The following is a 119,504-nucleotide window of genomic DNA, read 5'->3' as shown; positions in this document are numbered from 1 at the left end:
TTATTGTGGGATTTCTCACTGTGGGAGATAATTTTGGGTAGGGGTGGCAGTGTTGTCCCATAAAAGTGACAATACAGAGAAACAGATCTTGGAGTTAGTGTCCTAGAGCCAGACAGAACACATGATCCAGAGAGGTGAAGTCACTGGTTCAAGTTCACACAGCCAGGAGAAGCAGGTCTTTCTGGTCAAGTCCAGTGCCACCCACTTCCCTGCCACAGCCCAATGAAGGCGGATGGAGCTCCAGAAGGGCACTGAAGACCCGATGCGCAAGCCTCCCTCCAGCACAGAGCATGGCTCCCTCTGGTGGCTGGAGCATGAAAGCACAGGCCAGCTCCCAGAGTCTCACACTCAGGTAGACACAAACGGCTTTTTTTCTTTTTCTTTTTTTTTTTTTTACAGTTTTATTTATAACAATATCTGTGTTATTTAGTTGTAAAGGAATTCAGCAAAAATTATTAAAACGTTCATATCCCCAAAACGGGGCTGCCCGCTTGCCCTTCCTTGGTGTGCCCCACTTCCTCCTCATCCCCAGGGGAGGGGAGCCTGGGGGAGTGTTTACCAAAGAAAGTCTCCAGCCCTGGGAGCCACAGTGGGGGCACTGGAGAGGGGGAGGGCCTGTCTGGTAGGGATACTGAGTGTGGCCATCTCAGAGGTGCCCCTAGAGTAGGGGCTGGGGCATGGGATGGCCTCCCCCAAGAAGAACTAAAAAACTCCATCCTTTCCTTCCTACCTCAGCCGGAGCCAAGTCTTCCAGACAAGGGCAGCAAAGGACTCACCCGCCCCAGAATCCCAGAGTCAACCCTCAGGGAGCTGGGAGGGGTAGGGGCGATGAGGGGGGAGAGCCTTGACGAAGTGTCTTGTACAGGGAGGGGGAGGCAGCACCACCAGCTCTCCCAGTGGGGCTGCGTTTTTGGTGGGAAGGTGGGAGGCAGGGCCCCCTTATACCGGTAAGTTGCAGGGGCCCCCTTCCTGCGCCCCCTCCCGGAAGGCAGCATTGGGCGGGGTGCTGAGGAGCAGGCAGGAAGGAGAACGGAAAGAGATAATACTGTGCCCGCTTGCTCGCTTGCTCACTCACATATAAAAAGTAATTCCTTCATTTTTACATTTATACATCCCAGCAGGGCTGGGGAGGGGTTGGCGGGGTAGGATGGGGGCTCCTTGAAGGACCTCTCTGGCAGGGGGCAGGAGGCTCTCTGCAGAAGTCCGATGGTGCAGGATCCTATGCCAAGGGGTCCCCTATCTCGTCCTCAGGGCCCCGGCCCAGGAGTTCTCGCTTCTCATCCGTGCTGGCCAAGGAGTGGCGGCTGCCATGACCACCCATATAGAGTGTGGCGTACACGGGGTTGGTGAAGTTGGTGGGCTGCAAGGCGACAGAGCGGTCAGGTGGGGATCAGGGGCTGGGCTCTGTGGCCCGGGTACCCCATCCCCACCTCCATTCCATCATCCAGCCCAATACCCTTGGTCACCCCACCCACAGCCCTTTGTCCCTGTCCTGGAAGCCTCCTCCTCTGTCCTCCCAGCCCACCTTGTCAGGGTCCAGGGCGAAGTCGGCATCCAATAGGCCCCCTACATCATCAGGCTCCCCGCCTTCGTACATCTTATACGTGGGGTTCCCAATCTCCACGTTCATGGCCCCGTTGGTCATCCGCTGATGCTGGAAGCCCTTAGCCCTGGGAGGAAGAAGGAGGTTGGGGGCAGGGATTCTAGCGGGATATGGCTATAGGGTGGTAAAATCATGGCCACAATTTTCCAGACCCCCCATAACTCACCCTCGGACTCGCCGCTTGTACCAGAACACCACTCCTGCTACCAGAAGCAGCAGCAGCAGCAAGAGCAAAGGGATTAGGATGGAGGCCATATCTAGAGGGGAGGAGGTGGGAAGCTCAGTCTGAAAGGCCTGGGAGGCACAAAGCCCTCTGTCCCAGGTCCCGGCAGCCCTGCCTCCCCAACCGCTGCCACCTACGTCCAGGCTGCTCTTGGCCGACCACGTGCTCCTCACACCGGGGTCCCGCCATGTGGGGTGGGCACCTGCAGACGGGAGGGGCGGAGCTGAGGGGGCATGTCGTCCACAACCGTGGCTGACGGGGAAACTGGGAGGGACCGCAGGATTCTGCTGGTCCAGCTCAGACTCGGGGGAGGGAGGGATAATCTAGGCCTCAGTGAGGCACAGGCCCAACTCACTGGCACTCGGGCATCATTTTGCTGTTCATGGTGCAGGAACCGCCATTGCTGCAGTGGCCAACGCAGGTCAGACAGCTGGGGGCCACCCGGCCATCGGAGCAGCTGCAGGAAGGAGTGAGAGGCTGGGCAGGGCTGACGGAGGGCATCTGAGATGCTGGGGAAGGGGTGGGGCGGGGCTGGGAGGAGTGGGCCGCAGGTGGGACAGGGCGGGGCCCCACTCACTTGCAGGTGACATCCCCGCTCTGCTTGTTGACCACGCAGGCCCCGTCGAGACAGCGGCTACACTTGTTCACCTCACACCTGGGCCCCTCGAAGTAGGCGGTGCAGCGGCACTGCCGGGAGCCGTCAGCAGCCATCTGGCACGTGCCGAAGTTCTCACAGTAGCCAGAGCACTGCCCTGTGGTTTGGGGGGTGGGAGAGGAGGTGCCTCGAACGCCACCCTCAGGAGGGTCCCCCAGAGGTTGTGGGGGGCAGCTGCCCACCTGAGGGGTCCCCCAGGCCTTTTGGGTGCCTCCCGCCTCCTCCTGAGCCCCTGGCTGCCCCCACGTCACAGGCTCCAGGATACAAAGATGTCCCGGAGCATCCTGACAGGGCACTGCTTTTGCTTGAATAATCCCGATGCCAGAGGGCTCACTACCTTGGTGGGGAGTGTGCTGACCCCTCCACAGGGGAGCACTGGCAACTTGGGCCTGGCTGGGCCGCAAACGGCCTCTCTCCAGAGAACTCGCACCTGTGACATCAACCTACGCTCTCAGACCCCCAGCTCCACCGTGCCCTGCCCCAGGGCCCAGGGACGGCTCACTCACGGTACTGGCAGCGGTCGCCCAGGAAGCCAGGCAGGCATCGGCACTGGGGCTGGTTGCCCTGGTTGACGGTGCAGGTGCTGTTGTTGGCACAGTACCCCGCACACACCTGCTGGGTGCATTTGGGGCCCGTGAAGCCTGTGGGGCACCGGCACGTGGGCATGCCTGGCGGGAGAGGATGTGTGAGCGGGGCTGTGGCCCACTGAGCCGCCCTGCCCTGCTGCAGGGGAACAGGGCTGGGAGGGCCTGGGCGGAGGGCAGACGGCAGAGGAAAGCAACACGGGGCTGGGGGCAGGGGTGAAGTAAGGCCGGGCAGGGGCTGGGGATTTGTCTGAGCGCAGGCGGCTTGCTGGAGGGGCTGGGGGCCCAGGGGCCGGGAGGAGTCCCGGCAGGAGAACTGAAGGCCATACCGGAAGGGGAGGCAGCACACGTGCCCCCGTTGCGACAGTGCTCCCAGCACTGGTCCAGCTCACACTTGTCGCCCGTGTAGCGGGGCTGGCAGCGGCACTTGGGCTGTCTCCGTGCATTGAGGAAGCAGCTGCCACCATTGAAGCACTGCAGGTTACAGGTTCCGGGCCGAGGAGCTGCAGGAAGGATCACGGCGGGGGGTGGAGCGCCGGGGGGTGGTGAGGGGAATTCAGGGGCTGTAGGGAGGAGGGCTCTGGAGCACGGGACGGGGGACCGGAGAGGGGTGTGAGCATACCGTCCGGCGGGGGCGTTGGGGAGGGCACGGCCACACAGGTGCCATTGTCTAGTCTCTTCCCGTTGGGACAGGTGCAGACAGGCCCACTGGGGCTCAGCAGGCAGAGCCACTCGCACTTCTTGCGGTCACAAGGGTTGGTCACTGCAGGTGAGGGCAGGGGTGGGAGGATGCTGAGCCCTGTGGACCCAGAACCTCCCCTGCCCACCAGGACCTGAGGCTGCAGCTTGGAGACTCAGCACCCCCTGGCCTTCCCTGCCCCAGCCTGGGCTCTCCGTCTCCACTCACCTTCAGGCTGCTTGTGCTGGTGGTACAGGACCACATCCGAGGCGTGGCTCAGGCCCCCCGTCAGGTTGATCAACGGGCTATGTCCAAACTTATGGATCTTGAAGACACGATTATTGATGTAGGTGACGCCATAGATGTAATCCTCAAAGACATCGATGCTGAAGGGGTGACTGAGGCCTGCGGGGGGGTCAGAGGGGACTCAGGCCCTGGTCACACTCTCCAGGACAGTGGGCGCCAAGGCTCCCAGGTACCTCTAACTCAAACATCCCAAAGCAAACTCTCCTCAACCTGTTCCTCCTGCTGTGGCCACTACTGGCAAAAGGTCCCATCAGCCCTAGACGTCTGGGGTCAGGGTCAACTTCTGCTCCCTCTTCTCACATTGGCTGAGTTCCTATTATTACCCATATTGCCTCCACGCAGCTCAATACTCATTGGTAGAATGAATGAATGGAAAAGTGGCCCAGAGGGTCAGGGTGAGCCTCAGGCCTGCAGGACTGGTGCAGGGGGTGTCTGGTTGGGAGGGGCCTGAAACGCACTGCAAGATTGTTGAGGGCCAGGCCGAGGAGGATGGTAGGTGCTAGGTGAGGCCTTGGGCTCAGAGGGGAGGACAAGGGCCCGAGGCTGCTGGTGGACTCTGACCTCGTTTGCTGTCAGCAGCCACGATGGGGTCAGTGCCGTTGAGCCGGATGCTGCCGATGACTGAGAGCTTGGCATCCGCCCAGTACAGACGTTCATTGTGGTAATCCACGGCCAGGCCTGGGGGAGCAGAGAGCACTGTGAGGGCCCAGCCCCCCTGCCCCAGGCTGGGGGAGCAAGCGGGACTGTCTCCATGTTTGGGACAGTTCCACCCTGTTCCCATGATCACTCCCAATCACCTCTTCTGGGAAAAGCCTCCACAACCCATCTGTCCCATCCCAGTCCAAGCCTCTTCCCCTAACTTTTGTGTGGCCCCAGGCTCAGCGAGCCTACCCCTCCCACATCCCCTGCCCACTTCTGCACGGACCTGTGGGCCACTGGATGTTGTCCTGTACCAGTGTCTCCCGAAGGGTCCCATCCATGGCTGCTGTTTCAATCTTGGGGTGGTTCCCCCAGTCTGACCAGTACATGGTGCTGGGGAGGGAGAAGGAATGAGTGTGGCTAGGACCTGGGCTCCCACAGGAGGCCACTCAAGGTGGGCACAGGGCACAGAGACTGCTGGGTACACAGAGAGGAGGGTGTTCTTGTCCACCTCCTCCAGAGAGCAGTGGGGGGAGTCAACTTCCTGACCAGGTTAAAGATCTTTTACTCTAAAACCACACTGTGCTGCTCCAGAGTCATCTAAGTAGGCAGAGCTGCCCCCTGGAGCAGAGGAGAAGCCCAGAAGCTGGCTGCCCGTGACAGCCAGCCAAGTGGAGGTCAGGCCCCACCTGAGCAGGCCAGCAGGACCCCAAGCAGCGTCAGGGAGGGCCAGGGCTGGGCGCAGCCTGGAAGACCCAGGGGCCTGCAGAGGACTCTGACCTCAGGCTGGTCTGGGAGAGGAAGGACAAGCCGGGGGATGCTGGGCACCCACCTCCAACCCAGGGGCTGCCTAGCCCCAGCCCAGATGCCTCCCCCCGGGACCCCTGCCCACCCCCTCAGCGGGTCCACCACGATGGCGTGGGGCTCGTCAATCATGCCGGAGATGAGCGTCTTGCGGTTCTCGCCCTTCATCTGCGCCACTTCAATCACATCTCGGCCCGAGTCGGTCCAATACACGTTCCCGGCAACCCAGTCGATGGCGATGCCCCTTGGCATCTTGAGCCCTGAAATCTGGATGAGGGGGTTACAGTTTCAGAGGCTTCCACCTTTTGTCTTCCTGCCCATCGTCCAGCCCCCCGACACCCGGTCAGCCTGTCCCTGCTAGATATCGCGACCCTGATTTATTGAGGAACAGAGTAAAGCCCAAAGAGACGAAATAGGTTAGTAAGATGGAATAGGTTAGCTAGTGGGCTGCCTGTGACGATCAGGAACTGAACGTGGCTCTGATGCTGCTGGCCAGGTGCCCCCTGTGCCCTGTAGCCTCGGGCTGCCATGCGGCAGAAACACCTACTGACAATGGTGCTGCTCTGTCTACCTGCTGTCCGCGCCTCATGACGTAATCCGGGGTCTGCCCTGCATGCCAGTCTCACCCTTTGGCCCTTCCTCTGTCCTCTGCAAACTCTGCTCTGAACAGTCTGCTTTTTGGAGTCTTCCCACCCAGCCCGTGCCTCCACGCAGGTCCCACCCCAGGCTGGGTGCTCACATTAAGGTGGGTGACACCCCGGTCAATCTGTCGCCGGTGGCGATTGGAAGTGGTGGGAGGCGCAGCAGGTGGCAGGCTACGGTAGGAGATGGTGCCCGTGTGCCAATTGGTCCAGTAGACGCGGCCAGCCTTGACATGGACATCCATGGCATCGATGCGGACACTCTCGTCACCCTGGAAGGCCTGCTCGTAAGCCGAATGGGGGTGACTGGGGAACAGGCTTCGGATCTCGTTGTCATCAGCGATGTACAGGACCTGATACTCAGAGCCTGGAGGGACAAGAGACCAGATGTTGGTGGGGGTGAAAGGTGGGGCTGGGGGCTGCTGGGCCCGGTGCTGGAAGGAGCCGCCGCAACGTGCTCCCCACCCAGCCCAGCGCCTTTCACACTAACAATGTCTCTTCTCCTAATCAAACCATCTTACCCAGTCAGAAGCCTCTGTCATCCTGCCCCAGAGCCAGGCTTCAGGACTCCAGCCTCAGCCCCTGGAACTCCCCTCCCCTCCCCGCCCCTCCCCTCCCCTCCTCTCCTCTCCTGAGGTGATCTAGTGTGACCTGCTGACCCTCCTCCTCCAGCCTCATGGACTTCTGCCTCCTCGTGGCCTCTGCTAGTATCACCACAGTCCCTGCTCCACACTGATATCTGCTTGCGAGTGCACACACATGTGGGGGTGTGTGAGCATGGCCACGGAGGGGGGCAGGTGTGCATGGGCATCTGCATGCACTTGGGCACGTGTGGTGGGGTTGTGTGTGCACAGTGTGTGTGTGCCTGGGTGTGCATACACGGATGTGGGGTGTGTTTGTATACAGGCATGAGGAAGGTGCAGGTGTGTGTCAAAGCATATGTGGGTGTAGAACTCACATGTTCTCACCAAAAAAAAAAAAAAAGTAAATACGTGAACTGATGGATGTGTTAACTCGATGCAGGGGGAATCCTTTCACAAGGCGTATGTACATCAAATCATCGCCTTGCACACATTAAATATCTTACAATTTTGTCAATTATACCTCAATAAACATGAAAAAAGCATAATGGGAATATGCAAGTGGGGTACACTTGGCTCTGTAAGTGTGGTGATGCCGCCTGCGTGCTCTGCCCCCAAACTTCCTCAGCCCCAGGACCTCGGGCCCCTGCATGGCTGCCAGAACGGAGTGCAGAAAGCTGTACTGAGGGTCTGGAATTTCAAGCTTGGGCAAGGGTGCTTGGAGGAAAACACGGCGTTCCAGGTCCCGTTTCTTATCCTGGCATTGTAAGCCCCGCCCCCTCTCCCCGCCCTCTCCCAGCTCCCACCTTCCGCCTTGCAGGTGTTGTGCGTCTTCATGAAGTTGCGCGCGCAGCTGCACAGGTGGCCGCCCTTGGTGTTGTTGCAGAGCTGTGAGCAGGTGCCGAAGCGCAGGCATTCGTTGATGTCTGGGGGTTACACAGGAGGGTCATGGAAAGTCTTGAGTCTGGGGCTTCTGCCCTCCCCGCTGGGCCCCACCTTCCTACCCTGGCATCCAGGCTGGCCTGGCACCGTGTGGAAGCCAGAGCGGCAGGCACAGTACGCGGCTTTCTCGGTGCGCACGCAGCGTGCCTCATCCCCGCAGATGCTGGCGTTGGCGGCGCAGCTGGTCAGCTTGGGGTCTGCAAAGACAGAGAGTCTAGGCCTGGGCTTCGGCTCTCAGCCCCTCCCGGCCAAACCCCGCCCCAGCACGCCGGGTCTCACCGATGCTGCAGCCCTCCTCGTCAGAGCCGTCCCCGCAGTCATCGAACATGTTGCAGCGCAGCGAGGAGGAGAGGCAGTGCTGGTTCCGGCACAGAAACTCCTTCTTGTCTTTGCAGTGGGGGGTCTGGGCTGTGGGCGGCTCTGGGGGAGGGCGGGGCTTGAGGTCCTGGGTATTTACCACCCTGTCCCCTCTTCCCACTGGAACCCCCAGTCAATCACGGGTAGAGGGGGTCCCAAGCTTGGCTGTCAAGCTTCAGGGGAAGCTGGTTAAACATCCAGATTCTCAGTCTCCACCTCAACACCTTCCTCAGGGGCTTCTTTCCCAACAAGACAGGGCCTCCAGGCTCCCGGCAGTGGATCCTCCCCTCTCCCGGTGAATCGGCTCAACAGATGATGAGCCCACCTGGCCCAGCCCCACTGCCTGCAGCACCCCCACTCTAGGCGGCCCAGGCTCCCCCTTACTGGCCCCCTGCTCACCACAGTCCTCCTCATCAGTCCCATCCCCGCAGTTGTCCGTGCCGTCGCACTGGCGCCCGATCCACAGGCAGACGCGGTCGTTCTTGCAACGGAAGGGCCGGTTTGGAGGGCACACGAACCTGGCTGCAGCAGCGAGAGGAGACAAGTCAGAATCAGCCTGGGAGGGGGGAGCGGGGGCGGGCCGAGGGCCACCAGGGTGCGTCAGAACCCCGCCCACGCCCCGACAGAAGCCCCGCCCCCGCCTGGGAGCCCCGCCCCGTCCGAAGCCGCGCCCCCACCCAGGAGCCTCACCGCACTCCTCTGGGTTCTCGTCTGAGTTGTCTCCGCAGTCGTCCTCGCCGTCGCACTTCCACGCTAGCGGCTTGCACAGGGTGTTGTTGCACTGGAACTCGTCCAGGGGGCAGGTCCGCACTGGGCGTCAGGGGGAGCAAAGAGTAAAGAATGAGCCCAGAGCCCCAGGCTGCTGGCGGCCGGGTCTTGCCCAGACCCCTCCCTCCAGGGGCAGAGACCTAGAGGGAACACGGGGAAAGCGGTGGTACCACCAGATCGAACCCGAGTTTCCTAATTTTCTACCAGCCGGGTAAGCTGGGCAGAACTGCCTCCTCTGGTATTTAGGGGAGAAGAGGCATTTTTGGGGAAGTGTCCAGAGGAGTCCAGAGAGCCCTCTTTCTCTGGTGGTGTGGCAGGGCTCCGGGGCCTACTGTAGTTCAATGGCAGGTACACTCAGCTGGGAGTCAGGAGACCTAGGTTCCAATCCCTGTCCTTAGCCCACCAGCACAGAGCTAGGATATCTGCCCTCACTGCTCCAAGCGCCAACCTTCTCTCACCCGGCCCGCCCACTGCCCCAGGAAAGGAAAGTGAGCAGGGACTTGACTTCTCAGGGCAGCTGACTGCTGTGTTGGAACTTGTGGGATGGGGCCTGGGTGGACACAGCCCACAGGTTTCTGCTGGATTTCAACCCAACTGGCTCCTGATTAAGTGCTACTGCGGGGTGGCGGTAGGGTGGGAGGGCTGGGGAGCCGAGCCGGAGGGGCTCACCGCCAGTGCCGCAGGCTTCCTCGTCACTGCCGTCCATGCAGTCAGCATCTGCATCACAGCGCCAGCGCAGGGGGATGCAGTGACCACTCTTGCACTGGAACTGGTCCATGTCACAGCGGGGGGTACAGTCTTTCTGTGGGCGCAGGAGGAGCATCCTGGTCAGACCTGGGCACCCCTGCAGGCCTGCCCTGACTCTTCTAAGGCCATCCCTCCCTCCTTCTGGTCTCCCTGCCCACCTCGTCTGAGCCATCTGCACAGTCATGATCCCCATCACATTTCCAGCGCCCAGCGATGCATCGGCCATTGGCGCAGGAGAACTCACTCTCAGAGCAGGGCCGAGGGGCTGGGAAGGACAGGGGAGAGACAGGCCCCAGAAGGGTGGGCATACGGACTCAGCCCTCGAGAGCATCTCCAGCCCTTGCAGAGCAATATCACCCGTCCCTGAGTCCCTGAAGGCCACAGTTGACTGGCATAATGACCAAGATGCTCAACTAATCCTGGGCAAGCCAACTGGCTGTCCTCATAGGACCGGTCAGGCCCAGAGGGCACTCACACTTACCCGTCTGGGGCAGACACACTAGAGAGGGCACGGGTCCCCGGCCCTGCCCTCAGGACAGACTGTGTGTGGGGAGGGCAAGGGAGGGGCAAGACCACTAAGACAAGCACCAGGGTTTAGGGAGAGGCCAGTAAAGGAGGATGGGCTGGCACAGCACGGGGACGGGTGGGCTCTGGGGCAGCAGCAGGGGGATGTGGTAGGAGCACGGGCACATCAGAGACACCTACCTCTGCAACCCCAAGAGGACAGTGTGAAAATGGAGAGAAACATGAGATGAGGTGAAATGGCACAAACTCAAATACACAACATGGAGCGGGGTGGGGTGGGGTGAGGCGGGAGGGAGCTCCTGACCCCCAGCCCTGGGAAGCAGCCACCTGCTCTAGTGCAGCCTGGTGGCGGTGGGGCAGGGGTACTGAGCGGGGAGGTCTCCTGGGGGAGGACACCTGCTGGGCCGGGGGGGATGGGGTAGGGGACATACTGCAGCTCTCCTCATCGGAGTTGTCGCCACAGTCGTTGTCGTAATCGCACTGCCAGCGGCCCGGCACACAGCGGTTGTTCTTGCAGCGGAACTGGTAGGGCTCACAGGTACGCTCGTCTAGAAGAGGCAAGATTGAGGGGCAGTCAGGGATAGAGCGGGGGGCAGACGTCAGGGCCCCGGAAGGTGTGGTCAGGATGGCCAGGAGTGGGAGAGTGGGCATTTCAGCCTGACAAAAAGGTCAGCAGTGGGAGTCCAGGCTGCATTCTGAGATGTGGAGTCTATGGGGACTTCTGGGGCAGGAGGGACACGAAAGGATGGAGCTGCTCTGGGGAGGGGATCGACAGATCCCATAGGGTGGCCAGGTGTGTGCCGATGAGGTGCTGGCAGGAGTGGGGACGGGAATTAGACAGGAGTGGGACCCAGGCGGCAGGCAGCCCCAGCCCTCCCCGTCAGGTGCCTCTCCCTGGAGCAGGGCTGGGGAAGCTCACCACACTCTTCTTTGGGCTCATCCGAGCCGTCCCCGCAGTCGTCCTCTCCATCACACTTCCAGCGCGCCGGGATACAGCGGCCCGAGTCCTTGCAGCGGAATTCGTCCACTCCACAGGTCATCTGGGCTGCAAGGGGGTGGCCCAGCGATGAGGGGGAGGCTCCTTTCAGGAATGCACTGGGAGGGTGCGGTCTGGGTGGGAGCGGCCACCGAGGGGGGTCACCCGTGGGGGTGGTGGGAGCAGCAGACACTGTGGAGGGAGGGTGGGCTCCAGGAGACTCACTGCAGTTGGCGGGCTCGTCACTGCCGTCCACACAGTCGTTGTCCCGGTCACAGACCCAGACGCGGGGGATGCAGCGCTTGGTGATGGAGCACTGGAACTGGTTGGGGGCACAGGTCACCTCGGCTGCGGGGTTGGGGAGAGAATGAGGACCTGCCCATTCCACCTGCCCCGCACAGTTCAAGATCCCCATTTTCTCCCTCTCCCAAGCCCTGGCCTTGTCCTGGTCCTGCCGGCAATTTCTTGGGAGGAAGGAAAATCATCTTCAACTTTGGTGATTTTGTCTTCTGGATCCGCACATCTCTACGACATGCATGATGATTTTACGAGCAAACCAAGTCACACCCCATATAATTCATGTTGCTCATCTAGTAACATTACTTGAGAGCAGCACGACCCCTAGAAGAAGCGGGGGCTAGATTTCAATGTGAATCGTGTTTCCGTGCCCGTTTTCCACCACCCCCCTCCCTGCCACCACCCGGGGCACTCACGGCAGTCCCTCTCGTCCTCCCCGTCTCCGCAGTTGTCCTGCCCATTGCAGCGGAAGATGCCGGGAATACAGCGGTTGGTGTTGGTGCACTTGAACTGACTGGGCAAGCAGACGTGGATGTCTGTGGGGGTGGCAGGAGGGGAGGGTAACTAACGGTGGGTGCAGGATTCGGGAGGGGCGGGGGCCCACTCCCTCGGGGGGAGAGCGTGGGCCCAGGGCTGGAGAAGCAGGAGTCCAGCCTGGAGAGGTGGCCGCTGTGGGCTGGGGCTCCTTGCCCTGGGAGCGCAGTTACCAAACCCCCAAATCCCGGGGAGGACAAAGCGGGGCGGGAGGGCGGCCCTTTACCGCAGTTGGCCTCGTCACTGTTGTCTTGGCAGTCATTGTCCCCGTCACAGATGAAGGCCGGGTTCGTGCAGATGCCCGTCGAGCACTGGAACTGTCCTGGGCGGCACTTGAACTCGGCTGCCGGGAGGGGAGGCTCAGCGTCAGCAGGGCCGGGGGGCGGGCCACTCGGGGCCTCGGGAGTCGGGCGGCCCTGACGCAGGACCCTCTTGCCACCCCACCCGGGCACTCACGACAGTCCGGGGGCTCGTCCGAGTGGTCCCCGCAGTCGTCCTCCGTGTCACACTTCCACCAGAAGGGGATGCACTTGTCGTTCTTGCACACAAACTGGAGGGCAGGTGGGGGCGAGAGGGGTTGGTGGGGGTCTGGGGACCTCGGGAGGCTTTCTTTCGAGGGGCCGGGATGTCTCAAAGAAGCAGGGGGGTCAGGTATCTTGGGGGGAGGTTGAGCTGGATGGGAGGTTGGGGTGTGGTGAGCGCAGGAAGGCCAGGCGAGGGGGCATCTGTGTGGAGGTCGGCGGGGGGAGTCAGGGTTAGGGGGTGGGGTGTTTGTGTGAGGTGACGGGTGTAAAAGTATTGCTGTGGGGAGACAAGAGGTAGGCAAGAAATGCGGGGGTGTTAGCGTGGGAAAACCAGATGTGTGAGGACAGTAGGGCGGGTGCTGGGGTCCCAGGAGGAGTGCAGGTAGTGGTGTGGGAGATCGGGGAACGAGGTATGGGGAGCGGGGTCCGGGGAAGAACCTCACCTGGCTGGCTGTGCAGTTGGACACACAGTTGCGCCCATCGCCGCCCAGGTAGAAGTTGGTGGGACAGGCACACTTGTGGCCGCCCCCGGGGGACAGCAGGCAAAGGTTGCTGCAGCCGCCATTGTTGACCTTGCAGGGGTGGTTGGGCACTGCCGGAGGAAACGTGGTTAGAGGGTGGCGGACTGGCCCAGTGTATGGACCACTGCTCCCTGGGCCGCCGGCCTCTGGCGGGGCGAGGGCAGTGCTCACTGGTAACACGTTTTCTGGTCTTCCAAAGGCTGCCTGGCCCATCTATCCTGGGCAGAGGTGGGATGGGTCCAGACCCTGCTCTTTCAGGAGGGAGCTGAAGCCAGAGATAGGAGAGGACTCTGCTGAGGTCCCAGGATCAGGCTGGACCCGAACCCCACACGCTGCCTCCCCTGTGCTCTCCCCCTCAGCTCTGGCCTGCCTGCCTTCGGGGTCTGGCCTTGGTGGTCTCCACCCAGACCTGCTCTACTGGACGGCCTCAGGGCCTCGCCGCTACAAGGTTCTCGGGCTGGACCCCAGCTGGGCTGTAGCTCCTGAGAGCCGGAACGTAGCCTGTCTACAGGCCTCCGAATCTCCTGGTGTCTGCAGGCGCTGCTTGGTCAGCGCTGGGGGAGGGGTGGCCTGGCAGCCCTGCTGAGACAGTGGGGCCCCGTCCCACCGCAGGGGCCCCTCGTGCCTGGCTCAGCGGGGTCGGCTCTCGGTCCTCGGCCGCTTACCGTCAGGCTGGCGCAGGGCGTGGAAGACATGCAGGTCCATGGGCCGGTGCAGTGTGCTGATGAGAAGCGTCTTGTTGGTGCCCGTGGTCTTGTGGGCTCTGTTGATGGACTTTGTCTCCCAGTCGGTCCAGTAGACATAGTCCTCGAACAGGGTCAGGGCGAAGATGTGCGGTATGTCCTGGCTCAGCACTGAGGGCGGCAGGGGGCCGGGGGACAGGCCGGGCGGCCGGTCAGCACCGAGTAGTACTGGGCGCCTTCCCTACTGGGCCCTTAACCCCACAGCAGCCCTGTGAGGGGGGCACTAGCCCAGCTCCAGCCCCTGGCCGCACAGCTGGTAAGTGGCAGAGCTGAAACGCAACTCCTGGCCTGTCTGACAACAGGTTCCTGCCCAAATACACTCTACGGTTCCCTGGGAAGGAGTGGGGGCGTCCTGGGTACGCCAGCCCCAGCCCTTCTGCTCCCACCTTCCTCAGGGCCTGTCATCTGAAACTGTGCGTGGGAAGGTGCCGCTCTCTCTCCTTCCCGAGGGAGCTGGTGGTTTCCTCATGCCTGGGCGGATCCAGGGGGCATACCCTGGGGTGCTCTGAACCCCCAGACCCCCGGTGGGTGGTGTCCTCAGACCATGCCCTCTGGCTTTTAAGCCTACTCTTGCCCCAAAGGCCTGATCCCCTGTAGCTTCAGAACCCCCATCCCCACTAGGTCTGCTGTGCCTGGGCAGCCTCACTGGCACACTGACCAACGTGACGATTGGAGCCATCCAGGCTGGCAAACTCAATGTAGTCCTCACGGGCGTCGGCCCAGTAGATGCGCTCGGTGACGTAGTCCAGGGTCAGGCCGTTGGGCCACGTGATCTTGGTGTCCACGATGACACTGCGGCCAGACCCATCCATGCCGATCCGGCCGATCAGTGAGTGGTCCCCCCAGTCTGTCCAGTACAGGTACCTGTCAGGTGGGTGAGCAGTCAGCCCTGAGATATCCAGCAACCAGTCCCACCAGGAGCCTGCAGGGAGGCTGGGCCTGGACGCCCGAGTGTACCAGCTGCCTTCAGAGGCTCCCCCAACCCTCCTCGCCCACGTACCCATTCTGCACGTCCACCACCAGAGCCCTGGGCTCACGGAGGCCAGAGCTGACCAACACCGTGCGATAGGCCCCGTTGAGCTTGGACACTTCGATGGTGTCCCGGCCTTTGTCACACCAGTATAGGTTGCCGCCGACCCAATCCACAGCCAGCCCGTCGGGATTGCTGAGGCCCGTCCTGTGCAGCACCTGCGGGCAGGGGCAGGGAGGAAGGGCCCTGGGTGAGTTGGGGCAGGACCCTCAGCCGCTCTAGGAGCACAGTGGATGGAAAAGGCCCAGCCCCGGGCATGGTGTCAGCCCAGGCTCGAGGATAGGGGTCTCTGGATGAGAGAGACCACAACCCAAGCCCCACAGTGCCTGGGAGCACAGGTTTAAGGGAGGTCAGACAGAAGGGGAACTTACAGCTAATTAGGGAAAGAGAGACAGGAATCTCCTAGACCTCGCTCGCTGGGCTTAGGGGAGAGAGGAGTAAGGACAGGCAGAGTCCTGCGGTGACTCAGTGTGGAGCGGGGAAAAGGAATAATTCAGTGGGGTGGGTGGGAAGAAGGGGAGATGGCCTTGAAGCAGAGAGGGCCCCCTGGGCGGGGGCACGGGCTGACTCTGCGCCCGGCCTCACCTGGACGTTGCTCCCGTTAAGGTGCATCCTTCGGATCATGCTGCCCTGCGTTGTCACGTCTGTCCAGTAAATCATCTGCTCTCGGTAGTCAAAGTCCAAGGCGACAGCGTTGTTGAGGCCCTTGGTTTGGGGGGTGAGCAGAGGGGTGACCGAAGAGTCAGGACGTGGACGGCGGGAGAGGTCAGTGGGGGGATGGCCATGGGCCCGAGTGCGGAGAACGGGGGGCTGTACTGGGTGAGGGACGTAGCTGTGGGTCTGGGGAGGCAGCGGGGTGAGGAGGGCGGGTCTGGCACCTGCTTAAGCAGCGTGTAGTTGGAGCCATCCAGGTTGAGCTTACGCAGGTAGTACCGGTTGGCGAAGATCAGAAACGGCTCCTCGTCTGGAGGCAGAGGAGGGCGGCTCATTCTAGCACCCCCGTCCCCAGCCTGCCTTCAGCCCTGCCGTTCCAGCCCGCCCACCCCAGCCCCGGGCTGCCTGCCAGGGCCAACGGCACACCCTCCAAGCCCCCGTCTCACCAGTCACAGCTTTGCAGCTGTGGGGGTCGCCGCCGCGGGGGGCGTAGCCCTCCACGCACAGACACTTGTAGCTGCCGTGGGTGTTGATGCAGCGCTGGCTGCAGGGGAAGGTGGTGCTGCACTCGTCCACGTCAGCGCACGTCCGGCCGTCGTCCTTCAGGCGGAAGCCGGGGCGGCAGCGGCACTGTGGGCACAGGGAGCCTGGGGTGGGCACGGGCAGGGGTCTGGGCCGCCCCAGGAGCTGCAGGCCTCTCACCTCGAGACCGAGGGTCAGAAGCACCCTCCACCCTGGGTGGCTGGCTGTGCCTCACCAAGGGAAGCAGGCAGCACACCGGCACTGAGCTGGCCCACGCCAGCCGTCTGGCTCTCACCCCCACCCCACCCACTGGCGTGAGTCCCCAGTGACTGCCACGACTCTGCGTCCCGAGGCCGAGGCTCAGGCCTCCTCTCACGTGACCCGCGAGCCTCATCCGACAGCCCATCACCTCTTCCTCCAGCACCTTCTTCGCCTGGCTGCTCTCCGGCCCCCAAGGCTGCCCCTGCTCAGGCTCCGCTGCCGCTCCCCCCTCACCTCACTGCCCTCAGTGTGGCTGACCGCAGGGCTCCGGCCTCGGACCACCCTCGTGTTCGTCTACATTGGCCCGCTTCGGGATCTCATCCAGACTCATGACTTAAATGCCGTCTCTATGGTGACAGCTCCCAGCCTCTCTCTCCTGTCTGGCCTCCCCCTTGGACTGCAGGCCTGCGCATCTGGCGCCTGTTTGACATCTGCGTGCCCCTCCTTCTCTCGTGCCCCTGACCTCATCTGCCAGCAAAGCCTGCTGGCTCTACCTCCCGAACAGATGCAGAACCAACTAAGCAGAGATGTCTGTTGTGCTCAATGCTGGGTCCCCAGTGCCTAGAACACGGCCTGGCAGAATAGGAGCTGAGTTAGCCCTCGTTGGACGGATGAACCGATGAATAAATGAATGAGGGATGGAGGAAGGAGTCCCAGCCAGGCTCCCACCCGGGGCACAGCGCACCTTGAAGCCGATCTTGAGGTCCTCGCAGTCCTGGCTGCAGCCGCTGAGCTTGCGGCTGAGGCACTCGTTGACGTGGCAGCCGCGCTCGTCCGAGCCATCACCGCAGTCGTCCTGCCCGTCGCAAAGCAGCGCCTCGGCCACGCAGCGCCCGCTGCTGCACAGGAACTGCGAGGAGGCGTTGCACTTGTGCTCTGGGGGGACGGAGGTGGCGGGTCAGCCGGGCCCTGGGCCGTCTGGGGGACGGGGCCGGGCCAAGCGTGGGGAGGGAGCCGGGCGCGGGGCCCACCTGGGCTGGTGCAGTGCGGGTTCTTGGGCGCCTCGTCGCTCTGGTCGTGGCAGTCGTTTTCACCATCGCACTCCCACTGGCGGGAGCTCAGGCAGCGCCCGTTGGCGCAGCGGAACTCGCTGGGGCCGCAGGTCGGGTACTCTGCGGTGGGAGGGGGCAGGTGAGGCTGGCGGCCCGTGCGTGGAGGGCGGGGCCCCTCCCACCGCGGCCCCGGGCTCACCACACTCGGGGGACTCGTCCGAGCCGTCGGCGCAGTCCCGGTCGTGGTCGCACACGAAGTGCTTGGGGATGCACTGGCGGTTCTGACACATGAACTCGCGGTCCTCACAGGTGCTGTTGTACACTGCGGACACAGGCGGACACGGCCCCTCAGCCCCCGCCCGCCCAGCTGCTGACTGTCTCCCCACAACCTTCCTGTGGTCTGCGTGGTAGAATGGGCAGAGCGCTGGACGGGGCGTCTGGACGCCTGGGCTGTAGACAGGGCTCTGCCACTGACCGCCTGAGTGGCCCCCGCGGAAACACTTCCTCCCCTGGACCTCGGTCTCCCCTCCTGCAAAGTGAGACCACGGCCCCACCACTCACAGCAGCCGGCTGTGACGCTCTCGTCAGCGCCGTCAGCACAGTCCTTGTCACCGTCACAGAGCCAGCGCTCGGGGACGCACACGTGGGTGCCCGGGCAGGAGAAGGAGCTGGGGCCGCACGTCTTGCCTTCTGTGGAGGGAACAGGGAGCCACTGAGAGACGCAAGAGTGGAAGGAGCAGGGCCGGGCAGCTGGGGTGACGTGCCCACTTCTGTGCTGTCCCTGGTGGGGTGCGTGGGGGGCCCTGCCCTTCCCGGGGCCACCTCCCCAGCCAGACCCCAGGCCCCTCTCACCACAGTGAGCGGCCTCGTCCGAGCCGTCCCCGCAGTCATCGCTGCCATCACACAGCCACTGCTTGGAGATGCAGCGATGGTTCTGGCACTCAAACTGGGCCTCTGAGCAGAACTTGTCTGGGGCAGTCGGAAGCCACAGTTAGATGGGGGAGAGAGGGCGGGTCACTCAGCTCGGCAGGTAGATGCCAGAGGATGGATGGGAGAGACACCCCCATGGCACCCTCTGTGGGGGGCTCAGCAGGGGCTGGAGAGACGGCCCCCATCTCAGAGCCTGAGGGTCTGGGTTGGGGGCACGGGGTGAAGCCCTGGGTGCCCTTCTCAAAGGAGGGCATTTCCTGCGAAGGAACCAAGAGGTGGGGCCTGGACAGGGTCTCAGTGGCTAAGGCGAAGCCCCAACCCCACAGGTCCTCTGGGTGCCTAGCTCAGGTGAGCGGGTGCTTGCGGTCACTCACTGCAGTGGGTCTCGTCCTCGCCATGTTCACAGTCGTCCTCCTTGTCACACGTCCAGCTCATGGGGATGCAGCGCCCACTAGGGCAGGCGAAGTAGTTCAGGGGGCACCTGGGGCGCTTCACACCTGGGGGCGAGGGAGGCATGAAGGCGCAGCCGCCTCGGGGGTCCGCTGCCCACCGCACACCTGCCCCCTGGTCGGACCTGGGCAGTCGCGCTCGTCACTGTAGTCCCCGCAGTCGTTCGCGCCATCGCACACCCAGCTGGGCGCGTAGCAGAGGGAGGTCCGCTCACAGGGCTGGAAGCGCACGCCCTTCACCCCCAGGCGGAAGTAGCTGCTGCAGTCGGTGGCGCCTGGCGAAGGCGAGGATGAGGGGTGACACCAGGTTCCCTCCAAACACCCTCCCTTAGAGCTGCTGGCCCGTACGGAGCCTTCAAGCGTTTTAGAAAGTTGAACCGTGTTGTTCGGTGGGGGGTGGGGGGTGGTGCTCTGCCCACACTTTCCACTCCCTGCCCCCTCCCTGAGTCTCAGGGAGCCCAGGCCTGGGGCAGACTGGGAGGGGACTGAGGCTGCCACGTGGGCCAGAGGGAAGGCAGAGGAGCCCGGACAGGAGGGCAGGGCACCCGAGGAGGCACCCAGGAAAGGGGCATCACTCACTGCAGTTCATCTCGTCCGAGGCATCCTCACAGTCCACAAACTGGTTGCAGCGACTGGAGTTCCCAATGCAGGTGCCGTCCCGGCAGCGGAATTCGCCCACGCCGCAGGCCGTCTCTAGAAGAGCACCCACCCCGTGCCATCAGGCGGGGTCCTCCCTGGGGGGGCCAGGCAGGCCCAGGCCAGGGCTCCCGGCCCAAAGTGCCTGTCCAGCCCCATCATATAGTGCCCTGAACCAGACTCCTTGGGGCCTGGGGACCAAAGATCAGCAAGTGGGGGGGGCAGGCTTGGGGGCGGTCCGAGGCCCGGCACGGGTCGCACTCACTGTTGCAGGGAATCTCATCAGAACCGTCCCCACAGTCGTCTGCTCCGTTGCACCACAGCATGTTGGACACACAGCGCCCATTGTTGCACTGGCGGAAAGTCTTCTTGCAGCGGCGTGTATCTGCAGAGCGGGGAGCAGGCCACAGTCAGCAGCAGCTACAGGGCAGGGGCTGCCTCTGATGAGACGTCCTGCGTTTGCTCCCTTGACAAACTTGAGGCTTTGCAACGGGCCGGCACGGGGCTCGACTCCTTCTCCGGTCGGGGTTGCGAGGGGCGGCTTCTGCTCCTCTCACTCCCACGCCCCGCCCTGCTGAGGCCTGAGGCTGGTGACTCAGGAGGTGGGGCCTGGGGGCGCGGGCGGGGGCTCTGGGGCTGGAGGAGGCTCCTTACTGCAGTAGGACGGCTTCTCGTCAGACTTGTCCTTGCAGTGGGAGACGCCGTCGCACGTCAGGCTGAAGTTGATGCACTCGCCATTGGCACACTCGAACTCGTCTTGAGCTCGGCACGAGGAATTCACCGCTGGGGGGGAAGGTGGGGGAGCTTCCTGAGCGGGGCCCTGGGGCTCTGAGTGCCCGTACGCCTCTCCCCCCAGGAACTGAGGCCATCCCGTCGCACCATGATGAAAGGCTTTGTGGGGCTGGGCTGCTGGAGAGTCTGGGAGGAGACGGTCCCCATCTACGCCCAGGGCCCCCCGTCAGTGCCCTCCTCCCTCCTCCCCCTCTCACCCTGGCAGCTGAGGTCATCCTGGAGGATGCGGCCCCCTCGGCAGGAGCAGTTGACATGGCCTTGGTGAGTGAGCAGACACAGGTCCTGGCAGCCCCCGTTGTTGATGCGACAAGGGGAGAGTTCGCCTGAGGCAGGGATGGAGGACAGTGGGCTAAGCGCGTCCTCTGCTGTGCACATGCAGAACGCCCCCCACCCCCAACAGCTTCGCTGAGCTTCCTGGCACCACCTGTGACACGGCGGCTCACGGCTGGGGCGGGGGCTGCCGTGGGAAGGCCGGGTGGGAGCGTTTGGGTGAGCCTGAGGTCATTGAGGATGTGTGTGCTCTTAGGTGGGGTGACTGGGGCTCTGAGCCGTACTCTGGGGAGAGTCAAGCCTAAGGTCGTGTGTGTAGTGGTGGGCACCCCGGGGCATGTGTGAGGAGTGTGTGAGAGGCCGGGACAGCTGCAGATCTGTGTGTGGGACCCTTGGTCGTCAAGCCAGTGTGGGACCGTGTCTGTGCTCGTGCACACAGAGGGTGGAGTAGGCAGCGCCTGGGATGGGTGTGAGATCAGGTTCTGGCAGGTAGGTGTGGTTCTGAGTGGGAGGAATGGCTAGAGCGTGTGCTGGGGGTGTCCAAAGATGTGAATCAGACCAGTTGTGTGTGTGTGCGTGTGCGTGTGCGTGTGTGTGTGTGTGTGTGTGTGTGTACATGCTGGCACAGGGGGCAGGAGAGCAAGGCTGGTGGCAGCGGCCCCACTCACAGCTGTTGGTATCATTGGCCACGGCGATGATGCCCATGGGCTGCTGGGGGATGTCCACGCGCAGCAGCTTCATGTCACTGCCCACGTACTTGTTGGCCCGCTGCACGGCCCGCCGCACCCAGTCGGTCCAGAAGATGTGCTCCCCATACACAGCCAACCCGAAGGGGTGGACGGGCTCTGACTTCAGGATCACCTGGGGAGACAGCATCAGCCCGTCGAAGGGATCACTCTCGCCCCCACCTCCACTCCCTGCAGCTGGCTCCAGGGACCAGGGGCCCGGCTCCTCAGACACAGTCGCAGAAGGGGCAGGATTTGCAGAGACCTGTGATCACTTTCCTCATTTAACTGCTGAGGAAACCAAGCCTGGAAGGCTGAGGATGGCGAAGTGGCAAGGTCAGGGTCTGACTGGGACTCCCCACTGCCCCCTGGCTCTTCCCACCATGTCAGGTGGCCTCCCTTTCTCCTGCTCCGTGCCTGGGCAATCTCCTCCCTGGCTGACCGGCAGTACCCCAGCGTCAGCCCCCTCGTGCCGCCCGTCCCGCCTGCCCCGGAGACTCACATAGCGATGGGAGCCGTCATACTCGCACCGCTCGATCTTGTCTAGGGTGGCGTCGGAGAAGTAGAGCTTCTCGGCCCGGTGGTCGATGGCCAGGCCATTGGGGGTGCGGATGTCCTTCTCGATGAGAGTCAGGACGTTGGCTCCTGACAGGGCTGCCCGCATGATGCTGGGGTGCTGCTCGTTCCAATTGGTCCAGAACATCAGGCTGGGAGGAGAGAGGGCCACGGAGATCAGGACTCAAAGCCAGGGAGTCCGCCATGGAGGGACCAGGCCCGGGCGTGCAGACAGCCAGACCCGGGGGTCGGCCAGAGTGTCAGCTAGACACCTGAGGTTGCACCACAGGCAACCTCAGAGCCACCAAGGCCAACACAGCCCCAGTGCCTGGGAAGGGCTGCCACACAGACAGCTTGCATATGTGTGTGTGTGTGTGTGTGTGTGTGTGTGTGTGTGTGTGTGTGTGCACGTGCACCAGTGCTTCTCAGTGTCTGTGAAATGGCCACTTGCGTTTACTGAGACAGCATAGCCAAGTGAGTCAGCCTCTGGGGTTCCATCCCGGCTCCAGCACTGACCATCTAGGAACCTTAGCAAGTTACTTAACCCCTGTGTGCCTCAGTTTCCCACTCTATGAAATGGGAATACTACTACCTGCCCCATAGAGGGGTCTGAGGATTAAACGACAGCTGTGTGTTCTATCTGAGGATTTTCTATTATTTTTTCCTTCATTTCTCTCTTCTCCTGGCATTCAGGAAGCCGTTGAGTGTCTAGTGTGTCCTAGGTCCTGGGGACGCATGGATTCTACCATCAAGTTCCCAAGAGTCGCCTTCTCCGTAATTTAAGGCCTTTGCATATCAGGGATCTGAGCCTCAGCTTTGCCCCTTACTAGCTCTGACCTAAGCATCCCTCTTGGCCCCTCTGAGCCTCGGCTTCCTTTCAGTGAAGGAGGTGGTGGGAACGCCCAGCTATGCCGTGCTTCTCGGGTGGGGGTGGTGGCGAGGCCCCAGAGGCGGGTGTGGAAGACCCCCAGGCTGGTCAAGCACTACACTGGTGTCAGTGTGGTCCTCAGACCACCTGCATTGGATGGCGATTCCTGGGTCTTTGTCCTGGAGATTCACGTGCAGTTAGGGTAGGGTGAGGCCAGGGAACCAGACTTGCCAGCGCTCCCCAGGCCACCCTCATGCACCCTGGACTTTGGAAAGCATTGAGCTACACCAAAGCCAGATCCGCTTTTCAGTTCCCTCACAGGACCTACCCTCTGCCTCCCAACCCCCAGGCCCCTGTGTCCCTCATCCTTCTGCTGTTCTGGCTATAGAGCTGTCTCGCAGAGCTGCTGGACTTGTCTCCTCAAACCTCTCCAGGTCTCACTCTTTTGAACACTCCCCCTCCCCCGTCTCTCCATCCTGCCACTGTGCTCAGGTAGGAAAAGGATGCTTCCCTCCCATTAAGGAGGTGCTGGCTGCTCCTGAGCCCATGAGGATAAAGCCCTGGTTTTAAAGGCCTCATCAGGGGAAGGGGCGGGGTTCTGGTGGCTCCTGGAATCAGGATGGGCGCAGACAGAGGCATCTCCCTCTGGCCTCCACAAGAGAAAACGGGTGTCCCGAGGCAGCTGCTAGAGCCATCCTCCTCCCCATCAGGGCCACCCACACCCTCAGGTACAGCACACTCTGTGCTGGGAAGTGGCTTTCCTCCTATCGTTATAAACTGCTACACGTGGCAGAACAATCCGTGCTGTCACTGTGGATCCCAAGTTTGGTAAAACCACTCCCCGGGAAAGGGCCGTGGGGAATGGTGCGGAGGCTTTCCTGAGGGGCAGGCAGTCAGCACCCAGGGTTGCGGCGACTTTCTAACCGGGCTGGGGGGGGCCGCTGCCCCCTCCGCACGGGCTCCCTCCCATTCCTCCAAAGCGCTCGCTCCTTCTGGCCAAGGGAGGGCCTGTCCCAGACGGTTCGGCTCTTTCTCCTGTGCCCTGCCCAGCTTCAGTTCACCCTGTCGCCTCGCAGACCTGGCTCATGCATTGCCCCTTGAGAATACGTTCCCTGACTTCCAGCCCGGGTCAGGTCCTCGTCACCCACTCGTGGAGCTCCCTGCAGCCTCGTGAGGGCAAGAATCAAATATGCCGGCAAAGGGCTGACACAACCCTGCTCCCCATCGGATCCTCAGCACGTCGCTGGCTCTCAAAACCCATTTGCTGAGTGAAGGACTGAGTCCCCTGAGCTCAGAGCAAAGGAAATTAGTGGGCTCTGAATCAAACGTGAGAGGCAGGCCGGGGGCCCAGAGCACGGCCCCCCCATGGAAGCTCCAGGCTCACGAGGGACGGGCCCGGGGGGCCAGCCCCAGGCAGGTGAAGCCGCCGAGGGTCACAGCGGGGAAGACGGGATCTCCGTCGTGAGCCGCGTACGTGCGGGACAGGACCGAGGCAGGAAGGACCCTCGAGCTGGCTGGCGGTGTCAGGCAGGCCGGCTTTGGGCCAGGCGTGAGTTACATCAGGGTAAGGAATCTAGGTTTGGTGCACTCACTGTTTCTAAGTAGCTGCTTTTGGGTTTTGTTTGTTCCTTAGTTTCCTAGTAAAGCTTTGGGAAAACATTCCAAGCGCTGCTAAATCCAGGGGAACAAAGTTTTGCTAGAATGTGGGCCAGCAGTCCTAAGGTGAGGCTGGGGGCTCACCAGAGGCCCACGTGATGGGGCCGGGGGCTGCCCCTGCAGGAGAGCAGAGTGGGTGGAGGCTGGGGGTGTGTACCATGCCGGGGGGTTTCCTCCCAAATTCTCCCTTGGCAACCTTAGCCCAGCCTCCTGGGCTTCCTCAAGCCTGTCCCCCACCAACCCCCCGGCACCCCCCCGCACCCCCAGCCCCAGCACCTCAACTGGGCTGGGCGTGGCTGAGGCCCCTTGAAGTCCTTCCCTGCCTGGAGCCCTCCCTCCTCTGGCGCTTGCTCAAAGCTCTTATCCGGGCTGCCCTTCCCTGGCCTTTGCAATTCCAGGCCCTGTGCCAACCCACCGCCCCCGTGCTGCCTCTCGGTCATCATATCCAGCCCTGTGCCGTCAGCAGTTTCCCACCAGTGATTTCTCTCCCCAGCTAGGTGGCTTGAATGGGCCCAGCTCAAGGCTTCCACACAACAGGTGTTCAGTGAACAACCTTTGCTTGAAGCTTGGAGACCCAGAAAGACAGAGGACCTACTATGTGCCTTGAACATGGCTCTCTGATGAATGAATCAATTAATCACCAAGTCAGAGGGTCCTCCACAGCTCTCTCATCCTCCCCTTGATGAGGCACCTGAAATGCTATTGTCCTCATATTACAGATGAGGAAACCAAAGCTCAGAGAGGTCACGCAGCTGGTCTAAGGTCACACAGCAAGGAAGTGGCTGAGCTCAGGTTAGAGCCAGCCTCTCCTGCTCCTGCATCCCCTTTCCTGGTCTGCCTAGGGGCAGTTCCTGCCACCCTGTGGCCCGCTGTCCCCATGCCCTGGGCCCGCAGCTCACTTCTGGCACTCATCCAGCACAAAGGCCCTTGGGTGGTCGTCTCCAGACATGGTGATGACCGTCTCACGCTCGAAGGCTCCCGGGCGGGTCTGGTCCACCGTGTGGCGGGTGATGGTGGATGTCGTGTAGCTTGTCCAGTAGAGAGTATCCCAGCCACGGTGATAGGCCAGGCCTTCCACGGAGCCCACGTCTGCGAGGAGACAGGAGCAGCGATGGGTCAGGACAGGGCCAGAGAGCAGAGCGAAGGGGCAGCCTGGGTATCCCCACGCTAAGGGGATGGCCTGGGGCACCCCCTCCCTTGGCATATGTGGGGCTGGATGGGAAGTGTGGGAGCTGGGGAGTGTGTGTGGGTGTGGCCCTCGGTGCCCCCAGCCCCTTCTGCACCCCCCTATTTCCCACCCAAATGATCCATGGTCCATCCCCCTAACCCTTCTTTCTGTGTCCTCCCATGGCTGGATAGATTTGGCTTTATGCTGTGGTCACACTTCCTGGAGCTAAAGTTCTACCAAGTTGGGCGCAAACTGGATTTCAGTAAATCAGATCCCACGTGGGCTGTACTGGGGAGCTTCCTACTTAAAAAGACCCTGAACTGAATTGTCTGGTAGACATCTTAGGCTCAGGTTAAGAACTAAGTGCGTGATGAAAGAGACGTAGCAGAACTTAGGTTAAGAGAAAAAGCCTCAGGGGTTTCAGTGACTTCAAGCTGTCTGGCGATGTGGTTGCCAGAAAGCTGCGTTAATAGAAGTATTGTAGCCCGAACAATGGCCCGGAGAGAGGGGACACTTCTGCCAGTCTCTCCCGATCGAGCTACGATTACAGAGTATCGAGTTCAGCTTTGGACACTACATTTTTAGACAGATGTGGGGACTGGATTCTGTGAGGCAGACAAGGGCCAAGGAGGTTGAAAGACAGGTCTGTTTTTATCACCACTGTATACCCGGCACCTAGTTCCGCGCCTGGCAGGTCTTTACGGACAGGAGTGATAAATGCATGAACAAATGAATGAGTCAAAGGACCTAGGAGCATCCAGCCCGGAGAAGAGAAAACTAGTGGAATAAAATAGCAGTTTTCAAAGAGCTGAAAGGCTGTCCTAGGATGACAGCTCTAACCCCCCCCACCCTTTATGGAGCTCACACAATGTGCCCTGCGCCGAGCTAAGCTCTCCCACCTGTCGTCTCAGGTCATCCTGTCTCTGTGCACTGGCGAGCAATCTGAGGCTGAGAGAGCACAGAAAACTCGCCCAGGTGACTAAAATCCTGTGTCTGGGGTTACACCCGCCCCATCTCTGCAGCCTGTTCTGTGAGCAGCGGACACACAGGGGAGAGTTTCCGCTTATTCTGTGTAGCCTGGGGGCAGAACCAGGACCAGAGGGGGCCAACTCTGCCTCCAGTTGAGGAGAGACTTTCAAGCAACTGCAATGGGTGCTGTGTGATTCAGTGGCCGTATGTCAGGGACACCGAGGCAGGCGGGATTCCGATCCGGGGCAGGGGTGGGCTGGCTGGTGTCTGTGGCTTCTCTACCCTGAGTCTGTGCTGACCCTCCCTGCACTCCCCCGCCTCCACTTGCTGGGAAGAATGGAAGTCTGGGCTCACTCTCCACAATGGTGGTCCTGCCCGAGCCATCGTCATTGATCTGCTGGATGTTCCCAAAGTGGATGTCGCTGAAGAAGATGCGGTTGGGGGTGCCCGGGGAGGTGCCCGCTCGGTAGTCGAAGGCCAGAGCGATGACGTTCTTCATGTGCTCAGGGTCCTCGAAGGGCTGCACCGGCGCGTTGAGGTTGCGCTCATCCGACAGGTGGATGCTCTTGAGGATGGTGCGCTCCGAGTAGAGCAGGTAGCCCGCGTACTCGCGGCACGACGCCCCGTCTTCAGCCAGCATCCCGTGGGCGCAGGCGCAGGCCCGCTGCCCGCCCCCCCGGTACAGGCACAACTGCTGGCACCCGCCGTTGGCCACCGCACACACATTGGTGCCTGGGGGTGGGGGGAAACCGGGAAGGCGGAGGTTACAGAGGGCAGGGCCACCTTGGTGCCTCTGTCATCTCAGCCGAGGTGGAAACGCTGGTTGGCGCCCGGCTCTGCCTCGGTATCCCCAGTTCAGACAACCCTCCAGGCCCCTGTGCTCAACTCCTCAGCCTCGTGGGACCCTAGAGGGTGCCCTGTGGGTCTAAGTTCTCTCCCAGCCCTTCTCACTCTGGGCTCCCAGGTGGGGCCCTCCGGCCTCTCCTGCCCAGCCCGGAGCCCCAGCCTCACCTTTCTGTCGGTCCCGGTTGAAGACTTTGATGTCTTTGAGCTGGACGCCGATGCCCGTTCGCAGGGGCACGGAGTCTGTGGCGTTGTCCTTGCTCCCGCGCTTGATGGAGCCGTTGGCGTGAGTCCTGGGGGAAGGCAAGGACCACGAGCAGGATGTCATCCGGGGCCGGGGGGAGGGGACGGACGGCCCAGGGGAAGGCCAGGACAGTGGCCCACCTGTCACTCCAGTAGATGAACTCCTCAAACACGGACACCGAGAACATGTCCATGTTGTTGCTGGACAGAACTACCTCGCGGTCCTCGCCCGTCTCCAGGTCGATCCGCTCGATCTTGTCGGTCCGGGCGTCGCACCAGTATAGCTTCCCATCCTGCGGGCCGGAGGCACCCGCTTCACTGCCAGACCCCACGTCCCACTCACTCCTGCCTCTCTCGTCTTTCCCCTCCTTCCTCCACATCTTCCCGCTCCCTGAAATGCCGACATGCCGACCTCTCGGCATTCTTCCAGTGCCCGCTTCTGAGTGACCCCCTCCGCCATTTCTGGGGTGGTGGAATCCTACTCTGGGTGGGGCGCTGGGCCAGAGGACCCCACGACTCCTTGGGTCCGCATCTACCCACCAATGGGCACATCATATGAGACTCAGTGGGGAGCAGGGCACAGGGTAAGGGGAACTGCCCCTCAGAGTACGGGGTCCATCCCATCGGCCCCAGGGCCAAGCCTGCATCCAAACCTGATAGTCCACTGAAATGCCGTTGGGCCAGCTGATGCTGACGTTAACCAGCACCACTCGCTCAGCGCCGTCCAGGCGAGACCGCTCAATACGCGGATACTGGCCCCACTCGGTCCAGAACAAGTACCTGGGGTGGAGGCGGAAGAGGGGGGTCAGTCCCCAGAACATGGAGGAGAGGGGGCCTGTGGCCAGAGGGACCAGGCCAGGCCAGAGCCAGGAGTGGTCAGCCTGTCCAGCTCCTCACCCCTTCTCCGGGTGGACAGTGATTGCCCGGGGCTTGTCCAGACCCTGGGAGATGACCACGTAGCGGAAAGAACCATTGAGCCTGGCGACCTCGATGACGTCAAAGCCCTGGTCTGTCCAGTAGATGTTGCCTGAGGAGGGAGTAAGGGGGAGCTCAGGGGTCGGCTGGGGATGGAGGTACCTGGTTCCCTCCAGCCCCCTGATACCCCTGCTTCTCCCCATCTGTTCCTGCCTACCCCTTCTCCTCAGAACCTTCCTTCTGAGATCCCACTTCCCCAGTCCTCTGCCTCACCTGCAGCCCCTCAGCCCTTCCGCAACTCACCTGCGATCCAGTCCACTGCGATGCCCTCCACGCGGCCAATGCCATTGGTCACCACGTCCTCACGCCACGTCTGGTCTCGCTTAGCCCGGCTGATGGTACTTAGGCCCATGTCCACCCAGTAAATGGTGTCATTTTCTGGAGGTGGAGGAGCCAACATGGGGACTCTCAGCAAGGTAGGGGGAAGGTGGGAGGTCAAAATCACGAGGGGTAAGGATAGAGGCGACTGAGAGCTGGGGGGACCCGGGACTTGGAAGCGGACATAGCGGGGCAGGGGCAGCTGTGGTAAGCGTCGCCCCTTCCAGCTGCGGTCAGGCAGCCTCTCCCTGGAGCCCCAGAGCACACCACCCCAAAGGGAAGGTCATGTCCCACCCCCTCCTGCCACCAAATGTCTCACCAGCATGGAAGTCGATGCCGACAGCCAGGGAGGTCCCCGACACTGGGACCAGGGCGTCTGACTTGTCGTTGGGATCCAGGGGGATTCCCCGGATTCCCTCATGCACAGAGTACAGGAGAAAGGAGCCCACACCTGCAACACAAGGACACTTTGGGCATAGGCTTTGCTGACACCCCTTAAGCTTGGCTTCTGTCACCCTCGAACCCTTTTGATACCTTCTCCCAGCCATCACACCTCCCCCCTCAACACATACTCTAGCCTGGGGGCTTGGGCAGGGAGGTCACCTGGCTGGGAGAGAGCAAGGGAGCATGCAGCTCTGGGGAACCACCTGTGAGACCTATAGTTCCCACTAGAGGACAGCAGAGACCTGGTTTTCTCTCTGCGCTCTGCCCTCCAGTCCCACTTCAATCCACACAGCCCTGCACCCCCAAAGGTGTTAGGGAGAATCTGGGGAGGACAATACCCAACTCTAGGTTTCCACCTTAATTTCCTCTTTGTTCTCATCCATCTGGTCTGTGTCACACCCCTGTCTCTGACACCTCGCTCCTGAGCCAGTCTCCTTCCCAGTTTCCCATTTCTTACCAGGAGCCACTCTCCATGCACCCTAGAATCCTCCCTTGCCTTTATCCCCTCACACAGCCTGTCCTCAAATGAATCCCCTAAATGGGTCCTGGTTGCTCAGGCTCCCTGCAAAAAAGGACTCATGGTCGAGCGAGTTTGGGGAGACCGCAAACACTAGAGTCGCCCCGTGAAAACTTCTGTGCAGATGAGCCTATTCAAGGCTCTGAGAAATTGTGCAGCAGAAAAACACTTAAACTTTGTCCAACCCAGTGTTTCTTTCTATAACATCTATCTCATCAAAGCGGGAGGTTCCCAGGAGTGCACTTCGAGAAATGCTGTCCTGGGGCAGGCTTGTAAATCAGGCGGCAAGTTCTTGTGAAACGTCTCTGAGCTTCATCCCTTCTCTTCAATCCAGCTGCTAAGCCCTAGCCCAGGCCAACAGCCCCCTGACTGGTCTGACTGCCTTGGTTTCTCCCTCCCCCACTCAGCCGGCTCTCTGCCGCCAGGTTAATCTGCCCCAAACACCACCTTCCAGGTGCTCCTGGCTGAGAACCCGTGGAGCCCCGCCTACCCCACAGCCTCACCCACAGCTCCCCACACCCTGCGCCATGCGGGTTGGCACCCCAGGGCCCTGCACACCCCCTCCTATTGCTCTGGACCCCTTGTCTTGCGTATCGTCCCTTCTTCAAACCACACACTCAAATCCTTCGTGCCCTATAAAACCCAGCGGCCAGCACACATCTGGCGTGAAGTGGCCCTGGCGCCCCCTCCGATGTCTGTTTCTCCAAAATCCTACTGAAGTCAGAGCCACTTCACACTGGCCGCCCCTCCTGGTTAAGGCTGCAGAGCACAGGGACAGGGGCTTCTGCCCCCTGGCTTCCTCCACGGCAGGCAGCACAGGGGGCGCTGACTAAGCATCTAACCCAGAGAACACTCAATACACGATGAACTCGGTCCTGTCCCCAAGGTGAGAAGAGGAAGGTGGGCTGTAGAGTAGGAAGGGTCGGGGTGGGTTGGGGACCAGGGTCAAGGCGGGGAGCAGGGGCAGGGGCACTGACCCTCGCAGGCCTGCTGGCCACTCCGGAGGCTGTAGCCAGCTGTGCACATGCAGGAGCGGGTGGACTCCGACGTGGGCAGGCAGAGCTGGGAGCAGTCGCCGTTGTTGACGCTGCAGGGGTTGGTGCCCTCGTGGTCTGGGGTCAGGTGGGAGGCAGAGAGAAAGGGTCAGTGGCTCTCCTCGGGACCGGACCGCGGCGTCAGGCTCACACCTCTTTACCCTGGACCCTGTGGGGGTCACCACCCAACCCAGCTCTCAGGTCTTCTGTCCTGCAGGGCCCCTGGCCCTTGGGTGGTGAGCAGAGCCTAACCCATTTTCACTCCCATTTGCTTACTTGCCCAGGGGTTCCCGCAGCCCCTCCTGGCCACAGCCCCGACCTCTGTGACCCCCATCCCACTGCCCCTGCCCCTCGCCCCCGCCTCACCCAGCTGGATGCTCTCATCGTAGACCTTCATGTGCATCACCAGGGTGGTGCTGTTCCGCAGGACCACGGAGCCCGAGCCGTCGGCCTTGTTGCACGTGCCCATCTTCTCTGACACCTGATCTGCCCACCACAGCTTGTCCCCTGTGGTGGCAGGAGGGGATGAGACCCTGGGGAAGGCCCCGCCCCCAGGCCAGCCCTGTCTCCTGGCCCGTCTGGCCCGCCTGCTCTGCTCTGGTCCCTGCTCCCACCCAGTGGCCCTCACCCATGATGGCCAGGGCGGTGGCCTTGCCCAGCTGGTTCCGCATGGCGTCGATGACCTCTAGCCCACTCCCGTCCAGGTTGCAGCGGTTGATGGTATGGTTCTTGGAGCTGATCCAGTAGAGTTTGCTTTCAGGGAAGTCGATAGCCAGGCCTGGAAGAGGAGGGGGGTGTCACTGCCAGAGAGCACGGCACCAGGGCCGGAATCCAGGAGCCTGACCCAGCTGGGCCTCTCATGTCTGGGGATACAGAGTGAGGTACAGAGTATGTGTGTGGTTTTGGGAGGAGGGTGGTGAGGGCAAGTACTAAGCCAGAAGTTTGGGGAGATGGAGCGACAACTGGGGAGAACCCTGAGAGCATCTCCTGGTGGAGGAATTAGGGGAGGCAGGGCTGCAGGGCAGCAGGGTGAGCTCGTACCCACTGGGCCCCTCTGGCCACTGAAGAGCAGGGTGCGGTTGCTGCCGTCCATGTTGGCCATGCTGATGTTGTCACCGTCCGTCCAGTAGAGCTTCCTGGGGGCGCCAGGAGGGGAGGGTCAGAGTCCTCTTTTCCCCCACCCCACACCCCATGCTCCTCAACCCTGGGCCCTGGACCTACCCACGCAGCGGGTGGACAACCAGGCCGTGGGGCTGCTCCAAGCCCTGCACCACCGCATTCTTGAAGGAGCCGTCCAGCCGGGCCACGTTGATCTGCTTCTTGTTGGTGTCGTAGCTTGTCCAGAACAGGTTTCGGGACACCCAGTCGACAGCCAGCCCATGGGCATTTGGCAAGTCTGCGGACACAGTGGGGAGTTGTGATTGGGTGTTTTCAGGACACAGGTCAGGAGGCTCGCGGGGAGGGGCCAGACTGGTTTCTGGGGGAACAGGGATCACGAAACCAGGACTGGAGCCAGAGAGGGAAAAGAATTTGGAGAAGGAACATCAGGACCAAGGGGACCAGGGAGTGGGGCTGGGACCAGGGTTGGGAGCGAGGGCGGGGTTGGGGGGTACCCATGCCCAGTAGGGGTCCCAGGGCCAGGACAGAACCTGCAGAGACAACCGTCTCCACGCCTGTGCCGTTGATGAAGGCCCGCTTGATGGCCTGGGTCCGCACGTCGGACCAGTAAACGCGCTGCTCTCGGGCGTCGTAGTCCAGCACCGTGACGTTGTCGATATCAGGCACCGTGAAGGAGATGATGTAGTTGTAGTAGGGGGCGTCCAGGTCCACGCCCCGGATCTCCATCTGACGTGCGTACAGCAGGAACTTCTTAAACTCTGTGGGCACGGGGCAGGTCACTGACGGCGGCCCCCTGCCTCCACGCTTCCCACCCCCCGGATTCTCCTGGCTCCTTCTGTTTGCTGCTGGCCCTCGGCTATCGGGGAGACCCTGCTGGGCATAACCCTCCTGCCGGAGTGCCAGCCTCTTCCTCCAGCAGCTGCCTCTGGAGCCTCTCCGTTCAGGATCCTCCCAGCTGAGACTGCCGACCTTCACTTAGAACCTGGAGCTTGGGTACCCGACCCTTTCCCCTTCAGCCTTGGTTTACCCCAGCTCTGGAGGGGGGGCCTCCTACCATAGCAGGTGGTATTGTCCTTGTGGAGCTTCATGAGGTGCGGGCAGGCGCAGGAAACCGTCCGGTTGTAGTTGATGAGGCACAGGTGGGAGCAGGGGCCCCGGCCCCCATTGGCCTCACAGGGGTTGGGAGCTGGGAGGGCAGGGGAAAGCAAGAGCACCCAGTGACGCAACCGGCCCTGCTCACCTGGCCTTCACCCTCTCCACTCCCCTTCCTGTCCCAGCATCGCTGCTGCCAGACCCGCCTCTGTCAGCAGGCTGGCTCACCCCCACCGCCCCAGCACAGACCCCTCCTCTCCTGGAAGCTTGTACAGAGGCTGCTGGCTCCTTTCTGGTCCCTTACCCATGGGCTGCCGGGAGGGGTGATACACCTGCAGGTCGAAGGGCTGGGTATTGGTCCTCTGTACCACGGTGACATTGTGGCCGGTCCACTTGTTGGCCTTGGCCAGCGTGTTTGTCCGCCAGTCCGTCCAGTACACCTCGCCACCGTACAGTGTCACTGCAAACGGGTGCGACAGGAACTCGTGTCCCCGAAGCACCTCCATGTGACCGGAGCCGTCGTAACGGGCTGAGTAAATGGCGTCTGACCTGAGAGCGTGGTCGGGGCAGAGTGAGGAGCCGGGTGGGGACCTCAGACCTCGGGGCACGTGGCCTGGGGCTCCCACCCTCCATGCCCCAGCCCACGGCACCCTGTGGAGCAGGAACCACGTGGCTCGAGGTCTGGGATCCCAGCTCTGACCCCAATTCCCCTGACCCAGGTCTTTCAGCTTGCTTCTCCCCAGGGCTGCTGTTAGCACACAGGGCTGTGGTGAAGACTAGAAAAAGGGACCCCCTTTGGGGACACCACCTAGAAAAAGTCTCCCCTCTCCCTGGGCAGACAGAGCCCCTAGGAGAGCACACAGACGTGTGAGTGAGGATGGCGTTGCACTTCGGCCCTCGGCGGGCACTCCCGTGCGGGGGGCAGCCCTGCCTCTACCCTCTTCCGTCTGCACCTCTTCCCCAGCCCAGACTCTCCTCTCACTCAGTCCTCCTCCTGGGCCCTTGGCCGTGTGGCTCTGGCTCCAGCTCCCCCGGGCCTTCTCACCACCCTCATGGCTGCCAGGTCCCGGGACCCTTGGCTCCACCCTGTCCCTGAGGAGGAGGGGAGGATGGAGGCCTCCGGGACGAGGCGCTGGTGCCGACCTGGCGTCGATCCAGAGGATGCGCTTCTCCAGGTAGTCCACGGTGAGCCCGTTGGGCCAGCCCCCAGAGCCCGTCTCCCGGTGGATGGTACGGCGCCCGGCCCCACTCATGGAGGCTGCCTCGATGCGGGGCAGGCTGGCATCCCAGTCCGTCCAAAACAAGATCCTGAGGAGCGGGGAGGGGGTCAGGATGGCCAAGGTCGAGGCCCGGGGAAGGGGCTCTGCTAGGATCCTTGGTGAAGGCCGGAGGGAGCAAATAGCATTGAGGAGGCAGCTACGCCTGGCCCGGCCCGGCCGAACGAGGCTTCAGGGGGGTCATGAGGCCAGAACAGGGCTGGGCGGGGTCCTCACCCATCCCGGGGATCCAGTGCAATCGCCCTTGGGTGCTCAATGTCACCGGCCAGCAGCGTGGTCCTCAGGGTCCCATCCAGCTTGGCCACCTCAATCTGGTCCAGGTTACTCTCCACCCAGTAGATGTTGCCTGCAATCCAGTCTACAGCCAGGCCCTCGGGTGTGGCTAGGCCGTACTGAATCACCACCTCGAAACTGGTCAGGGCTGGAGAAGAGAGGTTGCAGGAGGTTAGAATCGCCTGGGGTGGGGTGAATTCACGATATCCTAGGAACCCTGGATGGCCCACCCTCAACCCTGACACCTCCGCAAACACCTCTGGTGTGCTCCAGATTTGACTGGGGTTCCCAGAGCCCCCGCTCTCCTCACCCGGGCCCCCTGCCCCAGGAGGTCAAGTAGAAGCCTGGCTTCTAGAACACTGGAGAAGGGGAAGTGGCAGCTATCTTCTGCCTGCAACTCTCTGAAGGGCTAATCCCTGGTAGGAGGTCAGAGCAGAGGGTGAGGGCTTTGGGGAACAGACCTAGACCCAATATGAGGCAGACAGAACTTTCTAGAGGTTTTTCAATGGTTTTATATACATATATGTGTGTACATATATATGTATATATATGTCATTAATTTAGAAACCATTACATAGTGTGGACATTTTCACAGTCTACTAGGCCATTCTCTTGTTGATGGATATTTGAGATGGTTCCAGGGTTTCTCTATGACAAACAATACCAACTCCTCTAGTAAACTGTGCTTCTTTTAAGTCTTTGCTCAGACGTCAGCTTCTCAGGGGGCCTTCCTTGACCATCCTATTCAAATGCCACCCCCATTCTCCCTACCCACCTTGCCTCCTTTCTTTTTATCCACAGTGCTACCCGCTCTGTCACAGTCCGTGTTGTACTCATTTGCTGTGTTTATATCTGACGTTCCCACTGGTGTGTAAGCTCCGTGAGGGCAGACATTTTGGCCCGTTTGCTCCCTGCTGTCTCCCCTGGGCCCGGTGTGTGTAGCAGGGGCTCAGGAATGTGGGTTTTTTTGGTTTTTTGTTTTGGCCACGCCGAGGGGCATGCGGGATCTTAGTTCCCCGACCAGGGATCAAACCTGTGCCCCCTGCAGTGGAAGCGTGGAGGCTTAACCACTGGACTGCCAGGGAAGTCCCAGGAATGTGTATTATCAGTGCAGGAAATCTGTGATGGGTCAGGCCGCCTTGGGACAGCAGGCAGGGTTCAGGTACCCCACCCCTAAATGCCTTTTTTCTTGCAAGCCTGCAATTCTGGCCGTTTCAAAGAAAGGCTGATCATTTTGTTAATTATCAGTCTGGCAGCTCTGCTGACAATAATTACGGGGCGTCAGGCACTGAGACCCACAGCAAAATCTAACCCAATTAACAAGAGTGTGGGGGACAGGGGAGCTAAGGGCCTCTGCTCCTGGCAGCCTGCATCTGGTCCCATGGTTCTGAGTGCCCAAGGGCCCGGTCTGGGTGCACTGGGCCTTGCGTCGGTCCTGGGCAGGCGGTGGTCACCTCCGTTGTCCAGCAGCTTCCCGCGGTAGATCTTGTCCTCCACCACGTCGGTCCAGTAGAGGGCGCTCTGGCTGAGGTGGAAGTCCAGGGCGATGGTGTTGCGCAGGCCGGGCACCAGGACGCTGTAGTCCCCTTTGTGAAGGTCGATGCGCCGGATCTCATGGCGGTTGGAGAAGATGATAAACGGCTTGAAAGGGTCTGGGGAGGAGTGTGATAGGGTCACAAGGGGCCTGTTGCCTCCGAGCCACCCTGTCCAGGGGCAGGCAGGGTCTCTCTCCATGGGCCCTGGCACCGGGCCTGGATGGAAACCTCAGCCTCTGGCATTCGGCCGCCCGAGTCCAGCCTACTGCAGCTCAGGGGCCTGCCCGGCCTGCCCAGCTGCCCGGCCACCCCGACCCGCGTCTCACCCAGGCTGCGGCAGCTCTCGCCGTCCGGCTCCAGCACCCAGCCCTCGTAGCAGGAGCACTTCACACTGAACTTGTTCTGGTCGCACTTCTGGCTGCACTTGAGGTGCTTGGCGCAGTAGCTCTGGATCTGGCACGTGTGGTTGTCAGGGCCCAGCTCCATGCCCAGAGGGCACGAGCACACTATGCCTTCGCCAGGTGCCACCGAGCAGTTGTGGCTGCAGCCACCGTTATTCAGAGAGCACTGGTCTGCGGGGTGCGGAGCGAGGGACAGGACCAGGGTCAGGATCTGGAAGGAGGCAGGACCCTGGCGCCCACCACGTAGGACCAACCCTCTCCTTCCCCTGAGGAGCACCCCTCCACTGTGGCTGCATCTCTCTCTGGCCTCTATTTCCCTGCCCCGTCTTGAGCCCACCGTGGGGGCCCCAGCCTTTCGCCTCTTTCTGGGAGGGTCCCCTTTCCTCTCTCTCTCTCCTGATGTAGGTGTGATTTTGGGGGGTTGTGGTAGGGAGTGTCCTGGTCTGGGTCCTCTGACACGCCCTGGGACCTGCCAGCCCTGAAGGATGACCCGTCAGCAGTTCTCAGGGCCAGTCCTTATCTCCTACTCTTCTCCTCCGAGAACCTGACTCTGCTTGGCTCAGAGGAGATAAGGCCGCTCTGCACTGCTCTGCAGCAGGAGCCGTGGCTGAGTGGGCTGCGCCTGCGGGGTGGGGCTGCGCTGCACTGTCTCCACAGCACTTCACAAGCGGTGTGACCTTGGGCCAGTTATTTAACCTCTCTGAGCCTCAGTCTTCTCATCTGTAAGATGCGGGTGAGGATTGTATCTGCCTCACAGGGCTCCTTTATGGACTAAATGCTATAACAGTGTGACGCTTAGCACAGCCTCTTGGCAAAGTGAGTCCTGAATCGACACGGGTTTTTGTTCATTGCTCTGGGTACTACTTGCCCAGCTGCCACAGCTGCCCTTTTCCAGTCTGAGCCCTCTCCCCACGGAGCTCGTCCTGTTCCACTGCCCTGGCCTGGCCCAGACTCCTTATCCAGCCCCCCTGCCCACTCCTCTGCTGGGGCCTCTCATAGGCCCAGGCCTCACCGCAGAGCTCTCCCTCATCCGAGCCATCTCCACAGTCGTCGTTGCCATCACACAGCTTGTCAGGGGGCAGGCAGACCGAGGTGTTGTTGGCACAGGGGTGTGAGGGTGGCCTGCAGGCCAGGGACTCACAGTTCTCCTCATCCGAGTTATCCTCACAGTCGCTGTCGCCATCACACACCCATGCTTTGCTGATACACCGCGCTGGGGGATGGGTAGAGCATGAGGGGCCGGGCCTGGGCAGCAGGGCTCTCTGTGCCCTTCTTCCCAGACCCAGTGGGCTTCTCTCACAGGGTCACGACTACAAGGCTTTGGGGTCCACTAGGAACCTTGAGGCTTTTTCTGTCAAATTCACATGGGCAACAAAGAAGGTAGGAATCTGTAGGAGGTGTTGAAGCTCAACACTGGTGCGGGTTTTGGTTCCCAGGGCCCTTAGGGCAGGCCCTGGCCCCTGCATACCTTCCCCCCGCATCAATCACAAGCTTCTTCTGTGCAGCCTTTTGCCTCACAGTGTCCCCACCCCACTCCTCACAGTACAGTGCTGTCTCCCTTGCCACTGCTCTGCTCTCAACAGGGTCTCCTCCTGTCCACGTTGTTTCCCTTCAGTCCTTTTTACCAGAGTCTTTGCAGCCAAACTTGACATTGGGGTCACAGACGTGGGTCACTCCCTCACAGCTCTTCTCGTCACTGGAGTCCATGCAGTCAGTGTCCCCATCGCAGCGCCACCGCAGGGGGATGCACAGACCATCCAGCCGGCACTGGAACTCATCATTGTGGCAGCCGCCAGGAGGCCTTGTGGCTGCAGGGGGACAGGTGGAGGGCACGGGGGGGTTGAGGGCTCCAGGTCAGCTGTTCCCATCTCTACCTTCTCAACCCCCTCCTGCTACACCCAGCCTGGGGCTATGAGCTGAGGCAGGGATGGAGAGTTCTCTGAGTCCTGCTGACACCCCTCGAAAGCGCTAACTCAGAGTCAGGGCTATTACACCTTCCAGGACTCAGAAATCATCTCGTCTAATCTCCCTATTTTACACACGAGAGCTTGACTGGATAAGCAATTTGCTAATAAGCCAGAGCTCAAATGCCCCCACCTTAGCCTAGCCTCCGTTTCATTCATTCACTTCACAAACACTTATTGAGCAACTACTGTGTGCCAGGCACTGTTTCAGGTGCCAGCACGAACAAGACAAAGTCCTTACGCTCGTGGAGCTGAAGTCCTAGCAGGAAAGAGAAACAGTGAAGACATGACACAAAAATCCAGAATGGAACTGCAGGTAGTGATCAAGGCTATGCAGACAAAGCCAGGTCAAGGTCAGGGAGGATGGGATGCTACTTGAGACAAGACAGTCAGGAAAGGCCCTTAAGCAGGAGATGTTTGAGCCGAGGCCTGAATGACGTGAGCCATGAGATTACCTGGAGTTGCATTCCAGGAAGAGGGAACAGCTAGTGCAAAGTCTCTGAGGTAGGACCCTGCAGGGCATATTGGAAAAATGCCCAGGGCATATTTAAGGCTGCACAGTTGGAGTAGAGTGAAGGAGGAGATGAGTGGCAGGAATCCAGGTCAGATAGGTTGGGGGAGCCCTGCAGGCCATGGAGCGGGACTCAGCAGGAATTCAAAGTGTACAGGGAGCCAGTGCAGGCTTGAGGGCAGGGCCGGGGAGAGATCTGACATGTTCTGTAGGATCACACTGGCTGCTCCGGTGAGATCTGACTCAGGAGTCTGGGGAAGGAGCGGAAGCAGCACCCGAGGCACAGGTGACTGTGCACGAGCCTCACCTTACGCTCCCGCTCCCCCTACCTGCCCCACCAGGAGCACGGTCGACGCGCTCGTCTCATGCCTGGACTTCAGCAGCAACCTCTGAGCCGAGTTTCCTTCCTCAGGGCCCCTGAACCTCTTTCCAATCTAATGCCCTTCCAGGATTGTCTTCTGAAAGCATTTCCTACATCTTATCACCTTCCAGCTTTGAGATCCTTCGAAGGTCCCCAGTGCCTGACCTGCTTTCACCTGCTGTTGTAATCTGCCCCCTCCAGGCACTGCCTCATTCCCTGCTGTCCCCTCTAGTCTGAGGGGCCCCACCCAGCCCCACTGGCCCCTGCAGCAGTACTCAGTTTCACCTTCGAAGTCTTACTGCTGGGTGCTCCAGGCCACTCCCACCCTCCATCTAAAGACCCTTCCTCTAGTTACCGGGGGTAAGCGGGGGAAGGATAAAATGGAAGACTGGGATTGACACCTACACACTACTATATGTAAAATAGATGACTAATAAGAACCTACTATATAGTATAGGGAACTCTAATCAATACTCTGTAATGGCCTATATGGGAAAAGAATCTAAAAAAGAGTGGATCTATGTATATGTATAGCAGATTCACTTTGCTGTACACCTGAAACTACCACAACATTGTAAATCAACTATACTCCAATAAAAAAAAAAAAAAAAAAAGACCCTCTCTCTTGTCCATTTACCCACAGCCTAATCCCTCTTCGGGGCCCAGTTTAAATCCCACCTCCGCCGGAATGGTCCCAGACCATTCCAGCTCACAACCATAGTTAACAATGGTTAACTACCAATCATGACATCCCTGCTCCCACGGGCCAGGCCCCCGCACATCTCCTCTCACTTCACAGAGGAGGAAGCCAAGGCTCAGAGGAAGCAACTTGTCCGAGTTCACCCAGCTTGTGAGGGGCAGAGAGCTCTTCCCACCTCACCACATCACGGGGCTCCAGGGGTCCTCTTCTCAGAATCCCAAGGCACTATTACCCGTCCCACTCACCCGACCCTTCTCAGAGACGGCCCTCGAGGCTCAGTGACTGTTTCCTGAGCCTCGGGAGACCCTCCCCATCCTGCCTCTTAGTGCTGGGCCTGCAGTGGGTACTCAGTGCTTTCAGTACTGTCCCCACTATGCGCACCTTAATTCTACAAGGCAGAGGTTGTAAACTGGTGGTCCAGGGGCCAGATGAGGCCTACAGAGAGATTTTGGTCTGCCATGTTTTTAAAACTTTTCAGATCAATTTCCAGTTGTATGGGTGGATTTGCTCTCCCTAAAAAGATGCTGAAGTCCTAACTCAGTACCTGTGAATATGACCTTATTCGGAAATAGGTCTTCCTTTGCGGACGATCAACTTAAGATGAGGTCATTAGGGTGGGCCCTAATCCAATATGACTGCGTCCTCATATAAAGAGGGAACCTGGACACAGAGACAGACACGCACCCAGCGAGAACGCCATGAAAGATGGAGGCAGGGATCGGGGTGAAGCACGCAAAAGCCAAGGAACGCCGATTGCCGTCGAATGCCAGAAGCTAGGAGAGGAGCCTGGAATAGACTCTCCTCCATAACCCTTAGAAGGCACCAACCCTGCCAACATTTGGGTCTTGGACTTCTAGCCTCCAGAACTGTGAGACAATACATTTCTGTTGTTTAAGCTACTTAGTTTGTGGTACTTTGTTCCAGCAGCTCTAGGAAACGAATATACCAGTGCTTTAAAATGGGTAGATTTCACATATAAATCTGCATTTCTGACTTCTCTTGAGGTCAGGGCAATCTCGGGTCTGCATTCTTCCATGGTAACCATCGGCCAGGGATGAGAAACCAACACCCCTTGAGGAGGTCTGTGCCTTCCAGTAACCCCCGCCTCCACAGGGGATCCCACAGACGCTAGGTCCTGGAGGCCTCGGCACTGGGGACCCCACAGAACCAACCCTTCTCTCCTTTGGTCCCCACTGTAGGTCCCCACCCCTACCCCTCTGAGCATCCCTTTTTCATGCTACCAGCTACCAAAAACGAGCTGTGTGCCTTCCGCGTGCCATCTCACTGAAGCCTCACATCAACACGATGATGCCCGTGCTATCATCATCCCCACCTTGCAGATGAAACTCACAGGGGCCCATGGAGATTAAATAACTTGCTCGAGGCCACCCAGATAGTAAGCTGCGGAGATGGTGCTCAAACCCAAGGCCACCCCACTGCAAAGCCTGAGATCTTAACAGTGTGTGACAATGATTTGTCGACAACCTCCCTCTCCCACAGGACTGGAAACTGCTGAAGGGTAAGAGCCACGTCTGGGTTATCTCTGGCTCCCCGATGGTGGAAACACGCAGTGGGGAGGGTGGACGGATGGTGGAATGGTCTGGTCCCCACCCCACTGGTCCCTAGGTGCCCACCCTGGTTGGTGCAGTTGGCGTGGGTCTCGTCGCTGTAGTCCCCGCAGTCGTTGTCCCCGTCGCAGGTCCAGTGCTCAGGGATGCAGCGCCCGCTGTTGCACTTGAACTGGGTGCTAGAGCAGGAGTGGCTGCAGCCGGCCTCGTCACTGTTGTCCCCACAGTCGTTGTCTGGGGGGAGGCAAGAAGGGAAGAGGAGAGCAGGGGGTCAGCAAGTGGCCTTCTCTATGACCCCAGCATGGGGCCCCCGCTCCCGCCTCCCCGTTCCCACCCTCGAGCCACCCCATCCGTCCCACTGAGAAAATAAAAAACAGAAAAGACACAGAAACTGCATAGACTGCACCATGCACCATGGCCCACGTGACGGGGGCAGGGAGAGAGGCAGGGTGGGCTCCAGAAGGGCCCTTCCCTGAGTCTCGGAAGGCTGGGGCTGGGGCTGGGACTCATTCCTCTCCCCTTTCAGCAGGGTGTGAGAACAGGGGTCCGCTTGCTTTGGGGGAAAGGCAGGGATTTCTCTGGCTCTGGCGGGACAAAGGTGGGCGGAGTATAGGTGAGGCCTCTCTGCTGGGGAGGGAAGGTGTTCATCAGGCCCCGCCCTGAGCGTGGGCATCACCAGCCCCAAGCCCTGGGCTCCCGGCTCATGAGGGGCACTGCCTGAAGCTGGGAAGGCTGGGGGCGGCCCCCGCCTGAAGGCATCTGAGGGTGACTGAGCCAACGTCCTGCATTCTGGGCCTCGTGGAGAGTGGGGGCACCAGACTTCCCTTCACATTTTCAAGACGCCCGAGAAGACAGGTTTGGCCGTCCCCCTTGGGTTGTGTTCCTGCCTCTTCTCCAGCTGCCTCTGCATCGCTGACGCTCTCCTTCCCCCATGTCTTGGTCTTCTTGTCCCCGCCTCTCTGTCATCTCTCCTGTGAAAGGCTCCTTCTGCCCTCTCTGTTTTCCCTTTCACTGTTTTCTTTCTCCCTCTGTCACTTCCTCTCTCTTTTCTCTCCTTGCTTTTCCTTCACATCCTAGGAGCCCTGGGGTGGGGAGCTGCATGGGGCTCCTGGGAGGAGGCCCAAGGCCAGCTGGGGCTCTAGGGGAGATGGTGCATGTGCTTCTATGCACTGACCGGCAGGCTCAGGACAGGTCTTTTCATCAGAGCCGTCCCCACAATCCTTCTCTGAAACACAGAAACCGCCAAGGCAACCATTGGCACACGAGACACGGCAAAGATGAGGGGCAACATGGGGCTGACCCAATACATCCTCACACACATTAGCCAGGGCTCGAGCCACTGCTGCAACACGTCACAACACCACACCAGACACGACCAGAGCCCCAAGACAGCACAGACACAACAGTCCACTGGCCCCCACGGCTGACATCACCTGGTCCAGGGTTGACTGCCAGGTGGGCTCCCGAGTCTGGAGCCAGAGCCTGGAATAACCCCAGGAGACGGGGTTTGCAGGGAGAATGGCATTGGGCATGGGCTCTCCTTGCTCATCTCTCCCTGGCCCCTGAGCCTCTGCCAGAGGATGGGCAGCTCAGGCCCTGCCCGGGGAGGAATGGCACTGACAGGTGATGGGCGGGGTATCCCCTGGGTCCATCTTGGTTCCCCCACAGTGTTTCTAGCTTGTCCTTATTTCTCCTGGACAACCCAGGGGGACTTCTGTGAACTGGAGGAAGGCCCCGGCTTGATTCTAAAACCCCTTCACCTGCCACCCAGGTCCTGGCTGTGGCTTCTAGCTTTCCTAGGAATCAGGGCAGGTGAAGGGAAACAAGCTCTTACCATTGTCACATCTCCAGTTGATGTTGATGCATCTGCCGTTGTTGCAGGTAAACTGAGTCAGGGGGAAGCAGGTGGGATAGGCTGTCAGGGAGAAAGAGTAGCTGAGTAGGGTCCTCAAGATTATTTAGCATCATAGCACCAAGCAGGTGGGCGCTGGGTCCTTCCCATAACCGGCAGCCCTCAGCCCAGCCAGATGGGGGAGTGAAGGCTAAGTGGAGGTGCCTTGGCCTGGAACTCTGCCCATTCACTCCTACCCCTCTAAGCATCCTTTTTTTTAAGCAATTAATTACCAAACGCAGGCCATGCGCCGAGTGCTCTCCGCGCATGATCTCACTGAACCCCTACATCAGTGCTGTGACGTGGATGCCAGTATTATCCCCACTCTGCAGATGAAACTCACAGGGGCCCACGGAGGTCGAGCAACTTGCCCAAGGCCACCCAGGTACTAAGGTGCAGGGACTCTCCAGCACCCCCGCCCCAGGGCACGCTCTCGTGGGCCCTCCCTCCCCGTGCCAGCCTGGCCTTCCTGCTGTCTTGCTCACCACACGAGGCTGACTCATCGGAGCGGTCCCCACAATCGTCATCCAGGTCGCACGTCCAGGAGATGGGGATGCAGCGGCCACTGGCACAGGAGAACTGGTTGGGTGGGCAGGTGCGAGCTGGGGACAGGGATGGGCGTGAGTGCTCACAGCTGAGTCCCCTCTTTAATTTCACTTGCTTTGCTATTATTCTCTGCCTCTCTGGAAGTCTCCCCAAGGACCTCAAAGCTATTCTTCTTAGAGACATCATTCAAAATCACCTACGTGGTCTCACACTGGACGCTTCACCCCGTCTCTCGAGGGGTCGCTGGTGTCCTCCAAGGAGAAGATCCATCCGCCTTGCTTGTCATCCCCAACCTAGAGCTGTGCTCTGTCCCCTGCAAGCACGGGCCTCCCAGCCAACCCTGTCCTCCCTTCCCCTCTGCCCTGGGTGCCCCGTGCTCCTGTCTCTCCCTGAGGCCCCTCTGTCTTCCCAAGCCTGGCTCCCCCGCCTGCCCTGCCCCGGTGACTGAGGGGTGCCGGTGTGGTCACGCCCCTCCCACACCTGAGCAAGTGGCATTGGACTCGTCTTCGCTGTTCCCGCAGTCATTGTCCCCGTCACAGAGCCAGCGGTTGGGGATGCAACGGTTGTTCTCGCACTTGAACCGGTCCGAGGGGCAGGTGTGCTGATCTGAGGAGGGAGAGGTCAGGGGTCAGCCGGAGGGAGGGGCCCCCAGCTCTCCAGCTGTTGCCCAAGGGCCGGCTGTGCAGCAGGGACTCACGGCAGAGGGCAGGGGCCTCGTCGCTGTTGTCCAGGCAGTCGTTGTCCCCGTCGCACTTCCAGCGTTCCTGGATGCAGCGGCTGTTTGAGCAGGCGAACTCGCCTGGCTGGCACTGGGGTGGGGGCACGTAGGACGGGTTCGCTGTGGGTACCACGAGGCGTGAGGGGGAAAGTCAGACCCAGGTCATGGACAGGTTCCGAGCCCCCTGTCCTCTGTTGGCTTGTTTTATGATTTTAAAATAATATACACAGTCATCTTTCCTAGTGCATAGTTCTTCGTGAAGAAATTATCTGGGTGGAAACTGCAACTCTTTCTCAGGCCACAAGGGTGATGTTTGCTCTGCTGCTTCCAGTACCGCAATGTGGTCTGAAAATAAAGGAGCTTCCAAGAGAGCCTAGAGCCCCCCATCCTTTTGTCCCCACCGAGCAGCCCGCCCCTTGCCCCTCCCTGCCATCTCCATGAACTGCCCCTTGGAAGTCATCTCCAGGACCCTCGGCCCCTGCTCTGGTCCCTGGACTTTTTCCTGCCTTTGGCTATCAGCGGTGAAATCACTTCGTCCTTTGTGTTTGCACAGGGTAAGCTCAGGAAGCCCAGGACGCCCATGTCAGTCCCTGGCCCTGGCCCCCGCTGCTCTGTGCATGCCTTTCTGACCCATCTCTCACCCTCTCTAACCCTGTGGGTCCCAAGGACCACTGGACCTGGAGGCTGTATGTGTCCGCCTTGCTCCTCACCTGTGCTTCCAGACCATTCTCCCTCTCTCCCCTCTGAAAAATCAGTACTGACTTTCATGTTATTAGACTATATACGAACCCCTACTTCAAAGGACCCCAGGCTAGTCCCCAGCATCCTTAAGGGTTTTTAGCTCCTGGTTCAGGGTCACTTTCTCCATAATCACTCCCTCTTTATTCTTGGTGATTTCAGTGTGCACACAGGTGACTCTTCCATAATGCTGGCCCCTCAGTTTCTAAGCTCCTCTTCACCAATCCTCTTGCCCTGCACCTGGCCTCAGTCACTCACTCTTAGGTGTACACTATGGCCCACTGACCCATTTTCACTTCTGGGATTCTATCCTAAGGAAATCATCCAGAATATGGGAAGGCATGAAGCTATAAGAAATAGCAGAGCAGGTGATTAATAAACAGACTCTGGGTCAGGGTTCCTGGGTTCAAACCCCTGCTCTAACTTTGGGCCTCAATTTCTTCATCTATAAATTGGGGTAATAAAGATACCTTCCCTACAGGAATATTTTAAGGAGTAAATAAGTTACTGCATGAGGACTGCTTATAACCATGCGTAGTACATAGTCCGTGTTCAATAAATGCTGGCTGTGATTACAACAAAAAACTGGAAACAACCTAAACGTCCAACAGTAGAGAAATGGTTCAGTAAATTATGGGATGTTTACCCAATTAAATAAATGTAAAACGTTAATGGTTTTTTCTTTCCATAGCTGTCCTGCTCCTCACTTGGTTTCCCTGATTTTCATGGCTTCCCAAACCTCCCACACCCTGGTCACCCCGAAACACCCCTCCAGCCCTCAGAGCCTTCTTCTCTCACCCCACCCCTCACCTCCTGTTGCCCCCAGGGCCCTCTTTGCCTCCTTCATCTCCGACGGGGACACCGTGGCCTCCTCCTGCTGGGGTCTGCTCCCCCACCTCCCACCCCAGCTGGGCCCCTCGTACCCAAACAAGTGACACCGTCTGTGTCCAACACCTGGTCCTCAGCACAGGCACACTGGCGGCTCCCAGGGGTGGCCAGGCACAGGCTGCTGCAGCCGCCATTGTTCACCCGGCATTTGTTGGTACCCACTGTGAAGGAGGGGTCACGGGTGGGAGGAGGAAGGACGGGGAGGACAGGGGATGGGTTTCAGCAGGGTCAGGAAAGGCCAGAGAGGGGAGATGAGAGGCCGGGGGAGGAGACGCATTAAAAGGATGAGACAGAAAGAGGAAATACGGAGGGGTTGAAGAAGAGGAGATGCAGTCATGGGGCAGGGGGGAGATAGGGAACACAGAAGGTCAAACTGGGGTGGGGGCCTCTCTTCTCGAGAGTCTCCAAAGTTAGTGCCCTCACCCCCCGATCTAGGTCCCACCCCAGACCCAAGTCCCAGCCCAGGGGTACCTTGCTGCTGCTGGGCATCATACATGCGGATCTCAAAAATGGGGGGCCGCTCGCTGCGCAGAAGGGTCACGATGGGGGGCGTGCCTCCTGTGCCCCGTTCCAAGCGGTAGACACTGCCACTCCGGTACTCGGTCCAGAAGAGGTAGTTGCCGTGGTGACACAGGCCAAAGGCGTGGTTCAGCTCCGGACCCTCGTACACAATCTAGGAATGGAGAAGAGGTTACCAAGGAGCTGGGAGACACGTGGGGGTGCCTCAGGGAGGCCCGGGGGCGGTCAGTGTTCTGTACACTCATATGTCCATGGCCTGGCCATCAGCCTAGAAGCCCCCAGGGGTGCACGCCATGAAGTGCCAGGCCCTGAAGCCAGCAGAGCGCTGACGGGGGGCTTTGCCCGCAGTCCTCTCTCGGGCCGATTCGTGTTCATTCATGTCCCTCCAACACAGGCGCACGCGCGCACGCACGCGCGCACGCAGAGTAGCGAGCAGACAGCCAGGATCCATACATTCGCTTCTTCATCCACCACACGTTTGCCAGGATCTGTTAAGGCAGCACTAAGAAATGGAAAAGACGCGAGCCCTTCGCTAGAGCTGCCTGTCGTCTCAGGAAAGGCACACAAGGCTGTCCACGGCGGAGAGGGGTCTGGAGACGACACCCCAGAGGAGGCGGCCCGCCCCTGAGTGCTGTGCCAGCTGAGGAGGAGCTGGGTGGAGGCAGAAGAATCTGCATGAGCAGCAGCAAAGAGGGCAGCACCTTGACGTGTGCTGGACTTGAAAGCTGTCTAGTGCTGCTGTTCCAAGTGCCGGGATGCAGGGAGCAGAGGGTGAAAGAGGACCACAGAGACGGTCAGGGGCCACACCATAAAGGGCCTTACACACCATGAAAGAGCTTGGTCCACACCAAGCTTGCACGGGGCTCATGAATGAAGACGTAGCCCCCGGAATGAACGAGCGTGCGCCTACACCGTCTCCAGGCATCTCGCACCTGTACAGGGGCACACAGTGCAGGCACACGCCAGTGTGTGCTGCCTGTACGTGCACAGCCAGGCAGAGGCGCACACGATGTGTATGCTCAGGTGTTCACACAGGCGGTCAGGCCCACAGACCACGTGCATGGTCACAGAGATACTCTGATAGAAGCGAATCCTCGAACAACGTAAGACATAGGCACACAAGCACACAGAGGGACACACCCACAGGCTCACAGGTAAACACACGTGAAGCACACAGGCCCGGACACACACAGACGCCCACACATTCAGACACACAGCCTCACCGCACAGAAATGTGGTCCAGCAATGCACACACGGACACCCACACACAGGCGCACGCCTGCCCACCTTCCGGTCCGTGCCATTGAGCAGGATGGTCTCGATGCGATCATAGAAAGCGTCCACCCAGTAGAGGCGCCCAGCTGGGATGTCCAGGCTCAGCCCATTGGGCCAAAGTACTGTCTTGGAGGTGACAAAGATGTCTCGGTGTGAGCCGTCCATCCAGGCCCTCTCCAGCCGCCCTCGCCGACTGTCCTTGGGGTCCTCCTCCCAGTCAGTCCAGTACATCCACCTGTGGGCAGCTACTGGTCAGCACCACATAGCCACCCCTGCCATCAACATCCTCCCCTGTGATCCCAATCCAGACGGGCATCCCAGAGCTTCTCACGGGGGTCTTCCTGCCCTGCTCACCCTCAGCCCACATATTTCATTCATTCATTCCTCCACTCAACAAATATTTGTTGAATGCCTACTGAGCTGGGCACAGTTCTGGCGCTGGAGGACCCAGCAGAGACCAAGGCAGCCAAAGCCCCTGCTCTCGTACGGATATGTCCCACCCAGGACACAGACAAGACACAAGTCAGTCGAGAGGGTCACACACAACACAGAGCAATAGGAGTCAGGAGGGACTCGAAGCAGGGGCACGGCATGGAGAGTGCCTGGGCAGCCGGTGGGGAAGGCCTCTCTGAGGAAGTGGCATTTGAGCTGAGATGTGAATGCTGAGAAGAAGCCACATATGCAAATACTTGGGAGCCCCAGGCAGAGGAACTCCAAGAGCAAAAGCCCTGAGGTAGGAAGAGCTGGAGTGCTGGTTTAAGGAACAGACAGCAGGCAGTGGGGACAGAACTTGCAAATGCAGGATGTGAGGTGCAGATGAGGTCAAACGAGCTGCAGGCAGACCCTGTAGGACCCCGGGGCTGATAAGGGCAAGGGGAGCCAGGGGAGGGCCCGCTGGGAGTGACAGGACCAGATTTCTATGTATGTGTTTAGAGCATCACTTCCATTGCCCTGTAGGTGGGGACACCTTTTCCCCTTTCAGCCCAATTCTCACCGAAGCATCCCACCTCGGCTACCCTCCCCTGTCCACTCTCTCTCTTATCCCCCAGTCCTGAGGCCCATGCAGTCCCTGGCTCCTCCCCTCCCAAGGCGGTGGGAGGACTCACCCATTGAGCGGATCCACCACAATGGCCCTGGGGTGTGTCATTTTGCCCTCGATTAAGGTCTTGCGGGTCTGAGCAGCCTTCTCCAGCCTGGCCACACTGATGGTCTTCTTGGGCCCATCATCCGTCCAATACAAATTGTCCCCCATCCAGTCCACAGCTACTCCCTCCACATTGTGTATGCCTGCAGTGGGCGGGGTGGAGCAAGGAGGGAGAGCCTCAAAAGAGGCTCAAATCTGCCGGCCTCTGGCTCTTAAGATACCTGCACCTTGGAGCACTTGGCTAGTGGGGAATGCAGGGAGACTCCTGTGCCCTAGACAGTGGCTGGGATGGGATGGAATGAGAGGTTGGAGGAAGGAGCCTGGGAGGTCGTTTGTGCTGCCACATCTGTGTTGAGTCGGGGTCTCTCAAAGCTGCACATGGCAGGGCTTCCCTGGTGGCGCAGTGGTTGAGAGTCCGCCTGCCGATGCAGGGGACACGGGTTCATGCCCCGGTCCGGAAGGATCCCACATGCCGCGGAGCTGCTGGGCCCGTGAGCCATGGCCGCTGAGCCTGCACGTCCGGAGCCTGTGCTCCGTAACGGGAGAGGCCACAACAGTGAGAGGCCCGCGTACCGCAAAAAAAAAAAGCTGCACATGGCAGCAAGAAAACCTACGTGGCACACGTGGGCTCACTTGAGAAGGCACGTCAGGGCCTGAGCTGGGGTGGACAGCTGAAGCAATAGGCATGTGGCTCTGGGCACAAGTGCGACGCCACATCCCAGGCCTAAAACTCCTGAGCTAACAAAATGAGTAAGTTAGGGAGTGATTTTTCACTTAGCCACAGGCTTCATCTCAAGCTAAATAGCATCCCTGGTATAGGGAACCCCAGTCCTTTCCTGATGAGGAGTTACTTTTGATTTCCCCGAAGTCTTATGATTGCTGACGGCTGAGGTTCTCTGAGCCGAGGTGGGGGATGGAGAGCAGGCCAAGGGGTGGTAACCAGCACCAGCCAGACTGACTGGTTAGGAAGCCCTGTCCTGGTGGCCCGAGTGCACATTTGGGAGCTCCTAACACCCGGGAGGCATGGTGCAGCGCTCGGAGGCTCAGAGCCTCCACGCCGATGGATACTCAGAAGACAGTGCACTGCGGACCTGCTGGGGCAGCTCAGAGGGAAAAACTGGATTCCATTCACAAAACACAATTTTCTCAGGACATGTAAGCATGCAGCTCTTGGCGGCCGTGAGGTCTGGCTGCACAGACCCTGTGTGTACACACGTGTGCCGGTGTGTCTGCGCCGATTCAGAGCCTCAGGCCTCTCCCCGGCTGTGCGCCGCGTGAAGCTCCGGGGCTCAGAGCCAACGGCAGAGAGACCCTGAGTTTCCCCAAGGCTGGCAAGGACGGCCCACACGGCCTTAGCCATCCATCCTCCGGCCTCTTCCCGGCTCAGCCAGGAAGGGGGTCACCCAGGGGTCAATCTGTCTATCCCCTCATCTCCATGCCAACCAGCCCAGCTAGCCAGTCAGCTGGGGACTCTCCACGCTGGAAGGGCACCAGGAGAGAGACGCCCAGGCCCCCAATCACTTCCTGCCTCAGGTGGGCACGTGCCTTGGGGGTCCCATCCACACACCGCCCACTTTGGGGCCCTTACCATCCTTCAGGATGGTCTCCCGCTCAGTGCCATCGATCTTCTGGCGGCCGATGAGGTAGCTGGTGGTGTCGGCAAAGTAGATGAAGCCGGTCTCAGCATGGAAGTCCAGGGCCCGGGGGTTCATGAGGTTCTCGATGGGGATCATGTGCTCGTCGGGGACCTTGGCCCCCATATCCATGCCCCGGATGATGCCTGGCCGGCCCTTGCCATACACGAGGAATAGCTCGTGTTCCGGCTCTAAGGCAGGCACAAGGAGGGGCACAAAGTCAGACACACACACACACACACACACACACACACACACACACACACACGCGACCACCACCCAGCCAACGCCCCGGCTGTACTGGGTCAAGGGTGTGGGGACGGCAGGGGGTCTGAACCACATGGACAGACACATAGCATGTAAGGTCCAGGGAACAACGCCCTGGGGGTTTTTCCTATGCACCCTAGGGGTGAGAAATGGGGTGGAAGTAGCATGTCTTCAGTAAGTGCCCTCTGTTGAGTAGTGAAATTAGCGGCCCAAATATGTTGGAATCAGGTCCCTTTTGACCACTTCCTCTGTTCATCCTAGTCTAAGCCATGTCACTTCTTGCCTACGCCGCAAAACAGCGTCCTGCCACTTCCCTGCTGCCCATCCTCCGCCCAGCAGCTAGCGTGATCATTTCTACAAACGTGACTCAAATCTGTTAAGCCACCCAGAGCTTCTCATTCCAGTTAGAATATAATCCAACACCCTTCCTCATCTCCCCTCACTCACGCGCTGCCCCGCTCCCGTCCCCCTGCCGCCTCTCTGCTCTCCGGCCCGCCAAGCTCACGCTGGCCTCTGAGCCTGGGCGCTACAGATTCCCTCTGCCGGAAACGCTCTCCTTTCAGGTACATGATTCTCATGATTCACTTCCTCATTTCACAGCGCGCTTGACGTTACTATCGCCTCCGCAGAGAAGCCTTCCCTGACTGTCGTCTAAACTGGAGCCTTCGCTGTCATTAACTCTAAGCTGCACTTTATTTTCTTCCTAACACCTACCCTCACCGCAAGTTATTTATGTGTTTGTCTGCTTCCCCTTCCAGACTATAAGCTCCATGAGGCCAGAGACAACGTCTATCTTGTTTACTGCTGAACCCTCACTGCCAGGACAGTGCCAGACATAGTGTGCGCTCACTAGATACTTGTTGAATGAAGGAAGGAATGAAGGGATGAATGGGCCAGTCGACAGCGTTCTCCGGAGCCTGAGTGGGGGAGCGGGATAAGCCCTGCTCTCGGATGGGAGTGCAAGTCGCATCCCTGTCCCTCACCAGGGCGAAACTTTGGGTAAGCCCCTACCATCTTTCTGCATCTCAGACAGATGCAGCTGGGCTGTGGGAGGCGGGTAAGGACCCCTCCCGTCCCACCCCAGCAGGCACACAAGCCCTTCCCTGTCACTCACTCTTGCACGACTTCCCATCACTGCCCAGGCTGAAGCCGGAGCGGCAGCGGCAGGTCCGCGCCTTGTGACTGTTGGCCAGCAGACAGATGTCGGAGCAGCCTCCCGGCTTCCCGTACTGGTCATTCTCGCAGGCGTGGCTCCTCACTGGGGCAGGATGGAGAGCTGGTCAGGACCCCTCGAAGCCCCTGTGCCCAGGCCTTGAGAAGGCTTCCTGCAGTCTGACCACTCTCCCTCCTGCTAAGGTCTTTGTGCCTGTTGCCCCCTCTGGGGATTCGGAAGCCACGGGACTGGCATTCCTCTGCTCTGACACCACCCAGCCTTCAGACTCTTGGGTGGGGACCTCTGTGGTCAGGGGACAGAGTCACACTGTTGCCCACAGCCAGGCACTTCTACTCTAGACCAGCCAGGGAACTGGGAGGGGTGATCTACGTCCTGAGCAGAATAGGGGCAAGGGGCTCCCTGGGGGTGGGATCTGGAGGCTGACGGGCAGGAAGGGGCGGCGGGGGAAGCAGACGGTGGAGAGGAGGTAGTCTGGGGTGGATGGCTAGGAGAAGCACTCATGCCACAAGAGAATCAGGGGTGTCCCTGGCGGGGCTGTGGAACCCCGCTCACCTCGGGGCTGACGCCGCTGGTGGTAGATGTGGAGGGCACCTCCCTTGTCCACACGGGTGACGACCTGGTAGTCGGTGCTGTTGAAGCGGTTCACGCGGATCACGCTCGTCTTCTGCTGGGCGTTGGCGTTGTCTGAGTTGGTGGCGTAGAGATAATTCTCAAACACGGTCAGGCCATACAGGTGCTCGATCTGAGGTGGGCAGGCAGGAACGGTCAACATGAGGAGAAGAGAATCCTCCCTCTGCCCCTGGTGAGCCCCTCAGCTTCTCTTCCAGACTCCATAACTTGCATCCCCAAACTCACTCCACGGTTGTCTGACTCCGTGCTTTACTCCTGTCTCCTCTGGACTATCCTGTTCTTGAGATATGCTTGTCAAATCCCATCCATCCTTCACAGAGCATCTCTTTGAAGGGCTTCTGGAACCTTCTAACCAGAGAGGACAGTCTCTCCTTCCACACTCCATTTCTGGCTGTAATCCACTGTCTGGTGATCTGTGGGTTTACTCTACCCACTCCGCTCAAACCCCTTGAGGGCAGGAACCATGTCCCTCTCAGAACCAGGCACATATTCAATGATGGGATGATTTTGCACTGAAGTAGAGTTGGGCCCTACACTCTGTCCACAGGGAACATGCTTAGCCCGCCTCTAGCTCCCAGCTTTTGGGAAGGTTGAGAGAACAGACTCACCCCAAGCAAGCCTGATAACAGCCTCTGCTACCTGCATAATGTATCTAAGGTAACCAACTGTCCCAGTTTGTCCAAGACTGGCCCAGGGGACTTTCAGGGCTGACACTGGGACAGTCTCAGGCAAATCGGGATGGAGGGTCCCCCTAATTATCCCAGAAGAGAGGTGTCATCTCTGAACTGGAAGGGCTTCTGGACTAGGTTCAAGTGCTATTTCCCAGCTGTGTAACCTCAAGCAAATCACTTAACCTCTTTGAATCCTGCCTTTTTTCAGCCGCCAAAAGGGAACTGAGACACCTGACTGCTCATTTTCCAGGGGCTTGTTGTAAGAACCCAACTCAAATGAGAAAAGGGAAGTAAAAGGTGGTCTCTAAAATGACTGTGGCCGTCCGAGCGGAAGCCATGTTCTGTCCTTTCCCCCAGATGCTCGTGCCCACCCCCTCCCTACCAGAGGGCTCAGGGCAACCACGCTCCCATTCTGTCCCCCGCCCTCCCAAGAGGCCCAGAGAAGGGTTTCCCGGCCGAGACTTCCTCCTCACCAGGATGCCCTGGATGATGGTCTGCCGGCCCTTGCCCTCGTAGTCCACCACCTCAATGTAGTCCAGGTAGGCATCGGCCCAGTAGACGAGGCGGCTGACCAGGTCCAGCGTGATGCCGTGAGGAAACACAATCTTGCTGTCGACCAGCTTGGTGCGGTTCTGCCCGTCCATATCACAGCGCTCCACTTTGGGGATCTGCCCGTAGTCAGTGAAGAACACCTTCCTGTGAGCAGATGGCATGTTAAATGGGGTCTGGACACCGGGCACCCTCCCTTCTACCACAGCCTCTGCCTCCCTGTTCCAGGGCCAGTGCCCCTGCCTGCCCCGCTCACCCCATGGCAGGGTCCAGTGCAATGCCCTTGGGGTTGTAGAGCTCCAGGTCTAGCAAAGTGACACACGTGTCCCCGTTTCGGTTGCAGACAAAGATCCTATCATCGATGTCATCCACAAAGTAGAAGTTGCCTGTCAGCCAGTCGATGGCCATCTGTTCCACGTCTGGAGAGTGTGAATGAAAGGGCTATGGGGGAGGTCCTCCCACAGACATGCCCACCCTCTGCTGGTGCAGAACCTACCGTGGGAAGCCCACCTCCTCTGGGGTGCCCTCCTCCACCACCCATGCCACGGCTGTCTCTCCTCCCTGAGCTCTTACGGGAGCTACTGGCAGCGGCACGTTTTGCCTTGTGCTCTTGGCCACCCTTCACCAACAGGGTCTCTCCAAAGAGAAGTCTCTGAGTATCCTCCCACACCGCCCTGCTCCCCATGCCGAGCTCAGGGCGGGCACACAGGGGCACTGGATGATTGGTGGCTGGTTGGCTGACGGACAGGTTTCCCAACTCTAGCCCCTGCTTGAATGGGACCAACTTCTTGGGGTTCCAAAAGGCAGTGAGGATAGGTCTACTAGCTCATTCCAGAATTTTTTAAATCTGTTTTTACTTTAGATAAGAGCACTCAGGCTAATACAACATCACACATCTCTGCTTTTGGCTGGACTTTCATCATCTTTGTATGGTAAGTCGAGTTATATCACACTAGCTAGGAGCACGGACTGGAAGCTGTACGCGCTGCATGACTTTTAAAAGTGGAAAAGCAGGGTATCCATCAATAAATCCGCTCTGAGAGAAGAGAATGTCCAAATAAGGGGCCCGCAGAGATGGAAAAGGGAAGGTCCATGGTGGCAAAAGGTTGGAACCAGTGGCATGGGCCAAACTTCCTGTATTCACTCCCATTTCCCTGTTTCTTCAATGTCCCTATTGCTCAATTTCCTCCAGTCCTCGGAAGGGTGGGAAGGAGCAGGGAATAAGATATACGGCTGGAGGGCTTCCCTGGTGACGCAGTGGTTGAGAGTCCGCCTGCCGACGCAGGGGACGCAGGTTCGTGCCCCGGTCCGGGAGGATCCCACATGCCGCGGAGCGGCTGGGCCCGTGAGCCATGGCCGCTGGGCCTGCACGTCGGAGCCTGTGCTCCGCAACGGGAGAGGCCACAACGGTGAGAGGCCCGCGTACCGCAAAAAAAAAAAAAAAAAAAAAAAAAAGATATAGGGCTGGAGGAGAGAGTGCAGAGGAGGAGAGCCATCAAAGGACTCTGAAGGTAAACTGAGGCATGGCTCAGAAAGAAGGGGAGCTTCAGAAGGGTGGGAGTGGGGGAAGAGGATGGAGACCAGGTGCCCATACTCAGTCTATGGCAAAAAGGGCCTAAGAGATCAGGGGTGGGGCAAGGGCAGCAGGAAGTCTAGGAGGCAGGAAGTCTGGAGACGGGACCCCTGCTGGCCTCCTGGGGGGCGGTGTGGCTCCCTCTCTCCAGGACCCACTGGCTCCCATCCACCCACTGCCCCCTCCAACTACCACTATCAGAGGTGATACCTCTTGCAAGCAGGGATGTTTCCAAGACAATGACTCCCTGGGACCCCTGCCTTGCACTCCACTTCCACCAATTTCCTCAGCAGGTAAAGGAGTCTTTGGACCACCTGTCTCTGGCTGAAACTTTTTTATTTATTTATTTTTTACTGAAATCCCCACTAGCCACACTCAACCTGGTAAGGATTATTCAATCCCTACACGGCTACAGGTATAATGACTAGGCTTTCTGCTCAGCCCTCCCTAATCCTCCCCCCTCCCTCACAGGGATTCAGGGGCTGTTTCCTAACAGTGGGTAGGGGTGGGGGGCACAGGGAACAGGAACACGGCTCCCAGGGAACTTGGCCAGGCCCTGACACTGACTCACAGTCACAGGACTTAGGCTGAGGGAGGAAGGGAAAGAGCCAGTCTGAGACTCTTCACCAAACTAGTTTCCTCTTCAGGTCCCCCCTGTTGAACCCCACCCCAAGATGCCTGGAGAAAGAGGTCACAGGGATGAGGTGTTACCCCTGTGACTGCTGATGTGTCCCTAAACCCAGCAACTCTCTCCTCGGAGCCCCAGTACTGTCCCCTCCTGACAAGGTCAAAGAGAGGGGGCAGAGCAGCCTGGGTGCGTGGATCCCAGGCCGGGGAGGAAGAGGGCCCAGTGCAGGGGTTAGGCGAGCAAACTACCCCACACTGTGACCACAGAGAAAACAGATGAAAATGAACGCTGCTGGACCCCATCCAGAGGAAACCAAGGTCCCAAGCTGGGGCCGGGGTGGGGGGGGCGCGGGGGGGAGGGGTGGACCCTGCCGCAGTCCCAGGCAGCCAGCAGGGTGGGTGAAAGGCAAACAGGGCTGTGTGCCCTTTACTTGGTGGGCACGGTGGGGGTCTGGGGGATGCTGGCATGCAGACGAACCTCATCACTCAAAGCTGTTTTCCCAGCACCAGCTGGGGCAGCTGCGTCCTTCTCTCCAACTTCCTGAGGCTTCCCTGAGTCACTGCCCAGCTCCAAGGCTGGCAACACCCTTCCCCTGCTCCCCGATCCACCCTCCCTCGGCAAGAGGGGAGGAGGAAGAAACCTGAAGGGATCTGATGCCCCCCCATCCCAGATGCAGTTCCACGTCCTCCCCTGCAGCCTCAGGATGGCTGACCTTCGAGCCTCCCTGCTGGCCTGGGAAGGAAGGCAGAGGGATCGTCCGGCTCTCAGATGTTTACCCTTGGCTCGTCTCCTCTTCCACCTCCCAAAGGCCAGGCAGGGCCCCACTCAGCAGGCCGGTGAGGAGTTGGCAAGAACTGGAGTCCCCAGCCCGGCCTGGGCTCCCCTTTGGTATTTTTGCAGCTGGAGACTATTAGTTGCAAGCAAAAATCCTTTGTTATCCAACCCCTCCACCACATTATCTTCCTCTCTTCTCAAGTCCAGACTCCTCTGCACACCCCACCACATACACTCACACACATGCACACACTCACACGCACACACACGCTGGGCCACTCTTCCCATTCCAAGTGTAGTGAGACGGGCTCAGATCGGGAGAGGGCACCTTCCCTCCCGGGCTCCCTGCAGGCAGTGTCTGGGCCACTGCCCCCTGTCCCGGGGCGTGGAGGGGGCAACTGGAGTCCTGGGCTTCGGCCTGCAGGACCTGACATTCTGTCTCCACACACCCAGAGGGCAGCTGGCCCCTCGTGACCCAGCCTTCTCGGGACTGATCCACCTCACAGCACCCTCCACAAGGGCTCTATGGCCAAAGGCCCCAGAGATCCTGAAGACGGGAGAATCCTGTAAACCCAAGGGGTGGGATGCTGTGTGGTGATGGGAGGAGTGTGGGGCTGGTCTGGAGGCTGAGGGGTTAGGGATCCCAGGGTAGAGAAGGAGGCCAGGAAGCTGGGAGGGTAATAAGACAGAGGATAGACCACAGCCTGCCTGCGATATCACAAAGGACTTTCAGTTCCAGGCCCCAGAATAGACCTGGGCTGTGTGTTTGTAACTGCTGAGCCCTCCCTGTGCCCCAACGCTGATGCTCAGCGCTCGGCACTCGCCACCACTCCAGCTTTCCTCGACGTCGCCCTCCTTCACGTCATTCAAGAGGCGTCTCCCTAAACTGGTGGCTGCTTTTCCAAAAACAACAGCCCCAGCCCATTCCCAAGAAGACCCTAACTTCAGCCGCAGGATTCTAGTCACTCTTCCTAAAATAATTCTGGGGAAGAAGGAGAGTCTCTATGCTTTGAGGAAATATCCCCCAACACATCCATACACCTAAAGATTGCAGAATAGGGTACCAGGTCCCTGGACGAGGAAGGAAAATCCCATTTCCACCTTAACTGCATCCCCAGTGAAGACACCGAGTTCTTGCCCTTATTCCAGAAAACTCCCCTGCCTCTCCCATCACTCTGCTCTGCCCTGGGCCCAGACAGCCTCCAGACACTGACAGCCTGGGTGTGAATCCTAGTTCTGTCACCTTCCAACTGTGGAACTATGGGCAAGTCACTTGATGTCTCTGAGTCTCGGTCTGCGGATCTGGGATGGGATGGTACATTAACAGCACTTAGCATGGGGCCTGGCCCATGATAAACGCTCCACAAATGGGAGCTGTTGTTCATACCACTGCACGATCCTCCCTCACCTCAACCCCATCCTTCCTCACCTTTTCCATCTGTACCTCCAGCCAGAGCCCTGTGGCCTCCTGACTGAAGGTAGGCCCTCCAGGTGGGCAGTTTGGGGCTGACACCTACTACTTATTCTTCAAGATAGTTCAGGCCCCCAGAAGGAAAATTCCTGTATTGCAGGCTTCCATAAGCCCCTTTTATCACAGCCTGCTTACCTGATTACAAATATTGTGAGGGCAGGGCAGGTCTTTCATTTTTGTCCCTAGCACCTGACACACACGTACTGATTCATTCAGCAAATATTTGGTGAATGCCGAGTGCTCACTCTGTTGTCCTAGAGCTGGGACTTAATTTTTTCCTTCCCTTCTATTGCCAGGATCCTCCTTTTCTGGCCTGAGGATGCCTAAGACAGTGGGACAAGACGTCTGTCACGCAACGTTCTTGCTTGTCAGAGCCACTCTGGGATCTCACCCAAGGGCTGGGGGAGACGCTGGGGAGCCCGGGGCCTTTGCAGGTAGGGAGGAGACCCCCGGGCAGGCCTGGCAGAAGTTTTGCTAAATGGCACGTGCTCACACTCCTGTTTCATGCTGGGTCCTGATTTCAGCCCTTCTTGTTCCACCAGCAGGTCCGGGGATCAGCCACACTGGGTCAGCTCTGTCCCTGGGCTCCCTTCCTGCCCCGCTTGTACTTCCAGCCCCGCTCCCCTCCCCTGAGTGGCCCAGGTCCACACAGGCTCTCAGTCCTGGGTCCCGGGGATGAGATGCTTGGACTCTGCAACTCTGATTCAGAATCAGAACAAGGGTCTTCCCACTATTGAGAAATTCTTGCTGGGCTCTAAAACACATCTCTCTTGCTTAAGTTACTTCCTCTGGCTTGAAAACAGGGAGGGGGTTGTTGGGCGCAGGCTGGGTGGAGAGGCAACTTCAAGGAGACAGCGGGGGAGGAGAGGACTGGGCTGGAGCTGTGCCGGGAGACACAGGGCTGGCCTGGCCAGGAAGAGGAGAGAAGGGCCATTAAATGATTAGGAAACTTGGAATGGGAATGGGAAGCAAAAGCACCGGGATGCGGGGGGCCCAAGGCCAAGAGCAGGCTGGCGAGAGCCCCCCAATATTCTGACACCCAATGGGTGGAAAGGCCAAAGAAGCAGGTGGCCAGTTTTCATCCGTGACACTGGAAGTGTTCTGTAGGCTGGGGTGGGAGCCGAGAGGGCCTTGGGTGCCCAGCTCAGTGGGAGCATGGCTCCCCTTCCAGCAGGGAAGCCAGTTCATCAGACTCAGAGGAGATACTCTCTCTTTCTGTGCCCCTTCGCTAGACAAATCACTGCCCTATTTCCTGTTGTGATTTTAAACACACACACACACACACACACACACACACACACACACACACGAGAGGGAGGGAAAAGTGAAGCTGGCCAGCTGGATTTGGGGACCCATTTCGCAACCTTGCAGCCTGCAGCCTAGGAGGAATTTTCTGGGCCTCCCCTCCAATCTCCTCCTTCCCCATGCAGCATGGTACAGGGAAGAAACCCTAGGACCCCCAAGGGCCCCTCCAGAGCATTCCCTCATACACAGCCCCGAATGAAGTGACTTCAGCAAACCTTATGTCCTTCAAGGCCTCTATCTGCAACCTCAGAACCTCCCCTCACCACACACACACATCTTCCCAGGGCCCCGCCCCTGCAGTCTGTGCTCTTTCTTTCTACAGCAGAAACATCCTCAAAGCTCAGGGAGGACAGGTCAGAGGAGTGAAGCCTAGACAGTGCAGGGCCGGGCTGGGCTGGGGGTGAAGCAGACTTGACCTCCAGCCCTGCCCAGGGGCGGCCCTGCAGGGGGCTGGACAGGGCCTGAGGTTCCTTGAGAGGGTGGTCAGAAGTGGGGGGTAGGGTGGGCAGGCCAGGCCTGTCGACCCCTCTGGGCCTCGGTTTCCAGAACTTCAGTCTTTTGTCTGTCACTTTCAAAATGCTTCCCATGTTTGTGCACAGCCTGCTCTACCGTTTCTTTACATCAACTCACTTTTCTTATTTTGCTGCATCCTAAACAATCTATGAAGTCGCAGGTTTGATATGCTGGTTGTAGGAGCTTCTAATGGGTATTACATAAAAACATAACTATAACAATAAAAAACGCACATCCATACACGACCTAAAAATCAAGGCATTCCGGCTTTGGGAAAGGCAGTAGTAAGCCCTGAGGGGTGGGACACGGTCTTCCCTGAGGGTCTCCTGGCTCACCCCATCATGTTCTCTAGTCATGGGATCAGAGTCCTCAGAGACATCCCCGTCCTGCTGGGGCAGCGGCAGAGGGGAGGATGGACCGTGGAATTACATCCCAGGAGGGAGGAGAAGAGATGAGGACTGATTTCTAAGACCCACCCCCCAACCCAGGCCAATGCAAGACACAGGCTGGGGGAGGAAGCGCTGGCAGCCCAGCCTGTTAAGGGATGAAAACACACACACACACACACACACGCAGACACACACGCACGCACACGCACACACACCTGTCAGAACGAGTGAGGATGCGGTCAGTAGGTCTCTCCCCACTCTTGAGTAGAAACAGAGGGAAGGAGCTGGGCTCAGACAGGAAAAGGCCAGACTTCGGCCCTAAGCCTATTCCACGGAGCCAGTCATGAAGCCGCACCAGCCACTGTGGGGCCTGGGAGGGGCCCTCCGAGGGCTCAGGAGTCAGAGCAGGCCTGGCTCACAAACGCCCAAGGACCCATGTGAAACAGGCTCACTTCCTGGCCTCCTTCCTTCTTTCTATTCTATTTCTGTTTCCAGAGTTTTCTCCAGGGCAGGCTCCCCCTTCTTCCCACACCAGCAGGCGGGCTTCTCAGCCTCTGGGCTCTGGGCTCCAGCACCTCTCCCTTGTCAGACTCCTCCCCCTGCATGGGGCTCAGGCCAGGGGTCCGACGGAGGTCAGGGTCGGCGAAGAATGGCATGATTGCAGAGAGGGCTCCCCCAGAGGGCAGAGAGAAAGCAGGAGAAAGCAGCAGCCTTTCTTCTTCCTGCCCCTGGGGGAGCTAATTACAGGCCAGCAGCCCACTGCGCAGGTGAGTGCCTGGGACCAGCCACGCTGCACACCAGGGCAGGCCATCAGCCTCTCCTGGGAAGGGGGATAAACTGGGGGCGGGGGGAGGGTGCTGGGGAGAGACACTTCCGACATCCTCAGCTCAGGGCCCATAATTAGTTTGTGGGATGAGAGCAAAACAACCATCCTCAGGGTGACAGCCAGACATTCAGGCGGCATGGGGCGTGGGGTGGGGGTAGGGCAGGAGGAAGGGACAGAGGCTGGGGCAAGAGGAACCCATTCATTTGCCCCAGCAGCATTTCTCCCCAGAACCTTCCGGTCTCTTCTGGCCTCCTGGACTCTGCCCCAGAGGGGCCCAACGAATCTAGCAGACTTTGAAGGCAAGGCTCTGTTTGCCAAGGGAGGGGCACCCACCTGAGGTTATTTCCTGCTTCTCCTGGGGAGAAAGGCAGGAGAGGGGCCAGGCCAGAGCAAAAAATGTTCCCGTCAGGGCACCCCTGCCAGCCACCTATCCACAAGCTCATCAGCCCATTGGCCGCCCTGAGGCAGGGCCAGGGAGGGAACTGCTGGAGCTGTTTGCCCAGACAGCCTGTTGGGTGGGACCGTCGACAAGGAACAGGGAGAAGACAGCTGTCTCATGGGGTCTCACCCTGATACTACCCAACCTACCACAACTGCCCACCCCTCAAGAGCTCAGCCGACCAGGCACAGCAGCCCCCAGCCCAGCACTCCAAGGAGGACAGGTCTATCACAGGTGAGCCTTGGTCACCAACAGCTATTGGGATGCTGTGGAAGGGCCGCAGCTGAGGTGTGGACCACACAATGGGGCTGCAAGAGGGCGGGGGCTCTTGGAGGAACCCCTGCTCCCTCAAAAACTAAGCCCTTGTGTCCTCCTGGGATTTTGGTCTTCTGTGGGGATCATCACATGGGGACCCAGAGAAGGAACTTCAAGATCTTCTAGACAGGACCCAGGTTTACCATCCTAAACCTTGTGTGCGCTGGCCTCTAGTTACTTCTGGCTTTCTCTGCAATTTATCTGATCTCGCCAGACAGGCTCAAACCCATTATGCAGATTAGGAAATCAAAGCAGAGACAGGGAGTTCTGGTTTACTCAAGGTCACAGATCAAGTTACCCTCTCTCCCGCGGGTTGCAACCGTAGGCCAGACCTCCCCCCTCAGCCCTGTGGTGCATTTCCTGGAAATGTGATGATGCCAGATGTTTTGTTTGTTTATGTAGCAGCATCTGAGATGAGCAGGACGGCTCCAGGCAGTGGATCTATGCCCTGGCCCCATCCCCAGTGACAGCCCATCTGCCACCTCTGAGACAGCAAAGTATGGCCTGGGAGGGAGCCCCGAAGGGGGACATCCAGGATATCTGAGAACGCTCACGTGGCCCCAGCGCTCACGGCTCCTCCTCTGGGCTCATTCCTGCCACAAAGCCCCCTAGAAACAGCCTCAGGACCCCTACAGCCATGCTGCAGCAGGGAGTCCGTTCTGGAGATGTCCCCAAGAGAAATAATGGAAGAGGAGATTGGACCCAGCCTGGCCGCGGCTCCTTTGCCCTCAGCTACAACTTAGCCAGGCTCCTCTGGTTCCAGGCCTCTTCTTTCCCTTGCTCTGGCTCTCGCTGTGTGGGAAAGCCCCTCTGTGGACTAATGAACACTCCTCTCTCTGAAAAGGGACAGCCCCTGGTCTCTGGAGGTTGACCAGTTATTGCCCCCATCGGGCACTTCTTCTGGGAGGCCCTTCTGTGCCCTGAGCCAGAAATGCAGGAGCCATCAGAGACTCAGCTCGGAGAGAGGGGAGGAAGCACAGCCATAACTCTGCCCCGGCTCCAAACAAGTGTCATCATGTGAAACCCCCTGCCTCGGCCTCCGTCAGCGGCTTTTGTTTAGGCTCCTGCCCCAGACGGGGGTCATCCCGAATACCCCTCTGACTCTGTCCCAGACAGGCTCTGTCTTGCCCATCTCCCCTGCCCTCCAAGCTGGAACAGGTGACTCACGGTGCAGGCTGAGGGAGATGTTGATGGTGTGCTCGTCCACGAAGCCCTTCAGGCCCGGCATGCGGGCACATTTGAGCTGTGTCTGGGCAGCACTGTCCCCAACGTGCACCCAGCACACCGTCTCGTTGGCGTAGCTGAAGTCCATGGCTGTGGTCTGCCGTGTGCTAGTGGGTGTGATGGTAGAGACCTGGGCCCCACTCAGGTACGTAGCCAGGATGTTCTGTGAGTTGGCAATCAGCAGCACAGGGGGTCGGTCTACCGGCTCTGTAGGTGGAGGAGAGAAGGGTCAATGCGGCAAGTGGCCCTGAGACCTCTCTGGCCACTCCCCATCAGGGAACAACACTGAGGGCGCCTAGCTGTATGGCCACAGGTGACCCCACCTACCGTTCTTGGCCTTGCAGGAGCGGTTGTCTGGCTGCAGCAGGTACCCTTCCACGCAGCCGCACGTGAAGGAACCATCTGTGTTGGTGCACAGCTGGCTGCAGGTGCCGTAAACCGAGCACTCGTCAAAGTCTGCCGGGAAAAGGAGAGAGCGTGGTCACTTCCAGCGCGCCGAGGGCAGGGAAGGGAGTGCCCTCAGACACCAGCAGGGATGTGTCCAAGCCTACGGCTACTTCGGAGGACGGTTTGGCAGAATCTATTACAATAAGAAATGTGGAAACTTTATCACCTAGAGAATCCAGACTTGGAATCTACCCGGAGAAATATCCACACACGTGCATATTATCCATTCGCTCAGAAAAGATTTCTTGAGTACCTACTATGTGCCAGGTACTGTTCTAGGCTCAGGGGATACATCAGTGAATAAAACAGATTCAAATTGCTGCCCTCATAAAACTTAAATTCCAATAATAAATGAAATACTACTACTACGATAATATGACAAAAAGGTAAATGGCATGTGAAAGGAACTAGTGCAATGGAAAGTGGCTGGTGCTAGGGAAAAATATTAAGCAGAGAAAGGGGACAGAGAATGCAGGTGCTGGGGGTGGGATTTTAGGGCGGTAGGGATGGCCTCACTGAGAAAGTGGCATTTGTGCAACGACCCCAGGGAGGTAAATTTAAAACAGAAGAGTTTGCATGGTGTGTAACAGAAGAAACTGGGAACGCCTTACGCATCAAAAGGGAGATGGCCAAGTAAACTGTGGTAACAGTCATACATCACAGTGGTTTTTAAAAGAATGAGGTAGATGTCTACGTATTAACATGGAAAAATCTCTAGAACATACTGGGTGAAAAAATTGAAAAAAGCATACGTACAATATGATATTTATGTAAAAAAAAAAATCACATGCACATAAACAGTACTTTCAGTTAGATTCTCCATGAGTACATGTATACATGGACAGAAAAAGGCCTGGACAGAGAAGTAGCAAACTGGTAACAGAGTTGACCTCCAGAGAGATGGGGAAGGGACCAGAACTGAAGAGGATTTGTCAAAGGGGACTTTGGTTTTATCTATAATGCTTTAATTTTTTTTTTACAAGGAAACTCACATATGACCTATATAATTTTTTTTTTTTTGGCTGCACCGCACAGCATGTGGGATCTCAGTTCCCTGACCAGGGATCGAATGCACGCCCCCTGCACTGGAAGCGTGGAGTCTTAACCACTGGACCATCAGGGAAGTCCCTGACTCGTATAATTTTTAAGATGACTTTTAAGAAGTCTGGTGGAGGGCTTCCCTGGTGGCGCAGTGGTTGAGAGTCCACCTGCCGATGCAGGGGACGCAGGTTTGTGCCCTGGTCCGGGAGGATCCCACATGCCGCGGAGCGGCTGGGCCCGTGAGCCATGGCCGCTGAGCCTGCGCGTCCGGAGCCTGTGCTCAGCAACGGGAGAGGCCACAACAGTGAGAGGCCCGCGTATTGCAAAAAAAAAGAAGTCTGGTGGAAGCAAGTAGTTAGGGCCCACAGTCTGCCCTGAGGCTGTAAGGCCTGTAGCCCCGCCTCCTGTCTTGCGCCTTCCTGTCTGCTTTCTCCTCCCCAGCCCGGCCCACTACCCCTCACCTCCAGCACACGCGGTGGGCACACTTACCTTTGCAGGTCTTGCCGTCTGCCTGAAGTTGAAAGCTGTTGTTGCAGTAGCAGGTGGGCCCGTTGAGTGTAGGGACACAGTGGTGCTGGCAACCCAGATGAGAACACTGTCCTCGCTGCTCTGTGTGGGAGCAGGTGACACATACTCAGGACTTCAGACCTGGCAGCTGTACCCAGACTGCAACCTTCCCCCAACCCTTCAGAAACCACTTCTGCTGCCTGCAGTGTCAGAGATGAAGGGGCTTACGAAGCATCGACCCTAAAAATATAGTGTCAGTGAGGAAACCGAGACCAAGGGTGGGTATAAGACAGGTCCAAGGTCACACAGCCCGTTATGATTTAGAACCCACATCTCCCTGCTCTGAACTCCCTGTCCCCACGGAGAGGGGTTCTGGTAGTTTGTTGGGGTCAACAGGAAGTGGGGACAGTGATTCTCATCCCCTTCACATTCCTCTTGCCTGCACTGCCCGAGGACTGCAATGTTGGCTTTGGGGCTGAGGGTGAAGAGCTGGCACGGAATTGAGTCTTTCTGTGCAGCACCCTAGCTCTTGTCTAGAAGCACCCCTGCAACCCATCCCTTGAGCCCTAGAGGCCTCAGAGAGAAGGCCCAAGGTCCAGGTAGAGGATAGGAGGAGGAGCAAAACTGGCTCCCCTGGGATCCTTCTCTAATCTTCCTCCTGCCACTGACCCACTTCCACAGGGGAGACAGAAGGGAATGAGACAGGAGGGGGAAGAGGTGGGAGAGCAGCTGCCCCCCCAGACCAGCGACCCAATTAATGGCCTTGCATGGGGCCAGGCGGCCTGGCCACAAAGACCCCTTTGTCCCGCTGCCTCACACCCCTGCTCCCTCCCTCCCACCTAGGAGAGAGCACTGCCTGAGATGCTAAGACGTTTAGAGGCACTAAGCCGGCCAGGAGGAGCTGGGATCGGGGGCTGGGCCCCGGTTCTTCCTTCTCCTCCCCGAGAGCCCGAGTGTGCTGCCCTGTCCAGCCTCCCCCCAACACAGGGGGGAAATAGTGTTCGTTCCGGAAAATCTGGAAAAGAGTTTCTCTTCTGGATATGGGGTGGGAGGATGATGAGGTCCAACTTCTGTAATATCAGAGAAGGAGGTCCAAACCCTAGGTTTTCGAGGTTCTTGGTTGTTTTTGATACTGATCAGGTATACAAAATCAAGCAAACTTGAACACGCGCCATCCGATAAGATGGGACGTGCGTGGTAATTGAAGTCAGCCCCTAGGCCCACACTCTGCATCCCATTCCAGGAGCTTCAGAGAAAAACATGCAGAATCAACCAAAGGGAAGGATAAAAATCTTCCACAAACTCCCTTGCTCCACACTCCCTGCCCTCAATGAACAGGATCCAGATGTGTCTCTTCCCACAGGCAGATGTTTTCTGACACGCGTTACAGGCACAGGACACGGTCCCCACCCCCCAGGGAAGATTGCCCCACACCCAGGGGCTTGCCTAGGGACTCACAAAGCCAGGCTTCTGCTCCAGGCCCAGACCTTGAGGGCAGTAGGAGAAGTCCCCATTCCCTGACTCACAGGCCTGAGGCCCTGTCTGTCCCCCTTGCCCCCAAAGAATCTCTCCCATTGCTCACGTGGGATCCAGACTCTCCCTGGGTCATGGGGGCCTCCAGGGGGAGAACTGCAGAGCTGGTGACCTGAGCTGCAGGTGGGAAGGAAGTCTGACCTATCATAGTTCCCTCTTCAGCCTGGGTGACTTTCCCATCAAGCAACTTCACAGAGCCTCAAAGATCTGCACTTCCTGGGGGACGCCTTTGGGGGCCCTGGAAGTGGACGCAGGGGGACAAAACTCCAGAACCCCCCGACCCCAGCTTCAATCACAGCATCTGCTCTTCTCTGTTCATACTCATGTAAGAAACCATCTGAAGAAAAGACCCCGCTATTTACAAAAATAAAAAGTACAAAAACGCTGATCTAGTATAAAGCTCTCATTTCACAGGTGGGAAACTGGAGACTGGAGAGGGGTAGTGACATGTCCAAGCACACACAGAGAAGTGGCCGGGGCGCAGGGGAGCAGGACAAGGCCTCATCCCCCCCAAAGGTGCGAGGACAGTCCTTGGATGGCGGGCCTCCAAACCTGTCAGGTGCCCACCTGAGAACTCACTGCATCCACCTGGGACAGGAGAGGTGGAAGAGCCCTTACCTCGGCAGTGGGGCCCCTCGTCCGACCCATCTGTGCAGTCCTGGACCCCGTTGCAGAGGCGGGACATGAGAATACACAGCTCGGTGCCCAGGCAATTGTGTTCGTTCGGCTGACATCGCTGGGTCTTACTCTGTGGACCTGGGGGCAGATGGAAAGGCCAGCATGACCGCGCTGGCTACAGAGGCTGTCCGCCTAGTTGTTCACTGGGGGAGGGGGTGGGGAACTGAGACTGGGGTTTCAGGCACCTGCACTTCTTAGATCTCAGGAGGCCTAGGGCCTGGATAGACTCTTCAACCTCGAGCTCTCCTATGCCATTCCCAACAGCAGCTACACACCTGGGAGCCGCCAGGTGGAGGGGAGAACTGGGTTTTAGCAAAGAGTCCACTCCCCAAATGCCGCACGCTGTGGACCCCCAGGCCTCACATCTACACTCAGGAGACAAAGTACACCTCCTTCCTATAGCTCCCCAGGTCCCAGAGGCTGGGGCTGAGAGCTGGACCAAGTCTTCTAGAACTGCACTTCCCAATATGCAGCATCGTACGTGGCTACTGAGCATTTGAAATGTGACTAGTTCCAACTGTAAGTATAAAATGCACACTGGCAAAAACAAACAAAAAACAATGGGAGTTCCCTGGTGGCCCAGTGGTTAGGACTCGGTGCTTTCACTACCACGGCCCTGGATTCAATCCCTGGTCGGGGAACTAACATCCCGCAAGCCACGTGGCATGGCCGGAAACAAACAAACAAACAAATAAATGAATAAATGAAATAAAATGCACACTGGCTTTTGAAGACTTAATACCACAGCCACAAAAAAGAATACAAAAGATCTCATTAATACTTTTAAACAAATAATATACTGAAATGATAATAGTTTGGATACATTGGGTAAAATAAAGTTGAAATTAATTTCACCTGATTATTTTTACCTTCTTGAGTGTGGCAACTAGAAAATTTCGAAATTGTGTACATGGCTTGCATTATATTTCTGTTGGATGCACTGTTACAGACCCCCAGCCCCAGAGCAGCTTGCCTGATGCAAGGCTCTGGAAACGGTCAAATGCTGTGGCCCACTGATGATGTCTTGGTACCTCCTTTGTTACCCAAGAAGATGGGCTGGGGGGCGGGCAGGGCAGAGCTCCTGAGGGGATTCTAAGGAGGCCAGGTGACCTAGGACACTGGCTAAACCTGTGGGCTGGTAGACAGACCACTGCCCATTGGCTCCCAAGCCTGGACAGGGTGTGAGAGAGTGTCTGTTTATGAGTGCACCTGTCCGCCTGTGCCTGGTAGGAGTCCACATGCACAGGTGAGGGAGGTGTGTACCGTGGAGCAGAGTGGTGTGGAGTGAGGGTGAATCCATGGCCCTGGATTCAATCCCTGGTCGGGGAACTAACATCCCACAAGCCACATGTGCTGGTGCTTCTGGCCTTGGTATGTGCATTTCCATGTCCTTTTGGGAGCGAGTCTGGGTTTGTGTGTGCGTGTCTGGGAGCATCTGTCTGAGTGCAGGTTGTGTCTCTGCATCCCCATTTCAGAGTGTTGACTCTGCGTTGCTATGAGAGCATGTCTGTGCCAGCATCTGCCTCTGTCTGTGTATGTCGGGGAGGGTGGAGGGGAGTGAGTCAGTGCCCGGGAGGGACTGAGTGTGGGTGTGATAGGTCCAGGAGTGTGCATGAGTGGGGACAGTGTGGGGATGTGTATAAGGTGGGGTTTACATCAAATTAAAGGGAGGAGGATAAAAAGAGCCAGATCTGGACCTTCTGCATGGCTTTCTTTATCCCTAACGCCAAGCATTGGGGTCAGAAATGTGGGGCATAAAGACGGCATCAGACAAGAAGATGCTCCAGGCTGAGCCACGCCCCCATACAAACACTTGCAGAATATCCCTGGCTCCCACACCTCCAGGGCAGGGTATGAGGGTGAGGCAGACAGAACTGGTCGCTCCCTTTCTGGCCCTAAAATTACCCCTAATAATTATGGGTGAGGGTGTGGAGATGGGGCTGGGACAGGATAAAGCCGGAGAGAGAACGGAGACAGACCTAGGAACGCAGGATCCCCTAGACCCCAGCCCAGATGAGCCCCGCAGAGGAGAGACTCTGCCAGCTGCCCAGGACTCTAGGGTCCCGCCAGAAAGTCCTCCACTCCCCCCCACTGGCAGGGTAAAGCCTGGGTGGGGACCTTTCTCCCAGTTTAAACAGCTGCCTCTGATTACACCACTTACGGAGGGCAGGGGGAGCGGGGGAGGGCGGGAAATGCGCAGGGGTGGGGCTTCTGGGACAGAGACTTAGCAAGGGGCCAGTGGCCTTTGGCCTGGGAGCCTGAGGACAGGAAGGGGACCCAGCAAGACCTGGGGGCACTCATCAAGGATCAGGAGGTTCAGAGGTGGGAAGAAGAGGGATGAGCCAGAAGGGAGGGGAGCCTGGGCCCTCTCCTTCCAGGAAAGCTGTCAGCCCAGAGAACACAATCTCTGGCTGGCTTGGGGGTATAGCAGCTGAGGGAGCTCATTTCTGAGCACACCAAGCACCATGCCAGGCTCTTTGAAGAGGGGGAGAGGACAGTTTTAGCTGTGTCATGTACAAACAATCATAGAGCAAGGTCCACGCCGGACTAGAGCTCAACTGTCCTCATCCCAAACTGCCTGGGCCAAAAGGAAAAAAGGCAGGAATCGGTGGTGCGGGGGAGGGATCCAGAAAAGGCACTTACAAATCTCAGGAGCCTCGTCAGATCCGTCAGGGCAGTCCCGCTCACCGTCACAGCGCCAGCCCTTTGAGATACAGGTGATCTGGTCTCTGCAGGCAAACTGCTTTGGGCTGCAAGTTTTAGGGACTGGGGTCAAGGGAAGAAAACAGGGGTGTGAGTGAGGGATACAGGCCAACTCTATGGCCTTAAGCGCTCTAGGGCTCCTCCTCCTCCCCCAGCATCAGTCTCCATCTGGCCCAGACTCTGACCCACGGTCCATGTGTTGGGGGGGGTGGGCACGTGGCTGGGGTTCACTCCCAGAACACCGCGTACCTGCAACGGCGGGAGGGGAAGGATGCAGGGAGCACATTCTATTGTCCCCCGCTCAGTCCCGAAGACTGCCTGTTCGGTGTGCCCTCCCCCAGTCCTCAGGGTCAAAGCCCTTGCTGTTCTCTGTTACTCTGGTCAGACACCAGCAACCCCATTTTGCTGACTGAGAGCGATGGGGCATTTAGCCATTGACGTGTTTTCTCTTTATCTTCCTCCCTATCTCACTAGAGGTCCAGAGCTGGTCTTTTCTAACCTCTCTGCTCCTTCGCCCTCTGGGACACTTTTGGTCCCTGGGACCCATCATCCTGCCCACCTCCAACTCTTAACCACCAGGCCCCCAGATGCGATGTGTGTCTGGGGTGCCCTTGGCACAGTGGTGGCTTGGAGATGGCATCAGCAGAGGTGCCCTGCCTCCACCTGCATTCTCTAAAGACACAGCCTCCCTTGCTGGTTAGACTTTCAGCAGATGCCCTCAGAGGTAAGAAGCACCTAAGATTGCCCAGGATGACAGAGTTGGAGAGCTGAGGCAGGGGGATGGCTGGGGTGACCTGTAGGAGCTGGTTTCAGCCCAGCCGACCTGTTAAGGTCCTATATCCAGGACCTCTTTGCCCTCAACCCTCACCCCCACCAGCTTCCCTCTGCTGCTGCCCCATTGTCTTACCTCATTCTCCGGGGATGAATTAAAGACGGTAACGCTAACCCTCACTGTTACCTCAGTATGTGCCAGGAAATGTGGTACACTAGTTCTTTCCACGTATCATCTCATTTAATCGTCTCCACAATATGACAAAGTAGGTACTACCAATACCACCATTTCCTAGATGAGGAAACCAAGCCTCAGAGAAGGTGGGTTCACACAGCAGGCAAGTGACAAAATCAGGACTCATACCAGTTGAGCTGACTCTAAGCTTTTAACCAACCAGTGCACACCAGTCTCCCCATTCTCACTGAGAGGCTCTCAGGAGTTGTTCCTCCCGATGCCGTCACCATGCCCTCCACGGGAAGAAAAGTACCCCCCTCCTTCACCCCCAGCCAGTCTCCCAGCCCTTCATCGCCTCTTCCTTGGTCTGCGTCAATCCCATTTCCTCGTCGGCTGTCGTGCACTGGAAACCAGCTCTGTGCCAGGCATTGCACTAGGCACTGGGGTGCCAAGGAGGGGCAGGATGGCCCCTCAGGAGCCACAGCACCCTGGGAAGACAGCAGGGCAGAGTGAGCTCAGGGCTGGGACAGAGCAGAAGGAAAGTGTGTCAGGGCTCTGAGCAGGGAGGGATGGAGTGTGAGGGGAGCCACACTGAGAAGACGTCCTCCCTCCCTAACCCCCATCTCTGGCAGAGGGGACAGCACTCAGGCCCCTGGCCAGGATGAGAGCCGAGTTCAGGAAACACATCAAGGATGGCCTGGCTAGGCCCCCGGCCCCGGAGTCCCCCTCCCCTACCCCCACCCTGAGCAGGGAATAAAGGCCCCTTGAGGAGGTGGATAATGCTGAGTTCATTGCCCCACTGGGCCAGCTGTGAGGTCTTCCCGGGGAAACAGCCCGCCAGCCTAGTTAGCATGCCAGAGAACGGTCCTCTTCCCCTGGCCAGCCGAGACCGGCTGGTGGCGGGGCGGGTAGAGGGGGCTGGAAGGGGACTCAGAGGCAGATGGGCTGTTTGGAGCCCAGAAAGGCCCCCGTGCCACCCCTGCCTCCACCTGGACTTTTAGTCCACGCCCCCTCTCCTCCCCAGGGTAGAACTCAGAGCCCAGGCCTGAGGTCACCGGTTGGTCACTCCAATCTCCCCTCCATTCCGAGTCCCAGCCATGGTCCCCTCCTCCTTTGGCCCTCACTTTGTCCCCCCCGCTGTCCCCCACCCCCATTTTTGGCCTGAACTCGACAGAGGAAACAGCAGCTGGCAAACTCCGAAAGCTGAAATGAGAGAGATTCACAAACCAGATGTGCTCTCGCGGAGGGAAGGGAGCGGGGGATGGGAGCGAAAGGAAGAGGAGCGCTCAGGGCCCCCGTCCCACAGCAGCATCGCTTTGGGCCGGGGCAGGGGGACTGGAGGTGCACGTCTCCCACAGGTCAGGGCAGCACAAGGATCTCGAGAGATGTGAAAGAACTTCCTTTCCATCAGGGATGGTGGAGAAAGCCCTAGGAATCTCAAGCGTGAAGGCTGAGGCCTGTCTGTGATTTCCTTCAGGGGGAAAAGGGGAGGAAAGAAACAAATAACCTACTTCGGGGCAGTCTACACAGCCAAGGGAAGCCTCACTTGGAGGCAGAGGGAGCTGCAGTGCAGTGGGGTAGGAAACTTGTAATCTGCTTAGAGCCAGCAGCCAACCCCACTGCCCTCAGCTGCGCCTTCCGCATCTGATGCCAGCACCCAGGAAACCCACCTCTGTGGCCTTAGATGAGGGAACAACACGGCCCTAAGTTCAGGAGCAACTAGTGGCCTCCCCTGCCTCCTGCCCCTCATGAGACTTGGGGCTTTATAAGGATATGAACTAACATTTTTCAACATGGTCACTGTGTGTCAGCCACTGAGCTGAAACACTTTGTACACATTAACTCATTTAGGTCCTCAAACCCTGTGACATGGCTACTGTTGCAATCCCCATCATACAGATGAGGGAACTGAGGTACAGAGCGATTAGTGACTGAACCGGCAGTTCCTCACTGGCCACGATGATGGAGCCACATGAAGAAGGATGAAGAAGGGAAACGGCAGGGTCCTCTGGCGCTGGGAGTGGGCACAGGGATCATAGGAGGTGGCAGTGGCCTTCAGGGCTCCTCAGAGAGGAGGGGAGAAGGTGGAGAAGACGGAAAGGGACAAGAACGGGACAGAAGAGGGAAGAGAGAAGGGAGAAGAAGGAGAGGACTACGGAGGGAGAGCGAGCGAGGTTGCAGAGAGAACGCCAGGACACAGGGGCCGTCTGTTTTCAGCTTTGCCCGGACATGAATGTGACCGCCATGCTAACTCTGGCCAACACCCCTGCCCCCCCTCAAACCCAGGCACCCAGCCCAGCCATGGCCCCCAGGGCCACCAAGATGGAGCCAGAACAGGAGGTGCAGGGTTGGGTGTGCATCCAGACACAACACGGACCCCGCTGCCCTGCTTAAGCCTTGGCTGTCGTCCTGTCCCATTCTGGGACCTTGGGGGCAGGGTGGGGAAGGGCGGTGAGAGGGCCTGACCAGAGCAGAGAGAGTGACAGGGAAGTACAGCCCTGAGGGAGTCTTCTCCAGAGAAGGGGACCCATCTGTTGATCCCCTTGGGAGCAGAGATGGAGAGGAAGAGAGATGGTGAGATTTCCTAAAGACCCAGGAGACCTGAGACAGGGTAAGCATGAAAGAGACCCCTGAGACCCTTTTCAAGAGCAGACACAGCAGAGGGAGAGATAGGCTGTGTATCAGGGGATGTTTTCTGAAAGGACCCACATGATATATCTAAGGGAACAGAGGAGCCAGGGACTGGCCAGGGGGTGGGGGACAGAGCCTGCAGGAATCTAAACTTTCAAACATATGGGGGTGGGACAGCAGGGGCCTCCCAGACCCTAACCAAGAGCTTTTCACTGAATTTTATGTATTTTGGGTGTTACCCGGTGGCTCCTTCCCCGCAGCTCAACGAGGCTCAGACACATTTTTGTCATTCCTGAGTCTGGGCCTCTGCTTTGCGGCCTGGACAGACAGACAGGATGGCTTGGGCTGCTGGGGGAGGGGAAGGGTCTCCCCCTCCATCCTGAGTCAATATTGACTCAGCAGGACATTAGCCTGACCTCCCCACCATCTTTTCCTTTCCCCACAAGTAAAATCAGACCCTTTGAATGTCTCCAGAGGTCAGCATATCTCTCACCAGGCCTTTAGAAGGCCTTCCCACCTACCCCCCAACACACACACACACAGCTTACGCGCTGCAGAAGGAAAAGCTCTAAGCTCCTGACCCATTCCTCACACCTTTCTCCAGTTCTCAGGTTATGAGGAAGTTCTGCCAGAAGTCTAACCTCCCTCCTCCTTTCTGAATTATCTGCACTCCCTCTTACTCAACCCACAAAGGGTATCAAGTTCCCTTCCTCCAGAAACATTCTCTCCAAAATTAGTGGAGGGGGAAGAAGAGAGAGGAACTTGGAGGAAAGTGGAGGGAGAACTTTCACTGCCAAACTGGATACTCCAAGCTTGGCCTGGGAGGGGAAGAATAACTCCAAAATGGCGAGCATGTGGGAAAGCCCAGGAGAGACTTCTGCTCCCAGGTAGCTTTCAAGATACCAAGAGGCCTGGATGGAGGTGGATGGAGACAGACAGAGACAAAGCAAGAGACAGAGACTGAGAGAGACAGGACAAAGAATGCCACAAAGGATGAGGTAAGAGAGATGAGAGGATGAGAGACAGAGGTTCTTTGAGGCCAAGAGAGCACACACCAATGATACACAGACAGAGGCAAAAACCAGGGAAGGGGTCTCAGCCCAGAAGTTGCCAAGACAACGACACAGTTGTCTTGGGATGACCCCGGAGAACAACATCCCTGAGACTCAGGGTGGGGAAGCATATACCTTGACTTGGACAAAGAGAGTCTCTGCCCTGGCAGTGCCTGACCCAAGGGAGACTCAGAATAGGGGCCGCTGCCTCCCACAGAATTGGGAGGGTGGGAGGAAAGAAGACTGAAGCTCTTCAACAGGGAAGCCAAGGCCTCCAGGAGATTCTCATCTTCCCTGGGGGTGCAAGAGGGATAAATACCTCCCCTCACTGTCCCTCACCTCTTTCTCAGGCAGGTTTTACACTGGGGCCTGGGGCCACCGCACCGGAAGCAATCCGGAGCCAACTGCTTCCTTCTCCAAACAATGCAGGATCCTGCTAACCAGGCTGAAATCTGGGACTGAACACAGGGGCATGGGTCTAGGTTCTTCAAACACCCACACCCAGCACCCAGCTCCATCAGGTCAGGGAGAGCTTGCATGGTCCCACTCAACTGCACTCGGATTCCCAGAGGGCGAGGAACCCCCATCCGGAGCTGGAGGACTTGGATGCTGGAGAGTTCATAGAGGGTTGGGGAGGGGGGCGGTGCCCTGAGAGGAAACTACGGAGGGGAATAAGCCTTAGGTTTGGGGTTTTGATATGCAAAGGCTGAGACTACAGCAAGAGGAAAGAAAGTTAGACTTGGTAAGGAAGGGCTTCCCAAAGGTAAGGAAGGGCTTCCCAAAGGTAAGGAAGGAGTTCTGTAAAGTTCTGGGGATTTGGACAGGATCTGGCTCTGGCCAGAGCCCCTGCTGACATCCTTAAGAGGCCCAGTGATGGGGAGTGGTTGGGGGCAAAAAATATAGAGAGAAAATGGAGGAAGGGGAGCAAGATTAGGAGAAAAGGAAGTCTTGAGAAGCAGCCGCAAACATCAAAATATCCCTCCATCCCCAAGTCAACGTCCCACACATCCCTGGTTTGAAAGACGAGGGTGAGGGGAGATGTCCAAGATCTGAGTCTGACCAGGGGAGAAAGGAGTTTGGAACCATCTCTCAGAGAGCCAGAAGGCAAACAACTCAGTCTCATAACTCACTTAACTGTCCAGCTTGTCTGATAAATGGTAATACACTGGCTCGAGGGGGTACGTGGAGATGGGTAGGAGAGAGGGAGGCAGCCAGCCCTCTCCACTACAAAATGTTCCTAATCTCAGCAGGGACCTCAGTAACTCCTCTTCCCATTCCCCATTCCATCTGTTTCTCCATCCTCCCAGGTAGCAGGTATACTCAATTCTGTCTACTAGCAGGGAGTGACATTGCTCCCCAAAGAGAAGGGGACCCTGGGGATTGGGTTCAGGCATAGCAGAGAAGGCAGAAATGGTGGAGAAGGACCCTAGGGCTGCTCCCCTGGAGGGAAAGCAGCAAGGTCTGTGATAGCAGCAGAAAGGAAGGTTAGACATTGAGTCAGGTAAGCTGGAGCCAGGACGTGTCCTTCTCCAGAAAACGAAGGAGAAAGTTCTGTGTCTGTGGGCCTGAGACATGAGGGCAGGGGTGGGGATAGAGGCATCCATAGGCTGTCCTGGACAACATTGGCCCTACAGGTCTGTGCAGTTTCCCTTTCCCACTCCCCAGAATGGGGTAGAACCGATGATTCACTATTCCCATTCTTAAGGTGAGCACAGTATGTGTGTTTGGGGAGGGGTCCTTTCTCCAGGACTTTGGATAGAGTTTGGTTTGAGCTGGGGTTACAGCTGTGGACTGGGTGGAAACTTACAAAAGCATGGGAGACCATTAAGGAAAACACATCCAGTCTCCCTCTTCCACTCACCACCCACCAACTTGGTGTGGCAGATAGAACCGCTTTGGAACCCTGGGGGTGAAGCTCCCTGGGGCCACTCCTGACCAGGCTGGGGACTTTTTCTGCTCTCCACAGAGACCCCGCTTTTCCCTCTGCCTTCCATCGTGGGGCTCTTGATGGGTCACTCTCTCTCAACATTTTCTTCTATCCCTCCCAGAAGTCGCTGTACCCAAATCTCTCTGCCTCAGTTTCCCCTCTCCCTTCACAGGGCTGAGAACAAGAGGAAACAACGTGCATAACTGAGGAAGTCATGGGCAAGGGCTGGTCTGAAGGGTATTCAGGGCAGAGCCTCTTCCCTCCTCTTGGGCAGATAATTGATGTGGGGTGGGGGGTAGGCGGACAGAGTCCCCAAGACGGCATAACTGAGAGCTACTGAATATATTGTCTTTCTGGGCACAGCTACTTCCTGACCCCTTAACCTCCCTCCCCCCACTGAAGCAAGTTGTGGGGAGGGGAAGAGAGAGAGAGAGAGAGATAGTCTGGTTTCAGAGAAAAACTTTCCCAATCACAATCTGGCAAAATTTAGAAGATGGAGGAGGGGTGCACGATGGTATTGGGTCCAGATTTTTCCCTGGATGAGAGGACTAAAATGACGGGAAGGGATGAGATCCCACCCCTTCCAAATCAGGGGCCCAGCCCAGCCCAACCCCATGACCCCAGCTCAAAGCTTGAGCAAGACTTGAACCAGTGACTCACAAGTAAGAGGGAAAATCGCTGACATTAAAGAAAGGCAAGAGGGCCCCCCATTTCTCCAAAAGGACACGGCTCTAGCCCAAACCTAACTGCAGTCTACAAAGTGTGTGCGTATGAGGGGAGGAGGGGAAATGCTGGAGAGAAATAAACACATCTACCAAAGGAGCAGGGAATTAGGGGGTGGGGGCATAGCCATAACCCCATCCAGCCTCCAACTCTCCTTCCAGTACAAACTGTGATCAGACCAGAAGTCAGGGAGAAAGCAGCCTTCCTCCACCCTCCCACCTCAGCATTCCAGGCCATTCTCCAGTCCCCTTCCCCAATGATGACATCTAACGTTTTTCATCTCAAAGCTCCCAGGAATTAAGAAGGAAAATTCAAAGTCATATAGCTTCGCCTTCCCCCACCCGCTACACCCCCCAACACAGCCCTTTCCAGGCTACTGACAGAGGCCCTGAGAGGGGGAAGTGCTCATTTCGGAACCCAGGCTGGCAGCCCGCTGGATCCTGGACCCAGGCCTTCAAGCCCGGTCTCCAAGGGCCCAGATTCCACACCCAAGCAGGGGGCCCTCCCGTGGCCCTCTCTCTCCCCACCACAGCCATCCTCCCTGTCCTGCCTGCCCTCTGCCCAGCGGGGCACCCCTGACCCGGCTACCCTTCCAGATGCAAAAGGACCCCCGCCCCCTTTTGCAGCCAGTAAACAGCAAATCCGGATTCCTTTACAATTCAGATGTGTTGTGTGGGGGGGTGGAGGATGTAGGGGAGGCAGAGGCCCTCCCCCACCAGAGATAGGAAAAGAAGGCCTCTAGATGTCAGGATCAGTAAAAAGGGGATCCCTCCTCTCCCTTCCCAGGCCTCTGGTCTTTGTTTGGGCTGGGGGGGTCCCAGAAGCATCATTTGCCCGGGGCCCCTATCCTCCAAATTGGACCCCCATCCCCACCCCCAGTCAGGCCGCTGCTGTGTCAGCTGGACTGGGATAACAAAAGGCACCCCCTCCCGCGTCTCCCTTTCCCATCCGAACGCAGGAGTGGGGGCTGGGGAGTGGGTGTCCCCAGGGGTCCAAGGGGGCCGCGGAATCTCACTCACCATCGACAGCGGCCGCGACCAGAGCTGAGAGCAGGGGCAGCAACAGCAGCAGCGGCGGGGTCAGCATGGTGTGGGCTGATGCAAGCAGCAGCCCCCTGCTCTCTGGTCCTGTTACTTTTCGCCGTCGCCGCCCCCCCCAATTGGGGGGTCCCCCCTTTTCCTCCTTCCTCCCTTCTCCTCCTCTATTCTTATCCTATCCTTCAGCAAAGCTCACCAGGGGTCTGGGTGAAGAGGTAGAGTTCGGAGCCCCTTGGGGAGGGCCTGCAGACGGGGGTGCACCCTCTGCCCCCAAATCCAAACCCTTCACCCCCGGCTTTTCTCTTCGTTCCTCTTTTTCCCCCTCCCGGGCGAAGCTCACAGCCCCATCTCCGAGCCGCCTCCGGCTGCAAAAATGCACAATTGGGAGGAGGCGGGGTGGGGGAGTGGGGGGCGTGGACCGGGTGGGGGAGCCTTCGGAAGGGGCCTGATGGAGCTATGGGGTCTCCCCTCGTTTCCGCCTCCTCAGTGCACGGGCCTGGAGCTCGCACCACTGTTCCCCGGACTGAGGTGCCGCGGGGCGGGCTGAGGGGGGGGGAGAGGGAGGGGACCGGGAGAGGAGGGAGGGAGAGAAGGGGCGGGGAAAGAAAAAAAAGGGGGGGGGGAAGAAAGAGCTACGCGGCAATCCTGTGAGTGCGCATGCGCCGATTTGGCGCGCTGCCCTGGGGAGGGGGAGTCAGAGCGGCGACCAGATCTGGATCTCTGGCTACCGGTCCGAGAGCGGGGGGTTCCCGGGGTCCCGCTGGCTGGCTTTGGGCCTGGAGCGCCCATTCCCGTGACTGGGCCTTTCTCCCTGGCGCTCGGCAGCTGAAGGGGCGAGGGGGGTTGGGCAGGGGGGGTTGAGGAGAGCTGAGCGGCTTTTCTTTGAAACTCGGTGTCTTTCCCTAGAATTTCAGGCCCCGTCTGCGGATCCAAGACCGGGAGGTCTGGACCGAGGCCTGATCTCCTGGGGGAACCCTGACTGTGCCTTCCCATGACTGGGGTGGGGTCGGGGGCTGCCAGTCCGCGGGGAAGATGCGGGGAGAAGCTGAGCTTTGATTTGGAGACTTTGTAAAACCTGGACGGGGATTGGGGCCTGCGGCGGAGGGGGGCGGGGTGGGGGAGGGGCCGAGACGGCCTGCCCCAACCTCGCTCCCGGACTTGGAGTAAACAGGGACACCCGCCGGGACACGCCGGAGCTTGTCCGCCCGCCTAGGGCTTGGGGATGGAGCCCACCTTAGTGCCCGCCCCGCCCTGCTTGCCTGGCACCGGGAGAGGCAGGCCCTGGTTTGGAGGGAGGTGAGTCACCAGCGGGTGGGGTTAAGTAAGTTCCACCCACCTTCGCCCCGAGAGGTCGGGGCTCATTTATTTTTTTGTTTGGTGTTTTGTTTTTTTATACCTTCTGACTGGCTTCCCACCAAGTCGGGGTTTTAGATTCCGAGCAACAGGGATTTGGAATAAGATGAGGGACTCTGGACCTCTGTTTCCAGGCCTCGAGTTCTAAGGAGGTGTCTGCTGAGTGCCGGACCTTTGTCCCAGCCTGAGCCCGTAAGGGAATGCTGCTTTGAGTCCACAGGGCGCCGGGCGGTTCCCAGAGCCCAGTGAATGTGCTTCTGGCCACTGCCCCCTTCAGGGCGGTGTTTTAAGGCTGTACCTTGGGTGTCTGACTTTCTGGTGTCTGGAAGTCAGAGTTCAGGGAGACAGCAGGCGACGCCAGAAATTCACATTAGAGATGAGGGAGGCTTGCACCACCCTTCTCCCTTTTAAAGTTCTGTTCAAGGAAAGGCCCCAAATCCTCATGCCAGCCTGGCCCTGGCAGAAAGTGGAGCAGCATGGAGGACTTGTCTATTGATGGCAGTGAGAGCAAGAGAGGAATCCAGAAGGAGCTAGACCTTTTCACCAAACCAGAGCTTCCTCCTGGCTCGCGTTGCTCAAGGCCAAGGCCACCTCTTTAGTCTCCCAGGCCAGAAACCTCAGACTTACTGCCAACTTGTCTTCTGGGCCTTTCTCTCCTATACCAATCTTGGAAACCTGTGCTCAATATTTGTCATTTTTTTCCTTTGAAATAGAGTTCAGATTTCCTCCGTTTCCACTGCTGGAGTTTCTTTGGGCAGGGGTGGGGTCTTATTCATCCTTTCATCCAGACCTCATGGGCTAACACAGTGGTGGTCTCATGGCAGCGACTTACTAACATTTTAATGAACTCCTACTAGGCTCCTTCTTCTCCCAGGACCCTCTCTCCTTGTTGTCATCCAAGTGAAGTCAGATTGAAACAGACTTCAGACGGCTTTGCAAGGAAAAAGCTAGCTGGAGTGACCATACGTAGCCCAAGAGGGTTATGAGGGGGCAGCCCCATTCCTCTCCCTGATACCTGTCTCATGCAGGTGAAATCTTCCTGAAACTGCTTTCCCTGTGTCTCTTCCTGGCTGGCAAACCTCTACTGGGTGTCTATAGACAATGGAATCAAATGTGGACTCTTCTCCCAGTCCTGGCCTCCCAATATCTGGCCTCAGCCAGCATATCAACACTTCTCGTTTGCTACGTCCCAACCCCTGCTATCTCCTGAATGTGAATGTGTGTTTATTTTTATGAACATTATATTGTAAAAATGGTAATACTTAGTGGTTGCAAAACTCAGAGTATAGGAAGGTACAGATGAAAAGTAAACTTGCCACTATTCTCCATACTCCCATTCTTCAGTCCCACCCTCAGAATAATCACTACTAAGAGTTCCTTGGGTCTCCTTCCAAGAGGTTTTTTTTTTGAAATGATAAACAGGGAATTCCTTGGTGGTCCAGTGGTTAGGACTCGGTGCTTTCATTGCCAGGGGCCCAGGTACAATCCTTAGTCGGGGAACTAAGACCCCACAAGCCACTTGGTGTGGCCAAAAAAAAACGATAAACAAATATAAACATCTTTTAAAACCACAAATGAGCTCATACAGTATATACTGTTCTGGAACTTGCTTTTTTTTCAGTTAACTCATCTTGATCCCTTTCCACATTGTACACACACATCTAGTTCACTCTTTGTATTGGCTACTTGGGATCTCCTTGCTTGGATACTCCACAGTCTACTGGGATTGTTGGGCCCTTGGGTTATTTCCAATGTGTGAAGTGCTGAGGTTGTCTCTATAAGACAAGAGAATGCATATTTCTACTTGAGCCTTTAATTAAACTCTTCTCTCAGCTGCTTCCTACCCTCATCAGCAAGGCTCTCCTGTTATTCTCACTCTGCCCATCTCTCCTGTTCCAAACTTGCTCTCAAGATAGCCTCAGTACCAAGAACTTAGCACTTAATTTCGAGAGTTCTGTGTCTACCATCAGACCATAAGGTGGTCCCTAAGGGCAAGTAACATGTCTTTTACTTCTTGTATCCACCCAGTGTTAGGACCTCTTGATTGTTCAGTGGGTAAGCTGACAGGAGTGTTAGGACTAGGGGAGTCTGCACTGGTAGAGGAGACAATCATAACTAAGTACCATCGAACGGGATGTGACTGGAAGCATTTTCTCCGTATTTCTCCTATAGCACCCGTTATATAGTCCCTCTCTCCCTCAGCTTCTTCTCTTTCTCCCCACTTCTGTTCAAAGAAGCTTTTTCCATCTTCAAACCCTTGAGTTGGAATTGTAACCAAATAGAGGAAACCAAGGAGGAATTCTCTGCAATCCATGATCGGGATATCAAGAATGGTGACAGTGGGCAAAGAAATTGGTGGAGAGGATATCCCCTTTTTTTGGATCTCCCAGCAGATTATTAAACATCTCCCTTTCCTGTCGACTGTAACAGGCACTGAGATGGGGCATTAAGGGGGCAGCTCTGGGATTGAATGTCAGGCCAGAGACTGACACCACCTAGCGGTCAGCTAAAGAAGTGTAAACAGGAAGAGTGTGTGAAGGGTCTGGTGGAAAGTGGGAAGAGAACCAAGATTTACTGAGTACTTACCATATACTAAGTCCATGCAGTGGATTTTACATGGATTAGCTCATTTAAGTCTTATAACTGCCTTGTGGCATAAGTGTTCTTTTCAGTTTGTAGATAAGGAAATAGAGTCTCAGAAAAATTAAGGAATCTGCCCCAAAGCCCAGTGCAGATTGGAGCCCAGTTTTCTTTCATTTAATAAACATTTATTAGGTACCTCATATGTGCCAGTTACATTGGTAAGCACTAGGGACGAGAGATGGAAACACACAGTCTCAGCCTTCAAGAAGTGTACAGGTTAGTGGGGCTGTGCAACTAAATCACTGACAATTACAACAAAGTACCTTAATGCCTGTGATAAAGGTACATGGCACAGAGGGAACCAGGGCAGGATACCTATTCCAGATAAGAGGGTCAAAGCAGGGCAGAGTAGATGATACCAGGCTATGTGTTGAAAGAGAGGAAGGAGATGATAAACAATGACAGAAGGAAAGTGTGTTTTAGGCTGGAAGACAGGCATAGGCATGGAGGCATGAAGAAGTTTAAAACATTTGAGGCAGTTATGGTATGACTGAAGCTTAAAGTACTTATTGGGGAAGATAATGGATGAAGTATCAGGGATCCTAATCAAAAGGGTGATTTTAGCCACACTAAGGACTTAGAATTTTTTTCTAGAAGTAGTGGGGAACCAGGTGAGAAATTGATGAAGTCCTTAACGCACAAGGCATAGAGCTGAAGAGGAAGAGGATTCCAGGTAAAGAGGTAGGATCAAGTATATCAATTAGTTTATCATGTTGGCCTAGAGGATAGTGACAGGGAAAGCTGAGTCTAGAAACTGTGGCTCACATTAGAATGTTCTCAACTTCTCAGATTTTGGCAGCACATTAGAATCACCCAGGGAGTTTTAAAATCCCAGTGCTGACAAAAAAAATTCTCAGTGCCAGAGAACTTGTACTACTTGACTTCAAGACTTATAAGCTACTGTAATCAAGACACTATGGTACTGGCATAAGGACTGACAAAGAGATCCGTGGGATAGAATAGAGGGCCAGAAATGACTCACACTTAAAGGTCATTTAATTTTGATGAAGATGTCAAAGCAATCCACTGGGAAAAGGAATATCTTTCCAACAAATTGTGCTGGAACAACTGAATATCCATATGGGAGAAATAAGTAAATCGTGATCCCTACCTCACACCATGTGCAAAAATTGATTCAAGATTAATGATTAAAAAAAAAGATTAATGATAGACCTTAGCCATACAAGCTAAATCATAAGGTTTTTAGGTGAAGACACAGAATATCTTCATGACTTGGAAGTAGGCAAAAATTTCTTATGTTATAGAAAGCAATAACCATAAAAGAAAAAAAATTGATAAAAGAAATATCAAAATTGATGCTCATGGGCTTCCCCAGTGGCGTAGCGGTTGGGAGTCTGCCTGCCAATGCAGGGGACACGGGTTCGTGCCCCGGTCCGGGAAGATCCCACATGCCGCGGAGCGGCTGGGCCCGTGAGCCGTGGTCGCTGGGCCTGCGCGTCCGGAGCCTGTGCTCCGCGACGGGAGAGGCCACAGCAGTGAGAGGCTCGCGTACCGCAAAAAAAAAAAAAAAAAAAATTGATGCTCATCAAAAGACACCATTAAGAAAAATGAATAAGTAAGCCAAAAGGTAAGCAAAATATTGATCTCACAAAGAACTGGTATTGGGACTTTCCTGGCGGTCCAGTGGTAAGACTCCGCACTTCCATTGCAGGGGGCGTGGGTTCAATCCCTGACCAGGGAACTAAGATCCCACATGCCATGCAGTGCAGCCAAAAAATAAAAAATTAAAAAAAAAAAAAAAAGGTATCCAGGATACATAAAAAAGTTCCTATAACACAGTAATAAAAAGACACCCCATTTTAAAAAGATTTGAACAGATACATCACAAAAGAACATGTATGAATGCCCAATAAGCACATGAAAAGTGCTCAGTATCTCTAGTCATCAAGAAAATGCAAATTAAAACCAGTGAGAGAATTCTCCATACTCACCAAAATGGTTAAACTTTAAAAAACTGACAATACCAAATGCTAGTGAGAATGTACAGCAACTGGAACTCTCATACAGTGTTGGGAATGTAAAATGTACTATAAATTTGGAAAAATATGTAGCAGTTTCTTATATAACTAAGCACATATCTACCCCATGACCCAGCAATTATACTCCTAGTTATTTATTCAAGAGAAATCAAAACGTATGGTCACACAAAGGTTCAGAGAATGTTCCTAGGGCTTCCCTGGTGGAGCAGTGGTTAAGAATCTGCCTGCCAATGCAGGGGACACGGGTTCGAGCCCTGGTCCGGGAAGATCCCACATGCCGCGGAGCAGCTATGCCCATGCGCCACAACTACTGAGCCTGTGCTCTAGAGCCCACGCTCCCCAACAAGAGAAGCCACCACAATGAGAAGCCTGCGCACCGCAATGGTAGCCCCCGCTCCCCGCAACTAAAGAAAGCCCGCGTGCAGCAAAGAAGACCCAATACAGCCATAAATAAATAAATAAATAAAATTTTTTAAAAAAGTAATGTTCGTAGTAGTTTTCTTCATAATAGCCAAAAACTGGCTATGGCCCAGGTAGCTATCATTTTTTTACAAAAGGATAAACAAACTATGGTACATCTGTACCATGGGATACTACTTAGTAATAAAAATGGACACACTATGGATACACACAACAACACGATAAATCTCAAGACACAGTGAGTAAGAGAAGCCAGACATAAAAGCACATCCTGGTTTTTTGTTTTGTTTTGTTTTGTTTTGTTTTAATTGAAGTATAGTTGATTTACAATGTGTGCCAATCGCTGCTGTACAGCAAAGTGACTCAGTTATACACATATAGACATTCTTTTTTTATATTATTTTCCATTATGGTTTATCACAGGGTATGGAATATAGCTTCCTGTGCTATACATTAGGACCTTGTTTATCCATTCTAAATGTAATAGTTTGCATCTACCAACCCCAAACTCCCAGTCCATCCCTCTCCCTCCAAAGCACATCCTGTTTTATTCCATTTATATGAATTCTAGAACAGACAAAACAAAGCTACTGTGGAAAAAATTAGAACAGTGGCTCCCCCAGGGGGTGGGGTGAGGAAAATGACCTACATCTTGATAGGGATGTAAATGTCATACAGCGACCAAGTGGTAGGGCAAGGATTTGCACCCAGGTGGCCTGGCCCCAGAGCCCATGGTTTTAACCACGTTACATTGCTTTGCCCCTCGTATGCTGCAGCCTTGAGTGTGGATGAGGTTACAAGGAAGTGTAGCCTGTGAAGACAGGAGACCGAGAAAGGAGCACCCAGACAGGTAGGAGGAAGACTAGGAGACAGGGACCATGAAAACCAGTGGGGGAAGAGCTTATTCAAGAGTGGCTAACAGTGTTGAATGCTGCTGAGCCGTCCAGACAGAAAAGGGACAGGTCATCATTCTAGGAGGGCATGTGTGACATGGGTCAGAACAGTTTCTTTGGACTGGTGGGGGCAGTAGCCAGCTGGCAGTGTACTGAGGAGGTGAGGAAGGGAAGACAGGGAACGTGAATAACTCCCAAGAAGCTTGGCTGTACAAGGGAAGAGGGAAAGGCAAGACAGTAATTAGAGTGCTAGTTAGAGGGCTGGAATTTCCTTGCAGAGGCTCAATCCTGATCTCAGTTGGCTCCATCCAGAGATGCCTGCTTTCGCCCTCCTACCAGGGCTGCTAATTGTCCTTCTGTGAGGTGAAGGTCTGTTGGCCACAGTAAGCCCCTGACAGCCGCAGGGACCTTGACATTTGGGACCTTGAGATCAGCTGACCCCACCATTGCTCACATCCTGTCATCCTTGGCAGGCCTCAATGGGCGTTCACCCTTCTCCACTCAGCCTAGTGATTCCTCTTCCTGACCACCCTTGCACTGCTCCCCAATCCCTTCCTTGCACAAGGCACTGGGTCACCCTTGGCTCAGATTCTCCTTGCCCCTCTTTGCTTGTCTGAAACATGGCTCTTCCCTGAGGACACTTTTTTTTTTTTAAAGAGATATCACTTATTCTCCCAAGTGGACAAGTCAGGTGGTGGTGGGAGCAAGGGCAGTCAGCCTGCTCTGTGCTCTCCATTTCTTACAGTCAATGTGGCTCCACCAAAGTCTCAGGGGTGCATCGAGCAGCAAGGACCAGAAAACCCAATTAAAGGAGATTGAATAAAGAGTTTTAGAACAGATCCAGGGCTGGTTGATTCATCAAGAGTTTTCTACCACTTCACGCTGATATTCTGTCTTCAGTGGTTGATGGTCTCTTTCCTCACAGTTGCAACATAGTTGCAGCTATTCCAGACATCACATGTGGACTTGACACTGAAGAAAAACAAAATATTTTCCAAGATCCTCCCAAAGTCCTACTGGCCAGGACAATGGAAATACCATAATTGACAAGACCAATGAGATGCATCCCCTAAATGCATGGGGAGGGAACACCTGTATAAAATCCAGGTTTTGCCAACAAGGGAGAAAGACACGCTGCTGAGCAGGCATCATCAGTGTTTGCCCCGACAGTCATACAAATTCCTCTTCCTTTTAAGGGCCAGCTATTTCACCTTCCATTGAGAAGATGTGTAGCATACTGCTTAAGGGCAACAGTGCTTATGCCAGGCTAACTGGCTACAAATCCCAGTTTACTTGCCAGCTCTTTGGCCTTGGGCAGATTACTTAAACTTTCCACACTGCAGTTGCCTCATCTGTAAAACGAGTGCTATCAGCACCATCCAACAGAACTTACTGTGATGATGGAAATGTCCCACGCTTGTGCTCATAAAGTAGCCATTGGTCACACGTGGCTGTTGAGCATTTGAAATGAGACTAGTGCACCTGAGGAATTGAGTTTTTTAATTAAAATTAAAGAATCACAGGGACTTCTTTGGCGGTCCAGTGGTTAAGACTCCCTACTCCAAATGCAGGGGGCATGGGTTTGATCCCTAATTGGGGAACTAAGATCCCACATGCGGCATGATACAGCCAAAAAAAAAAATTAAAGTCATATATGGCTAGTGACTACCACATTGGGCACATAGCTCTATTTCACAGTATTGTCGTAGGATAAAATGTACAGTACCTGTATTATATAAAAAGTAGGAATGAAGGTAACACATGAACCCTCACTAAACCTTATTACTTTTGCTGCCATCTGCTGATGGGTCATTTGCCCGCTCTCCTTGAAGAAAGACTTTGGCATACGACTCGCCGTCTTCCTGGCCACCTCAGGTCTTCAGCAAATCCAGGTGGCTTCAGTGTTCATGCAGGTAGTCTAGCAGCACCCTGGCCTCTTGGTTCTTGACCTCCTCAACTCCAGGGCTCACCTCCATGTTGCCATAGCCGCTCACTCCCATAGCCGTGACCTCTGCCACACCCTCCCAGGAGAACTCGACGGAAATCTCACCCCCTTGTCTCCGACCAGCCCTTCAGTTCCTTCTTTCCCTTGCTCCCAGGAAGGCTGATCTTTAGGTTGGTTGAGACTTCCAGTTCCTTGACTCTGTTCTTGCCTTTCCCACTGGCTCCTCATGTCTTTACTTCTCTTCCTAACCGGCCTCAATTCCACAATGCTTCACTTCTCCTCCTCCATCACATGGTCTCCTTCTTCATTATTATTAACCTTCTGAACAGTTCTCCTGGCTTCAGACTTACTCTTTAAATCCATCTTCCACGCTGCAGCCAGGGTGGTCTCTCTACTAAATCTCATCATATTACTCACCTGCCCTAAATCCTCTAATGTTCCCCATTGACAACTACTACCATTTCCAGAAGGTACCTTGCTCCCACAGTATCCATGCTTTTGCACATGCTAGATCCCCTTCCTGGTTTAACTCTCCTCCTGTTCTTTGCCTTGGTAACTCCTGAATCTTAATTTCCTTTAAGATTCAGTTCCGGCATCACCTCCCTGATCTCTCCTAACCCCTACCTAGTTTAGGTGCCCCTCCCACATGCTCTCACAGCACCCTGTGCTTCACTGGAATCACAGCCCCAATTATGCTGTTGTATCATTGTTGACAAATCTGACTCCCCCTCTCAGCTATAAGAGCCTAAGAACAGACACCCAACAAATTTTTTATTGAATTAACTGGACACAGATTCTGGGAGGATGGCTTTTGTTTGCTTGCTGTCAGTTTGATTCACTTTTTTTAAAAAAAATTTTATTTTTATTTTTGTCTGCATTGGGTTTTTGTTGCTGCAAGCGGGCTTTCTCTAGTTGCAGCGAGCGGGGGCCACTCTTGTTGCGGAGCATGGGCTCCAGGTGTGCGGGCCTCAGCAGTTGCGGCACACGGGCCCAGCAGTTGTGGCTCGCGGGCTCTAGAGCACAGGCTCAGTAGTTGTGGCGCATGCCTAGCCGCTCCGCGGCATGTGGGATCCTCCCGGACCAGGGCTCGAACCCGTGTCCCCTGCATTGGCAGGCGGACTCCCAACCACTGCACCACCAGGGAAGCCCTGATTCACTTTTTTAAAGGTGGAGGGATTTGAACATGTTTATATGCTGAGGGTAAAGAGCTATAATAGGGAATTCCATGGTGGTCCAGTGGTTAGAACTTGGCACTTCACTGCCATGGTCCAGGTTCAATCCCTGGTCGGGCAACTAAGATCCCGCAAGACTCAAAGCATGGCCAGAAAAAAAAAGAGCTGTAATAATTAGCAACTGAGAGGCTGGAGATTTGGAGGATGGAGGGGACAATTAATGGAACAGTGCCTGGGGAGGCAGAAGGAGAAGCCCTGAGCACAGGTGGAGAAACATACTTTGGGCAGGGGCAGGGACAGAGACACCCTCTGCTCTGAGCCTGAAGGGATGGTGCAGGTGCTGATGAAATGTCTGTTGGCAGACAGCAGGAACCTGGAGGAGTTTCCAACTGATAGCCTCCATTTCCTCTAATCTAAATGGTGAGTTGGTACCAAGGTGGATGGAAATTTGGGGAGAATAGAAAAGGCCTGGGAGACAGAGCTGCCTAGGGGCCCACAGCACCTTCCCACACTTCTTCTGTGAAATTTTCCTTCTATCCCTCAATCCTCCACAAATCCCAGGCTGCTGCCCAGTGCTCCTGAATGTGGCGCGCGTTCACCTTGTCTGTGAAATATACTAAGCTCCTGCCATTAATCCATCACTGTTTAGTCCTCATATGAGAGAGTATGTAAAACAGCCCAGCCACAGGTACACAGTAAGCACTCAGTAAATGGTAGTTTTTGTATTCACTAGTGAGGATGAATTTTGTTTTTTTCTAGCTGCATAGCAGAGTCTACAGGATGATATGTGTCCCCGCCCTCTGGGAGCTTATGTCCTTGTCGGAGAAGGAGGTACCCATAATTAAAAAGCAATGCAAAGTGATATGTGATGGTTACCAACATCCAAATGGTGCTTTGTTTTTGATCACAACCAGCACTGAAAAGTATCTTTTACATGAAGACCTAGAACTCAGATAAATATATAAAACAGAAACAAATTTCATTAGACACCATTTATCCTCACTTTGTGTGATGCATTCTGATATTTTCTGTTCTATCATACTTTGTTTTAAAAAAGTGATGGTCAGTGGACTTCCCTGATGGCACAGTGGTTAAGAATCCGCCTGCCAGTGCAGGGGACATGGGTTCAATCCCTGGTCCGGGAAGATCCCACATGCCGTGGAGCAACTAAGGCGCATGAGCCACAACTACTGAGCCTGCGCTCAGGAGCCCGCGAGCCACAACGGAGCCTGCATGCTACAACTACTGAAGCCTGTGCGCCTAGAGCCGGTGCTCCGCAACAAGAGAAGCCACTGCAGTGAGAAGCCCGTGCACCGCAATGAAGAGTAGCCCCCGCTCACTGCAACTAGAGAACGCCCCCGCGCAGCAGTGAAGACCCGACGCAGCCATAAATAAATGAATAAATAAATAAATTCATTAAAAAAATAGTGATGGTCAAGGCTCACTGTTATGGGTTGAACTGTGTCTCTCGAAAATTGGTATATTAATACATTGAATTCATATATCCCTCAAAAGTTCATATTCATATGAGGTACCCCCAGTACCTCAGAATGTGACCTGATTTGGAGATAGGGTCTTTACAAAGGTAATCAAGTTAAAATGAGGTCCTTAGGGTGGGCCCTAATCCAATATGACTGGTATCCTTATAAAAAGGGGAAACTTGGGAATTACCTGGTGGTTAGGACTCGGTGCTTTCATTGCCGCCGGGGCCCCAGGTTTGATCCCTGGTCGGGGAACTAAGATCCCGCAAGCTGCGTGGTGCAGCAAAAAATGGTGGAAACTTGGAGACAGACTTGCATATAGGGAGAATACCATGTTAATAGGAAGATATGGCCATCTGCAAGCCGAGGAGAGGGGCCTGGAACGGATTCTCTCTCTCAGCCCGCAGAGGGGACCAACCCTGCCAACACCTTGACCTTGGACTTCGGGCCTCTGGTACTCTGACACAATGAATTCCTTCTGTGGTCTAAGCCATCCCCCACCCCCACCCCCAGCTGCGGTGCTTTGTTATGGCAGCCCTAGCAAACGAATACACTCACCAAACTGATTTTGTGACTCACCATTGGGTTGCAACATGCAGTTCATAGACTACAAAATGCTTTTTTCCTCTGCTTTCCCTCATGCGATCTTTACAGAAAGTGGACGGATGGTGGGACCCGGAGGAGGGTGAGGCAAGCAAAGCACTCACTCTCAGGGTCATGCAAATGGGGGTGTTATTACCAGTAGTCTAGCCAACCACTCACTTGCACCACCTTGAAGATGAGTGCCTTCTCCAATTTGGCACCCTCGACACCTCCCCCTGGCCTAGGCCATGGCAAGTAGGTATAGCTTTTGTCTCCATTTGAGGGGTTGACACACAGTCACAAAGCTTTTAAGTGGAGTCAGACCCGTGTCAGATATGCCTCTAAATTCCTTTGACGACATCACAGTGTCCCCATCAGGGAAATCAGTTAGAGAAGATGATAATAAATATTGTTTTACCTCCAGTACTTGCTCCTCGCCTTCCTACCCCCCAAAAAGAGCAAAAGTTCACTCCTCTCCTCCTCTTGCCAAAGTTCTGAAGGACTTGGCCCTCCAGAGACCCTTAGATGGCAAAGCCTGAATTCAGCCGACGTCTGTGGATGTCTGCAGGCAGAGTGGGCACCCGGGAGCACACACGAAGCGCACGTGTCGTGAGTGCCTTTGTGCGCATGCTGTGATCCTAGCCGTTTAAACCCATGGACAGGTTGCCTGCCTGCCATCTCCACCCCGGCTCTCCCTCCTTTTCAACTGGCTGCCTTCCAGACACAATAAATACATAAACATACCTCCAATAGCCTCTGCCTTTGTGGCAGTAATATTACCCTCAAATCCGGGGACCCTATGTAGGATGGAGGCCCTTCTGTCTTCCTCCTGTCTGGCTAATTCTGGGACGTAAAAATACTGCCTAACGTTTATTATGTGCCAGGTATTGTTCTAAGCCTTCACATGTATTATTGCATTTCAGTCTCACAACTTTATAAGTTAAGACCATTATTTGCTCCATTTTACAGATGACAAAACTGAAGCACAAATAGTAAACTGCCCAGAGTTGTGCAGTTAGCAACGTTGGCAGGATCTGAACCCATGCAGCCTGTCCGCAGAGGCCAAGTTCTTAACTGCTACCCTCTGCGGCCTGGCTGGGTGCGCCCCTGCACACACTTGCCCATCCACGTGGAGGGGAGGGGGAGGAGCTGGGCTCTGGGAATCAGTTCAGACACCAGGGGGCAGCATAGGCCTGGCTTTGGCCCCTGAGCCCAGCCCTGTTTGGGAAGAAAGGAGGGAAACAGAAGCCTCCTCCCACCTTCCACCCCCCGCCCCCCCAGAGACCACCCTTTCCCCATACCCCTCTCTCAGGTTTTTGGGCTTGAAGGGCTCTCTGGGTCCCTAGGCCAGCTCCAGCTCCTCCTCCAGCAAAAGCTGCAGAAACCATCCACTAGATAACTAGATGGTGACTCAGAAGCTGAGCAAGCCTTGTGTATGTGAGTGTGTGTCTCCTTGCAACTGCATGTGGCTCTGAGTGCTGACACGTCTGTGAGCCTGCCTGCACGTGTGTGTAAGCATGTGTGTGTCGGGGGTGCCCTTCTGGCTGGGGAAGTTGAGTATGTGTGTGTTTATTTCTGGGTGTGTCTCAGTGTTTACCCCAGAAACAGATAGGAACTTCACCAAAGCTGCACTGCAGATTCACATGCAAACTTGTCCCTTGGGAATCTACAGGCGGCAACTCCAACTCGTGCCGGCTCCCACCTGGGTTTGAGGAGTAGTACCCTGTGAGGAGGGGGCAGAAACGATTTTCAGTCCGAGGGACCCCTGGAGCCCTACAGAATTGTGAGCGTCAGCCTCCCCTCCCCCACTCCCTCCCATCAGCGGTCACGAGACCTCTAAGGCGTTCCCCACCCAGAAGGAGGACCTAGGAGTTCCAGCTCCCTGGCCGCTTTCAGGGCCCTCCACTGGAGGGAGCGCAGAGCCCAGAGAGATTTCTTTTTCCAGAGGCCACAGGGGAGCCCAGTCCCTTGCGAGCCCAAACCCCCGGCCCCTGCGAAAGTTTGAGTATGGGAGCGGCAGTTGGGGGCGGCACGTCTCTGGCTTGATATTGGGCGACTTTCTGGAGGAAACTTGATTGCTTTTGAGGGGGGACAGAGTAAGTGGGGATCAGCATCCCCTCCAGCCTGCCCCAGGGCCCCCAAGCCCCAGTCCTGGCTCCCCACCACGCCATGCTCCCCTACCCGGTATCGGAGGCACACACGCTCACCCCACTTTCTTCCTCTTCCTCCTCCAGCCCACTTTCCCTTGACTGTGTCGTCAGAGCTCCAGGGAGGGACCTGGGTAGTCGGAGAAGCCGGAAACAGCAGGCTGGGGCAGCCACTGCTTACACTGAAGAGGAAGGACGGGAGAGGATTTTGTGTGTGTGTGTGTGTGTGTGTGTGTGTGTGTGTGTGTGTATTTTTTTTCTTTTTGGTGCTGGAGGTGGAGGGGGGGTGCTAGCAGGGCCAGCCCTGAACCCGCTGGACAGAACTACAGACCCATGGGGCCTGGCAGTGCCCGCTGAGAGAGGGAGAAGACAGCAGAGGGGTTGGCAAGGTGAGGGGATGCCTCCAAGGAGGGGAGGGTGGGGGGCCTCTGACTATGAATATGTGGGGCGGTGGGTTGCGGGGAGTGCCTCTCAGGATCCTCCCTCGGCAGAGTGGATGGTCCCCAAGAAATTGTTTCAGCTGGGGTTGGTGGTTGGTGGTACTGAGTTTTGGCAGTTTCGAAGTGTCAGAAGAATCTGGGGTGAGTACAGGCCCAGCACTTCCCCTCCCCCCCTCCCCACCGTGGGTCACTTTTTCCATACACCCCGTCCCCCGCACCTCCAGGAACATGTAAAGGCAGGGAAAGGAGGGCAAGGAGGTGCTCCTCTGCCCTCTGGGTTGGGGGGAGGTGGACGCCCCTCCCTAGAAGGCTGATACCAGAGGGCAGTAGGTCCTAGACAAACCCGTATCCGGGCCCCCCAAAAAGGTTCCTGTTCAAGGGTGCGGCTAAGGGGTGAGCGAGCCCCAGACGCAGACCTCATGGTGTCCCAAAGGAGAGGGAATTTCCCCCCTCAAAACTGCTCCACTTTTGGCGCGGCCAAGTCACGCAGTTAACCCTACTCTTGCTGAACTGGCTCCGCCTCCCGGCCCCCCGCCCCGCCCCCGCCGCCGCAGACACACACTGGGCAACTCAGAGAAGCTCGTTTGACTCTTGATCCTGTGGTCCCACGGTCGAAGGGTTCGGGAATGTAACGGTTGAGGTGAGGTTTAGGTCACGAAGAGGGCTGATGAAGATCCTGGACGTTGGGTTTCCCTTCCCGGTTGGGAAAGGAACACTGGCCCCGCCCCCTCAGGCCGCGGCTCCTCCCTCCCTGCCTGTGTTGGGGGCCTACAGCAGAAGGTGCCCCTGGCCTGGCCGGACGATTGACCCAGCCTGGTTACTGGGTGTGGCTGGGGGAAAGTCTGGCCCCCTGCTGCCTGAGGATGGAGTGGGGAAGATCTGAAGCCAGGACCAGGCCAGGAAGCTGGTCACTCAACAGGGGCATGTAGAAGAAAGGGGGGCTGCCTATGGCTTAGGGATCGCCTCAGTCCCCAATAGGGTAGGGAGAGAGGTCAAAGGTCTGAGCACCGTGAGACACAGGAGAGGAAGAGGGAAGAGAGAGATGGAGTCCTCCCCTGAGTTTGAAACACAAACCAAAAGGGGCCCCACCCCAAGGTGGGTGTAGAGAAAGGTCTATTTAGAGGACCCTGAGCAGGAATGGGGGAGGATTCTGCCTTTGGGAGAAAAGAGCTCAAGGGGATAGGGACTGGGGGGAGCGGCAGGAGCTTCCAGAAAAGGGGCCCCTCTGTTCTCCGTCCCTCTGGGAGTCCTGGGAGAGAGGAGGGGCTAAAAGTGCAGCAGGAAAACTTGGGGTTACCAGGTTGGGGGCGACCCGGGGAGTTTCCATCCCCATCCTTTCTGTCATCTCTGGGAAGAGGGATAGTTTGAGAAACTGGAAACTGAGAGACCCCTGGGAAACCACTGGTTTACCCACCCCACCCTGTGGCCCACCCAGAAATGGGGAGGCAGCCTTCTCCCCTACCCTCCCATCTCCTTTCCTCTTGCCTCCTTTTCTTCTCTTTGTTGTAGCCCTAGCCTCCTTGCCCCTCTTCTAGGCTTTTCATTGAAGGCTTATTAACCCCACTTTTTTCTCTAATCTCTCACCACCTTCCTGAGTTCTCTCTACTTTTCCTTTCGCTCAATCTCCTCTTTTTCAATTCTCCTCCCATGCCCCCCCCCCTTAGGATTATGGGATTTGGATCTGGAAGGCATCCTAACAGCACAACGTGGTGGTTAATCCCCTCTCGGGTTCAAATCGCTTGCTGAGTGGCCTCGGCAAGTTGGAGAACCTCCTTGAACTCGGTTTCTCTACCCGTGAAAGGGGATAATTCTATATTTTAAAAATTGTTGCAAGATTTTAATGAGGTAATGAGCTCAGTATAATGCCTCATACATAGTAACTGCTTAATAAATGGTAGCTATCATTACTCTGCCATGCTCTTCATCATCTAGCCAGGTAGTTTTCAGATTCTCTCACGGAACCCTGGAATTTTGAGGGTTTTCTCCAGGGACACCTTTGGGGTCAGGAGGTGGGGAGAAGGAAGTAAGAAGCAGTAGAATTCCAGGCCTACCACACTTGCTTTCAACAGAGAAACTCCAATTTTATATAATTGGGATTCCACAGATTAAAACTAAAATTGTCCACTGCTTTAAAAAGTTTGGAAAGTTCTGCACTTTACGCAAGCCTCATATTTTATAGATGAGAAGATTGAGGTCCACAGAGGGGAGGTTTCTTGCCTACAGAACCAGAGCCAGGCCTAGAGCTACAACCCACATCCTCTGTCTTCTCTCAGAGAGCTTTCCCTACTGCCCCATTGCCCCTGTCTCCCACCCCGCCCTCTGACTGCAGCTCAGCTCTTCCCACCCCATCACCCCTGTGTCTACCGTTGAAGGAATTACCTTGTCTGAGGCATTGGCCAGGAATGTCCCTGGTTTGAGGTGGTCTGGCTGTGAGTGGTGCTGGGGACGGTCTCTGGGAGGGCTGTCTACGGGAGGTCCCTGGCTGCCCCCAAACAAAAGCCAGCTTTCTTGGGCGCCTCTCAGAGTGCCCAAGTAGCCTTGTTCCTTTTCTCCAGGCACCCTCCAAACCCCAGATCATGTCTCTGTGGGGTCTGGTCTCCAAAATGCCCCCAGAAAAACTGCAGCGGCTCTATGTTGACTTCCCTCAACACCTTCGGCATCTCCTGGGTGACTGGCTGGAGAACCAGCCCTGGTGAGTCCTGGCTGCCCCACGTTGGTCCCCCAGGTCCTCCCCAACCCACCTTCCCTTTCATTAGATCTTCTTCATCCCATTTCAAGACTTGGGACTCGTTATTCCATGTGCGGTGGTGCAGATTTAGCTGGGAGTCTCTGCCTCACCAGACTATGCGTGTTGATACGTGGAGTCCCCCACCCCCTTAGGAGGCTGAGCCAAAGAGGAGGGAGGTCAGAGCTGGGGTAAGGGCACCACCCACAACAGCTGGAAAACTGGGGAACAAGGGACGGGGCTGAGGGCTACAGAGGGCTTGGATGGAGGATAAGAGGAGGAAGGAACCGCTGAGCTGATTGCTGTGGGGTAAAGGGACAGTAGAGCAGAGGAAGCCCTGACCCGAGGCTGCCTCATCCTTGATCTTCCTGCAGGGAATTCCTTGTCGGCTCAGACGCCTTCTGCTGCAACATGGCCAGCGCCCTACTTTCTGCCACTGTCCAGCGTCTTCAGGCCTCAGCTGGAGAACAGGGGGAGGGGAGCACCATCCTGCAACACATCAGCACCCTGGAGGTGGGGCAGGAGGGGAGGGGACAAGGCTGGGTGGGGCCTGGAATGGAGCTGGGGTGAGCATTGGATGCTGGAAGCAAATTGGTTGGATGCTGGAAGCAAATTGGTGTTCCTGTGGCTAGCTGTTAGCTAGCATGCAAATTAGATTTTAAAAGCATGCAAATGCATGAAAACTTCTGGAGCCTACAGTTGTGCTGCCTTTCAGTGCATGCGTGAATGGGGGTGTTGGGGATTGGAAGGGGAGAAAGACATGGGTAAGAGCCAGGCTAACCCTGTCTACCACCTTTCATTTCTATAGAGCATATATCAGAGGGACCCCCTGAAGCTGGTGGCCACTTTCAGACACATACTTCAAGGGGAAAAAAAAGCCATTATGGAACAGGTACTGTGGTACCCCACCTCCCACCCCAACTCAACTCCCTGGGACCTTAGCCTGAGCCATGAGAAACTAGAAGGAATTTGAACTTCAGGGAAAGTTCAGTGTTCTAGGCCCAGGATGACCAAAGGAGTCAAAGTGAGCCCCAAGTTAAGCTCAGAGAAGCTTGCAATGAGGGACTGAGGGTAGTGGGGCCTAGGAAGGAGAGAGCAAGTGATAAGGAGCTGATTCTGCCAGGAGAGAGGTCTTATCTTCAGGAAATTCCAAAAGGTCAGGAAGGACTGTCAAAGGAGAGAAGGGAGTCAGACAAGAGAAGTGGTCTGTTTTCTGCAGAGCATGGCGGTTGCACCCCTTTAGGGAGTGGAGGCCGAAGGGAAAGGGCTGGGCAGAATGTCTCACCTCCTGGCATCTCTCCTTCCTGTGCAGTTCCGCCACCTGCCAATGCCCTTCCACTGGAAGCAAGAGGAACTCAAGTTTAACACAGTCCTGCGGAGGCTGCAGCACCGAGTGGGGGAAACCTGCCTTCTCCGCAAAGCCCTGCAGCCTGGGGCTGAGGGAGGCCAAGGTGGGAGCCTGGGCCTAGAGCTCTAAGAGGGTCCTGAGGAGTGTGTGGGAGTGATCTCCTCTTGGATCTCAACCTTGACTGAACCTCAAATCTATCTGCACCCCTGATTTCTGCCCCTACCCTCAGTGTCTTTGCACAGCCTGATAGAAACTCCTGCCAATGGGACCGGGCCAAGTGAGGTGAGTAATGGACTGGGACATGGAGATTGAGCTCCAAGGGCAGACTCTGAGGGTCTCAAATCTGTGGAGGGATGGAGATCAGACCTCAGAGAGGTGAGAAAGAGAGCCCTACCCTCCAGAGCTGGGTGAGGAGGAAGCGTGTGGCCCTGGCTCAGGCCCTTTCTTCCCACAGGCCCTCGCCACGTTCCTGCAGGAGACTGTCGGGGAGCTGGAGGCTGCCCAGGCCCTGGTGCTGAAGAGGATCCAGATTTGGAAACGGCAGCAGCAGCTGGCAGGGAATGGCGCACCCTTTGAGGAGAGCCTGGCCCCACTACAGGAGAGGTTGGGGCAGGGCTGACAGGGAAGGGTGGGGGGCTGGGGGTGGACACCTGCTGTCCCTGCTGGAGCACCCACAGGTGTGAGAGAGAAAACCAGGCCAAAGGGTCTTGGGGTGAGTGAAGACTCAGAGAAGCCCGTTCCAGCAGAGCCATGCACACTGTTGTTCAGGTTGTGTCCTGTACACATGCACCCGGCGGACGGGGCACAAGCAGGAGTTCTTCCAACCCACAATTCTCTCTTCAAGCCCCGTGCCCAGAGGAATGGGAAGTCTATTTGGTCTATTGGGCGGGGCACCTTTGAAAATGCACAAAAGCATCGTATGTGCTGGCAGCTGACCTGGGTACCAGAGCCCTGGGGAAGAGGCAGCTGGGTTTCCACAGAGCTTCCAGGCACTGAGAAGGAACCTTCCTCCCCAGAGCCAAGGCATGTCCCACAACTCGGTTAGCCCAGGTGCCTTGCAGCCACGCCCACTGCTCATCCCACCCCTCCACACACACTCTCCTGCTATCTTCCTGGGTTTAGGGGTGGGGGGTCTGGGCGGGGAGCAGGCAGCCTAAACCCTGTGCCCCCTAACCACTGTCCTGGCCCCAGGTGTGAGAGCCTGGTGGACATTTACTCCCAGCTGCAGCAGGAGGTGGGGGCGGCTGGTGGGGAGCTTGAGCCCAAGACCCGGGCAGCGCTGATTAGCCGGCTGGATGAAGTCCTGCGAACCCTCATCACCAGGTATGAGACCCCAGCCTGGCCTAGAGCAGACCCCAAGGAAGGAAGAGGGTCAGAGCTGTGGGGAGGGCACCAGGAGGGACCCAGCTGCTAACTTCCCTTGTGTCCTCCTCACTCCTCCCAGCTCTTTCCTGGTGGAAAAGCAGCCCCCCCAGGTTCTGAAGACTCAGACCAAGTTCCAGGCCGGGGTTCGATTCCTGCTGGGCCTGCGGTTCCTGGCGGCCCCAGCCAAGCCTCTGATGGTCAGGGCCGACATGGTAACCGAGAAGCAGGCGAGGGAGCTGAGCATGCCCCAGGGGCCCGGGGCTGGAGTGTAAGCTGGGGCTGGAGAGGGGCTGGAGGGTGGTGGAGGCCAGAGGAGCCTGGGGGACTGGCACCACGAAGAACAGAGTGATGACAGGGAGGGCGGGCCATGGGATGTGGGGACCCTGTATGATAGTCAAGGCAGAGGAAGGGGAGGGACCCATCAGTGCTGGAATGGGGTGGGAGCATCATGATTTGGCTAAGATGGGGACTTCTCCCTTAAGAACTCAAGTGGGGAGATGGAGATTAGGGGCCAGTAGTCCAGGCCATTAGCCAGTGGACTCAAGCCTCTGCCACTCCTGGCCCAGTTGGGATGAGCCACTCTCTGACTTGCCTGGCAGAGAAAGCACTGGGGAAATCATTAACAACACCGTGCCCCTGGAGAACAGCATTCCTGGGAATTGCTGCACTGCCCTGTTCAAGAACCTGGTGAGGCCTGCGGGGAGCAGTGGGCGGGGGTCCTCAGGCCAGGACATTCTCCTTGGAGAGGGTGTTGGGAGCCCAGGAGAAGCAGTCGCTGCCCTCACCCTCCTCTCCCTCGCCCCACCCGCAGCTTCTGAAGAAAATCAAGCGGTGCGAACGGAAGGGCACAGAGTCTGTCACCGAGGAGAAGTGTGCCGTGCTCTTTTCCACCAGCTTCACGCTCAGCCCCAACAAACTCCCTATCCAGCTCCAGGTGAACCGAGGCCCCAGGCCTGCCCGAGGCGGGGCCCCAGGTGCCCCTCCCGGCCACACACTGGGGCCCTGCATCCTCACTCTTCATGACTGCCCCATACCCTGTGTGTTTGAGATTTGTGCATGCTGGGGCCCCGGGTGAGCGGGGAGGAGCCAGAACCGGAGTGCACACCCCGGGGAATGACAGCGTAGGAGCAACTGGCACTTACGCACGTTTCATAGACCAGGGCACTGTTTTAAGTCACACACGTGCACACACACACGTGGTTTTCACAATAACATTCTGAGGTATGTATTATTACTAGCCTGATTTTATAGATGAGGACATTGAGACACAGAGACATTGAGTAATTAGCCCAGGTCACACAGCTACTGAATGTTGGAGCTGGCATTGGAAACCTGGGGACTCTATAGCACTGACCTGTAACCACTTCTCTGCAGTAAGGCCCTAACTGAGCTTCAGAAAGCACTCGATAACATACCATGAGTTTTTAACCATGTTGTATGAGTCCAGTAGCTCCCCTGCACCTTCAGAGCCAGCCCTCTGTGGAAGCCCCTTGCTCCAGTAAGAAGAACCCCCTTTCCTCACCCGCTTCAGGCCCTGTCTCTGCCCCTGGTGGTCATCGTCCACGGCAACCAAGACAACAATGCCAAAGCCACCATTCTGTGGGACAACGCCTTCTCTGAGATGGTGATGAAAGACCTGGAGTTGGCGGGGGCAGGGGGGGCTCTTACCTGGGAGGTGGGGTGCAGGCTGGCAAGCATGTTCAAAAGAGAGTGACCTAACTCCTTCTCATAGACCTGTTTTTGTACTCCTGACCTCTTTTCGTGCCAATTTTTTTCATACTTCATTTTTTATTTTATTAATTTATTTACTCATTTATTTTTTGGCTGCCTTGGGTCTTCGCTGCTGCGCGCAGGCTTTTCTCTAGTTGCGGCGAGCGGGGGCTACTCTCGTTGCAGTGCGTGGACTTCTCATTGCGGTGCCTTCTCTTTGTTGCAGAATATGGGCTGTAGGCGCGTGGGCTTCAGTAGTTGTGGCTTGGAGGCTCTAGAGCGCAGGCTCAGTAGTTGTGGTGCACAGGCTTAGCTGCTCCGCAGCATGTGGGATCTTCCCGGAGCAGGGCTCGAACCCGTGTCCCCTGCATTGGCAGGCGGATTCTTAACCACTACACAACCAGGGAAGCCCCCTTTTCATGCCAATCTTAACAGCTATCCTGCAGTAGCACCTTAGACTCCTTTGGAAAAGCACCATCTTTGTTGAGCAAGTTCAGGGGGACAAGGCTGGGGAGCGGCAGGCTTGGGGAAGTGGGAAAGATGAAGGCCCTCGTGAGGAGGGATGGGGATGTCAGCCTGAGGCTCCCTTTCCTTCTCTCCTCCCCCCAGGACCGCGTGCCCTTTGTGGTGGCTGAGCGGGTGCCCTGGGAGAAGATGTGTGAAACTCTTAACCTCAAGTTCATGGCTGAGGTGGGGACCAACCGGGGGTTACTCCCAGAGCACTTCCTCTTCCTGGCCCAGAAGATCTTCACCGACAACAGCCTCAGCATGGAGGCCTTCCAGCACCGTTCTGTGTCCTGGTCACAGTTCAACAAGGTCATTCCCCTGCGCTTCGGACTTCCCACCCCCAAGCTCTTCATCCCTGGGGCACTCAGGGCTTCCCCAACGTCTGCCCAGGGATCAACCGCTGGGATCTTCACAATGCCCCACCACGTTCATCAGGAAGGCCTCTGTCATGGCCCAGGCAGGAAAACCCCTCAGGTCTCTGGCATCCCCCCGTTTTGGTCTGGGGGCCCTCCGTCCTCCCTCTTTGCCAGTGATCTGCATGACTCACCCAGATTGTGTGTAAACACAGCTTTGGTTCAAAATGACTTTGACCCATTGGGAAAATAGGTCTTATTGCAAAAACAGGGACGAAATCCCACAGGGACATATGCAATAATACCAGCTACCATGTGTTGACAGCTTACTGTATCCAGGCACTGTGCTTCAGCAGTTTAGATATGTTATCATCCCAACATCCCTTTGAGGTAGGTACTATTACCCCCATTTTACAGAGGATGAACCCGCCCAGAGGGGTTAAGTGGTTTGTCCAAGGCCTCCCAGCAAGTGAGTGGCATGTCTGGGATGGAACACCGTATTTCTGCCTCTTGTCCTTAGCGACTACATTTTACTGCCTCCAAAATAAGGTGGCTCAGGACTGGATCTGTTACAAGAAACAGGGGAAAAAGGAGGTCTGGGTGTCTCGGTTGAGGACCAGCTGGGTAAATGCAGTCACGCACTGATCTCTTTTTTAAAAAAGGAAGAAAGAAAAGCCCACACGACCAGAGGATGTGTTAGCAAAGGGAGCAGGACACTCACACCCTGCAAGCTGCCTTCTCTGGACACCACTTCCTCCAGGCCTCATTCAGGAGGGTGTGGAGCACAGTGGTTAAGAGGGGGCCCAGCCCAGACTTCCTGGGCTGAATCCCAGCTCTGCTTCTCACCAGCTGTGTGAGAAGCAAGTTATTTGACCTTTCTAGGCTTCCATTTCTTCATCTGTAAGATGCGATACTCACAGGACCTACCTCCCTAGGCTTGTAAGATCAGATACATTAATTTATGAAAAGAGCACGGAACAGTGCCCGGCACGTGGTGAGCCTGAGTGTCGGCCATGTCATGGATGGGGTCTCAGGTCCAATGTGGTTCCCTCAGTCCTGTGACTCTGTCGTGTAGGTACTCACAGCCCAATGCCTGCCCTAACTAGGCTCCTGTGCCCCCACCAACTCCCCTCTCCCCACAGGAGATCCTGCTGGGTCGTGGCTTCACCTTTTGGCAGTGGTTTGATGGCGTCCTGGACCTCACCAAACGCTGTCTCCGGAGCTACTGGTCAGATCGGTGAGTCCCCGCCCCAGGTGGCCTGAGCAGCTGTACCTCCAGCTCCCACTCCACACCCTGCGACCCCATCCACATCCTCTCCCTCATCCTGGCCAGGTTGATCATTGGCTTCATCAGCAAACAATACGTCACTAGCCTTCTTCTCAACGAGCCTGATGGAACATTCCTCCTTCGGTTCAGTGACTCAGAGATTGGGGGCATCACCATTGCCCATGTCATCCGGGGCCAGGATGGTGAGGTCACCCCAGCCAGTCCTCTGCCTCTGTGCCTGTGCCCTCTGGGGTTTCTTCTGGGGAGGAAACATCCTGGCCTTCCTTGAGGCCAACCCTGGTCTTCAAGAAGTTCTTCCTTCGGTCCAACTTCTCTTCCTCCTTCTGTGGTCTAAACGTCTACCTTCTCACTGTGAGCTCTGTGGGAATGGAGACTGGTGGGTCTCCCTCCCTCAGGACCCTCACCCTAGCTCCTCTCCTCCTCACCTTGGTAGATTGAGAATGAGTCCAATAGTGGGAGGAGGCTGGGGTAGGGGAATAAAGTCTGGACAGAGGGGACTCAAGGTCTCATTCCTATTGTAGGCTCCCCACAGATAGAGAACATCCAGCCATTCTCTGCCAAAGACCTGTCCATTCGTTCACTTGGTGACCGAATCCGGGACCTCGCTCAGCTCAAAAACCTCTACCCCAAGAAACCCAAGGACGAGGCTTTCCGGAGCCACTACAAGCGTGAGCTGGGGCTGGCAGTTCTGACTCCGTCCTGTTGTCCACCTTCTCCCTGCTCCCAGCTGCCCCCTCCCTGCCTGCTGTGTGTCATCCCCGACTTCTCTCTCCATTTTCATCTCCCTGCTTCTGCTACCTGCCCATCAGCCATGCTCACCTTTTCCACCTCCCTTCCTCCCTAAATCAGAAGCACTCCATGGCTCTCCTTTCCTCCCCACAACAGCTGAGCAGATGGGTAAGGACGGCAGGGGTTATGTCCCAGCTACAATCAAGATGACTGTGGAAAGGTGAATGTGCTGGTATGGATGGAGGGTGGGGCCCAGTACTTACCTGGGGGAAGGGGTGGTGGCATCAGCCCCTGGTCAGTCACACATGCCTCCTCCCCTCCTCCAGGGACCAGCCACTTACCACCCCTGAGCCCCAAACGCCTACCGTGATGCCCTCTTATGATCTTGGAATGGTCCCTGACTGCTCCATGAACATGCAGCTCGGCCCAGATATGGCGTAAGAAGCTTGAGAGACGGAACTGGGAGTGGTCTGCGCCAGCAGGCTGTTTCAGCATGGGCAACTGGGGGAGCTGGCACTGGGGGCTGAAGTAGGGTATTCCCTTTCCTTGAAAGGGATTCCCCATCTTGAGGCAGGGATTTGGGGTGTCCAGGAGAAGGGCTGGCATCAGGGGTCTGCTTTCTTTCCCCAGGCCCCAGGGGTACCCACCACGCTCTCACTCCATCCCCTCATATCCAGCCCTTCCCCGGGAAGAATCGGTCAATGTGCTGCCAGCCTTCCAGGAGTAAGTGGGGCCCCCTCTGGGGAACGGGGTGGGATACCCACCTGCAACGGGCCTGGGCACTTGCATTTGTTAGGGAAGGCTCTTCTGTGAGAACGGGGTGGCAAAAAGCCAACACCTGGGTCTCTTCTGTCCATTCCACTGAGGTGTTAGTGGTTAAGATCCATGTTCGAATTCCAGCTCCACCACTTGCTGACTTTGGGCAAGTTACTTAACTCTGATGTGTCATCTGTAAAATAGGGAATAATGATAATAACAATACCTACCTCACAGGGTTATTGTGAAGGTTAATTGAGTTAATAGTATGTGTAAAGCTAAACACAGTACCTGGCTCACAGGAAGAGCTATGTAAGTATTAGTATTATCTCTCCCGCCCCTGAAATCTACTGTCATTTATCTGCTGTCTTGATTTTTATTTATTTATCTTTTTGGGCCTGAAGTGGCATAGACACTTGTTCTCCAGGTAGCCCTCAGGTGCTTACTAACTCTCAGTCGAGGCATGACATCTCCCCTCCCAGGAGTTGAGGTAGGGGTGGGGACAGGGGTGCTTAGAGCCAGCAAAGTTCAAAGTCCAAAGAAACATCAGAAATTAGCTAATCTAGCCCTCCTCTCTCTCCTGCCCCCAGTCGCCAATGCATACGCATTTATACAGATGAGAAGTCCAAGCTCACAGGTGGAAATGGCTTGCCCAGTGCTTGCCGTCAGGATGAGGAGCTGGAAATACTGTTTCCTCACTCAGTGGTCTTGACTTTGCAACACCCTGCCCTCGTCCAGCTTTTCTTTTTGACTGTGTCCTCCTTCCTGATTCCAGACCTCACCTGCAGATGCCGCCCAGCCTGAGTCAGATGAGCCTGCCCTTTGACCAACCTCACCCGCAGTGAGTGACGCCCACCCCCATCCTGAGCTCATGCGCCTCATTCATCCCCAGCCTCAAACCCCCGACCCCCGCCACCACCTCACTTACTTCTCTGGGCCCGGCAGGGGCCTGCTGCCGTGCCAGCCTCAGGAGCATGCCGGGTCCAGCTCCAAGCCCTTGCTCTGTTCAGATGTGACCATGGCAGAAGACAGCTGCCTGACGCAGCCGGTGGGAGGGTTCCCTCAAGGCACCTGGTGAGTGTCAGCCGGGGGGTGGAGGCTGAGGAGTGGGTGCCATGCCTATCTCACTGCTTCCCTCCTTCCTCCCTGCAGGGTCCGTGAAGACATGCTCCCGCCCTTGTTGCCTCCCACTGAACAGGACCTCACCAAGCTTCTCCTGGAGGGGCAAGGAGAGTCAGAGGGAGGGTCCTTGGGAGCCCAACCCCTCCTGCAGCCCTCCTGCTATGGGCAGTCTGGGATCTCAATGTCCCACCTGGACATAAGGGCTAACCCCACTTGGTGATCCCAGCTGGAGGGGGAGCCCAGAGACAGCTCTCCTGCCCCCATGGACCTGCTCTGAACACCTGCCTGTGCTCCTGCCAAGCAGCAGCTGGGGAGGGTGTCCTCCTATCCCCACCTACTCCCTGGTCAGGAGAAAAAGACTTTGCCAGGAGAATGTATAGTGGGTGGAACATATCTACTCCTTCCTTCCCACCACACACCCCTGCCCTCCACTTTCCAAATACTGGAAGGGAAATTCAGGTTCCAAGTGAGACACGCCCCAAAACGCCTGCACACCCAGAACACACACACACACACCCTCTCCTTAGAAGATGTGGCTGAGCAGGAAGGGGGCTGGGCCAGAGCACAGGTGAGGGCATGGAGGGCTTCTCTGCTTGCCCTGAGCCGGGGCTCCGGACACACATGTGGAAACACACAGACACGTGCACACATCTGCTTCAGAGGCTAGGGGTGGAAGTATGGGCTTGGGTCCCAGCCCTGGGGGCACGGGAAACCGTTCAGGAGACCCTGGGAGAGAGGGGAGTCTGTACATTTGGTCGCTGATGTGGGTTTTGCCCAGATTAAAAAACAAATCCCAGTCAGCTCCAAATTCCTGTCCGTCAGATGCAGGCTTTTGGATATGTGTATGAGATTGTGCAGAACTATAAGGGCCAAGTTTGCGTATAGCTGTGTAAAAGTGTGTGGACCTGAGATGTGTTAATATATAGATGTCACACGTTAGTTTTATGGCCACATAGAACACGCACCTCTCTGATTTTGCCTGTGTGACAACACGTTTGGAAGTGTGAGACACTGCTCAAAAGACACCAGCAAGTATACTCGCCTCTCTGATGTATGCTAACCCAAATGTACTAAGCTTTGAGTATGACTGTGCCCAGGTTGGGTCTATGTGGCTGTAGCTTCGATGGCTCAACACCTCCAATCCTGCCCAGAGGCAGAGGCTGAGCCTGGGGTCCAGACTCACGTGTGTGGTCCTCATGGTGTATTGGGGGCCCTACCCGCTTCTTCTTTTCTATTTCCCCACCCACCGCCAGCTTCCCTCCACTCCCCAACCCCATGCCACCCTTTCTCCATCTTGGGGGTCATAGATCCTAAGCCATAAAATAAATTTTATTCCAAAATAACAAAATAAATAATCTACTGTACACGATCTGAAAAGAAAGACGCTCTAACTGCTCAGACAGGTGCTGCGGCCCAGATCCCAGCTGAGGGAGACCCTGAGTCCACCCAGGCCTCCCGAGGGGGCCGGTGAAGGGGACCCCACACCCCCCTAGAGAGGGCAAGAGGGAGAGAACCGCTGAGGGCTTGGGGGGAAGATGGGGATGGGTGGGCGAACTGCAGCACTTGTTAAATTAAAGAAACAAACTAGAAGCACAAAAATGGAGGAGCGGAGGGGAGGAGCAGGTCCAGTGTTCCCAGGCCCCCAGATCTGGGGGGAAACCGTTTCCATTTTTAGCTGCTGGACCCTCCCAAGCCCTTTCCCCCATGTCCAAACTGAGTCCAACTGCTCACGTCACTGACTCTAACTAGAGAGGATGGGAGTGTGCTGTGTAAGGGAGGGGAGAATCCCAAATGCCCTGGAGGCAGAGTTCTTGCCTCCTTGCTCTGGGCAAGGGTGAGGGGGCACCATGCACCCTCCTTGTGTCCTCTCGCCAGGCCCCTGCTTGTTATTGCTTGAAGCCCCATAGTTCTATGCCCATGGGGCAGGTGGGGAGGCAGGAGAAGGGCAGCGGAAGGATCCAGGGTTGTGACTAGATGCCAGGGATGGAGAGTGGAGGGGTCTGTGTGAGCCAGAAGCCTGGTGCCCTGGGTCTGAGGACGCCAGTCCCCCCCTCACTGCCGGCTGGCCTCAGCCTCCACTTTCACGCTGCTCCTTCGACCTTCCACCAGAGCAGGATGGGGTCCTGGGGCAGGGCATCGGTCCAGCAGCCCCTCCTCGAACTCTGCAGGGAGAAGCGGTAGGTTAGGAGGCTGCGGGATGGACGCTGCAGACAGAGCGGGGCTGAGAACAGAGGCAGGGGTAGAGAAGGCTGCGAAGATGAGCTTGATTTCCTGACTCCTGCCCACCTCTGGTCTAGGGGGCGGTTCCATACCCGTGTGTGTGCCCCCCTCCCCTTGCTGGCTGTGTGTAGCTCTCTGTCTCTGGATGTGTCTCTCTCTTTCTGTCTCTCCCGCCTCCGTTCTGCTGGAATTTCTGGTTCTGTCAGGAGCTGTGGGGGCGGCTTGGCTCTGACCTCTCCCCCTCCCCCCTTCCCAGGCTCTGCTGCCCCCGCTTATCCCTGGCCTCCTCTCAGGGCAGCCCCCCAATCCTAACATGCCCCCCAGGGTTCTTAGAAGCCAAAACAGGGGGGACACAGGAAGCCAGCCTCCCAGCTCCTCCCCCAAGAAGAGCCCCCCTGTCAGTCCCCGCCCCCAGTTCCCACCCACACACAGTTTAAAAATACCAAGCTAGGGTTGGTGGCTTTGTCTGCTGCGTCACTCTGAGCCCAGCCGATGCCCGGCCCTCTGCCGGCCTCCTTGCCTACTCCCGCTTCCCCCATCCACACACAAAGCATCCCCCTCTGGGCTCCTCCAATTCCAAGCTGGCAACCCTACCCCAACTCCTGGCCTGCTCCACCCTCCTGCGTCGGTAGAAGTTCCATCCAAACTTCCCTTCTTGGTGGCTCTCCTCTTCCTGCTCCCCTTCGTTCCCCATTCTCTGTCCCCCTGCTCCCCAAGCTCGCCATTCACAGACGTCCACTTGGGGTTAGACCCTCCCCACTGGGAACAGCCCTGCAGGGTTCCCCCCTCCTCAACCCAAGGCCTGGTTAGCTGGAGCCCCACCACGCTACTGCCCCGAGGACACCAGGACTGCTGTGCGGGGCCTGGGCGGCAGGGGTGCTTGGGGATGGCACTGCTGGCTGCCTCACCTGCGAGAGGTGGCTTTGCGGGCACACAGGGGCTGAGGCGGCCCACGCGGTCGTGGGAGACGAGGCGGGCTAGCCGCAGCCCCTCGTCCATCAGCGTCTGCTGCAGGATGTGGCGGCTCCACAGCCCATGGGCTGGCAACGCCAGAGGCAGGTCAGCAGGGGGCGGCGTCAGCCTTGGGCACGACCCCACAGCTGTGGGCAGGGGCACGGGTCAGGTAGGGGGCCGCAGTCAATGGAACCCTCACCCTCAACCACACAGCCAGCTCCACGGGCCCAGGCCCATTCGCTCCCGCCCAGCCAGGCCTCCCAGCCCTGTGCCAGGCAGTGGCCTCCTGGCGCCCTCCTCCCACACCTTCCCCCCACCCCCGCCCCCTCAGTGAGACGCACTCTGACGCACACTCACCCTGCAAGTGTCCATCCAGGCTCTCCCCGGACAGGCTGGCGCTGTCTTCCTCCAGGCTGGGGCGGTATGGGTGTGCATAGGACTCAGGGCCTGCGGGAGGCTGCTGGATTTCAGAGTGACTTTGTTCTCCAACCTGTGGATGCCCCAAATGGGGAAATGAGGACTGGCAAGAGAGGGGGCTGGGGAAGATGCCCTAACCTCCTATATGTACCCTAGCAAACCTACCTCTTGTTTCAGTTTCTTCAGTGGGGGGCCTCCCAGTTCTTCAGGGTGGAGCCTGCAAAGATGGAGAGAAACAAGGAGGGTGAGGCTGGGGAGGGACACATGGTGGACAGGACACAGAATCTGGTGGGGAACATGCATTATTCCCAGGATCTGGAAAGATGAAGGGTAAGCAGCAGTCCCCAGCTCAAGCACTATTGTTGTGGGGGGCAGAAGGGACCTGAGAGGGATGGGAGGTGGGGCCAGACCTAGGCAAGTGGACTTGGCCAAAAGCAGGGGCACGCAGGCAGGTGGGAAGCAGGCCTACAGGCACCTGAACTGGAGGTCAGGACGTGACCCATCTCCTTGGCGGGATTCTGATCTAGGGAGAACCTGGAGAAGGGGGTCTCACCTGGAGCCCTTCAAGGAGGACAGGTAGGTGCTCTCTCGGGCCACTTGGCGGGACAGGGAGAAGAGTTCCACCCTTCGCAGTAAAAGAGTGTTGTCCCTCATGCAAAACTGGGCAGCAGCCTCGTTGATGGTCAGCTGTGGAGAGGACCGCCAGAGCAGTCAGAATCCTAACTGGCCCACCACCTTGCCCAGACCTCCTCACTCCCCTTCACCACCAGAGAAATAAGGCTTATCCATCAGATGTTTGCTTGGGTTTTGACATCATGCAGGAGCTTTCTGAGGAAGGAAAACAGAGGTCAGCACCCACAGCTTCCTAGGAATGCCTGGGGCCTCCTCCACTCCTGGGGCGTCCTGAGCGGCGTGAGGCTGGACAGCCGGGCTCTTGCCTGTGTCTCTGCTTCCCCCTTAGTTGAGGGAAGCACTGCAACAACTGAAGTTGGTAGGGGAGGGGATCAGGGCCTGGGGTCCTCACCTCATGCAGGCTCAGCTGCTTGCCCTCCCGCCGCTTGGAGTCAAAGCGGCCATAGATGATGCTGTATTTGCGTATCTCCTCTTCCTTCTGGCTGTCATTATCGTCCATCTCAAAGATGTGGCCCACGCTCCGTGCCAGCTTCTTGTTCAGCTTCAGCAGGGAAGTTACCTCCCCAGCATCCCCCCTTGGGAAGCTTCGGAAGATCCTCTCCACGCTCTCCACCACCATGCGTACCATCTCTGGCTCCAGTCGATCCGGACCACCACCAGCCCCAGCTGCTGCCAGCCCCCCAGCCCCAGTCCCCTCAGGGACTCCTCCCCCTGCAGGTGGGGAGAACGGGGGTGAGCCAGCCTCCTCTTCTCCTCCTGCCCCAACATCAGACTCTGGAGTGCTCCGGCCTGGCCAGATCCGGGGGTCCCCTGCCCCAGGTCCCCCAGACAATGGCGACAGCTTCTCTCCGAGTTCAAGGGGGCTCTTAGGGCTAAAACTGCGGGCACTGCCCGCCTTCTCCCCTGGGCTGCCATGCCCGTTGCTCATGCTCCCTTTCCGGGTCCCTGCAGTTTCAGAGATCTTGAAGAGTGGAATGCTGGAAACGGGCACGGCGGGCACTGGCTGGCTGAAGAGCCCTGGATTGGTGGCCCACTCTCTCAGTGCCTTCTGTAGGCGTCGGACATGGAGGGGCTTGGTGGCCATGCCCACGAGGGCCATGATCTCCAGGAACTCCTCCTCACCCGCCTCACACAGTTGCTGCACGTCGTCCCCTCCCTGCTGGATGAAGGTCTCATAGTAGGAAAGGAGATTGGCGCGCTGCAGGACCCGGTACAGCTGCAGCTCCCCCAGTGTCCGAGGCAGGGCCATGGCTCGGGCACTGGGCCTGAGAAGGAGGCGCACAAAGGGTGAGGGGGCAGTCAGTGCAAGTTCCCTTGCTGGGTACCAACCCACACTCACAACTGTTTTCTCTTTCCTGCCTGTTTCTCGTCCCCTCTTTCAAATGCTCTCTCTACCCAGACCTGAACACAGACTAGGAGAATCAGGCACTGCTCAGAGGCATAGCCATGCCAGTGCTATCCCAGACTGGCCGCAAGTACCAAAAGCCAGATCAGTTTTTGCCAAAGTCAAAGGCTCCAAGCCCCCGTCCTCAGCTTTTACTTTTCTGGCCTGGGGCAAGGAGACCTTGAGCACTGAGGCCAGCCAGCACACCCCTGGGATGGCTGGACCAACCTCTCTTCCAGAACACAGTCCTCACCTTCCACCCTGAACACCTAGCAGTCTCAACATTACACAAGTTAACTTCGCACACTGAGGTGAATGCAGGACCCCCATCCTCCCTGCAGTGGACACCTAGGACCACTATGGGCCAGCTTTATTCCCTGATGGCATCCTGCTCATGTGGCTGAGAGGCAGGGGTGTGGCCCCTACCCCTGCCCTTTTCCACTCAGTGAGCTAGGCAGAACATCCTCTGCTCCCCTTTTCCCACCCCTGCTCAGCTTTTCCCACGGATTAGGCATTCTTTGCCCACTCTTGCGCTCTCTCCCCAGGACCTCCCCTGCCTTCCAGACTGCCCAGTGCACCTCAGTTGGCCCCTCTCCCAGCAGTGACCTTCCCACCTGCTCCATAGGTAAGCCCATCCCTTCAGCTCGGGCACGGGAGAGAGGAGGAGTGCCTCAATTGTTCTGCTTCGGGGCCCGGTCCGCCCCCACACACTCCCACAGTGCTACCGTCTGTGGGCGAACACCGCCGGGGGGCTCCCGCCTATCCTTCTCTCCCTCATTTTCCACCCTCGTCTTCAAGGGTTGTGTGGGTGCGACTCAAGACCCCTTGAGGGAGGGGCCGCACAACGAACCCCCCCCCCCCCGCAAGCCACAGAAATGGAAAGAGACGCCTAAGGCATGCCCCGCTTCTGCAGAGCTCCTTTGATGCTCTGTTGGTTCAAAGGCGCCGGCTTCTCCCGGACCCCGGAGCCGCGCGCTCCGTGCCGACGACGGACTGAGCCAGCTGAGTGGCCCTCCCCCGGCACTGTTGCCAGCTAAAGCTCCAGGGCTTCCCCTAGCGCTTGGGAGCCTCCACATTCTTTGCAGGGGGCTCACATGCCAGGTCATGCGCACAAAATAAACGGGCGATGGAGAATTAGGTACTGCTCTTTCACATCCAGCTTCATCAGCTTCCTGCCTGCTCCCAGGGCCCCTAATTCGAAGACGCACCCCCTTTCCGTCAGTCTCCACCCCCCACCCCCGTCCCGCTTCCCCTCGTCCTCTGCTCGACCTCCGCCCTCCGGACCCCTTTCCCGAGTCCAGCTCCACCCATCTCCACTCCCCGGCGCTTCCCTTTGCCCACTAACTTGAGTCTGGGCTGCGGGGTCCGGCGGGCGCTGTCCCCTCCGCCCGGCGGCTGCTCGGCTGTGGGGGAGGGAGCTCTGTGCATGGACGGCTGCAGACCACCGGGGATGCCCCTCTCGGTGCCCAGAGCTCAGCGCCTGCCGCGCGCTGCTCTCTTCCGGGCGCGCGAGGCCGTGTCCGCCGCTGTCCGGGCTCCGTCCCTCCCTCCACGTCTCCTCTCTTCGAGCCTCCGCGCCTCTGTCTGTGCCTCTGCCCCCCCCACCTCCCCGGCTGCGCTTGCCGCCTCTCCGCGCCTCCGCCCCCGCAGGACGCACGGGGAGCGAGGCCCGGCGCAGCTCTGGCTGCCTGGCGGGCGGAGGGCGTGGGCCGAGCCGGGGGCGGAGGCCGGGGGCGGGGGGCGGGCGCCCGGGCCTCTCCGCGGGCCTCAGGACGCCGCGGCGGAGAGATTGAGAGAGGCGGAGACTGGGGGGAGGGGGTGTGGAGCAGGAGGCGGGGGCGGGGACTCGGAGCCTGGGCGCCGAGTTGGGGACTGAGGTGACCGACGCTAGGCTGTGGAAGGCGGGCTTGGGGATCCGGCGGGCGGGGCGAGGTCGCTCCGTGCCGCCCACGCCGGATGCACAGCCGGCCTTCTCCGCGCCCACGTACCCACGTGAGAGCCCAGCCGGCGACATTCTTACTCCCACCCCCTTCCCCTCCGAGCGGAGAGCGGAATTTCACAACCACGCACAGGTACACAAAGACTCAGAAGCGCACGGACGGGCACAGGCGTCTAAACTACGCGGACGCCTGCCTGCAGACACTCGGGCTTCGCGGTGCTGTACTTGTGAATGTTAGGAGCGAGCCCGTAAAAGTTGTTGGAGACTCGGGGTGCACGGCTCCTTTCGCGCGTGCATGTGATTCCCATAGGGTGTGCACGTCAGGCAGGTCTGTGAGCGTGGGGCTCCGCAGGAATCTTTTACATATCCTCGCGCTGTTCCCCAGCCCCAAAAGGAGTTATTTGAAGAGGCCGTTCTCGGAAACCCAGGCGTCCTCCCATCCCTGCCCTAAGTTCCCGTCGAAGTTTGGCGAACAGGAATGGGCGGGGCTTACTAGAAGCTACCACTTAGGCGCGCGGCGATTAGTCGCGTCGGGTTTTGTTAGCGCTTAGGTCAGGCTGGGGTGGGAGGGGTACCCCGCCTTCCTCTATTCGTCGCACCCTATTTGCTGAGGCCCCAGGGACCTGCTCCTGGGGAATTGTGTGGCAAGCCTGGGAGAAAGAAGATACCCTTTCTAGGGATGTCTATTAGGGCACTTTGCCCGCAAGAGTCTAGTGGAAGATGGGCAAGGGCCGGCTGCATCCAACGTGGCTCCCTACAGAGGAGTAGGAGGGAGGAGCTCCTTCGAGGAGCCTAGCCCCTCCCCGCAACCCACCCCCCTCCCCGCTTTGTTTCTCCCAGCCCCATCTGGTTCCCATTACACTCCCGCCCACGCCTGGGAGGGCGGACGGGCGGGGGCTCTGAGCGCCCGGCCCTGTGGCTCTAGGCCCCGAGGAAATGAAGGAGGTTGGGGGAGAGGCGGCGGGAAGCGAGCGGACTGGCCAGAAGCAAGGTTCCCCCTAGTCCGAAACCTCACCCCCGCCCGCCATTCCGCACTTCTGAGTGGGTGGCGTGGGCCAGGGCTGGTTATACATTCCGGCCTGGTGAGGGGACCGTTAGGCCTCCGGTGGGAACCGGAGAGGAGGGGGTGCATCACTGGGGGGAATTTCGGTAGCCAAGATTGTCTTCTCCATGCCATTAAGCCCCAAACACGGGGGTGGGGAGTGATAGAAATGAGCTGAGTCCTCGGTCCCGAAACTGGAGGGTGCGGCTACACGGGGTCCCTTCGGGCTCACTCCCCGGGGGCACTCCCGACCCCTCTTAAGTGTGTGGGCGCCCCTCCCCTCTCTCTTCTCCGGTTATTTTAGAGCCTTGGCTGCCAGCGGCTGGCCCCGGGTTTCCACGTGCCTCCGCCCTCCCTCTGCCCACGCTCCCCGTGACGCACATCCTCCGCCCACGCAGCCTCTGCTCGAGGCGTCCCCCTCCCTCCCACCCGGGCCCCCTTGGGGTGGTGCTGAGCCCCCGGATCCGGAGGGAGACGCTGGCCCGCCCGGGGAAGAGGGCGGAATAGGGCGTGAAGCAAGGGGGCGGTAACCAACTGGGCTCATGGCAATTGGGTCCCGGCCCAGGAAAGAGCACGGTGGAGAAGCCAAATCTGGGGCCTCAGCTGCACGGTACTGGGGCCGGTACTAGGCCAGAGAGGGACGAGGAGCGAAAAATCCCACGCACTGGGCCAGCCCACTCCCCTAGGGGTCAGAAGGAATCTGTTTGGGTGCGGACGTGTATCTGAGAGTGAAACTCCCGAGTGTTTGTATCTTTGTTTCTCAGGGTTGTCGTGAGGTTCAAATGAGAGGGTGTATATGAAAACTTTGTAAATTGTGAAGTGTTAATAAGCAGATTTAAGACGCTATTGCCAGTTTGTGCCTCTGTACCCTGAGATTATGTATTTATACGTTTCTTTACATCTAGTTGTGTGTGTCTCTGTCTCTCTCTAGGTTTGTGAGCCCCTCTGTGTGGATTTAAAAATACGTACATTTAAAAAATCATTGACTTGTCAAGCCCCACCAGAGGCCGAGATGCCCCCGCAGCCGGAGCTGCTGAGATGTCTGTTCTTCGCTTCCCTCCCACTCCTACCACCTCCAACTCCCCTCCTACTCCCTTCCGTTGACAACAAGGAATTTCCAGCCTTTAGCAAATGGAGAGAAACAGAGACAAAGAGACCAAGACTATGAGAAACTACGGAAAAACAATAAAGATAAGAGACAGGTGGGGGAGAGGCTGACAAAAAGGGGGTGCGGCAAATTAAAAACCTTAATTTCTTCTTTTTCTCGTTGAGCCCCGTTTTCCCCAGTGTGGCTCAAGCCCACTTCCCTTCCTGACTCACCTGCTTCCCTCCCCTCTCCTTCCACGTCGGTGTTCTCAGAGGCTCACAGAGCTGAGCAACGGATCCCATTTAATCAAGGATTAGTTTAATGCTACACTGATCACTTCCAGGAAGGGAAACGATCCTCAGTCCCCATTTTCCAAGAACAGAGGAAAAGATTGTGAAGAAAGTGGGTGGAAGAGGAGTGTAGAAATTGCCAACCAGAGGGATTGTCATTCCTAGGCATGAGTAGATTTTCATCCAGCAGATTGCACTGCTCACTGACCCCCCACCCCAAGTTTTCACCAGACCAAAGCCAGCTCATACAGCAAGATCTGGCTCAAATGTCACCTTCCTGGTCCCTCTCCTTCTTGTGCCTCCTCTAGGCAGAATTAATTCCTCCCATCCCTTAGTGGCCCCAAGGCTCTTTGTATACGTTTCAGTTATAGTTGCTTGTTTCACCTTTAGCCTGGGACCTCTCCTAATCTGGTCTCTGGTGGGCCCTCTGAAATGAGTGAGTTGATGATGCTATTTCCAGGCCTGAGCAGCTTTGAAAAGGGCAATTGACACAGATTTTACTCCAGAGGGGGCTGAACCTGGGCAGAACTGTTCAAGTGGAGACAATTGTTTTCTATGTCTCCTTCCTTTAAGCTTAAAGTTTCCAGCGGGTCTCACAAGTCTGGTTCCTTGGCCTTCTAAAATGTCCACTACTCTGGCAAATTAATTCATACCCAGGTGCTAAAGGTAAAACTGAAATCCTTGCTGGTAACAGAAAAATATGAATATAAAGTAATGATCCTCTTTTCTTTTCTCTTTCGTTAACATGTTAGAATTGTAGTCTTCAGAGGAGTACTGTACTTCAGTTTTGTCATCTTGCCAGGGATGCTTCACCTCTCAAAGACAAATAATCCTGACTTCTGCCTTTAAGGAACTCATAGACTAGTGGGGGAGGTAGACACGATTACAATGTAGTGCCATAATAGGGGTACAAACAATGATAGAAGTATAGGGGGCAAGTGATGTCTTCTGCTTGGAGTTGTGAGGGACTGGTTTAAACAGGCATCCAAAGGAGGTGATGATGCAGCCTAGGATTTGAAGTGTAAATAGATTTCCAGGAAGAAGGGACAGTCAAATCAGAGAGAGCAGAATTTAAATTTACGTGGAAGTATGAAACAATGATATGTTTGAGAACCTAGAAATTGTTCTAGGTTCTAGAGCCCAGGGAGGTGTACAAGGCCATTTCATTAAGAATATTAGAGACCAGTGCTTCTCAAACTATAGTAAAGGACCAATTTTTAAAACAATTTCCAGGGACTTCCCTGGTGGCACAGTGGTTAGGAATCCGCCTGCCAGTGCAGAGGACACGGGTTCGATCCCTGGTCTGGGAAGATCCCACATGCTGCGGAGCAACTAAGCTCGTGCGCCACAACTACTGAGCCTGCGCTCTAGAGCCCGCGAGCCACAACTACTGAAGCCCACTCACCTAGAGCCCGTGCTCTCAACAAGAGAAGCCACCCATGAGAAGCCCAGGAACCACAACGAAGAGTAGCCCCCGCTCGCAGCAACTAGAGAAAAGCCCGTGCGCAGCGACAAAGACCCAAGGCAGCCAAAAATTTAAAAAAATTATAAATAAATAAAAATTTATTTTAAAAAACCCCAACAATTTCCAATCACGGTAGAGTCCACTACTCTATAAAATACACTAAAAGTGAATTATTAGAAAAAATGAAATAAAATCCCATTTTTATTAAATTCAATAAATATAAAATTTCTCTGTCAAATTCCTATCAAAGTTTCTAAATGCCTACACTTAATTTCTGAAATTGTTTCATTGCAGATTGGTCACAAACTTTGAGTAGCACTGTTGTAGTTACAATTTTTTTATGTTTTAGGTCATATAAGGGCAATGGACTTCATCACAGGAGATACCATGGAAAAATAAAGACTTGGTAACATGGGAGTGACATGGTCAGATATGCATTTAGGAGTAGTGTAGAGGAAGGGTTTTATGGCTGCAAAAACAGCAAGGAGGCCAGCTTGAAGGAAACTAAAGTGGTCCAAGAGAGCAATGGTAAGGTGCTAGACTAAATCACTGGCGTGGGATGGAGAGGAAAGGACAGATTCAAAGGATAGTCAGCAGGTAAAATCAATAGGACTTGATGATTGGCTAAAGGGTTGGGGGAAGAGAAGAGTTTAGGGTGACTCTTGGGCTTCTAGCTTGGGTGATTGAGTAAATGGAATGGAGCATCTTCAGATATTTACTGTCTGCAGTCTTTTTCCTAAATTGAGAAAGTTATGAAAACCAAAATTTTTAATTTCTCATTTGACCACAGAACCTAATCTGACCTGAACTTATTTTGTGGCAGACCACCTAAACTTACATGAGGTTATTTATAGTTTCATTTATCCCACTTTCATTTATACCCATGTGGATCTTCATATCTCTTGTTGCAGAAATATTAATTTGTTTATGAGGTGCTGTCCCAGACCCCATTAGGATTGCTGCCTTATATATTGTATATGTATCATATTACATTTCTAAAATCCAAAATTCTGAAACACATTTACTATCCAGATTTTCCACCCCATTTACTCATCAGTCTTGGCCTGAGTTCTTTTGGCTATTTGCATAAATCAGATCCGCCTGCAGGTAATGAATAATCATTGCATTGTGTGCTGTGGAGTCTGAAGATGATTCTCAAAGTGTTTTGAGCAGTGTCCTTATTATTAAAACAAGGCTAAAAGCTTCTTGAGTGTCTACCTGGAAGTGACAGAACTCATTTGGATGATAAGGTGTGATGTGTTTATGGACAACCAGTCTCTTTACTGTACACTTTGTTTACACATTTGAACAGCCAGTGGCAGTCCAGTGGTTAGGACTCAGTGCTTTCACTGCCAGATCCCGGGTTCAGTCCCGGTGGGGGAACTAAGATCCCGCAAGCCACGCAGCACAGCCAAAACCAAAACCAAACCAAACCAAAACAAAACAAAACAGTGGTCAGTGATCCTCTGGAATTAGTTCCCCTGTTCTCTGGACTTTGTTCAAAACCAAAGAGCAAGCTCTGAATGCTGAGAATTTGGGACCTGGTGGAAAATGAAGTGTGTGTATGGGTGTGGGTGTGGCTGTGGGTGGGTGTGTGGGTGTATAAATTATTTTTTAAAACAGTTTTAGACTTGCAGAAAAATTGAGAAGATAGTACAGAGAGTTCCTATGTACCCCACATCCAGTTTCCCCTATTATTATCATATATTAGTATGGTGCATTTGCCACCTTAATGAACCAGTGTTGATACATTATTATTTTTTTTTAATTATTTATTTTATTTATTTACTTTTGGCTTCATTGGGTCTTTGTTGCTGCATGCAGGCTTTCTCTAGTTGCGGCAAGTGGGGGCTACTCTTTGTTGCGGTGCGCAGGCTTCTCATTGCGGTGGCTTCTCTTGTGGAGCACGGGCTCTAGGCGTGCGGGCTTCAGTAGCTGTGGCACACAGGCTCAGTAGTTGTGGCTCACGGGCTCTAGAGCGCAGGCTCAGTAGTCTTGGCGCACGGGCTTAGTTGCTCTGTGGCCTGTAGGATCTTCCTGGAGCAGGGCTCGAACCTGTGTCCTCTGCACTGTCAAGCGGATTCTTAACCACTGTGCCACTAGGGAAGTCCCTGATACATTATTATTAACTAAAAGTCTATAGTTTACTCAGATTTCCTTAGTTTTTACCTAATTTTTTTCTGTTCCAGGATCCCATACATGATACCATATTATATTTGGTTTCCATGTCTCCTTAGGCTCCTCTTGGCTGTTAGTGTCTCAGATTTTCCTTGTTTATGATGACCACGAGGCGTACTGGTCAGGTATTTTGTAGGTTGCCTCTCTCTTTTTTTTGGCCGTGCCGCACACGGCTTGCGGGATCTTAGTTCCCCACCCAGGGATTGAACTCCTGTCCTCAAAGGTGGAAGCGCCAAGTCCTAACCACTGGACCGCCAGGGAATTCCCTAGGTTGCCTCTTTATTTGAAT

At 56.8% G+C, this 119,504-nt stretch overlaps 3 protein-coding genes across 4 annotated transcripts; 1 reads left to right on the top strand and 2 right to left on the bottom strand.

Annotated features, from left to right (window-relative positions):
- Positions 1-372: 372 nt before the first annotated feature.
- Positions 373-79,155, bottom strand: LRP1 (LDL receptor related protein 1). Of its 2 annotated transcripts, XM_060025038.1 has the most exons (90): positions 78,610-79,155; positions 70,252-70,374; positions 67,549-67,686; positions 65,380-65,499; positions 63,730-63,858; positions 63,346-63,609; positions 54,202-54,364; positions 53,870-54,092; positions 52,648-52,837; positions 52,036-52,179; positions 50,609-50,845; positions 48,983-49,163; positions 47,889-48,111; positions 46,554-46,755; positions 46,118-46,243; positions 44,436-44,576; positions 44,219-44,344; positions 43,678-43,794; positions 43,136-43,216; positions 42,476-42,526; positions 41,368-41,535; positions 37,823-38,005; positions 37,210-37,410; positions 36,123-36,368; positions 35,716-35,913; positions 34,205-34,409; positions 33,855-34,019; positions 33,016-33,260; positions 32,674-32,805; positions 32,150-32,377; positions 31,722-31,896; positions 31,542-31,636; positions 31,129-31,278; positions 30,867-31,007; positions 30,444-30,578; positions 28,825-28,956; positions 28,431-28,565; positions 28,110-28,239; positions 27,866-27,992; positions 27,354-27,505; positions 27,138-27,262; positions 26,481-26,858; positions 24,889-25,078; positions 21,413-21,617; positions 20,854-21,046; positions 20,113-20,238; positions 19,778-19,906; positions 19,389-19,508; positions 19,067-19,180; positions 18,613-18,762; positions 18,413-18,535; positions 17,961-18,077; positions 17,670-17,798; positions 17,308-17,430; positions 17,088-17,228; positions 16,802-16,992; positions 15,780-15,963; positions 15,558-15,643; positions 15,265-15,384; positions 14,650-14,837; positions 14,308-14,513; positions 13,572-13,760; positions 12,829-12,977; positions 12,318-12,411; positions 12,088-12,204; positions 11,744-11,863; positions 11,256-11,378; positions 10,974-11,099; positions 10,486-10,602; positions 9,688-9,794; positions 9,452-9,584; positions 8,705-8,824; positions 8,414-8,536; positions 7,937-8,077; positions 7,720-7,854; positions 7,522-7,641; positions 6,233-6,501; positions 5,582-5,760; positions 4,976-5,082; positions 4,612-4,728; positions 3,973-4,149; positions 3,688-3,828; positions 3,395-3,568; positions 2,988-3,149; positions 2,404-2,578; positions 2,182-2,283; positions 1,964-2,028; positions 1,770-1,860; positions 1,526-1,670; positions 373-1,360 (listed from the first exon to the last, which is right to left on the bottom strand). In XM_060025038.1, the coding sequence occupies exons 1-90, from the start codon at positions 78,674-78,676 to the stop codon at positions 1,220-1,222; spliced, it is 13,686 nt and encodes a 4,561-aa protein (XP_059881021.1). In that variant the 5' UTR covers positions 78,677-79,155; the 3' UTR covers positions 373-1,219. The 2 variants fall into 2 exon arrangements, with proteins under 2 accessions (XP_059881021.1, XP_059881022.1); XM_060025039.1 differs by lacking the exon at positions 42,476-42,526.
- A 14,304-nt stretch (positions 79,156-93,459) lies between these two features.
- STAT6 (signal transducer and activator of transcription 6) lies at positions 93,460-106,923 on the top strand. The gene is made up of 22 exons (XM_060025036.1): positions 93,460-93,652; positions 96,259-96,395; positions 96,803-96,941; positions 97,237-97,320; positions 97,741-97,879; positions 98,006-98,058; positions 98,231-98,379; positions 98,968-99,099; positions 99,221-99,409; positions 99,741-99,828; positions 99,953-100,075; positions 100,673-100,765; positions 101,461-101,667; positions 102,854-102,948; positions 103,045-103,181; positions 103,521-103,667; positions 103,885-103,948; positions 104,055-104,165; positions 104,359-104,451; positions 105,260-105,325; positions 105,430-105,558; positions 105,637-106,923. The coding sequence occupies exons 2-22, from the start codon at positions 96,280-96,282 to the stop codon at positions 105,824-105,826; spliced, it is 2,544 nt and encodes an 847-aa protein (XP_059881019.1). The 5' UTR covers positions 93,460-93,652; positions 96,259-96,279; the 3' UTR covers positions 105,827-106,923.
- On the bottom strand, positions 106,915-112,989 carry NAB2 (NGFI-A binding protein 2). Its single transcript, XM_060025037.1, has 7 exons — positions 112,560-112,989; positions 110,222-111,095; positions 109,751-109,884; positions 109,363-109,414; positions 109,138-109,270; positions 108,735-108,926; positions 106,915-107,768 (listed from the first exon to the last, which is right to left on the bottom strand). The coding sequence occupies exons 1-7, from the start codon at positions 112,640-112,642 to the stop codon at positions 107,659-107,661; spliced, it is 1,578 nt and encodes a 525-aa protein (XP_059881020.1). The 5' UTR covers positions 112,643-112,989; the 3' UTR covers positions 106,915-107,658.
- Between the last annotated feature and the right edge of the window lie 6,515 nt (positions 112,990-119,504).

This window comes from Delphinus delphis, chromosome 11 (assembly GCF_949987515.2).
Source record: "Delphinus delphis chromosome 11, mDelDel1.2, whole genome shotgun sequence".
Taxonomy (NCBI): Eukaryota; Metazoa; Chordata; class Mammalia; order Artiodactyla; family Delphinidae; genus Delphinus; species Delphinus delphis.
The sequence above is the reverse complement of the archived record's forward strand: the minus strand, read 5'-3'. Positions and strand labels throughout refer to the sequence as shown.

What these genes read in the sequence shown, in the direction of transcription:
- LRP1 (XM_060025038.1), bottom strand. Translation starts at nt 78,676, where the DNA reads ATGCTGACCCCGCCGCTGCTGCTGTTGCTGCCCCTGCTCTCAGCTCTG. An exon ending in TGATGCCCAGCAGCAGCAAG is followed by an intron (nt 46,244 to 46,553) that starts GTACCCCTGGGC and finishes CCTCCTTCACAG; the next exon opens with TGGGTACCAACAAATGCCGG. An exon ending in CAACTGGAGATGTGACAATG is followed by an intron (nt 42,527 to 43,135) that starts GTAAGAGCTTGT and finishes TCTGTGTTTCAG; the next exon opens with AGAAGGATTGTGGGGACGGC.
- STAT6 (XM_060025036.1), top strand. Translation starts at nt 96,280, where the DNA reads ATGTCTCTGTGGGGTCTGGTCTCCAAAATGCCCCCAGAAAAACTGCAG. An exon ending in CTGCGAACCCTCATCACCAG is followed by an intron (nt 99,100 to 99,220) that starts GTATGAGACCCC and finishes CACTCCTCCCAG; the next exon opens with CTCTTTCCTGGTGGAAAAGC. An exon ending in TTTGACCAACCTCACCCGCA is followed by an intron (nt 105,326 to 105,429) that starts GTGAGTGACGCC and finishes TGGGCCCGGCAG; the next exon opens with GGGCCTGCTGCCGTGCCAGC.
- NAB2 (XM_060025037.1), bottom strand. Translation starts at nt 112,642, where the DNA reads ATGCACAGAGCTCCCTCCCCCACAGCCGAGCAGCCGCCGGGCGGAGGG. An exon ending in ACCCCGCAGCCCAGACTCAA is followed by an intron (nt 111,096 to 112,559) that starts GTTAGTGGGCAA and finishes CCTCCTTCTCAG; the next exon opens with GCCCAGTGCCCGAGCCATGG. An exon ending in CGCAAAGCCACCTCTCGCAG is followed by an intron (nt 107,769 to 108,734) that starts GTGAGGCAGCCA and finishes TTCTCCCTGCAG; the next exon opens with AGTTCGAGGAGGGGCTGCTG.